Below are 121,896 nucleotides of genomic sequence, written 5' to 3' on the forward strand. Positions count from 1 at the left end.
TATGAAAAAAAATGTTTGACAAGTTTACTATTCTGTATAGTAGGATAACTGGGCTATTCACAGGTATTTTTTTTCTAGAGCAAATCCTCATAGTATAAATTTTGTAGAGGATTTTCGATAAAAAAAATTAAAAGATTTTTTTTTAATTTTGAATTTTGCGAATTTTTTGTATAGGTGAGTGAAAATTTAGTCACAGAAATGAATTCTTCATCCTCGAATTATACGAAAATGACACCAAACTTGATATAGTTGCGAGATGTATGCAGATATAAAGCTTAGAGTGAGGCGCGCCGGAGGCTCTTTTTCCGCCCCTCCCCTGCCCACCTGCTGGGGGGAACCTCTTGGCAACCGGGCTTAGTCAGCTCAGGTCACCCCCAGGAACACCTGTTCCAAGCGGTTTGCTTTGTCTCCAAAATGCAAGGTCCCCTTAGAAAACGGGACCTTAGATCTCCTGCTATAAAGTATAATGATGCCAAACTTACTAGCCCCTCCCGCTCAAACCCCCGTACACCGCACCGCACGCGCCGTTAAGTGGGTTAGGTTAGGTTAGGTTTGAACTGCGATCCTCACAGAACCGAAAAAAAGTGGGTTAGGTTAGGTTAGAACTGCGAGCCTTACAAAAACGAAATGCTACTAGAAAAGTGGTTTTGCTTAGGTTCGAACTGCAATCCTCACAGAACTGAACTGCTATCAGAGAAGTGGGTTCGTGAGGCTAAAACTGCGACCCTTACAGAAACGAAATGCTATCTACTAGAAAAGTGGGTGGTTTTACCTCCTTTTCTACATAGTGCACCATCTACGTACAATAATCTTTCACCGGCCCCCGTAGAAGTCTGTTTTTTTTCTTGAAAATTATTTTCTACTATTTTATGTCGAACTATACGAGTAAGTAGGTGCAACAAAGTCAATCGCTCTACATATATTTTTTGGCAAACCGCGAGTTCTCAGTTCGGGGCGAACTACTAGTATTTAATTTACTTTCACAACAGCTGACTAAAGTTACCTACTGAATACGAGTACGAGTAGTGTCTAACTATAACTACACAATTCGCAGTATTTGCTCAATCACAACTCGGCATCTCTTATATTATTGTAGCATCTCTTTCCTAAGATTCCGTATACTTAAGTAATAACAAGAGCATGTCGGGCCATGCTCAGTGTAGGGTTCCGTAGTTACCCGTCCTTCACAATACGCTGCCTTGAACAGAGGGCCTACCGCGAAGCACGATCGACGTGTTGGCTGTCACACTTACGCACGAATTTATAAGTGCGACAGAGAGGCAACACGTCGAACGTGGTTCGCGGTAGGCCCTCAGGGGCTATTAGTAAGTATTAGGTATATAACAAGCAAAATGAGGGACCTTCGCAGCGTTTTGTACGTCTTTTTACTAAGAAGGTAAGACTTTTTGCTATAACTCAACAAGGGCTTAAGAGCGCTCTTACAAGAAAAGTCGAAATAATGCAAAATTGATGATACTAGTCGACGAAATTCAGGACTTTGCGCTCATTATTAGAAACAATGAGTACTTGTTCCAGTAAAAGCGTCTTCTTATCTTTATAAATGTCGTTGTAAATATTAGAAAAAGGACTTATTAAATTAGTAATGATTTTTTTTCTGATGGTCGTTTCCGAAAAACCCCGTGAAGCACTGAATGGCGAGCTCTTATTTGGAAATGTTGAGAATTTTACTCTGCTAAACCTGGCTATTTTGTATTACTAATACCCTGTACTTTAGGCATATCAAACTATATTTTTCCTACATACCTTTGAGAAAGAGAAAATCAAAGTAAAACGAACTCGATTTTCTCTCCGAAACAAGTGTCAATTCCTACGAAAATCTACTTAATATCGAAGTCATTTTCATACTCAAGCAATCTGCAACGTTTGCTTATACTGTTGGTATACATTAGTGTTTATGAAATTCTACTATAATTTTTTGGCAATTTTTTGAAAACTACTCTATATTACCGATGACGCGCGCTGCGCCAGCTCAGTGCCGCGGCAGAGCTTGTAGAGGCAGGACGTGTGTCGGTCGGCTCCGCACATTTTCAACGGCGACGACGAGGTTTTTTATCATTGTGTGCGGCGGGCGCCGTGTAAAACGCTATACTGTGTGCGTGTAAACCGCAACGAGAGACTTTGATCCTAGCACCGTTTTTATAGTATTATAATTTATAATGGTACAGTTTAATAAACTACCGGACAGGATTAAAAATATTTGAAACGACCTGACATTCTATATGTATTTATTTGACTCAAGATAGTACTCAGGGTCTGATGATGGAGCCGGAAGGTGGGCACCGGTACCAATCAACCATGCAACTAAACCACTTTGTGTTTAGGCTCGTTTTATTCATCTCAACAAGATCTTTGACACAAGATAGTACTCAGGGTCTGATGATGGAGCCGGAAGGTGGTCACCGGTACCAATCAACCATGCAACTAAACCACTTCGTGTTTGGGCTCGTTTGATTCGGCTCAACAAGATCTTTGACTTAAGATAGTACTCAGGGTCTGATGATGGAGCCGGAAGGTGGTCACCAGTACCAATCAACAATGCAACTAAACCACTTCGTGTTTAGGCTCGTTTTATTCGTCTCAACAAGATCTTTGACTTAAGATAGTACTCAGGGTCTGATGATGGAGCCGGAAGGTGGTCACCGGTACCAATCAACCATGCAACTAAACCACTTCGTGTTTGGGCTCGTTTGATTCGTCTCAACAAGATCTTTGGCACAAGATAATACTCAGGGTCTGATGATGGAGCCGGAAGGTGGTCACCGGTACCAATCAACCATGCAACTAAACCACTTCGTGTTTAGGCTCGTTTGATTCGTCTCAACAAGATCTTTGACACAAGATAGTACTCAGGGTCTGATGATGGAGCCGGCAGGTGGTCACCGGTACCAATCAACCATGCCACTAAACCACTTCGTGTTTAGGCTCGTTTTATTCGTTTCTATAAGATCTTTGACACAAGATAGTACTCAGGGTCTGATGTTGGAGCCGGAAGGTGGTCACCGGTACCAATCAACCATGCAACTAAACCACTTCGTGTTTAGGCTCGTTTGATTCGTCTCAACAAGACCTTGGACACAAGATAGTACTCAGGATCTGATGATGGAGCTGGAAGGTGGCCACGGGTACCAGTCTACCATGTAACTGAACCACTTCGTGTTTGGGCTCGTTTGATTTGTCGCAACAAGATCTTTGACACAAGGTAGTACTGAGGGTCTGAAGATGGATCCGGAAGGTGGTGACCGGTACCAATCAACCATGCAACTAAACCACTTCGTGTTTGGGCTCGTTTGATTCGGCTCAACAAGATCTTTGACTTAAGATAGTACTCAGGGTCTGATGATGGAGCCGGAAGGTGGTCACCAGTACCAATCAACAATGCAACTAAACCACTTCGTGTTTAGGCTCGTTTTATTCGTCTCAACAAGATCTTTGACTTAAGATAGTACTCAGGGTCTGATGATGGAGCCGGAAGGTGGTCACCGGTACCAATCAACCATGCAACTAAACCACTTCATGTTTGGGCTCGTTTGATTCGTCGCAACAAGATCTTTGACACAAGTTAGTACTCAGGGTCTGATGATGGAGCTGGACTGTGGCCACGGGTACCAGTCTACCATGTAACTGAACCACTTCGTGTTTGGGCTCGTTTGATTTGTCGCAACAAGATCTTTGACACAAGGTAGTACTGAGGGTCTGATGATGGATCCGGAAGGTGGTCACCGGTACCAATCAACCATGCAACTAAACCACTTCGTGTTTGGCTTCGTTCGATTCGTCGCAACAAGATCTTTGACACAAGTTAGTACTCAGGGTCTGATGATGGAGCTGGACTGTGGCCACGGGTACCAGTCTACCATGTAACTGAACCACTTCGTGTTTGGGCTCATTTGATTCGTCGCAATAAGATGTTTGACACAAGATACTACTCAGGGTCTGATGATGGAGCTGATGATGATAGACAGGTACCCGTCGCCACCTTCGCGCTCCATCATCAGACCCTGAGTACTACCTTGTGTCAAAGATCTTGTTAAGATGAATAAAACGTGCCTAAACACGAAATGGTTTAGTTGCATGGTTGATTGGTACCGGTGACCACCTTCCGGCTCCAACATCAGACCCTGAGTACTATCTTGTGTCAAAGATCTTGTTGAAACGAATAAAACGAGCCTAAACACGAAGTGGTTTAGTTGCATGGTTGATTGGTACCGGTGACCACCTTCCAGCTCCATCATCAGACTCTGAGTATCACTTAGTGTCAAAGATCTTGTTGAGACGAATCAAACGATCCTAAACACGATGTGGTTTAGTTGCATGGTTGATTGGTAATGGTACCTTCCAGCTCCATCATCAGAGCCTGAGTACTGTCTTGTGTCAAAGATCTTGTTGAGACGAATCAAACGAGCCCAAACACGAAGTTGTTTAGTTACATGATAGACTGGTACCCGTGGCCACCTTCCAGCTCCATCATCAGACCCTGTGTATCTTCAGTGTCAAAGATCTTGTTGAGACGAATCAAACGAGCCTAATCATGTTACTACATGGTTGATTGGTATCCGTGACCACCTTAATCATCATCAGATCCTCAGTACCAGTTCGTTTTTAAACCCTCGTTGATACAAACTTTACAACCTATAGGTACCAAATGCAATGACGAAACATGTAAATAAGCGAGTAGGTACCTATAATTTCTTTCGAGTAATATACCTTCATAAGTACAAGTATGGGGCTATTCATAAATTACGTCGTTTCAAATGGGAGGAGTGGGGGGGGGTCTGGACATCGGATGATGGTAACATGACGTAGGAGGAAACAGATTCATCCGAAGCTTGATTTTTGGATGATTTGAGGGGTGGGGGGGGGGGTCAAAAATCGTCAAAAATAGATGACGTAATTTATGAACAGCCCCTATGTACATTTGCACTGCATTTAGTATTTTCGTACTTACCAAATAACAGTTTTAGAACTTTAAAAGTTAAGTACAGTTAGTGTTGTTATGGTTGATTTCAATATGCTTCGCGAAGGATCAAGAATGTTTAATCCATCATTGTAGTGCGAGCGTGGTAGAAGGGATCGGCGTACTGAGCTCGCACGGCCTGCCGCAGCGCGTAAAATACCTAAACTCGCTCAACGCCGAAATGTAATAGCGCTCTTAACTGATCACTGTAGTTTCGCTGTAGTTTTCATTGAATGTCTTTATTAAGCTCTATTTTCACTATTTTATTCATATTTTTTGGAACAATACTTAGTTCAAAAGTTAGAGGTGGAGGGGACACATTTTTTACTTCGGAGCAATTATTTCCGAAAATATTAACAAAAAAAAATTGTTATAGATCCATATTCGACCCACACTATAGGGTTTAACCCTTTGACTATTATTTTTTTATAGCAATGAATCGAGAACTTTAACGATATGCACAGTATGAATTTTTTTTTTATGATTTTTGAGAAAGATAAATATATATATTATTTCGGGGTTTCCGAATTATATAAGACGGCAATATGTTTGCCGCTATCAGCCAAGGGCAGTAAGTGACAAGACCGTCATGTCAGTTTGCCGGGGGAACTACGGGTGGCATGAAGTATCTAAAATGAATAAATTAAAAACCAAAAGAATGATAAGAAATAATTAAAACCTTTATTTAACTTAAAAAGATTTGTTTATTCTATTTATAATATTTTTAATATATACTATTATATGTAGGTATTGTATATTATTTCCAAGTAGGTATTGTAATCCGAGCAAAACTGTGGATAGGTTGCTAGCATGTAATAATATGAAGTATTGAATTAAGCTATTGCTCCATATATAAATCAATAACAATAGTAGCCTAACCTACCCTTTCCTTTAATAAACACCAGACACTTAACGGATAGTGGCAAATATATTGCCGTCTTCATTTCTTTAAATTATCAAATAACAGATTTTTTTTCTTTAAACTTTATATCGCCAAACTTGTCTCTGAAACTAGAGAATTGCGACTATCGGATAAATCCAGTAAAGAAAATTTTATTTACAAACATTTTTGTTCAAATGTAGGCAATAGTTAAAAATCTAAGTTCAGGCCTAAGAATCATCATTTAACAAGGGATGGAATAACGTTTATCAGCTCTCCTTTTTTTCGTAGATTGGTACGAGTATATTCTCTTATGGGAACCAAAATTTATATTAACTAACAACACGTTCATTGAGAAAAAAAAATAAAATATCTGAGTGGTATGACGGCAAATATCCTGCCGTTACCCACTAAAGGGTTAAACGAACAAAAAGTTTATCCCAACTTTACCTGTAGGGGAAGAACCTTAAAAAAAATATTTTACTAGTTTTTATTGTACCTACCTACCAATAGTACTATTAGTTATTCTGTGCTACCAATTAGTCGGCATGATTGATTTATATAACCATGCCAAATTGTGGCTTTCTAGCACCAGGCTAGCACTAACCATCACGGAGCAAAGCCTCGGACGGACAGACTAGACAGACGGAAAATGGCGAAACTATAAGGGTTTTCCTAGTTGACTACGGAACCTTAAAAAGCAATTGGAATGGCAATTGCTATTAACCCGTGTTTGAGCAAGAACAGCGAATTGCACCTTAAAATGCGGTTTTACTTATGTCAACTTATGTTTTGACATTGGAAATGTCTTTTCGTTCGCTCCAGTATACGGTCCGATTTCACGAAAAAGTGCGATCCCCTTATATCTCAGAAAGTTGTGAAGATATGATATTAAAAAATAGGCTCAAAAGACGCATAATCACGAGAGCTGTAAGGTGCAAAAATAATTATTCGAGAAAGTCAAAAACAAAAAAAGTTATGGTCGAAATAGTGAAAATAAAATTAATTTTTTTCCGAATTTTTGATTTTGGTGCTCGATAATTTGGAAACGAAGAATGATATCAAAAATTTGAGAAAAACGGCTCTGGACAATTTAGTCAGCTACAATTTGAGCCTAAAACAAAGACGATCGGGTTAAGGGTTTGCCCTGTAGCCTAACCTTAAAATAGTCAAAAAGTCAGAACGACATTTTTCACAGGACATTTATGACTTCATGTTTCGCAGAGTTCGTTATCGGTGTTTGTTGTGAATTATCGGGATTATGACGGCAGAATAACACTTGCACTGCGTGGGCTTTCAAAATCGCTGCAGATTTTTCTTGGTCTAACTCTATCTATCCTGTTTGAGACGGGCGTAGATAACGCACTATTCGACAATCTATGCATTCTTGTGGTGGTGGAAATAGAGGCAGAGGCAGAGGCAGAGGCAGAGGCAGAGGCAGAGGCAGAGGCAGAGGCAGAGGCAGAGGCAGAGGCAGAGGCAGAGGCAGAGGCAGAGGCAGAGGCAGAGGCAGAGGCAGAGGCAGAGGCAGAGGCAGAGGCAGAGGCAGAGGCAGAGGCAGAGGCAGAGGCAGAGGCAGAGGCAGAGGCAGAGGCAGAGGCAGAGGCAGAGGGAGAGGCAGAGGGAGAGGGAGAGGGAGAGGGAGAGGGAGAGGGAGAGGGAGAGGGAGAGGGAGAGGGAGAGGGAGAGGGAGAGGGAGAGGGAGAGGGAGAGGGAGAGGGAGAGGGAGAGGGAGAGGGAGAGGGAGAGGGAGAGGGAGAGGGAGAGGGAGAGGGAGAGGGAGAGGGAGAGGGAGAGGGAGAGGGAGAGGGAGAGGGAGAGGGAGAGGGAGAGGGAGAGGGAGAGGGAGAGGGAGAGGGAGAGGGAGAGGGAGAGGGAGAGGGAGAGGGAGAGGGAGAGGGAGAGGGAGAGGGAGAGGGAGAGGGAGAGGGAGAGGGAGAGGGAGAGGGAGAGGGAGAGGGAGAGGGAGAGGGAGAGGGAGAGGGAGAGGGAGAGGGAGAGGGAGAGGGAGAGGGAGAGGGAGAGGGAGAGGGAGAGGGAGAGGGAGAGGGAGAGGGAGAGGGAGAGGGAGAGGGAGAGGGAGAGGGAGAGGGAGAGGAGAGGGAGAGGGAGAGGGAGAGGGAGAGGGAGAGGGAGAGGGAGAGGGAGAGGGAGAGGGAGAGGGAGAGGGAGAGGGAGAGGGAGAGGGAGAGGGAGAGGGAGAGGGAGAGGGAGAGGGAGAGGGAGAGGGAGAGGGAGAGGGAGAGGGAGAGGGAGAGGGAGAGGGAGAGGGAGAGGGAGAGGGAGAGGGAGAGGGAGAGGGAGAGGGAGAGGGAGAGGGAGAGGGAGAGGGAGAGGGAGAGGGAGAGGGAGAGGGAGAGGGAGAGGGAGAGGGAGAGGGAGAGGGAGAGGGAGAGGGAGAGGGAGAGGGAGAGGGAGAGGGAGAGGGAGAGGGAGAGGGAGAGGGAGAGGGAGAGGGAGAGGGAGAGGGAGAGGGAGAGGGAGAGGGAGAGGGAGAGGGAGAGGGAGAGGGAGAGGGAGAGGGAGAGGGAGAGGGAGAGGGAGAGGGAGAGGGAGAGGGAGAGGGAGAGGGAGAGGGAGAGGGAGAGGGAGAGGGAGAGGGAGAGGGAGAGGGAGAGGGAGAGGGAGAGGGAGAGTAAAAGTGCCACGAAATGGTCTCACCTCAGCATGTTGCTGGCGGCTGCTAGCAGATAGCTGATGCTGAACCCTGGCAGTACCTAGTGGAGCTCGGGTTTAATACAACATAAACACACGCTGTTTTGGTCATCGGACTCGTCTCGATGAGCACTTAGGAGAGTAGTACCCAAGATAGAGCTGATGCTGAACCCTGGCTGTACCTAAAGGAACTCAGGTTTGTTGCAACATAGGCACACGCTGTTTTGGCCATCCGACTCGTCTTGATGAGCACTTAGGAGAGTAGTACCCAAGATAGAGCTGATGCTGAACCCTGGTTGTACCTAGCGGAACACAGGTTTGGTGCAACATAGGCATACGCTGTTTTGGACACCCGATTCGTCATGATGAGCATTACCCAAGATAGCTGATGCTGAACCCTGGTAGTACCTATTGGAACTCAGGTTTGGTGCAACATAGACAAACGCTGTTATGGTCATCTCTCGTCGCGTCAAACTGCTGTCAAGAAAATTTCATATCTTGCAGCAAATGGGCCGCTGCCGATCACCACTTCTCGAGTTGACTACGGATTTGCCGTGTAATAATTTTCTTGTACTTTGAACATTAATATATCCTGCTTATTCCTCGAAAAATGAAATATGTACCTATACTTATGCGCCACGGTGACAATTATTCAAACTTGGATACGCGTGTGGAAATTTTGCAATTTGCGTGTTCACATGCGTTATGTCCAGGATACTTGTGTTAGTCTAAGAATAAAATAATTATCATTCAACGTTGTAGTTTTATTTTGTAACTTTTTCCTTATCCAGACTTTCTCGTCGCTCAGCGACAATATTTTTTCGAATTCCGTAGATTCATTTCCAATGTGCTCGATAGTCGTGTGAGGCACGAAATCTGTGAATTTTTCACATACTGAGGGGGATAATTTAGTATTTCATGTTAGGTACATATATGAGTTATATCTCACATCTTCTGCTTAATTTTTGCAGGCTGCAACCAAAAGCTGCTTGATGTTGCAATACTTTTTAGGGTTCCGTACCCAAAGGGTAAAAACTGGACCCTATTACTAAGACTCCACTGTCCGCCTGTCTGTCTGTCACCAGGCTGTATCTCATGAACCGTGATAGACAGACTAGACAGATGATATTTTCACAGATGAGATGATGCATTTCTGTTGCCGCTATAACAACAAATACTAAAAACAGAATACATATAAGTAATAAATATTTAAGACGAAACAGGAGCTGAGTTTTAAATATTTTAGGTAAATATACCCGTCTCGCTAACGGAAGCGGCACCTAAAAGTAGTGCGATAAGGACAAGGCGAAAAATCCTGCGTAAAAATCTCAAAAATTGAGGTTTCGTACTCCTCTGTTTCCTCCTCCAAAACTTAACCAATCGTAACCAAATTTGGAAATCTAAATGATTATGAAATTATCTGTGTCGGACCGTTTTGCTTTTTTGGCTAATTGATATCAGTTTTGAATGCCACGCCTCTCATTGCGGCATAGTCAATTAGGCCATTTTGGCCATTTTTGAAGGGCTCTAGCGCCTTAAAAAACAAAAATATCAAAAAAAGCAAAACGGTCCGACTCAGATATTGACAATATTAATCTGTGTTGAAAAAATCATTGCTCTAGCTTCAAAAACCACGGAGGAAAACGAGGAGTACGTTTGTATGGAGAAATGACCACTCCCGTTGGCTCTTAAGTGGGGCTCCCATACAACGAACAACGTGACGTTTTTTGCGTATTGGTACGGAACCCTTCGTGCGCGAGTCCGACTCGCACTTGGCCGGTTTTTAGTGTACAATGTTACATAACTATTAGGTATTAGGTACGCGTTAAAATAATAATTCCGAAATTTCTAATTTAACCAGATTTTGTTGTGTATGGTAGAAACTAATGTACTTATACTCTACGAAACTTCTAGCTTGTGGTGTCAGCTTTATTTAGTGTTATTATAATAAAGATGTAACTTTCTCTGAGGCAGTAGAGTAAAAACAACCGTGCGACGGAACCCTCCACGGCTTTTATGGGGCATGTCTTACAGATACATGGTGAAAAACCTCCATGAGAGTAATGAAATGATAAACTTTTGCGACTAACGCCTAATAATCAAGAGCGCGAATCGATGTGAGTTGTCGCGGGGGGTTCGAAGACAGGCAGGGGGAGGCGGCGAGGGAGGTGGGGGGCGCCGCAAGCACGGCGCAAGTCGCCGCTCGTATCGACCGCCCCGGATGTGCATTGCAATACCGAAGGAGAGATCAGGGCTATAACCGCGAAATCGTAGTTCGCAAATTGTGGGCCATTTTTCTCTGTCACTCTAATTACGCCTTCATTGGAGTAAAAGAGAAAGATCCCCGCAATTTGCGAATTTCGGTTTTCGCGGTAGCCCCTCAGACTCTACAAGCGCGGAACATGCCGCGGATTGAGATCGACCGTTTAGATCGAATGCAATCCTCGACTGCTTCGACCCGCACTGCGATCAACTTTTTCCTCTACATTTATATATGTACTTAAAATGGTTGCATGCTTACCCGACTAACTTTCTTCATCTTACTCTTTGACAATGTCAACAACTTACGTCTATACCTATTACTTTTCATTTGCTGCACACGGAGGGGTAATATTATATACATATTTATAATTTATAATTAATAAAGTGGGTACGGTACACCGTTGTTAACCGAATTAAGAGCCTTTTAAATTTTTAAGTCGGTTAATATAAAACCTAGCCCGGGTTTTATTGAAGTGAAATTATAAACCAGATCAGGAGCTTTCTAGGAACGTACTGATTAATTTTATAATTTTCGTATCTGTAGGTGTAGGTACAGTAAGTAGGTACATGTTGCTGCCTCCACGTGCCTAGCTAGTCATTGGTCCCACTCAGAAATGGGATCATAAGAGATTAATACATTACCATTTACCACCTATTACTACGTATAACTTATTTTTGATTGTTAGCCCACTGCTGTTGCTGAGGGTTCTTCACTCTCACGCGTATACCAAGTTTTTATCTGGTCCTATATCAGTCCAATTCAGGTTCTCCTGCTGTTAATCAAATGTTATTCGCAAGTGAGTTAAGATCTGCTTACTACCTACCCTATGACTATGTACGTAGTAGGTACTATTATTTATTCTGTGCTATGACCAAAGTTGGCTACAACTCTGTGACCCCTTTCGATTGGACCATACCACCAACGATGGTAGCATTTTGCTGATTGTCTATAGCTACATTTTAACGGATAGACCGATACACCCATATCCGTAACCTACTAGGTACACCAACCACCATTAGATACTGAAGTACTGAACCCTGAATATTATACTGAACCAACATGGTCCGGTGAATTTTGATTGCGCTACATTTGTTTGGTGCATACCTATTTGCCTGGACTGTGAGCGTAAGAACTAAGAAAATTCAGAAACTCAACTCCACAGTCAAACTATTTAAATGTAATTTGGGGAGCTTTGTTAACTTGTAAATGTAACATTATCCCTTCAAGTGGCGCCACCGAAAACGCGAAAAGTAGTCAAGTGGCGGGGCCCCGGTGGGTGGTCAGCGCACATTAAGAAAATTTTACAAAATCGTCGATTTAAGTTTTTCTATGTTTGAAAGTATATTAAATCACATATTGTTAGAATCAGCGTTATATAGGCTGTTTGAATATAGCAATTAAATTATTCTAATGTTTATACATTTGGCCAGACGTAATCAAACTCTGGAAAAAAGACAGTTTTCCAGCTTCCTTGTTAAAAATGACTACCACCATAAAACTAATTGATTATTGGAGGTAATTGCTATTTATTGATCAAAGGAAGATTTTTATCTTTAAGATTAAATCAATAAAAAAGACCGGTTTACTAATATGTGGCCGAAATTGTATGGCAAATTATCACTTCCCAAACAATTTTTCCCATAGTATCATTTGAAAAAAACTATCAGATGGCAAACTAATGTTTCGCATATATAACATGTCGCAAATGATTATTTACAATATTATTGTATGACATAATATTTAGTTGGTCATGTTTTAAAATGTCTTTTATATGTCGAATGTATTGATAGGCATAAATTATTTTTCGCCTAATATTGTGAATAACCTACCTATCTCTGGGAGCAGTTTTGTTTTACGGGTCATAAAAAAAATAACCATAACCTACCTATCTCTGGCAGCATTTCGTTTTTAGGGTAATAAAAAAAATATGCCTAACCTACCTATCTCTGGGAGCAGTTTTGTTTTTAGGGTCATAAAAAAATAACCCTAACCTACCTATCCTAGGGAGCAGTTTCGTTTTTAGGGTCATAAAAAAATAACCATAACCTACCTATCTCTGGGAACAGTTTCGTTTTACGGGTCTTAAAAAAAATGCTAAATATAATTGTGATCAAATAAAAAGTATGCAAAGTTTCAATTTGGGCAAACGTTATTTAACAATAAATAGTTAGGTATAATAAAAGATTTGCTTAGTGACTATTTTTCTAAATAAATCGTGATAAAATGAACATCTGCTAAATAAAATTGTGATCAAATAAAAATTATGCTAAATAATAATATGTTAAGCATTGGTTTGTCAACTAAAAGTACTGCAATAAGTTGGTTGGGAAGTGAAATTAGGCGAAAAATATTTTGGCGAGATGGCAGTACACCAAAAAGACCTAAGATACAATTTCTTTTACAAAACAACCTCTTAAATAACGAGACTGACCTCGGACTAGGCGGTCGCTCCCGAATCAATGGTCCTCACCAACAAATTTTATACCAAGTGTTTTTGTGTTTCTTATGGTATGCTATCCTTATCTAACTCGACCGTTCACGGGTTGACCGCCACTTGAAGGGATATAACATGTGTCCTTTAACGCTATACAAAATCCGTACGCCTCTATTAGCGATTGTTCGCGCCGTCATCGTCATTCGCCTGCTCTCGGCACGGGATGGGAATAAACGGAGTTTGTGGCTTTGTCGCCGTCATTAGCATCGCATACTTAATTAATTATCTTAAATTCGTTCTGTCATCACCTTACAAAGTTTGTCTATCGATAAAATAATGGTTACCAAATGTGTATCCTACCGAATTAACGAGACACCTCACATGAAAGGGCAGATTTAAAGAATAAACGTGATTTGTTGAAAACGCGCACTCAGTAATTTTGAAAACTAAGTACATAGTTATATATTATAATGACCGTGCTTAATTTCATACTCTGTATCTCTTTTCTCTGTATCTTTAGGTATTTAAATAAAATTAAACAAACAATTTGTACATATAAAAAAAAGTTAGCGAATACCTACGGCTAATTTTAAGTTGCATATCCTACCAATTAGGTACTTTATACAAAATGTCTCTACTCTCTACACATTTATCGAGATCCCTTGTAGAGTTCCTTCTAAGGAATGTTCTAATATGGTAAATTATTTGAATATATGAACAAAAAAAAGTTAAATTAATTCAAATATATCATCAATAAATTAAATAGGAGCATACTGTATCAGTCATGCACAATGTAGATAACGATAAGATTACAGTGACACTAGTGACATGACATATATACCTATACGGCTACCACCAGTTTTGACATTGACATAACGCTCACGTTTAAGTAACTTACTTTCTATGCATCTCGCTCGTACTCGCATATGCGAGCAATAGTGGAAGCGAGATGTACAGAAAGTAAATTACGTAGACGTGAGCGTTATGTCAATGTTAAAACTGATGGTAGAGGCTCTGCTCTTTAATTACCGTGTCAGGTATCTACAGGCTGCTCCGAAGTAATAAAACGTAAATCAGTAATTTCTCCGTTAATACTGTGGCGTTTGGAAATCGACACGTGTGTAGAGGGTAGAGACATGTTATACCTAAAGAAATGAAGAATTTATGCATTGAGGAGTTCCGTCGAACGGAACTGTAGGAGTGTTTATTTCCGGCTTCGTACGGTCAATGACACCGTCCGGAACCATAGCTGAGCGATTAGGTGGGGGAAGCGTTTAACAATTGGCACTATCTTCTCGCAGGCACTGCGGTAGACGGCTCTCCAGAACATTTATGTAATTTCCTGGTCAGATCAGGTACTTCTGAAAATTGTTTTGTTATACATAAGTAGGTGTGTACACAAAGGATCAACTGAATTCAAGCAATACTGAAGCCAGAAATAAGCGTCGTTTTTTCGTGTTATTAGTCGATTATTTCTGAAAATATTATGTATTAAAAAAACGCTTTTTAAGTTCTAATATTCTTTTTTAAAGACCTCTGCAATTACATCACCCCACACCATAGGGTGAGGATGATAGATGACTATTTGCATATAGAACAAGTTCCACTTAACACTTAATCAAACATTTGACCCTATGGTCATATAGGTACCTATATGTACCTACCATCTTTCTTTTTTCTCGTTTTTGTTGTTTCACTTTGCTGGCGAGATATCTTCGTGCTTCCTTAGTACTATTGATAACTGCGATAGTAGGTAAATAACGGACAGACAGTATGGCGAAACCAAGGGTTCTTAGTTGACTATTACGGAATCCTAAAAAATGTTTTCCTTTATTTTTTAATGTTGATCAAGTTTTGCTTAATAATGGTTGATCAAATCAGTTGCATGTGAGGACCATTTCATTGTATGTAATGAAACCGGTCAAGCGTGAGTCGGCCTTAAGGAAGACAAACAAACATTGTGCAATGGTACAGGACAGTACCTTCAGAGCGCGAATCTGACTCTGACTTGGTCGGTTTTTAGGGTTCGAATCGTGATAGCTAGACAGTTGAAATTTTCACAGATGATGTATTTCTGTTGCGGTTTGCTATTCCAAACTAGTGCCTACGCCAATTCTCGGGATTAGTTGCCAAGCGGACCCCAGGCTCCAATGAGCCGTGGCAAAAATGCCGGGATAACGCGAGGAAGAAGAAGAAGATGTATTTCTGTTGCCGCTATAACAACAAATACTAAAAAGTACGGAACCCTCGGTGGGCGAGTCCGACTCGCACTTATCCGGTTTTTTAACTTACCATCGATCCATAGAGTATAGGTACCTAGTTGAACTAAAAAATAATAAACCGTTGCAGGGTGCGCCTGCGACGGTCCGTCACCGGAATGCGCGCTGGCATCCGAGCTGTATTGTAATAAGAATTTGGCGCGTAAAAAGTTCTCACTCTTCTCAGAATACGGTCGGCTTCACGCAATTTCTCAGAAAGGGCGATGAGCGCCATGTAAGTAGATTTTTTTTTCTTGCCACTTACTTTAATGACCTGCAGTGCCCCGCATTCGAATTTTGTATTTTTATAGTCAACTGGGTTGAATATTGAACATGTCGCGCGAATTGTTTGAAAATAAGTGAGTACCTAAAACAGTAAATGCTCATTTGAGAATATTCTTAGCCTTGGTAAGTTCATGTTTGTTTAACTTTGGAACTAAGTGTTTAGCTTATTTACCATTCAATATCTGAGTGGTGCTTTATCTTTCAAGAATGCGCCTATTCATGCGCACTCGCGTGTAACACGAGTGCATGATCAAAGATTAGTAAATCATTGAGATGCGAGCATATAATCCGGACACGGATAGTCTTGGCGGGCGGTAGAAGTCGCACGGTGGACTCCTGATCATAGCTTGGTTATGGTGTTAGGTAGTGCGGGCGGATGCGTCTCGTCCGACGTGGCCGTATGTACTTAAACCGTTGTTAGTAGTCGAGGAGCGCGCGCAGCGGCGGCGCGGGCGCGTTTCTTTTTTGTCCCCCGCGGATTCCATTGCCCCATGTCCAACCTGTAAGTCCGGCAGTTTGCCGAGCGTTGACCGCGCTTTGCCGCGAAGCGCAAAGCCGTTGGACAACTTCGCTGCGACCCTTTCGATTACTTCGTAACGTTTTCAGATTCTCCGTAATTACAAATTTAACTTAAGTATTTAGAAGGTTTGTGAGCTTGTTTCTTGTAGTATCATTTTATGCATCTACTTAATTAAAAATAATTTTAACAACTGTACCTACCTACATTACTTACTTGCTTACGCCGTTTACACTTTTTATACTTCTGTAAAACTTGTTATGAGCAATTGTAATAACAGTACATTTTGATGCAAGTACGCAAGTCGCAAGGGTTATGCATTTGCACGAGCCCCGAGAGGATTTCCACAAGTCACACGTATATCAAACGACGTAAGGTGTATTCGGGTAATTTAGGAAATTAAGTAATCTCATAAATCATTTTCATTTAAATATCACTCATATTGCGTTGTAATAAGAGTCCTTTATCGGAATTATCCACCACATTTCTAGTGTTTTTTTTCTTTCAGAATTACCCGAATACACATTAGATAATATGTTTCCGAGACAACAATACAAGACTAGGTCCTAAGTATAATAAATATTAACCCTCTTATTCATAATAATTAATAAAACTTAACAAGTTGCAAACCTCTGTTAAATGTTGTCTTCAGTTTTCTAACAAACAGAAATGTCAAAATGACCGAGGGACAATCGAATCGATAATGGATTGAATCGATTAATTATCAACAGTTCTTGTGCATAACATGGTCTAATAAAACATGGTCTTCTATTCCCAGAGTGACACGGGCCTACGTCACAATAACATTGCCACTTTATTTCAACATAACATGTTACATTACATGGGTACATTATAGCTATGGTTAATAAGTTAAAATATTTCTTTATAATTTTATAATTTTCATTTATAATGTATTTTATCTTAAATTTTACAATAACACGTAATTTTTAATTATTCGTTAGCAATATCTTCCGATTCACGAAAGAAATTTCAGACGTTCGGGTAATTCTGTTTACATTACTGGCAACACAGGATAGCGCTGTCACATTTGACAATTCGGATCTAGATAACTTCATGCCCTGACCGTCATCCTTGTCGAACGCGTGTTAATTGTTATTTCCTTCTCGCTCAGTGTCAGCAGTCGCAGTGTTTTCCAAACTTTTCACGTCGTAAGCTTGGTAATTAATGTGTAACTGTGAATTAGTTTTTTAAACGTTTGTCTTGTATAGATAAATAAAGTTTAATTTAATACATTAGATTTGTTTTATTTTACTATGTTTCTACATGAATAACTTAAAATTAATGCCGTTAAGATAATTTTCACCGTTGGTTAAAATTCTCCCACATTTTAAAGTTTGAGAACCTGTAAACAGCATGATGACGTAGGCCCGTGTCAGTTAGGTCATACGCGAATCTCGGAATAGAGTACCAGGCGGAGTATATTATTATACCATGGTGCATAATAGGTTCTACCATTTTGTGGGCTGCACCGCAAGCATAAACTTAATTACATTTACGCCTCGCACCAAAAATCAGATGGCTCCTGTGCTGAATTCATGCCCTGTGCCCTGTGGAAAGAGAACAGTCGTGGAACTCGTGGAAGATAATCGAACCCTCGGAATGGAGCCGCCATTAACAGGCGTTCCCCTCTGTCGAAAATAGGCGGCCAATGGTCAACCACATGTCAACCATATGTATGGACTGACGTTTATCTGACATGACGTACCTATACATTTGATGTGCCCCTCCCCCGCAAAAAACGGCAGACTATTTTGTACCGAAAATTTTAGACATGGCGTCTCCGTTGGTTATATCCTCTAAGATCGAACCAATACTTTCTATGACTCTTCTCTTTCCGCACAAACTCTAAAGCCATAAGAATTTAAGGCCCACTTGCACCATCCCACTAACCCGGGGTTAACCTGTTAAATTTGGAGTTACCATGGTTACCAGTACAATTTGACACTAGGTTAACGGTTTAACCGGTTAACCCCGGGTTAGTGGGATGGTGCAAGTGGCGCTAAGACTTACTTTTACGGCCAGGTTTTTTCTTTGAACTTATTTCAAATTATAAACTTCTTCTAAGTCGGTCCCTCACTGCTGAGGATCGTGACACCGCTTGCTAATTTAAAAAAAGTTTTTAAGATAGAGGTATGATTTTATTTTTACTGTTATATTTATGATAATGTTCCCACTCGACCTAGTAACTAGACTTTTTACGTTGGGTTCGGTACGGCACCCTAAAAATCATCCCCACTTCACGTGTAAGCGGTGTAAGGGAAGTATAATTTTTTTTCATAATTCATATGTCATATAAGTTTTCACATAGTAATCGAGTATCTCGTCGCACAGTGTCTGTCATGCAAATTAATATGGTCTTATACATATTCTTTTATAATTAGTCATATTCAAAAAATCGTCAATTGAGTAAAAACATTGTTCGTCAAATTACATCAACACTTATTCATTCCGAACTTAAGTAGAAGTAGAAGTCGTCACATTTGTTCATAATTCCTATATTTTGATGAAGGATGCCATGGCATATTGTTGGCAGGGTGTTATGGCAATAACTGACTTACATTTTTCCCCAAGTAACAACTTATCTTTGTCGAATTCCGTGATTTGGTTATCAACTGCCTCTTGTCATTCAGTGCATTTGTGTCCATTGTTCTATTTCATCTGTTATATGTAGTTAGATAGCTTTTGTAGTTTCGGCTCTGCGTTTATGAGTCAATCAGTCAGGACATACGCATTAATTCATATAGCTAGATTAATAATAAAGACAATCTTACAAATCGTGATAGGTTTTTGCGGCTAACTGATAGTTATTTTGCGTATATGATTTTTAGGGAGCGCTGGTACCCTAGCGGTAAAAAACTTACGACTTTCAATCCGGAGGTCACAGGTTCGAGCCCCGATTCATTCATACCAAAGTGTTATTCGGAACTTTTGTACGAAATATCATATTTACCAGTTGCTTTTCGGTGAAGGAAAACACCGTGATGAAACCTGCATAGGTACATGCGCGTAGAAATTCAAAGGTGTATGTGAAAGTCTCCAACCCGCTTTGGGCCAGCGTGGGAAACTATAGTCCAATCCCTCTCGTGCTTGAGTGGAGGCCTGTGCCCGGCTGTGGAAGAGTGGAACTTATAAATATATGGGCTGAAGTATCATGTTTTAAGTGTGTTTGAATGTTAAATCAGTGACGCCCCAAATAACAACATGCAATCTTGCATATCAAGTTGTCTACCAATTCGGTATGCAAAGCTAACTATTATTTATGGACGCTTTTTAGTACACCGTACCTAAAGGGTGTCAACGGGAACATATTATCAAACCTTGGCTCAGTGGCGTAGCGTGAACTAATCTAGCCGTGGGCGAAGTCGCATCTGCGAGGACCTTTTCTTTCACTGTGCCCGAAGGGGCCTCGCGCGAGGCCCCACTTGGGGCGCGAGACCGTGGGCGACGACCCACTTCGCCCACGCCTAAGAGCTACGCCACTGTAGCCAAGGCAGTCTTGGCTTTCCGTACCTATCTATCTCCGTGGTATCTATGATATCTATCTATCTCCTCCTATTCAAGGAACTAGATTTTTATGTATTTGGTGATTGTCGTTATGAAGTCCCACTAGACACTGACCACGCTAACTTTGCACAAACTTGGCAGTAAGAATGCATGATATATATCCCTCTTATTATGCTCCATATTTAACGTATATAGTATATACTTGGCATGAAAACTGATCGTTGTCCGGCTCTAATCGCTAATCAGTGTTATCTATAGGCGTCGACGCACCTTTTTAAAACTATTTTTACTTTTAATACCGTTATTTATTTTTGAAATGTATTATTTTTCTTTTAAATTCTTTGTTATTTTACTAAAGTACTTAATTGTCATTCTTGTTTTTATTTCAAACGAATCAGTTTTATCAATAGTTAATATTTGGTCCTTCAAACTAATAAACTTGTGTAAAACAAAATTTTGCATTAGCAAGGTACAAAATGTAGTCAAAAAAACCGGCCATGTGCGAGTCGGACTCGCGCACGAAGGGTTCCGTACCATTACGCACATACGTTAGTTGTATGGGAGCCCCACTTAAATATTTATTTTATACTGTTTTTATTTGTTGTTATAGCGGCAACAGAAATACATCATCTGTTCTATCACGGTTCATGAGATACAGCCTGGTGATGGTCAGACAGACGAACGGACAGTGGAGTCTTAGTAATAGGGTCGTTTTTACCCTTTGGGTATCGAACCCCAAAAACTAAAACTACCTAAAGGATAAGCACGGTCCAAGTGCGAGTGGCACCACTTAATATTATATACCTACTTACCACATTCCAGTGCAAACAAATATGTAAGTAACCTACTTTTTAGGAACATGATAAAGTTAATTTGTAATAGTCGATAATGACTTGAAATGTTTTAGTTGCCTATTCATAGATACATCTACAATTATTCTTGCAGATAACAGGGTTCCACAGCAGGAAGGCGAAGGGGATAAAGCGAATCCTCTGGTGCTGAAAGGAGACGGCGCGATTGGACGTGGCAGTTGCTCGCGCGCAGTTCATTGATGCGCAGTCGCGTTGGCGGGGCGAGGGGCGGGGAGAGGAGAAGAATGCGGCCGATGCGAGCAATGACCGCGCCAGGGTCGCTTCCTTTACGAGAAGCGCGGCCGTCGTACTACAGCCAATATCCCCTCCCCCCGCGCGACCTTACTACATGACCAACATGCCCTCTCGACTTGGGCGCGCTTTTCGACCCGCAGTCCGTTACGAAAATGAAATGCGCTGCATTCCGCGACGGTATCGTCGTTTCTGTCGCACCCGCCGGCGCTCCGTGCTGCGCGTGCTCGCTCTCCGTCTTGCGCCTACAGTGTGCTCGATTCCTCGGCTCCTCGTATATGGAGTTAAGGATGCAGGGCGCAAACAGAACATGCGCCCTACCTACGTTTGAGGGACCGTTTTCTGCGTAGCTTGTTGTGGTGCTAATGACTTTCCTGCCTCTTGTTTAAGTACTGCAAAGTTTGTGACGACGCTACTTAGGCAGTATTGACATTTCAAACAAGTTTAAATTAAGTAGGTATTGTTCGAAATCACTTAAATGATGAATGACAATCCACCCAATCAGGTGAAAGACATTTATGTACATAACGTTTTCAAACAGGTAAACTGTGAGTCGGACTTGCGCAGGGTTCCTCATCATCACATATTTTTGCAAAACTTTTTCTTGAAGCCTCCTGCTAGAATGTTATTTAGGGTTGCATAGTCAACTAGGAACCCTTAAAGTTTCGCCATGTCCTTCTGTCTGTCCGACTATCTGAGGCTTTGCTCCGTGATCACTGCAGACTTTTCTTGGTCTAACTCTAGTGCTAGAAAGCTGCAATTTGGCATGGATATACAAATCAACAAATCCAACAAAGTGGTAAAATAAAATCTAAAAATTAGGGAGATGCCCTAAAAAATTTTTGAGAGTATATAAGTGGTATGAATGCACGAGGAAGGCGGCTATCAGAGAAGAGTGGCGACGTGTTGTGAAGCTTGCCACCAACACCTGAAGTGATGACCACGACCACTCTGTCAAGAGTGATACCGACGAAGAAGAAGATATAAGTGGTAAGTATCTCCCCTACACGTAAAGTGGGAGTGGAATTTTTAATCGCTTCATCCCTATATAAGAGTGTGGGGTATCGTTACACAGATTTTTTGGAAAGTGGATATTTGTGGAAATAATTGTAAGTAAAAACTAAAAATATTTAGTCCCCCCCCCCCTCTAACTTTTGAACCATGGATCCAAATAATATGAATAAAATCGTAGAATTAGAGCTTAAGAAAGACATTAAATGAAAACTATAGCGAACATGGTCACTTTAGCCGTTTTTAGATTATTGCAAAAAGTCTTGCCTTTCGTAGTAAAAAAAGCCACAGTTAAACGTTATTCTTATTACGACATTAAATGGTTTTTTTTTAAGTTATTTGGCATTATTCGTGTAAATAAAGTAAAATGGAAGATAAAAATTGCTTATTTTACTCATTTAGGTAATTGTTATTTTTATATTTAATATCTCTAAAACAGTTTCATTGGCTTAATGAGTATTTGAATAATGTCGTTGTCTATCGGCAATTTTAGAAAGAAAAAGTAAAAAATTAATAATAAGAGGCAATCCTGCTGTTTTTGATACTTTAATTAACAAATCATTTTAAAATCGCTACAATTTCCTAAAATATGTGTTTTTTTTAATAGATATTGCAATTTAATGTTTTTCGCTACTATGGATTAGGTATTATGTCTGGTCATAATAATCCTTGCAAAGTCTCCAATTGAAAGTAATTTCTAAGGCCATGCCTCTATTACTTTAATTAAGTACATCACATGTAATAAAAATAAGTAGCAATTAAAAGCATTGTATTATGTGTAGAGTTATAGGTGACTCAGCTCAGATAAGAAAGCACATCAAATTTTATGAAGGCATCTCATGACAATCAGTCAGATTCATATAATATGTATTCTCATTTCTTTTATTGACTTTATTTTCTTTTACTTTTGTAAGAATTTGATATGTTTTCTGAAAGAGCTACGTATTTGTATGATTTCATGTACATATATGTTTTTTTATCATATTTATATAAAGTTATATACTTACTGAGTATAATTGCATGAATTCTATAGTAATTTAAATTGTATTTTTCTTATTTACTCGTAATGCATGTTAATTATAAGATGTAATAATGTTTTGAAAAGATGTGTCCCGCCGAGTTTGTTGCCGGTCCCGTATTGGGATACCCTCCTCCAATTGAGGGAGGATTTAAATCTTCTCGAGGCAGAGGTGTACGGTTGGAGCCGGTATAGATTTATTTGACGTTCATAAGCGCATTGTAATATGCCTACTTGAATAAACTATTTTTTATCTTTTATCTTATCTTTATCTTACCTACTGATTATGCAAATTAGCCTTGTCTTTCTGCTTTCCTCTTATTCTACATATATGAAAAGTTTTAACTCGGGTGAAAGGCACCAAAGCATCATTTCATCCCTTTCTTAACAATCTCTACACTAATAGTTAGGTAGCTCCAGTTTAGCCCATTGTGACGGAAGGGAAGCTACGGAACCCTACACTGAGCATGGTCCGACATGCTCTTGGCCGGTTTTTTATTAGTTATGACTAGTGATTGTTATCAACGTGCTGCATTGGTAGCAAAGAATGGTTGACACAAAAACAAATACGCAAGTATTTAAAACATTATATATTTCACAAATTATGAGATTTATATACATATTTATAATCACTTACGTACTTATCCAAATTATACTGAATAAACGACTAAAATTTGCTCAACATATTTGGCTGTCAGTCGTTCATGTCGATTGGAAAAAATCCATTTTAAATAGCTAAATGACCTTTCTACGTTAACAGAAGTCACAGGAAGGTTAATTTAAGTCTCTAAAATATTGCACACTACTATAAGGTTGTATTTTTATGACATTTAATTGATTTAATGTCATTTGACGTAGGTACATTGTTTTAAAAATATATTAGGGCGGAAAAGGTTTTGTACCGTAAAGAGTTATATCGTCGCTATACTTACTCAACCTCATATCTGCAACAATCATTTGATGGAAATGTCGCTTTTCTTTCATTCGGAATAGGGGTGTTTTTGTCATCAAATGAGTGTTGCAGATACGAGGTTGAGTAAGTATAGCGGCGATATCTAGAGGTGTAATCCTAAGAGAAGTATTTATTTTATAGTTAAGAACAAAAGTGAATATTCAAATGTATCTGGGGGCACGGTAGTGCCCCCGCCAAGACGAGCAAAGCGAAGCGCAAGGGCACTACTTACCTTTTCTTGAAGCGCTTCGTCGTTTTTTTGAACCCTCATAACTTGGGTTTAGATTATATCAGATAAACAAAATTCTCGGGATATGATGTCAATAGTGAAATTATTAAGCACAAAAAAATTCAATTGCATAGCTCTTATACTTTAGATTTTATTCATGTCTAAAAAACCCCGATTTCGTCACTGACTCACTGTTGATCATCAAAACCAAGGGTACTTCCTGAAGTCCTAGGAAGCTAAAATTTGGTATGTAAGATAGTCTTAGTACACAAACAACAAAAAAATTCAAAAACTTGAAATTTTTAGCCCCTAAGGGGGTGAAAAGGGGGGTGGAATTTTGTATGGGGAATCAATAACCGCTGAACCGATTTAGTTGAAATTTGGTATGCGTATCAAGTCCCCGTGACAATGACTTTTTATGATATTTTCAACCTTTGGTCTTCAAATCCTGATGCTGCAGAAACACTGCTTACCTTAACCGAGAGTATTACAGACTTGCTAGTGTAACTATATTATTGTTGCAATGAAACAAATCCTTAGTGACTTATTACTTATTACTGACCTCCAACTCTTCAGTTCTGATGCTGCACGGTTACTGCCTACCTTAATCACCAGGATTGATACAGTTCTGATTCTTGAGTAGGATTTTAAGTATTGGGCAGGGGCACTTGCATTTAATAATGACCTGCAACTCCTCAATCGTGATGATGCAAGGTTACTGTCTACCATAACCGACCGGTTGGAGAATGTGTCAATTTTAAAGTAGTGCTCTATGTTTTAGGTAGAGGCATTTACGTTTCATATTGTCCTCCCAACTCTTCAGTTCTGATGCTGCAGGGTTACTGCCTGCCTTAACCACCAAGATTAATAAAGTTCTGATTTCAAAGTAGGATTTAAAGTATTGGACAGAGGCACTTGCATTTAATAATGACCTCCAACTCCTCAATCGTGATGATGCAAGGTGTGGCCTGCCCACGCTATATAACCCCTAGCTTGGAAAATATGCGAAGTCCCAAGTAATCATTTTAGTATGAGGGCGCCGAAGAAACTTATGTCTTATGTTCCGTGTTTTAGGACTAACCTTCTAGACGCTTCGGGCCTTCGCATTTAGACACTTATACTATAGTTCTGTGTTTGAGTATTAACCTCCCAGACGCTACAAGCCTTCAGACACTTGTACTATTGTTCTCTGTTTGAGCACTAACCTGCCGGACGCTTCGGACCTTCGGCCCTACGCGGAGCTCGGCCTTCGGCCTTCGCAATTAAGACACTTGAACTATTGTTCTCTGTTTGAGCAAAATCCCTATTATGTTTATAATGCTTTAAAATTTCTAAAAACTTGCAATTTATAATAATACATAAAATTCCTGACTTATAATTTATATAAGCCCTACATAGATGGCGCTAGAAATAGGTACCTACGTAACTTTTATAAAAACCTAAGTGTTATAATGTTTTAAAATTATGCCTGCTTATATGACCTTGTATTATCGTAGTTTCTATAAACGAATATGTCATTTTTAGCATATTTCTAGCTGGTATATCAACTCTTACAAAAATGAATGAAATCCCACCAAAACATTTCATGTAAAGTGTTGCCAAGACTAGGCGCATAAAGCTTTTACACTAAAAAGTTATCAGATCCCGTAGTAGGTACCAAGACTTTTACTCCGTCAGTCCTAACTTTATAAGCTCTAACAGTATAAAGCCAACATCTTTGTCAAACAGTACGGCTTGGCCGTTTCGTTGCAGTCACATAAACACTCCCTCAGTGGACTTGTTGTACAAAGTAGTAACAAAAATCTTTCAAATTCTGAAAGTGTCATTACGGGATTGTCTATATGACAGCAAAGAAACGGCCAAGCCGTACTGTTTGACAAAGATGTTGGCTTTATACTGTTAGAGCTTATAAAGTTAGGACTGACAGAGTAAAAGTCTTGGTACCTACTACGGGATCTGATAAATTTTTAGTGTAAAAGCTTTATGCGCCTAGTCTTGGCAACACTTTACATGAAATGTTTTGGTGGGATTTGTTTTTTTTGCCAACCATACCTTTTGCTACGAAAACTGCACGTTGATAACGATCACTACTTATGACTCATGGTCATACCTAAATATTCAATAGTTTAATGAATAAAATAATCACACCAACACGTTTAGGTATTTTAGGTATAGTATAGATTCATAGATAATAATATAGAAATGACCTGGTAGGTACTTGCCAAAATCCCCCCTCACCCCCACGTATGATTTAGTGAGATTCAGCTTGACTCCCGTCCCCTCTGAAGCAATTAATGGACACGCCCTTACCAGTCTGAAAACTACTTATAGCCCCATTTAAATATTTATTTTATTCTGCTTTCAGTATTTGTTGTTATAGTGGCAACAGAAATACATCATTTGTGAAAATTTCAACTGTCTAGCTTTTACGGTTCATGAGATACAGCCTGGTGACAGACAGACGGACAGCGGAGTCTTAGTAATAGGGTCCCGTTTTTACCCTTTGGGTACGGAACCCTAAACGGTAGAAAAAAATATAAGGTTCATTTTGAATAAGTTTTTACTACAAAGTCAAATAAAATTGTGTTGTATTTTTCTTAGTCTATTATTTCTAAGTTCAAAGTATACTTTTTACTACAAATACTTTTTCACATCACCAATTCGAAAAAGAGAAGTCTATTTCTCCCTGCTACGAGTCAAAGTGGCACTTTTCTTCCCTGTTAGGAGGGATCAAAGTAACACTTTCCTGTTCTAGGACACAAGCTTATATTTTTTTGCACATTATTATTTTAGCTTAAATAATATTTTTAGACATCATAATTACCTCATAGGTGATGTGAAAAGCAGTATGTGTCACGTGATAGCAAAATTATTTCCAACTTGGGAGTACGCGTAACACACTTGAATCCTTCACTACGCTCAGGATTATAAGTACTTTAGGATCCCTCGCTACTTTCGGGCTTCTATTATAGAATCCTTCGCTTCGTTTAGGATTCAGTGTACGCCTTCGCCGTAAATATATCATTTTGCTCCCTTGTGACACAATCTACTATAATATTGTAACACAATTTTCAATCATAGATAGGTCTATGCCTTCGATGCCTAAACTGTCAAAAAATTACAATATGGCGGATGAAACTTTGGAATGCCACGTAGGCTAATTTCGTTAAACTTTCGTTTTTTCTTCGCAAGTGTGATGAAAAACATTGTTTACTCCGGGGGTAAGAATATTGCAAACTCTAGTCTTTAATTCACTCCAGTTGTCGTGAATTAAAGACTCGAGTTTGACCCTCGTTTCTAATATTTCACTTACTCCCATCCCTCGTTGCACAATGTACTATTTTAGTCTACCTACCTACCGTAAAGTGCTCTCAACTTAATAAAATTTTTAGAACGTATTAAAATCCTACGATTTTATTTGAAGTTTTTTAGGTAATAGGTACAATATCGGATCAAGTTCAATAGTTATTTGTACAACAAGAGATCAAAGTTTGATATTTCTTCGAGTGCTTATTTTGAGTCCCGTGCAAGCGAAAGATTCTATAATAAAGCGCACGAGATGTAAATAACTTTGATCTCGTGTAGTACACAAAATTTTTCACCCTAAGCAGTGAGAACAGGTACCTATTAAACAACTTGAAAAATGTAATCCTTTTTCATCACTTAATACCTGCACTCATGTTTTCTTAAGATATACAATTAAGTTTAATTACCGCAATCGAACACAAAAACCAAACGTAATAATAAATTTCAGTAAAATAATATGGAAATAACGAACATCAACTTACACTTCATTTGACAACTTTTTTTTGTAGAAAAAAAAAAACTTTGTAAGATACGGTCCGAATTGCGGATACGTACTATTTGTCAACTATGGTAGAAATTCTTAAAAGTAAAATAATTAATTTTACGTGATAATCTGTGTATTTTTTGAGTTCATTATTTTAATTGTACAATAAAATACCTAAAATATAGTATTTTATCAGTTTTTATCAAATCTTAAACTTTATTTTTATTAATTGATTATTAAGAATTCATACTCGTACGTAGTTTGGAACGATGCGGTCTGAAGTTTTCGGGGGTCTATTATAAACCGTCAATATACCGTTGAATGTCGTTGTAACTTTTTTTGTCTGTTTCTTTTTGCTAACAGTCTGAAAGGAACAGAGATAATAGAACCCAAGTATTTCGAACTTGTATTAGACCCCGCATGTTGAAATGACATTTGACTATAAAGGTCACTTGAATGACATTTTGTCTCACTCAGTGAGCAAAATCGTATTTTGCTCACTGTTTTTAAGAAGCAAAGTACCCTTGTTCGAGCTGCTGAGGTATAGTTATTTATTTTACAAGGGGGCAAAGTTGTTGTTTAACCGCTCGTGCTAATATTGATACACGAGCAAGCGAAAGATTCCAAAATTGAACCACCAGCGTAGCGAGTGGTTCGAAAAATAGAATCTTGAGCGTTGGAGGGTTTCAAAGCACAAGGGTTAAACAAAATTTGCCCCCGAGTGAAACACAAAATTTTTCACCACACCATCCCGAAGCAAATATTACTTAAATGTAAAATGTCAAACAAAATCAAACCAAATCAAATCCAAATGAATGTTATTAAATATTTATCATCCAAAATCATCATTTAAAAGTCAATTCTACCAGCCAACATAAGAAAACAACTTAAAATTTGCATTTGATTACTTCGCCTCACATGTGAATAAAATGCAACTTTGCTATCAGTTTTTGAAGTGCAAAGTAAGCCTTTCCGAGCTGGTGTGGTGAAAAATAATAATCAGTTTAACTGGCATATCATTAAGGTTACCTAGTTTACATAGAGTCAGAACGAGAAAAGTCTGCAGCGATTTTGATATCCCACGCAGTGCAAGTGTCATTTTAAACGTCAAACTTCTATGAAATTATGATGTATAAATAACACTTGCACTGCGTGGGCTATCAAAATCGCTGCAGACTTTTCTTGGTCTAGCTCTACCTACCTTTTCTTACTTTATTAAAAACATAATTATGGCTTCTTTTATATCCGGCGTCGGGACCGAGGTCGTATTTCTATTTGTATATGACTGATTTCGACAGCATTGGTTGATGCTGCATGAGCTGAGCTGACTATAGAAAGAAAAAAAGATTAAGAAATTTTGCCCATGTGCTCCATCGCCTCCACCATCCGTCCGTACTGCAGGTACCTACTAACTAGGTAACTATTAGAACAAAAATGATGGTCGGGTATAAACTTTACTCACCTAGGTATTTGGATATATTTTAGGACCTTAAATTAGACACTAAAACATGCATGGACGTGCCTGCAACCGAATAAGTCGACAACGACTCACAATGGCTATAGGCCGCAGTTCAATGGCATCGATGTCGGCTGATGGGATCGCGACGCGCCTTAACCGGACACGGCCGGGCTGGAGCGGGCGTCCTGCATACTCGAGCCGTCCCAGTCCAACTATAAGCCGATGCGTTTACGTATGGGTATGTAGGTTGTTTGTGTCCCGGCTCGGTGCAACGCGCGGCCGTGACGTGCCCGCGACCGCGCGCGACGTAAACACCAAGCAAGGTCAACCGCCTCGCGACCATATTATCCTAGTACATCGTTGCATTTTATGTGACACCAAGAGCCCCGGACCTGTGGCGGCAGTGGCGTTCAGCGCTGACTTAAACAACTAATAAAAACTTTTTACAATAAAAAGCAAACCGACTTCAAAAAGGATGAAATAAAATATTATCCTTTTTGAAGTCTATGCGTTACCAACTGATATGTTTGAAGTCGGTGCCAAGCCAAATTTTGAAGCATACCATAATTTTGGTGCGATTCGATAAGGATGTACCTACGTTGGATTGCCTTACACGACGACAACGAACATACTTTCTGTAGGTACAGTCGACGTTAAAAATATGTTTACACTTTTCGCCTTATAACAAAGGTGTAAGGTGCAAAAGTGTAAACATATCTTTGACGTCGATTGTATCTAAGAACACACCTCAGAACACACGATCAAACCTTCTTGGCCCAGTCTGTACCATGTTTGTCGGCACATTAGTGGAAATCCAATGCATTTTTTTTTCGTCGTATTTTTTAAAGAGCATTTCTTACTAATGCTCGAACAGTCTATAGCACGCAAGTGTGAGATTGGGACTGAGTAATTTCCCGTCCCTTATCCAGAGGGACATTTCAAAATATAAAACAATTCAAGAAATTTACCTTCTTGCCAAGTTTCACCTAAAGCGGTTCAGTTGTTTAGCCATGAAAAGGCGACAAAGAGGCAGACAGAATTACTTACACATTTGTAATAGTTATTAGTACAGTTCTAATGGGATTTATAGCCATAAAGCTGATTATTTTTGACTGGTATTGTTACTACTTGGCTTGGCACCGACTTCAAACATATCAGTTGGTAACGCATAGACTTCAAAAAGGATAATATTTTATTTCATCCTTTTTGAAGTCGGTTTGCTTTTTTTTGTAAAAAGTTTTTATTTTTCCATTTTTAGTTTTAACGCATTGTTAAGAGCGCGACGCATGAATGAAAAACAAGATCATGTTTAACACTAAATTCGTGTACCTATTTCTTTAATAAATATGTAATCAGGAATTTTCTCGAGTCCGTCTGGGAAATTATAATTCCTGTCACTACTACACTAAATCCATCCTCCGCCCCGCCACTGACCCAATCCCTCAACGCCCCGATCACTCAACCTCACAGCGCATCAACCCCTGATCCAGGAACCCCTCGACCCTGAACCAGAAATTTTCTCGAGTCCGTCTAGGAAATTATAATTCCTGTCAACTAAATCCATCCGCCCGCCCCGCCACTGACCCAATCCCTCAGCCCCCCGATCACTCAACCTCACAGCACATCAACCCCTGATCCAGGAACCCCTCGATCCTGAACCAGCAACCCTTCAACCACCATTCCCCGACCCCTTAATCCCTGACCCCTTAACTCCTAACCCTAATCCCCGATCAGTAGCCTTACCAGCTTACCACGAGTTTGACATTGATATATTCGCTAGCATGTTTGTAACTTGTTTCCTATGCATCTCGCTCGTACTAACCTTAGTGTGAGCGAGATGCATAAAAAGTTACATTTAGATGCATCTTGTTAGGGAATAACGACTTGTTAGCGAATGTGTCAATGTCAAACTCGTGGTAAGGCTACAGTTGCAGTACATCAAATTGGTGGTTTTCGGAAGCAAATGCTTGAGTTACTTTAGAAAACCCCGAAATCACTTAACACGTGCCTTTAAAAATTGAGGAGTTCCCTCAATTCCTCATGGATTCCATCATCAGACCAGAACCAAAAATAATACGGAAACACCTTGGAGGTAACTTCTTCCAAACAAAAAAAGAATTACTCAAATCGGATCACAGGTGCCGGAGTAATCGCTGAACATACTTACATTTAAAGAAATCATCATCATTATCATCAAAATAATCATCATCATCAGGTCTACTTCATCAAATTGGTGGTTTTCGGGAGAAAATGCTCGAGTTGCTTAAGAAAACGCCCAAAACACTATGCATGTGCCTTTAAAAATTGAGGAGTTCCCTCAATTCCTCATGGATCCCATCATCAGAACAGAACCAAATTAAAATGGGACCAACTCGGAGGTAGCTCCTTTCAAACAAAAAAAGAATTACTCAAATCGGACTACGGATGTCGGAGTAATCGGTGAACGTACATAGAAAAAAAAAAAAAAAATAGCCTCAACCGAATACAGAACCTCCTCCTTCTATGAAATTGAAGTCGGTTAAAAATAGACGGACAAAAGCAAACGCCACTTCTTAGCAATGCCGAAAAATTATTGAATGTATACATACGAAGCAAGAAGGTCCCTTGTGTGCATCTAAGTTCACATACAACACTAAATACAACTAGGAAAATAAGTCCTATATGACGCCGTAAGCATGTTTTCCCGAGTCAATCAGGATTTTTCCATCTGTAACTATTCAATCTAACCTGACCTATCCTAACCAGTTATCCAGCAGCGTAATTTAATAATGTTTTAGAGTTCCGTAGCCAAAAGGACAAAAACGTAATATGTAAGTATATGGTCCTAAATGCAGGTTTCTCTCGTAGCGTATTATCTGAATTGCCATACAGCGAAGGAATGCTCTTAGCACCTTTGGTACGATGAGAGTATTTTTAGAGATCCGTAGCCAAAATGGCAAAAACGGAACCCTTCGTCGGGCGGTAGTTTCGTCATGTCCGTCTGTCCGTAGTATCCGTCCGTCCGTATGTCACTGCCATTTTACTGGAACTTATATGTAAGGTATAGTCTGTCAAGCCATTTCCGTCAGTAGAAAAGAACGGCAATTTAAAAAAACTGCCAAGTGCGAGTCGGACTCGCGTTCCAAGGGTTCCGTACATTACCCAATTTTTAACAATGTATTTTTATATGTGAAACACGTGTAACGCCTTTAAAAAACCCGTAGGGGTAGGATCAAAAACTATTAAGTAATTAGTCCGACTCACGCTTGACTGCATATTTTTAATAGGTTTTCCTGTCATCTATAGGTAAAGAACTATTTTGTATATTATTTTCAAAATTTTAGACCCAGTTCACCCCGTAGTTTCGGAGATAAAGGGGGGAGGGGAATGGTCATTTATTGTATTTTAAAATTACAAAAAATATATATTTGAGATTCTCAAAATAAGCTCTTTCATTTGATATGTAACACGATATAGTTTAAAAAACATTATTTATTAATTTTCTCATTTACCCCCAAAAAGTGGCCTCCATGTTTAAAATTCATTTGTTTCCGTAAGATGTCCGTCTTTGGGTCACGAATTTACATATGTGTACTTACCAAATTTCAACTTAATTGGCCCAGTACTTTTGGAGAACATGGGCTGTGACAGACGGACAGACAGACAGACGCACGAGTGATCCTATAAGGCTTCCGTTTTTTCCTTTTGAGGTACGGAACCCTAAAAACGGCCAAGTGCTCGCGTTCCAATGGTTCCGTACATTACCCAATTTTTAACAATTTTTTTATATGAGAAACGCGATTGAATTGCCTTTAAAATACCCGTAGGGGTCGGATTAAAAACTAAGTAATTATTCTGATTCACGCTTGACTGCATATGTCTTATTAGGTTTTCCTGTCATCTATAGGCAAAGAACTATTTTGTATATTTTTGTCAAAATTTTAGACCCAGTAGTTTCGGAGATAAAGGGGGGGGGGAATGGTAATTTTTGGCTATTTTCTTAAATAACTTCTAAACTATTTATTCGAAAATTACAATAAAATATATATTTGAGATTCTCAAAATGAGCTCTTTCATTTAATATGTAACACGATATAGTTTAAAAAACATTATTTTTTAATTTTCCCATTAACCCCCAAAAGTGGCGTCTATGTTTAAAATTCATTTGGTTCCGTAAGATGTCCGTCTTTGGGTCACGAATTTACATATGTGTACCAAATTTCAACTTAATTGGTCCAGTACTTTTGGAGAAAATGGGCTGTGACAGACGGATTTCGCGCCTGCTTCTACTGACAAAGTTGTTTGACCGGCTATATAGGGTAATTGCGTGATTACCGTTCAGTGTCAGTTTCCGTCCACTTGACGGATTATAGCAAATAATACATTTCATTTTTAATTTACTACTTGCGAAATATAATTATTTTGTAGATCTATACAAAATCAATCAAACATTCATTACAAACCCGGTATAAAAAATGGACGTCTAAAATCTAAGATTAGGACGTCAAAAAAAACATAGAAATGTTGACATTTTAATGTCGACTATTGGTTAAACTACTTATGCCATATTCCATTCAAAATATTCAACACTCATGAATGCAGCAGATACTTCCCGTAGATACCTACAGATACCTACCTTATGAGTACTTTTTTACCCGACTACGGCAACAAAAAAGGAGGGTTATGATTTTGACCGGTATGTATGTGGGTATGTATGTATGTATGTTCATTTGTTCACTCATAACTTCTAAAGTACACATTATAATTTGACAAACGATATGTCATTCGAATCGTCTTAATCGTCCGCTGGTTATAGGCTACATGACGTCACAAAAAAATGAACACGGCGCCCTCTAGTAAAGTCACGAACCAAAAAAATAAAAATAAGTAATGATTACGTGTTGTATATCATTTGAAAAAGCTCAATTAGCACATTTCAAATATATACATATTGTTAGCTTTTGCACCCGGCTTTGCTTGCATGCACCCGATAAAACATTAATTTATCGGGTAGGTAATTCGAACTACGAATCTACAAGCGCTCTGGTTTCTATCCGCGTATTGCCCTACTACGGCGATACAAGAAGGGATTTGCAAAAGTAATTTGTTTGGCCGCTATATAGTTACATGGTGTTTTTTTAATGACCTGCAATATTTTATAACGTGAATAGGTATAGAAGTCCAGATCAGCCAAAATGTATGAAACAGCCGTACAAGAGACGTACGAGGCACGCTGTAGGCGTTCCAAAGCCGGGCGCCAAAGGCGCCCTCATACTAGAAGCTGGCGTCCACTAGACTCGCCGAGGCGAATCGAATCGAATCGCAATAATTCGCCTCCTATATTTTCTATGCAACTGCGTCCATTGAAGAAAAGCCGCGGCGCGCCGATTCTTGTGTAAAAATAAGAGGCGAATTATTGCGATTCGATTCGATTCGTCTCGGCGAGTCTAGTGGACGCCAGCCTTAAAAGAGTCGGGCGTAGCCCGACGTACGAGGCACGCTGTACGTGTTCCAAAGCCGGGCGCCTCCGGCGCTCTCATACTAAAAGAGTCGGGCGAAGCCCGACGGACGAGGTACGCTGTACGCGTTCTAAAGCCGGGCGCCGACCCATACCAAAAGAGTCGGGCGTAGCCCGACGTACGAGACACGCTGTACTTGTTCCAAAGCCGGGCGCCTTCGGCGCCCTCATACTAAAAGAGTCGGGCGTAGCTCGACGTACGAGGCACGCTGTACGCGTTCCAAAGCCGGGCGCCTTCGGCGCCCTCATACTAAAAGAGTCGAGCGTAGCCCGACGTACGAAGCTCGTTGTACGTGTTCCAAAGCCGGGTGCCTTCGGCCCCTCTTACTAAAAGAGTCGGGCGTAGCCCGACGTACGAAGCTCGCTGTAGGCGTTCCAAAGCGGGCGCCTTCGGCACCCTCATACTAAAATAGCCCTACGTACAAGACACGCTGTACGCGTTCCAAAGCCGGGCGCCTCCGGCGCCCTCATACTAAAAGAGGCGGGCGTAGCCCGACGTACGAGGCGCACTGTACACGTTCCAAAGCCGGGGGCCGAAAGCGCCTCCATGCCAAAGGATGGCGCAGCCCGATATATGCGGCGCTCTGCGTGCATTTCTGTACTGAGGATGCCCTCGAAAAAGTAATATAAAGTGACTTCAAATAGTAACGAAGTCATGACCCCAAAATTAATTAAATAAAAAATAAGTTCAGAAACTAAAACCCGACTACTGCAAATCGCGCTCTAAAAAGTATGAAAGAAGATAGAATTCTTTTCTGGAATTGTCAAACAGGAAATATTAAAAATGTTATATTTTTTTTTTAATAAAAAAATACAACGTAATATAATTTACTACATGAAAATAATTCTATCTTCTTTCATACTTTTTAGAGCGCGATTTGCAGTAGTCGGGTTTTAGTTTTTGAACTTATTTTATACCTAACGCTAAGAAAAGTAATTGATATTCACTTAAATGTGAGTAGGTATTTTAATTACCGTGGTAATGTGTATGTGTATAATGTAATGAATGATGCTTCGGTGTGCTATTTGTGATTCACCGGCATACGGTAACGGTAAGCTTTACGTGTCGGCGAGACGGTAGACCTAGCCTACTTCCGAACACAAGGAGCCGCCATTCGATGGTGATTGGTGATGTATGGTTTGACGGCATCTGAGCAAATTGACCGTAGACAGTCTTGGAAAGGGGAAACATAGATACCTACATATAACATACTACATCACTATAGAGAGTTCTGAATACATCTCTTCTTCTTTACCGTCACAAGCAGGCGTGTCTCACTCCGCGATTTCGTCGCTTTGCTACAGGTAGCTAAAAGTACATCCGTTCCACACCAATTTTGGTGGCTAGCCATAAGCCGCGCGTGGCGATGTCGCCACCTAGCGGCCATATCTCTGCTGATCGTAACAGACGCGTTTTGTTAGAGAGTGAGTTCAGTGAGTCTTCTGTACCTAGTACTATTATTTATTCTGTGTCACAAGTACTCTTGTCAGAGTGGTCGTGGTCGTCATATGCACACCTCGGAATTTTGGGTACGAAAATGATTTTTCTACTCGTCCTATGGTTGAATTAAGATTTCTAAAGTAGAATCCTGAGCGTAATGAGGGATTCAAGTGTTAACGCCCATGACGAAATAATTTTGATACCGTGTGACACATACTGCTTTTCACATCAACTATGAGGAAATAAAAAAAATCTTAGTGTTGCCACTTTTTAATTTCTACTCTTTTTTGCCAGACTGTACATACGATGTTAATACATAGTTAATTATATTAATATTTTATACTGGCAATGAAATGTCGTTGAACAGAAAAGTGCCACTTTGATCCCTCCTAGCAGGGAAGAAAAATCAATTTTCTGATTACGTGATGTGAAAAAAAATAGTACATTAAGATACAAGTGCGAAAAGTAGAAAATTTGGCAACGAGTGGCGATAAATTGAAACACGACCGAAGGGAGTGCTTTAAATCGACACGAGTTGCGAATTACCTTTTCGCACGTGTATTGTACAACGTTTTACAGTAAGGCCCTTTAAATGTTTAAACATAGGCACGTATTGTCCTTAATCCCGCCCTAGGGCGGTACAGAGTAGCACTATATCTACTGTAAAAGCTATAACTACTCGACTAAATAATAATATTAAACAATAAAGTAGCTTCGCACTATGCTACCATTTTATGGCCTTCATCAGAAGTTCCACTTCACCGAATAAGTAGCTTCGCACTATGCTACCATTTTATGGCCTTCATCAGAAGTTCCACTTCACCGAATAAGTAGCTCCGCACTATGCTACCATTTTATGGCCTTCATCAGAAGTTCCACTTCACCGAATAAGTAGCTCCGCACTATGCTACCATTTTATGGCCTTCATCAGAAGTTCCACTTCACCGAATAAGTGGTACGGCGAGAAAATGCACGAGTTAGGTATTTAATAATTACTTATTAAGTATTACAAAATACCCCAATTACTATAGCCCTGTCCCTATAATATTTAAAGCGTCGTTAGATCTTGTTCTGATAACAATGGTACCAACTGTAAAGTACCTATACCCTTCCAAAAAGAATAACAATATTTCAAATAGGTCCAGTCGTCTTTTATAAATTGGAGAACAATGTTTTTTCCAAAGTACTGTCACATACATTACTTTTTTTTCGGCAAGAGCTAAAGTACTTACCAAACTGTTTATCTGTCGTTTTGTTGCTGCCAGCTGAAATCAAATATTTATTAGTCCTTTAAATTAACTGTAAATAAATATCCCAATTTTTCTTTTCTTGTGTGTATGACTAACTTTTCCCAGGATTTTAATTATTATTTACCAATCGAATTATGTATGCACATTTTTTGTTTTGAGTCTTGCTACCTCCGAAATTTTCCAAGATCATGTCAAGTAGTATTTACCTAAGCGTGGTATTCCAATTTCTTTGTCCAATGTCATTGCGTCTCACTCTCTCATAAGCAAAATGTGCGACGCAATACACATTGGACAAAGAAACCGGATAGGTGGAATGTAAGAGGTTAAGTACTTACTTGTCAAATGAAAACTTGAAATGATCTGTTATTTGATAATAATATGTATACATAAGTACCATCAGCTCCTTCTATTTTCATTGCACTGTTGAAAGTGTACAAAGTTCTTATTTTTAATCTGTAGAGTTATTATTTCTACTAATTACGTGTTGCGTGTTTACGAATTACGTGTTTTTAAATAAATTATGTTTATGTTTAAATATGTTTAATTGCGACTCTCCATCTTATTGAATATGGCGAAAACTAATCTATCAGGTTTGTTTGTGTGTTTCCATTTGGTTTCTGCTCTAGCAGAATAAACAACTCAAATTATCACAAGAACCAGTGAGTCGAGCCACTGAAAATACATAAGCAAAGGCATCGAGCGGCTCATACAAAACGATTACCTTCAGTGTTGAATTACAGCGGGTCTCTCCGTTATTTTATGCCAAAATGATGCATCTGTAGCCTTCAAGGCAATGGCCGGGTGATATTTTCAAGCTCAGAACTTTTTAATAAAACATTACGAGTATGTCCTGTTTTTACCGAGCCACCGGCGCGTCGGCGCATCGGATCGACGCGGTCCCCATCATTGACCGCAATATAAATAAAATAATATATTTACCTACATTCCTGCTTGTTTACACAAGTTCAGAGCATTACTACTTTGTAATTTAGTACTGTCATTGTTGTATATATTATTCTGCTTATTTAATGAACAGTTTTCAGTATGTAATGAAATTTACGAGACGTCCAAAAGAATACTGCCGACGCTATAAAAAGAAGTTCTTAGTAAAAAGAAATCTTAATTTAACCAAAGTTTTAAAATATAGTTTTATAAGCTTAGTCAGGTATTTTAAACCTAAATAAAAATCTTAAGAAGACCTATAAGTACTTAAGATTCTAAGTAACTTTGTCTAACTCTGTCTAGTCCGAACTATTTATAGCTTAGCAGTTCGAAAATTTAAACTATGCTATAATAATATATTGAATATTTCTGACTTAAATGAAAAATAAAAATAATTTTATTAAATAAAATATCAAGTTTCATTTCATTTCATAAGTAGGTACCTATTTTTATTTTGAACTTGAACCGATTTGTACTATATATTTTAATTTGATTTTCTATCGAGTGAACTGTGCTGTGTGTGTAGTTGTGTACCTACCTACTAGGTAGTAGTAGTATGCAACTACAGCTAGTACTCAGATAGGTACTTACTGGTAGGTAAAAACATTTCTGTTATAAATACAGAAATTTTTGTTACTGATGTCGAAAACTACCCAAGTAACAAAATTTGCTACTATAAAAGTCCTGAGAACGTTTTGGAGCGTGCTAATTAGTGTTCATGATTTGCACTATAATGGTGTTGTAATCGTTTACAAAACCCCGAATAGGCCCTAATTTTATCACTGATTTATTCTATAAACATTACATAAAGCCTCTCACGGTGATAAATCAACTCTATGGTTGAAATGTAAAAGTGACGAGAAACGCTCTTTAGTACTAAAATAGTGCTGTCTGCAACGTTTATGTCGCAATTTGGAATTATAAAAGTAACCTAAACATGTTTATAGTGCTATTTTGCACCGTAAACGATTCCAGTGATCTTTTTTATCGCACTTATATCGGTAAGTTCATTCGCGATTGTTTCTTAAAGTGACATTTGTATTTAGGTAATAAAAAGGACGCACTAAAAAACATTCGTGGACCGTTACTATGCCGGTACATTATACATGCGAAAATAATTGTATCGATAAAATCATTATGCTGATTTCAAATTTGACAATGCGCTCTCATAATTTTCATGTTTTAATCGAACGAGCGAGCGAAGCGAAGCGAAGTTCTTACATTCGACTTTGAACACGCGGCTGGCTAGCGGCACGTCCCGGCATTTCTATGTTTTTAAGCTGAACTGTCAGAAGATAGTTTGATACTCAATAACTTAAGTAAATTTGTCCTAATTTAAATGAAATTGGGTACACGTGTAGTCGAGGGCATTATATTTTAGTCATTAAATTATGAGCAGGCCTGATCAAGAGGTTATTGAGCTAGAAGAGCTTAAAAGGCCAAAAAGCTGTTTGTGAGAGGTTTTGCTATTCTGGTCATTTTTTTGCAAGAAACATGGTCGAGTTTAGTATCAAATGAAAGTGCTCGACTTACACTTTATAATATCGTTTTTAAATTTACCATTTTGAAATAATTAGCAAGATAAAAATAAAATAGAATAAACATAATATATGTATTTGACATTTGACAGGAAATATTTCGGCTTAGCACAGATACAGTTTATTTTAATCTCTATGGTGGTGACTTAAATCCAGGGGAGGGACTGCCGTATACGAAGCCCTTTATTCGAAAAAATAGCGCCATCTATATTACTTAACGCTAAACTTGTAAATGGCGCTTCAAAATTGATGCAAAAAAGCAAATCTTGTCAGTAGAAAAAGGCGCGAAACTCAAATTTTCTGTGAGACCATATCCCTTCGCGCCTACATTTTTTCTACTGACAAGATCTGCTTGGCCAACTATATTATACATATTACGCTTTGCTTAAATTAATCAGTTAATTAGGGCTCCACAGACCTTGCAATAAATCCACGCGATCTTTGATCCATTGCCGCCTATAGAGCGACATAAAATAGTAGAAATTAAATAAAATGGAACTCAAAAATATCCATACTAAATTGTTGCCATGTGTAAGCATTTTACGTCAAAATGTGACAGTTACGTAGAAAGTGGCGCCCTGATTTATTTTCTATTATTTTATGTCGCACTATACGAGTACCTAAGTAGGTGCAACAAAGTCAATCGCTATATAATTTTTGGTTAACCGCGAGTTCTCAGTTCGGGGCGAACTACTAGTTAAATTTAAATTATTAAAATAAGGACTTGTCCCAACTGTGGCTGCTATAGTACACATAGGCTCCAGCCGTGCTGCTAATGTGCTATCATGGCAGAAAACAGCAGCCATATTTTAACGGATTAGGGTTAAGTTATTTAGCTACGTACCAGGTAACTTTTATGGTACTATACCGGGTGTGGCCTGTAACACGAGCAAATAATTAAAACATAGATTGTACTCCTCAAACGGTGACACTTTTGTTCAACAACTTTTAAAAATTATAAAATATTTAGACTCCCTATTTTTTATACAAAATAAATATTATCTTCAATGGACGCCATCGCCACGCCATATCATTGTGATTGACGTTGCTTGTCACGCCTTAAACATAACAAAATTCGCAATACATTGCGTCTTAGAATAAACTTTAAAGTGTATTAAAAGTCAAACCACAAGTTATTTTTAATAGTCGCTAAACAAATGTTGGTCAGTATGAGGAGTACAGCCTACAGTTTAATTTTTTGCTCATATTACAGGCCACACCCGGTATAGCACTATAGAAAAACCTTCATGACTTTTACAGAACTTAGCCTTATAGCGATGTTGAGAGAGCTTTTAAAAAGCTAAACCGTTACGTAATGGTCGTGCAAAGTCCTTTTATAGTGCAGATTGATCCTCTAATAGTGTTTACGATACTGCTACAATACTAGTACTATAAAAGTTATTTTGACGCATTATTAGTGTAAAATAGGTACCTACATAAAAGCGTCAGTAAAGTCGTCTATAGTATTAAATAGTACCATAATCGCTTTTTGCATATCTATTATTGTGCAGCACTTTAAAGATTCTTTTGTATGATCCTATAAGCGTTCTAAGAGCTAAATTATAGAGCTTAAATGCTCTTTAATCTTATAGAGCCAAAACACTCTGTTAAAAACCTTTATAGTACCTACAAGCAGTCACAATGGTTACCATTATAGGCCTATTATATCACTGATTGGTGATAAAATGCCTTAGTTATAGAACCTTTTGTTACTTGGGTAGTTAACTATTTATGACATTTTGCCCACTCGTCACAGGTGACCGCGACAGTGCATGGGAATCAAATATGCTTCAAGGGTTCCATGCCATCTTACGCCGACAAAGCCATGTGTTTCATACAGGGATTCTTTAATTTGTATTTTATGGTTGTTATAAAAACACACAACATTTTATATGAGAACCCACTTATATTTCAATTTAATGTTATTTTTTTCATTATTTCTTGCTACGGCGGTATAAAAATATTACTAATGCCAATTAATATGGTCACCCATAAGTACCTAATTGACGATTTACTTGTGAAAATCTGATGTAATTATGAATATTTGTGAACCTTACACGAAAGAACCCCAAAGATACGGAACGAACGTTATTTTAGCGAGCCTTTTAAAAGTCATGACAGTGTAAATGAAGGAACTGCTTTTTACACGCGAGTTGTCTGGATCGCCTCGGGCTCGCATGCGGCTCGCTGCAGCCTGTTCCCACGCTTGCAGCCAGTGCATTCACTGAACATATGGTCTCGAAAGCTAGTTCATTCCTAGTACATGTTGACCCCGAGATTCATAACAAATACGCGCAAGTGGAGACCAGACATATACTGATTCGGTTGCAGCGATGCGCCCCGTAAAAGCTTTATGAGTAACGCAAGGCCCAGGCGCTTCACTCCGCGTGAATCGCGCGCTCATATCTCTCGCCGACAACATCGCATAAAACATTACATACATGTAAAAGTTGACCAACTACCAAATCTCTTCCAATGTAAAAAGTTGTGAAATCTTGCGTTGAGTCATATCGAGCATTATTTTATACCTACCGTTAAATTGTTGGTTTGCTAAAGTACTTTCAAAGATTTTTGCAGAAACATACAGGTGACCCAAAAACACGTTGACAATTAATTTTTTTTAGTCTTACAAAATATCTATCAAAATTACAATAATTTAACTAAAATATAACGCATAGGTACTTACACAAGCGCAAAATTTATACACAAATGTAAACTTTTGTCAATAATTATGAACAATATGCTTGGCAAAGGTTGGCACAACCACCAGTGAGCAGTAGCACTGTTGGTTGATTACTCTAAAACTCTAAAGAAAGTAATTCACACGCGTTAATCTTTCAATCTCCTTTTGAGATCTCAAAAAATATGTATAAGTACTGAGATCTCGACGAAAATCCCAAAAATCGAGATTTCCTGCCAACGAGATCTCTGAGTTCCGAGATCTCGCATGATCGAGACTGCATTGCCTAGACGTACCTACCTACCTTGTGTTTACCAAAAAATACATTAGGTACGTCGTCTACCTAAGGAAGATAATGCAACAAAAAATTAAATCGCTGTATATGTAGCTAAATACAAAGTACGTTATATTTTCATGGAATAAATTAAGATTGTTAAACATTAAAATAAAAATTATATGGTTTTTTTTTTTCAAAATTGAGACTGATTTATGTTAAAATACGTTTCTCAATATCAATGACTACAATGAAAGGTTGGGAAAAGGCCAGACGGTATGCAAAACTCCAAGCCCGGATGTGTCCGGCCGAAACCCGGACGGATGATGACCGTAACCGAGCCGTCGCCTTAAGTGGAGTCAAGACGGGTTGATCAAACCGACCGATTTGATCAGAAATGAAATTGGCGTCAATCTTTAATTTAATCACCAATTTTAGATTTATGGGAATATTAATTTGAGCCTTCTAAATTACAAAAATGTCCCCAAACGAAAATACTCTAGCGTCACAAATTGCTATTATTGCGTTTGCACCTCCATTTTATCGGTAATATCGGTCCTAATCGGCGGACGAAATCGGCGAGCCAAATTGGCGTTTGCGTCCGCACGGCCTGATTCGATCGGACAATTTAATCAGATTGGCGAAAAATTTACTCGTCTGGACACGCCTTTGAGGCTCTTAGAGCCCGCGCACACAGAAAGCGGTCTGGAGTTCTGCGTTCCGCGTTCCGATTTCTGCTTTCTTTTCAATGTAGGTAGCTCCAATTATAACAAACACACAAACACAGCAGGCGTTAAGACCGCAGTGATCAGAGAGAACGCTATCGTTCTAGAGTTGTTTGCCGCCGAGACAAAGAACGCCAGAACGCCGCGATTTCAACCGCCGTTGAAATAGAAAAAAATATATTGAGCTATCCGTCCGTCCGTCTGTCTTTCACATCGCTAAATATGTATCTAGACTAGAGAATTCTTCCCCCTCCCTCCCCCCTTACCCCCCCCCCCCGCCATTATTTCCGAACTTTACCAATGAAAAATCGTGAAGTTTTTCTATAACTTTAACATTCATATTATAAATATTACCAGCATATTACAGGAAAAATAGAATCACGCCTCTATATCTTGAATTTTTTAATAAAAAACCTTTTACGAATGGAATTTGCAATTTTGCCACCTTTGACAGCGTTTATTATAACAAATTCGGTTCACATGATTTGCCGATAGATGGCGCTGTACATAATTATGCTTAATATACTTCTGGTCAAAAAGATTTTTGTGTTTATTATAGTTACATGAGATAGTTAAAAGTTTGCACGGAACCCTCGGTGTGCGAGTTAAATGCACTCGCACTTACTGGATTTTCTAGATGCCTGTAGGCTCCACAAAAGCAATACTTTTTCTTCGCGACGTGTTGCACGTACCGAAACCAAAAATTGGACGCAAAATTTCGCACGCCACTCAACTTCAAACGGTCAGCAGAACGTGGGCTCTTAAGTAGCCGCAACCCTCCCCTGCACCACGCAAGCGCCTCACAAACCATCTCGGTTAAACGGTAAGTCAGTATTGGGTTGTTATGAGAGTCGGTTGATAATGGAGCGGGTCGTGCGGTGGGCCGGCGGGAATGTCGTGGGACCAGTCGCCGCGCGCGGTGCAAATATTCACAGGCCGTTCCCTCAGCTGCTTGCCAGCTTCTTGGCGTACCTAGAGCTACCTACTCACTAGCCCCTTAACATTGTTGTATGTATACTTCGAATTACTTATAGGTAAGTACCTATTGAGGATCAGACATATTTTTTAAATCATCTATGTATACGTAGGTTTGGGTGGATGTGAAATAAGTAAGTATAGGTTATATAGTAATTCATTACTGTGTACATAGCTGCGTAGGTACCTACATAAGTATATTTCACGTCTTATATTTTAGGATACGGACATGCAGTTGTGAATTCTAAAATGGTACAAAAAGTGTAGCACGTGACCTGGTGACACCGCTCTTGGGGAGCTGGTGATCTTGGAGATCCAACAAAATTAGGTAGACTTTTCCCCATGCACTAACTTTAATTGACCCTAAAAAGCAAGTACTCGGAGTAGAATTGATTGACGCATGTCAGCTGTGTTGTTGGCGCAAGATGTTAGGGATTCCATGGACAGTACGCTGCGCTGCACTAATGTGTCAATACTGACGGAATTAAAAGTCCCGTGCCGCTTATCAATCATGTTAGACTATGTTATATATGTATCCTTTCGTCCCTAGAACAATACTTTACCCAGTTTAATTGGAACACTAAAAATTATTCTAAGATTTGCGAGACCCCTTAAATCTTGCAAATACCGAGATTGGTGACTATGCTGTAAGATTGCACTTACTACCCTAAATTAATACTTACCCGAAATGTACTTAGTGTCGTCGATTTTATTGGGCTTTATACTAATTGACATATTTGTATGTGTACGAACACATATGGTTATTGTTTATAGCCTACCTACCGAAAATATCGCCAACCACAACCGAGACATCTTTTTGTACGGGATTATATTGGTAGGTACGTCGTACCGACGTGCTGATACAACACGTTGCTTACGGGTTTTTGTAACGTATATTACTTTATTTAGGTATATCTAACTCACTAAGTAGAAAATATTTATCTTACTTGGCAATACATCTACCTATGTAGGTACGAGCTAATCATTCATTTAACTAGGTACGGATATTGCGCTCCGTTATGTGGGTTTCCTTTATTCGAAGACCCAGACCGTTACCATGCAGTCGGTGGACTTGGAGGACTGATTGCCTCTATGTGAGCGTCAAATTAATATGTGTCCGTCGTAATAATTAGCATATCATTAGTATGTAGTGTGTGTGTCGGGGTATGTTTGCTGAGCACTAGCGTCGAGAAATATTTGAGTAACGGAATCGCAGCGAGTGAAAATGGCGGCGGACCAGTCGATCTTGGCTGCACCGAGTTCACAGAAATACCTAGGTAAGTATGCTTTGCTGACTTTGCTCCGAGTACAAATAATAGAAATTACGACTTCTGTATACGATGGTAGTGTATTTTTTCATCTTAAATTACATATAATAAGACAAGTAAGGGGCTGTTCATAAATTACGTCATCTATTATTGACGATTTTTGCCCACCCCCCCTCTAAAATCATCGAAAAATCCTGCTTCGAATGACCCCGTTTCCTCCTACGTCATGCTACCATCATCCGATGTCCAGACCCCCCCCCCCCCCCAATGTAATTTAAAAAAAGACGTAATTTATGAATAGCCCCTAAGTACATACTATAGTAGTTAATTAAGAGATTTCATGCTTATTCTTTATCAATTTCGTGTGTTTTCATCTTTATATCGCTTATTGTATTTTTTATTTATTTAGGTATAGGTACCTGACTGAAAATAATATACACGCACACCTTGACCATAATATGTACCTATACATAAAGTAACGTAGGCATATAAGCTGTGTGTGTATAATTGTGCCGGCCTGGCGGCTATGGACCACATAAGTTACCTATTTGACTGTTGAAAGACGTGATTAAGTATGTTACAAAACTGAATTTTCACGTTTTTGTGACATAGAGCGAGTGCTTTTATTTTTCTTCCCATCCACGCACTTTGCAAGTAGCCTGCAGGAACCACTGATCTTAACAATGCCAATAATATATATACAGTTGTGTGCAATATAATAGCAGTCAATAAGAAAATGAAAATTAGGTGGAAACTATAACTTTAGATCTATTATATTGGATCTTTTTTATAACTCTTTTACATTAAGTACTTGACATTGTCTTAAAATTAACCTTTATTACCTATAAATAATATTGGAAGAAAAAATATATCATGAAAACCGGCTTTTTTTACTGACACACGGAAATTCTTATACAAATGTAGAACCCTATGAAAGAAATACAATTGTGTACTATAATTGTAATTTAGTATCTTGCCTATTATTTCCAATCAAAAGCTTTACATCTAAACTCGACATGGGTTTAGATGTAGGTAGGATCCAGAAAAAAAATCTTTTCTATAAGACGATCTTCGTCTCGGAGTGTACTAGTAGTCCAACATTCCCCAAGTAACCCACAAGCAGGATAATAGAGTATAATTATCATCTTATTCAAATTAAGATTGCATACATTTTGTGTATAAGCGGTGGAAATTACTAAATTCGGAATAAGAAAATATGTGGGCCTAGTGGGGCCTATATACCAATAAATGCTGAATAAATTTGGCATATTTCGGTTTTGCATATTAAAGCTGAATAATACTTATTTCTTACACAGTTAGTCAGACATTATTCAGCTTAAAGCATTTGTGGTTACTAAAAGCTGTATAATAGCAGCATTAGCAGCAATTGGTTATATATATTCTGTGTTGTGAGATATTAAGCAGACAATATTAAGAAAAATGTGATAGTGGCTACTAAATGCTGAAAAGAAGCGTCGGTGAAGACTTTCAACTGTATAAAAGCGGTTGCAGTTTCTGTTTTAATGCTAGTTTTTTAATAAAGGTGGACGCTATTACTGGAAACTGTAATGAAATCCACATCTTATTTGTTATTCAGCAGCTGCATATATGGGTATTTTTTTAGACATAACGTCTGAATAACAAATACTAAAACAATACTTATACTTAAGTTATAGCGATTTTAGTACACATATACTATCTTTTCTTGCGAAAAGCTGCAAAATGATCGCAATGAGAAGCACTATTCAAACTACTGCTTAGTATCAACAAGTGCGCGGTGGAGAGGGTTCCGTAGCTTTATACACGGTCAACAGTGCTACTTGAGCCTGATTGCTTTGAGCTTGAGCGTATTTTTATTTTATTTTGAACGCATCTTGCGTATTTATTCGTTAATCCAATCATTATTTAAAAAATCGAGGTTTAGTTTTCTTAACAATTCTCTTCGATTGGTTATTTTACACAAGATGCATTGTCGTTTTAATGACGTAAAAAAATTGCTAGCTACCATCGTAAACACTGTTAACTGACCATTTGCATACCTTACTGCAACGAGATAAAGTTTACCAATGGCCATTTAAGGTTGTTGCTAGTTGGCAAACAAGGTGTCAAATGCTAGTTATTGATATTGTTGCATTAAAAACTTGTAGACTGGACTGGGTATGAGAAAAATAGAATAATCACCCCCATTAAAATATAGCGAAATCGATTCTACTGTCGATTTTGAACAGACTGTTTTTAGGTTTTAAGTGGGTCTACTCATACCCATCCCACACTATACTCGTACTCATACCTAAACAATACTGCCCATACCAAACTATACTTGTACTCATACCCGTGATACCCGCTACTAATATACCCGCACCTTCGCATCTATACCATGCCATACTCGTAACCATACCATACTCATACTATACACATCTTCGTACTCACGTCGTACATCTTTGCGTATACCTTTACCTACTACATATTTGTCGGAACTGATAACGGAAAAAATAACTGTGTAATCTGCCGTGCCCCCAGATTTATCATATAACTTAAATATTATATCGCGTTTATAATATTAGTAGGAAGTAGGATTAAATATTGCCCGTGTTACATACCTATAATGTTTCTCATCAAACTATGTGGATCTATGTGGTTTTTACTATTTGTGTATAGAACCCTAATAGGCATTAAGATTGAGAAAATAATTACTATTATACTGATGTTATTCAAAACTTATTGTTCTAAAACCATTATTATCTAACATGTAGCTTAGTAACGCGAATAATGTGAATGCTTATTCAGAAATTTAGCACAATAATAGCTGTGGCAGCAGCTTATATTCAGCACAGTCGGACGCCATTACGGTTGCTCATATTCTAACCTCTACAATTATATAGGAATTGAAAATGAACTGAAAAACCCATTTTTATTCATTTATAAAACTAGTTTTATCGTAGCATAACTTGTTAAAGTACATTTTCTATCACTAAAACATCTAAACACCGCAATAAAATTACAAATTTAAAAGTGGAGTAGTAAATTTTCTATATTTACTTTTTAAACAGTGCATTATTTACGCGGCGCTTTAAAATTTTAAATAAAATGTATATATATATATATATTAACAGTAAAGTCGCATGCGCAATGAAATTGAAGTTATGTAAACATCAAATAAATATATGGGTGATGTCCTCCTTTATTTGTATTCACTTCAGAAACTACACTTTGACACGAGTTCACAAATTAAAATGGAATACAAATCATTGATTTAACACAAATATCTGAATATATTTTCTGTAAAAATGCACTTTGGAACCAAAAGCTTCATAACGTGTGAATAACTGATGCATTGTGTACAAAGCTGGATAACTTTGGTTTAAAAGCGGTATAGAAGCTTTTGACAGCCTCTATACAAGTTAGGGTGGTTCACGTTTGTATGGGAAAAATTCAAACTCTAGCTAGAAGAAGCGGCAATTTTGTTACACTTGTTCTGTTGACTAAATATGCCAAGTTTTGTAATCTTATCTCAACTAAAAGGGGGTGCTCAAACACTTTGAAATTTTTCAAAGTTGTATGAAATCCAAAAAAATCAAGTTATAATTTTTTCGACTTTTATGTAAGTAGTAGTTTTCACATTATTTGAAAGTGTGATTTAAAAGTTATTTGGTGAAAAACCATTTTTATTTCTAGTTTTTATGATTTTTTTAAGGTGAAATTCTAAAAATCTTACTTTTGAAAAACTATAAAAAATAGAAATAAAAATATTTATCTACTTAAAAACTTATAAATCACATGTGCAAATAATGTGAAAACATATACTTAAATAAAATTCTGAATAATAAATACTTGTTTTTTTTTGGTTTTCATACAACATACAAAATTTTCAAAGTGGTTGAGCACCCCCTTGTATTTGAGATAAAATTACGAAACTTGGTGTATTTTATCAGCATAATAAGTGTAACAAAATAAGGGGGTGCCCCGTCGGAAAATAAAAAAAAATGTTTTTTGAACCACCCTAATACAAGTGTTATTCAGCGATTCAATGTGTGGGCACACACTTATACAGCTATTACATTACTGTTATTCAGATGTAAGCGGCGTGGGCACTGCCCACTTTGCGACCAAACCTTCTGTATAACGTCTGTAATAGCGCTTATACAGACGATATACAGCTACCTTATTCAGCTTACAGTACGGCATGCTCTATTATTCAAACAATATTCAGCTACTTTTGTGTTACTTGGGTCGGACTTTGTTGTTGATTTTTGACCGACTACTTGGTTTGTCATTGGCGACACTATTATTGAGAGCCTCAAGCAAACAAACGAAACCAAGTATTCCCCGACTACGATGGTTGTATTATTTGCAAAAAGTAGGTATGGTTTTAGGCTTTGTGGCTTTAGGAAGATCATTGATGAAGATTAAAAATAAAAGTGGGCCTAAGTTACTTCCCTGAGGTACTCCTGAAACAACTGTATGTAAAGGTGATCTGTATACTAATTTAATCATTTATTTACAATGTCAACATATTTTGATATTTCACTGCATTGCCGTCTATTAGTTGAATAAGATCTGAGCTAGTCATTTGCTTGACTTCTGATTCCGCAACTATCTATTTTTTAAGCAGTTTTGAAACTTTTATATGATCTACAAGGTCAAATGCTTTCGTCATAAAGGAATATGGGCGTAACAGGTGATTTATTATTAATTAATAGATTTAGTTATATATTTAATATATTCAATAATCTAAAGATCTAAGAAAAAAACGAAGAAATAATTTAACGTTTATTTACGATTTACGAAGAAGATGTCCGAACCGGTTTGTACCTATCCTATTCCAGCAGAGCTAACAAATTTAGAGTCGGCCCTCTTAAGATTTCCATATAAATGTGTTGCTTGAGCAGAGTGAGACCGGTCTTTGTTTATTGAATTTTTATTTGAAATTATGCGCCGAACCGGGACAGTAATGTGTGCGAAAAACAACGTCTCGCAAGAATGGGCTATATGCATGAAAAATATTTTTTAATATTCAACAAACACTTCCAACAACACGAAATTAATACAACATTGCGAAATCTGCATTTTTTTGTAAGTAATTAAAGATACATATTACATATTTTAGATAATTGAAAACGTATAAGTACACTTTCATTTTACTTTTATCAGATTTCCTAAGAATAACGAGAACAAATGTATGGTTATAGCATACTAAATGTAAACGCTTTTTTACGATGTAAATAACGAAAAGTTTATTTTCATGATTATTTTGCATACATTCTGGCGCAGTCGTGTGTGTTGTGACATCACAGGCTGCATGTTATTTGTATGGGCCATTATTATTATTACTCGCCGCACCCGCCACATTTATTTCGCAATTTGGAAGTTTCTGTGGTAGTGGTACAAATAGATGGAAGGTTTATTGAAGTGAAAACTTCTTAAGCGGCGCTGGGCACTTTTTGAGGTGGGGAAAAAATGATAAACTCGAGACAGCGTAACGCGATCACGTGACCGTAAGGTTTAGATGGCCACTCATTTAGATGGCATTTAAATCAATAAAGAAAAACTCAATGACATTACATGAAAAAGGTTCTAATCTTGTACGGGTTGAAATACGAGGATCTCACAGTTACATTCTAACTTTATATCACTCAAATATAATTCAATAAAGCTACATCTTGATGAAATCGCTAATAAAAGTGAACTCTAGTACTGGTGAATAAAACTCAAAATATCATGACCAAATATATTTAGATGCGAGGTCTGAAAGGTAACTTTACAATTTCTATTCGAATTTTAAATAATTAATGCTACAAATTTGAATTTCGAATTTTAAACAAGCTCACTGACCAGCAATTTCGGAACTAAAGTTTTTCAATAGAAAGGAGGATGGGTCAATTATACATAGTGCTGCAGATATTTTGGACTAGTCATTGAGTTTTCACTTCTGTCGGCACTCCCGGAGTGCAACCCGTTGTTTTTTATTTAGAAACATTTGAATCTCAGAGTACGTAAGTAGAATCGATTGTTATCTTCCGAAAAAATCTTGCATGTAGCTAATTGAGGCGATATGATTGCACAGGCCTTTATATTTTGTCGAGTAGGTATAGGTACCTAGTTACCTAGTAACTGAATATGGCGTTCCATGACTAAGGCACCCTTGATATTAATTTTAATATTTTGTGATTATATTAATATATACTATATTGCAACGATCATTTGATATTCGCGAAAGCTGTCGCAGGAGGGGGTACCAACTCCATTGTCTGTGCTGAGTCACAGGATAGGCGGCGCGCACAGCTATTTCTGTTTGTCATGCGTAGGCGTCGCATGCCGTCCCTATCGCCATCTCGACCGGCTCAGGGTGCGTAGCCAACGTGCAATCGTTAACGCTCCGTTGCGAACGAAACTCAACTGTCACTGTCGCACTATTGGGGAAGAATGATAGAGAGAGATGACTACGATACGCCACGGAGCGTTAACGATTGCACGTTGGCTACGCACGCTGGACTGCTACGGCTGACTATATCGTACGTCTGTGCGATGTCGCATACTCAGACTCCGCATCATTCGTAATCAATTAGGTTGTGCCACACCGATGCTGTCACGCACCGTGTCATAGCCTCGAGCTTAATGGATCAAAGTGCTTCTTTGCTAGTCCCAGAATACGCCAGAAAACGTTGTTTCTCGGATCCGAAAGTGTCATCACTAGACCTAATTTAATTACAATACAAGTCCGATTAAGGTAAACGTCCTAGTGCTCGACATGCTATGCCCAATAGATGACACCTTGCTGTCACCTCTATTGACAATGACTTAAGTTTCAAGATGACACTGGGATCGCGTCGCCCACCAGTGTACGTTTACCTTACTGCATTTTCAATAAATAAAAGATATTAGGTCATGTAATTCGTAACGTTATCAATTAAGGTAACAGCACCAGTCATGGGACATTTAAGAGGAAATTTGAAGTATTTGTGATATTTCCCTGATACATGTAAATGGTCTACCGCTTAGCGAGTTAAAAGATGAATGTCCTATCCCTCTTTCATGTTTCAGGAGTATTGTATCCAAGATACTGCAATGACTTTCCACATACTTAACAAATTAAAACTATGTTTTTTCTCCAGTCATGGACACCAAAGCTCCAGTAATGGAACCCCGGTAATGGACGTGGATCCAGTAATGGGCCCCCTATAATGGACATTGCTCTATCAGTATAAAATATTGAAATACGGAATAAGTTTTGACAAAAAAAAACAAGTTTTGGTATAAGCTTTTATCGCTGAATGTATTTTTCTTTCCACTGCTGACTAATACCCATCGAGACAATTCTATTAACATACCCAAACACAATTAGTTTTCGTTTATCGCAGAGTTCCAATGGCCACCTCCTGTCTCCATCATCAGATCAGGTCCATGTTGTCTTAATATCGCATTATCTTCCGATGCATAAGTCCGAGCATACCTCCTGGTTGACATATTTCGTAACTTCATTTTACTTCTGTATTGTTTAAACATGAAATTATGACATGGCAAGCATCATTATGTAAATTGTCCCATCATAATAGGAGGTATGCAGTTTTACAGCTCCTGTAATGGGATTGGGCCAAATACCACTATTTTTTTTACATCTGTGGAGTCACAAAACAGAGTGTGTTGTATACCTGAATCTCATAGTAAATGCAATTAACAAAACACATTCTAGTTTACATCAAGTAATAATTAATTAAAATTTAATAAATGAACTCGCCTCTTTTAGCGAAGTTTTTAAGAATGCATAGTGGTAAATTTTTTCAGTGACACGCCAACTTTTGGGTTGCCGTCAATTTCTTAAAAAATAACCGAATTTAATAAAAATTTAAACTGAAACAGCTCTAGGACTCTTATTTATGATAAAATATAGCCAGTGTTTATAAACTGCTTTTAGATACTTATTTTAGAGGATTTGTGTTTTTATGTCCCATTACCGGTTCCACGTCCATTATTGGGGTGTTTACTATAATTAATTACCTATATAATTTTAAGACCGGCTAGAAACTACCGTCTTCAGATTTGATAGTAGGTAAGTACCTACAGGTACTTTAAATAATAATAGGTTTCTGAATGATACTTCACGGCATTGTATTTTTTTTCTTTTTCAGTTAAAGTTATTAGTTATTACTATCATTGTTGACATTATTATTTAAATCCACCAAACAATGGAAAACTATGACATACCTATCAATGACAAGGTATCTGGGAAAACATATAAAAACTCACCTTTTCCCAGCATAAGACATAAGACCTTAGCTTGATCGATTTTTCGCCCCCGAAAACCCTCATTATGTAAACAGGCCCTAAGGCAAGTAAGTATACACGCCCGTATGGGCCTTAGGGGCTGTCCATAAATTACGTCATCGATTTTTGACGATTTTTGACCCCCCCCCCCCTATAATCATCCAAAAATCATGCTTAAATGACCCCATTTCCTCCTACTTCATGCTACCGTCATCCGATGTCCAGACCCCCCCCCCCCCTAATTTGAAATGACGTAATTTATGAATAGCCCCTTATCAGATAAAAATAAATCATCGATTATCTCCAAAATGGATTTAACTAGCAGGGATGTTGCGGATTCAGATTTTTTGACACCCGCGAATGCGAATGCAGATGCGGATATTTAAAGGCTCATATCCGCGGATGCGGATGTCAAGATTAGGTACTTAAAAAACGTCAAATATTACATTTTAGTAATTTTTATTAAAAAAACGAAACGTTTAGATAGTATTTGAGCAAGAATATAGGTGCATTATGTTATACTTAATAAAGTGTAACTTGCCCAACTTTTCTGGATCTAGACGATTTGGATGAAATTACCTAGTACTGGCGCCGCCACTAAGACGTTCCCTGTACCGATTTGTTCTACAGGAATTTTGAAAAAAATGCGGATGCGGATGCGAATATTCGCAACATCCCTGAACTAGAATACCGGTTTCTTTAAGCTTAATTAAATGCACCCCTGAAATTAAACGGCCTTTAAAGAAACACCGTGTACATGTGTATTGTGTCAGCACGACGAAGAGTCCGGTGGCATGATTTGTTTGCTAGCTTAATTTTCGCTGAAGGATCGAACAAGCAACATTAATTTCATCCTGCCAAGTGTGTCTTATGAATGAAAACTTTTATGAAGGTTATACAAGTGTTACCGGCGTGTTACCGCTACACTACATTCAAACGACGCGACGTAATTTCATTCATCATTACTATATCATTTACTATGAATCAGAACCGATTATAGGTGGCGTCTAAACTGTATGAGTCTAACATTGGCGTCCTGACTCCTGACAGTCCTGACCACTGAGCGTGACTCAGCGTCATTAAGCTGCCACTTGATAATATCTACTCAATAAAATAATATTCACAGTTGTTATCATCTTTGTTTACATAATCATAAATATTATCACGTCCTTCATATCACTGGTTCCTTCGCAAATAAATACATAAAAATATTTGGAGTCAATCGATGCAGCTGAAAAAAGCTGAAACTAATTATCATCAAAACTGCATTAAGTACATACCAGTACGGTTACCATCAGTTTGTCACTGACATAAACGCCGTCGAGAACGTAATTTACTTTCTATACATCCCGTTTGCACTAATATGCGAGTGCGAGCGAGATGTATAGAAAGTAAATTACGTTCTCGACGGCGTTTATGTCAGTGACAAACTGATGGTAACCGTACTGCTACGTTGTTTGGGGCCGATCTGAAAGTTTTTAGCCGTTCCGATTGTTATCTTTCACTACTTAGTGCAGTGGTGTAAAATCGTTTTTAGATGACGATAAATTGTTCAATATATTTTTTACTTGTATTTACTTAAGGCACGTATTTAACCGGTCAACTAATTAATCGAATTTGGGTAGTTAAAAAAAATAGAAATGGGTACTAAAATTAATAGTTTGGCAACAAAAACGGAGCCTTAAAATATATCAATATGAGTTGTATTTTAATGCCGTTACAGCTTTTGATTATTTTTAGGCAGGTACCAAAAGTATTTATTGGGCAACTGAATTATTATATTGGAGACCATTTATGAAGCACATTTTAAAAAGAAAACGGCTATCTATTAATTCAAAAATGAAGTTCTTTTAAAATATTTTGTTTGGTCATTACACGGTCAACCTAACACGCTCCTCTCACGCTCGCTTTGCTCGTCGTCGCACCTATCTGTTGACTCTAGCAGAACACAGTGGTAACTATTGAAATTAGTAATTAAAATTTTAAAGATCTAATGGTATAATGGCCACTAGGCGTTTCGTGATTAGAAATTTCGACCATAAGTATCTTGACCATTACGTATTGGTAATTTAATTTGAGGTGTTTTGTGTAAAAAGTGACCAATATTCATTAACTGCTTTCTTATTAAAAAACTACCTAGCTGAAACGACATGCTCAGTTATGACTATAGGTGATTACTTAGGTGTGAACAACTAGATGACAACTAAATTTTATGATCGCTTTACAATATTACTTGTCAATTTATTATTTTAGTCGCCAACCTATCACTTTAAGTTCCCTAAAATTTTTTTGGGTGGCCTGATTTTGCTGCCAGTTTTTTTAATAATATGATGCTTATATTTGAGGCAAAAATTTTTTTTTGGCGCTAAAATATTAATGCACTGCCAAATTATATTATTATATGCCCAATGAAAGTTCCTGTTTAATATTTTAGTTGCCCGGTTAATAATAAGCCTTTACTTAATATTTAATAAGACCTCCGTTCTATTTTTGTACTTGTAGTAATTCAGGCCTTAATTCCTAGATTTTGTATAAGTGTACAACGTGTCTCTACCCTCTGGACATAGTATTTCTAACCTATGATGTACAATATAAAGTCTCGTTCCACGATTTAATACTTCGGTCTACTTATAGATGATTTATTTGAATTTATTTAACTTTTAATATATATATTTTATATGTTCATCTAATCAAATAATTTACCATATTAAGGGGCCCACTGATTAACATTCCGGACGGTATCGGCCTGTCAGTTAGAACAAAATTTTGACAGTTCCGAACAACTGACAGGCCGTTACCGTCCGGCGGACTGTTAATCAGTGGGCCCCCTTAGAACATTCCTGAGAAGGATCTCTACTCGGAACAAACTATCTCGGTCAATGTCCAGAGAGCAGAGATACGTTGTATAGAGTTCGTCTAAGCTAACTCTGCACCGACTTTGACAGAACAAAGTGTGGCAGTGTCATTATAAACGTCATATTTTCATAGAATAGAAATTTGACATTTTTATCTACACTGTGTCTTTGCAAATGCCATGCACAGTTGAACTTGAACGCTTCAGACACCTTACTTAATTCAATAATTGACGACAGGGACGCAGCAATACATAGAAGGAGATGGAGATATCTCTACCGTGTCTAACGTATAGCTGCGTGCCTGTCGTCAGTTACTTACTGAATTCAATAAGGTGTATGAAGCGCTTTAGCTTTGTCCGACTTTACATAATTACTTAAATATAATTTAAGTATTAAAAAAATGCTTTAGTTTGAAACGCATTGTGTTATAGGGTCTTGCGCTAGTTTTCCTCCGGCTCTAGTTTTCGTCCGCTTGACGAAATTTGAATATAAACCTTCATTGCTGCACAAATTTGGACTTACTGCAATCCTTAATATCTAAACAATTTATCTATCTATATAAAAAGTATATTTCGCAAGTAGCAAATTAAAAATGAAACAGATTATTTGCTAATCCGTCAAGTGGACGGAAACTGACACTGGACGGTAAACTGACGCAATGACCCTATGTCTGTGGTATATTTTATAAATCCGTAGGCAAATCAAAAAATTCCTATGGTGGATAGCTCATGGCTAGCCTCATCTAAATAAATTATCCTGATTGATCACATTAATATTACATATTAGGTCATTAGATAAGTTTGCAATAGACAAATATGAAACTCAGAGGAGACCTATCACATATACTTTTTAAAACTATATTTGGCAGGAAAACATTTACTTTCTTTTTAAATCAACATATTAAAACATACATTTGAACTTTGCATGAAATTAAAATATTGTATAAAATATTGGTAGGTAAGTCGTCTCTATTGCACCCCGACATTTTCAAAGTTTACATCCATTTTTTATGAGCAAATTTAAAATGAAAGTAAATGTTTTCCTGCCAAACAATGTCTATGGAAATATAGTTTTAAAAGTATATGTGATAGGCCACCTTTATGTTTCATATTTGTCTATTGCATTTATCTATGTACAGTCAGTATCAAATATATTTATAGTGACGGTATATATCATCGTAACCATACATTTGTCACCATTACAAATATTAAGCATGTGATATTTAAAAATGCTTACCTACTAGGCAAAATTTTATAAATACTATAAATCTTCCGCACCCATAACTCTTCCTGTACGAGGATATGTCAGGTGGTGGTACAGTCACCTGCAATAATATGTTACACAACGAAGGCCGCAAAAATATCTGACACGATCTTATTTGGAGAGCTAAGATTATTGCAGATGACTGTACTAGTGCTCGACATGCTAATCATATGCTAATGCCTAATAGATGACACCCTGCTGTCACCTCTATTGACAATGACTTAAGTTTCAAGATGACATGTACTGGGACCGCGTCGAGCACCAGTACCACCACCTTAGGAACCCTCCTCTTCTTATTTCACTGCCTGATAGGGTTTCTGCTCGAGAATTCTCGAGAAATTTGTCCTAAGTCGAGACGGGAAAAATAATCTCAATGCCTCAAGAACTCGAGAAATAAATCTCTTGTGATAAGTAAAAAGAAAACACGCATACCTATAACACATGATGTGTCTATAGTGTATTTTTTTAGGTAGGTGATTTGTTAATTGTTACGTATTTGCCGTGATTTATTTTTCAAAAGTGTTTTTCAATAAAAAGACACGTCTAGATCACGTATCTTCTTTCTAAACTAAATTCCTATTGATAAATCAAATCATCCCGATATATTCCTATTAGCAAAATATCACAATTTTAGCAGCTTCATTGTTACATTGAACAACTATTAATATTACGTAGTAAAACTTCTGTAAGTTTGTCATATCGAGTAAAATTTATTGTCTTGAATATTCTTGCCTACTAATAAAATACCTTATTGTGGTTTGTTTACATTTTGTTAAGTACCTAAAAAAATGCACTATAGCATATCAAATCGCCGGCGTGCACGTTGAATTTTTAAATATTAGGTGCATTTTATGGTAACTAAAAAATTATCATCATGTTTGATTGTTGATCTCACCTACGATTCGTATGAGTCTGAATTGTAATAAAGCAAAAAAAAAAATAACATGGTATTTTTTACAACTTTCAAAATTTCTCGAAATACTCGAGAAACTCGAGAAATCCTGGTCGAGAATTCCCGTGCCTCGAGAAATTAAAAAGGTCGAGAAACCAGAAACCCTGTGCCTGACTGCGACTGATATGTCTTTTTTAAATTCCAAAATCGATACTCGTACACTATTAAATTACTAACGCTGAGACTCATCCTAATCATAATTGTGCAATATGTAACTTAACTTATTACCAAACAACAAAAGTCACAGTTTTACACAAATGCCTCAAAATTTTAAAATGTTTTTTTAGAGTTAAGTAATTCCGTAATACGTAGTACCTTAAGTCCTGAGGCAATGTCTCTAACGGTAAAGCAATGCTTTGCGTTTATTTAAAAAAAATGCAAGTGTGCAAGGCTCCTAATGGCAAATGGAACAATTTGGATGATAGTGTGTAATCTGTATTTATAAAGATGTTCCGATCGAAGATAAAAAAGCTAGTCATCTGGGCACTTTTGATTTCGACCGGGTGTAGTGCATCGGCAATCTGCTCCAAATGTCTGTCTGTAGATGGGCCACAATGCCCACAATCGCACGTTTCGGTTTTATTCGTGGGCGTACTTACTCAAGCGTCGAGCAGTAAAAAACAAGTTCATTGAATAATGTACAAAAAGCGACGCTAAGTTAAGTAGGTGTACCTATATTGGATGCGGCATGAGATGGAATTAAAATGTAGAGAGTTAGAACAAAGATAAGTATGCAACAATTTTGATAGCACACGCAGTGCAAGTGTTATTTATACCTAGGTACGTAATAATTTCATAGAAGTTTGTCGTTTAAAATAACACTTGCACTGCGTGTGCTATATGAGTTCGCATTACGCGCGCTATTGGTCGCAACTAGTTGCGTTAAACTGCACGATTGGCTGAAATTCGTGAGTAACACCGCTGAACTAGTACCATTTTTAGTGCCCGTAAGGCCCATCCTTAGATATTATACGTTAATGACAATAAGCATATTGGAAACATTTTCGAGCATATTGGAGAAATGGTCCTTTTTCCTCAAAGCTCATGTATAAGCTTCCTTCAATACGTCGTAGAAATAGGTCGTCCTATAATGATAAGAGGTGTAAGTTGAGTTAGAGCGCGCTGATATGCCTCATCCGCCAGACGCAGTCTCGCGATGCGCGCTCCTGGCTACGCCGGCCCGTTAGCGTAAGCGCTTCCCGAGCTTGTCCGCTCGCTCTACTAATTCCACTACATACTACTACTTCACTCGCCTGTTTTTTTCGACACCTAGTGAATTATACAATTAGGCTAAAACTTCCAGCTATCAGTCATCATCACCTACTACTAGCCAGTTACAATACCTGTCTTAGTATTAACGTAGTTGTATGTAGAGTTCCTCATGGATTTTTATAAAATATAGCTATTTTGTCTGTCCACTAGTAGTAGTATGTCAGTTAGTACGTATAAGTTGGAGAGGGAGAGTCACCTGTCGATGTTGCGCATCGACACTGGATGTGTATGGTCGGGGAAATGGGACATGTATGATGCGGGCGCGGAAGCGGGTAGCGGGCGGTGCCCCAGTGGGCGCGGGCGGCCAGCACGGCGGGAACGCGTCGTTTTGCGGCACAGTGAGAGTGGTGTGGAAGCAGTGCCATGGTGCGGCGAGGGCGAGTGCGGTCGATGAGCCCGACGCAGAGGGCAGCACGGAGCCGCCGCGGGGGGCTCCGCCGGCTCCCCCGCGCCCGTTCCATCACCCCGTCTGCCTGCGCACTCGGCTCGGCCGCGCCGCGCGCTCACTAATGCGTCATACCGCCATCGAGACTGACGCGGCCATACCGCCGCAACGACGCGACAGTTCGCGCCATGTGAACTTCAGTGTTGACTTATATGTAGAGCCACGGAATTCATCGAGTACCTACTTGAAATAGGTCGTATCTTAAACGCTAGCAATTATGGACAGTGACTTTGGTGCTTGTGAGCAGAGACAGAGTGGTGGTGCATCGAACCAACGCACGTGCTCAGGACTCGACGGCATTTCTGAGTAAGTTTGGAGTTAATTTTAAAGTGTGATTATATGATAGCTAACAGCAAGGGTACCGGCTACCGGCTCGGCAGAGGCGCGTTATTTTCGCAGCATGCGGCGGCGGCGGGCCGCGGCGCCGGCCGCCCGGAATGCGGCCTCCGCCCCGCCGCGGGCGAGCGTTGCCGGCGCCGAGCGCGCCGCGCGTAGCGTAATAAATAAAGGCGGGGCGCGGCTGCGTGCGCGCGCACCCTCCCGCGCCCTCCTCGCCCTCGGGTCATTGACTCTGGTCCGACCGCCCGCCGCCGCTTCCAACGCTGCCGAAGACAACAATATTCTCAGAAACGGCACCGCGCTCTTGGCCCCTGAGCGTCGTGGCGGCCCGCGCGCCACATCAATGTCAATGCCGATAGCTAGCGGAAGCGTGAGTGTAACACAGAGACGTTGCCGCGGCATATAATATTTGCTTTGCTGCTGCGGGTGTTGACCCCAGTGGCTGCACCTGGCCTCGTATGCCACTATTTCAACCCCTCACTAATTTGTTATAATGCACAGTGGGCTCGGGAAACCCGTTCTTTTGTCTGTGTAGCACACGTTTTAATAGTAGACTCGTTCAAGTTTTATTTCCTGATCAATTTTTTGGTCGGTATTTACTTGCCAAAGGCCACAGGTTTCACAGCCAAGCGTTTTACTAAACCCTTTTCGTAATTTTAACGCTCATCGTTATAATAATCTGCGGTTATCTTATCGCTTGCTGGCAAACAATGCACAAAACTTGCGTGGAGAGCATTTGGCCATAGTTGTTTGCTGGAGGTGTATAGTAATACGTACGATACTGATAAAACACCAGCGAATGAGATCTTATCGCAAGTAGAGCCGAATTTATCAATAGAATTTATTTTCTACCAGGCTGCGACATATTTAAACATAACCGACTTTTCGAGTGAGTAGGTGTAGGTACCCACTATCTGAGTATTTTCATACCTTTCATGTATTTGTGTATGAGCATAAGCTTCGCATGATACTTGGTAATCTAAAAATAAAACGTGAACTTCCCGGTTGAATGGCGTCGTTCGGTGCGCAAGGCGCGGGGAGTGGCAGGCAGCCATTGCCCTCGCCCGGTTTGTTTACAAGTCGTAGCCGGCACTCGGATGTGCGCCGTGGGCGCAGCGCGCAGGGCGCACAGTCGCACCCCCGGCCGCGCGTACGACCCCTGCGCTCGCGCCATCTGCGCGCGTACGATAAAAATAAACCGCCGCCACCGTATACCTACCTAGCTAACACAAAAACTAGCGTCGGTCGGCGCGGCCTGTCGCCAGGTGCAATGCGACCCCTAGTTCAGTAGAGATGCGTCTAGTGCTAGGTCAGTTATCGTCGCGAGATGACGCGGCCGAAGACCCCGCGCTCGTGCCAATGACCAGCCGCCTCGACGGGCCTCTCGACTCGACAAAACAGCTGATTCGCGTCCTACATACCTTATCAATTCAATCTTCCTCTCATGTATATCAACTCTACGCACCTATTGTTCTGAAACGTAGGTACATTATGTCATAAAATATCGTCATTTATATCGACTTCGATGGTTTACTTAAACGTATTACACCTAAGTACCTAGTTACTTCATACCACATAGTTTATCTTCTTATATTTATCAAACATTTGAAAAAGCAACTATAGAGTAATTAATGACTAGGTATTATACGAAATAGTTTCAACACGAATCTCTTAACAACATCATGGATACTAACTAACTACATATGAATGAACTAAACGTATAAACCCCTATTTTGTTAGTAGTAGATTATGACGTCAATGGCGTAACGAGAATGGATAAAATAAGGAATGAATATGGAGAAAGCCTCAAAGTTGCACCCATAACTGAAAATTTAAGTTAAGATCAAATCGCCTAGCGTACGGGCATGTGATGCGGAGGGATCCGAGGGATGAAAGTATCATATGTGACATCATATGTGACGCAAAAGGTATTAGAAATGAAGGTGGAGGGATGGACGAAGAAAGGAAACCAAGGAAAAGGTGGATGGATTGCGTGAGAGATGATATGAAAAGAAAGCAGGTGAATGATGAGATGACGAACGACAGAGACGTATGGAGGAAAACACATGCTGCGCCAACCCCAAATGATGGGAAAAGGGCAAACTAATGATGAACTAGTATAACTATACAATAGCATTTTCGTGTGCATAGGTAACGTATCAGAATTACAGTTCCATAGGTTTAAACAAATGAATAACAATAAAAACCGCTATAAAAACATCTTGTCGTGAAACAAAATATTGTTATCAATACCAACCTATTAATGAATGAAACTGACGATTAGATCTGATCTACTTATAGCATAATAGGCTACTATTTTCAATGGAACAGGCAACTGATAGTGTGTGTACATGTACAATTGAACACTCCACAGCCGTTGACAGCGGAGACCGACCGCGAGACGTACGCTGTCGTGTTTCGCATAGGTATCATGAATTCATAATACATACCTAGTACCCCGCCACCTATTGTGTGCTGACTGTTCCTACACTTCATTCGCTTTTATTTAGCGAAAATAATTATCGGGTAAAATTGCGTGTTCAGGTGTGAGGAAACTGGCTCAGTAGTGGAACTACAATCACTTGAGTGGGTACTGGGTCACCCGGGCGATATTGATGACATAAGATGCACTCAGCGATTCAAATGGACTCTGTGACGGGCACGATTCCTTGAGTAAGTTTTGGAGATGAAGTACAGTAAGACTTCTACAAACATCAGCTAATATTGTTGGATAGCAAATATGAGTAAATACTTAAGGGGCCCACTGATTAGAGTGTAATATCTTTTCCCCAAAATCGTTAATTCCGCGTAGCAAATTTTCCATTCGTATTTTTTCCCACCCGAATTTCTACCCATACCGTTTTTTTGTCATTCGCTTGTTTCTCTATTCTCAAATTATCGTAACATTTTTATTTCTTACTCTATAATTTTCTTATAATTAATACTTTCCAAGTCGTTTTTTTTCGCATTCTATTTATTTCTTAGGCGATAATATTACCATGTGGTCCCACCGCACTCTTTATTTTCAAAAAACATTCAGATCACAAACTTAGCTAGACGGAGCCCCGCTTCGCGGGGCTCCTATTTCTGGGCGGTTTGCCCTTCGGGCATTTGAAGCTACCTAACGAACCTAACCTAAAAATAAAATGTCAGTAGGTCATATTTGATAATAGAGATATAAGCGAATGACAGAAAAGGGTATGGGTAGAAATTCGGGTGGGAAAAAATGCGAATGGAAGATTTTCTACGCGGAATTAACGATTTTGGGGAAAAGACCTAGACACTCATTTTTGCCGCGCGGTAGAAAGAGAGGGTTACGCGTTACGCCTTACGCTGTCTCAAGTTTATCATTTTTTCCCCACCTCAAAAAGTGCTCAGCGCCGCTAAAGAAGTTTTCACTTCAAAAATGGCATTATGGTGATCGTGTGTTAGTCTATAAGGAAGGTTAATATAATGTATTGACCTCAAAATAACGTATGATTTCTGTATAAAGCAAAGTTTTACTATCAATTTAGCGCAAATAAACATTTGAAAGTAGACAGATGCGCACATATTTATGTAGTAAGTGTGTAATCACTTAATATAACGCAATTGTTTTTTGTATGGAAAGCGAACCACCTTAAGAGGTTATTTTTAAGTTTCACTTAATTATTTTTTTAATTTACCGTACAGCAATGGTAACCTACTGCAAACAGAGACATAAGATGACATCACTTTAATAGTATATAACTGCCAACAAGCGTTGTCAATTACTTTAAAAAGCTCGTATCCCGTAACTTGTGTGTTGTATTGCATTACGGGCTGAATTATTTTGTATCGTTGTATTTGATCGTGATTTGATCCGACCCAGGCCATAATATAGAGGTATTGTTATGTGTTTGAGCATTAATCTCTCACAGCCAGAACCGACTTATTTTATTGTACGATATTGATTTACAAAAATAAGTAATTTTTTAGTTAGTGTCTCGTATATTATAATAAGAATACCAGATACATATCCAAATTATGGGAATGGTTAGAAAACCTATTAGGAAAATAAGCTACTGGAAAATAAAATTATTGGGAAAATATGCGAATGGTTAGAAATGCTTTCGGGAAAGGAAGCTATTGAGAAAAAATAAGATGGTAAAAATTGCGAATGGCAATATTTTCGGAAGAGACAGTACACACTCGCAAAAATGTATGCCTGAGCCTGCTGTTTCGTTTTTATTCACCAAAGAACTTTAGTCATAACGTATCATAATCAGGTCAATTATTTAAAACTGGACTTTTATATTAAGCAATAAAGCTCAATGTTCTAATCTTGTACGGGCTGAAATACGAGGATCTCACAGTTACATTCTAACTTTACAGCACTCAAATATAAGTCAATAAAGCTACATCTTGATGAAATCGCTAATAGAAGTGAACTCTAGTACTGGTGATTAAAACTCAAAATATCATGACCAAATATATTTTTCATCTCTCCTGTTCGGAAAGTTCACCTTTCATAGGCTGATAACCGGGTGGAAAATTGCATTTCCCACCCTAGGGTGGAAAGTATTTTTTTTTTTAATTTTTACTTCGAGCAACGGCTAACAGCCATATATGCCATATTATTCAGTTACAAGCCTCTCATATTAGCTTCCGCATGACTGAAATTGGCGCCGTTTACATTGTGATCGGAAAAAAATCTTAAAAAACCATAGACAATCCGATCTTAAATTGGGATGTGTCTGAAACGGCCTTAATGTATAGGTACGCGCCTTAAAAAAAGTGAAACTGAATGAATGAATATAATGTAATGATAATATTTTAATAAACATTCATTGTCATTTATATTAATTTATTAACAAATATATATGTTTATTTTATACATTTAAATATTAAATACAAGTAGTATAATTTTTACACACAATAATAAATATTTAGGCAGTAGCAACATTTTTATTTTTATGAAAATAATAAAATAGAAAAAAAAACTAATTAGGAAAAGGCGGGAATAGGTATTGGTACTAAATAAACTGTTGAGACATTACTTGCTCTGGTTCAAAATGGATTTTTCAAGTGATTCGAGTGACTTATAGTTATGTGGTTTACCTATGTATCTGTGAATAATTTGTTCTAAAGAAATATACTTACCAATTAAATAATGAACCTACATTTCTCGTGTTTGACTTTCCTCATAGTCGAAATTAAAAGTAGAGTGTTTAACTCGGGTAAAAGTAACCACCTCACCCTCGAACTATTGGCGCTCTCTCTTCGTTCGAGCGCCAAAATATCTCGGGTGAAATGGTTCACTTTCCACCCTTGGTTAACAATGTACTATAGATGCGAGGTCCGCAAGGTAACTTTACAATTTCTATTCGAATTTTAAACAATTAACGCTACAAATTTGAATTTCGAATTTTAAACAAGCTCACTGACCAGCAATTTCGGAACTAAAGTTTTTCAATAGAAAGGAGGATGGGTCAATTATACATAGTGCTGCAGACATTTTGGACTAGAGTCAGACCAAGAATAGTCTGCAGCGGATTTGATAGCCCTCGCAGTGCAAGTGTTATTTTAAACGTCAAACTTCTATGAAATTATGACGTTTAAATGTAGTATAATTTAAACGTCAAACTTCTATGAAATTATGACGTTTAAATGACGCACTGCATGGGCTATCAAATCCGCTGCAGACTTTTTATGGACCGACTCTAGTCATTGAGTTTTCACTTCTGTCGGCACTCCCGGAGTGCAACCCGTTGTTTTTTTAAACTTAAAAGTTTGTTATCAATGGTCAACGCCTAAAATCCTTTAGTCTTGAACATTTTCCTCCTAGGCGACATAAATATTGTTGTTGTTCGTCGTAAAAAAATAACGTAGGTACCACGCAGATAACATAAAATAAGAATAACATACACAGGTTTAAGAGTTGAAGTTCACATGTAGCTATTTATAAGAAAAGTAGGTATGCATTATATTATATATATATATGTATGTATATATATACATATATATAAAGTTCGGTTACAATCCTAATACCAAAGACATATGTAACTTCGTATAAAGGCTCCTCTTCACGTTGGGCCAACGCCAACGCCAACGAGGGACGCATTTATGCGTTAGAGGGAGCAAGTGATATTGCTATCTCATTCTACCGCATAGCTGCGTCCCTCGTTGGCGTTGGCGTTGGCCCAACGTGAAGAGGAGCCATAAGACGAATAAAGTCTAAGGAAAAAACGTGCCTCGGAATTCAAGTAAAAGTCATTCTCGGATAGATGGCGCACACACCTTTAGCCTATCCTCGGCTAGATGGCGTGACGACACCGTGTCATATTTAACAATTTTAACACATAGATATCAGTGAATGAACATGGATCAAAATGATATAAAAATAATAAAATCATTTATCCATATATATACATATTTTGATAACTTTATACGTTTTCATTTTGAGTTTTAGTCGTGTGTCGATAGATGGCAGTAAATTTACAGTGACTACAAAATTTACAATGACAGGACCCCTCTATACTATCTATTCTTTTTGCTTATACTAAGAGAGCACTGTGCAGCTTTTGATAGTCCGTTTTGGACCTAATTTTTTATATTGAATCTTAGTTAAGTATATATATAGGGACTAAACTAACTTCTAGTCCTACTGAGAGCCTACAGGTATTATGCACAACTCTCGGTCGTGAATATTAAAGACAAATTACAAGTCGATTCTCTGTGTAGGTATTTCTCTCTTACTAAACAGTGTGAATAACAAGTCCAAAGATAAATTACCTAGATACCTGCTCGTACCTCGCTGCGGAATACACATAATACAGCATCAACAAGTGCCAATACGACGGAGGAGGGTGCGCGCGCAGCTCTCTGCTGAAGCAGACACAGTCATCTCATATTCGGCACCTATTTAATACCCGATACAGCCCCTTTATCTGAGGAAGCTGCGCGCCTCGTCTCGTCGACTTGTCGGAAGTCTTAGCGTAGTTTCGTCACGTGGCGGCCCGCGACCCGCGACACATCGATCTCGGCCAACTGGGCCCTTTTAGTCGGCTTCCTACGCACCTGATGTTTGATCAATAATCGCGACACTGCCTCTACGTTTCAATTCAGTTGAATCTTACTTCTAACTGATGCGTACAATGTAGCTGTTCATAGTGTTCATGCATTCATCCTGTTGTCGTCAATATGCATAAATTTTTTGCGTTGATTTTGTAGTCTCATTAGGTGTGCGATCGCAGGCCTCACGAGAAGTGGGGTGTAACGGAGCTAACTCAGCCGCGTACTTCCACACGCAATACGAGGTATGCGAAGAAAGCCCGTCTCTATCTAGCTCTATTCGTATCCCGTTTGCGTGCCACGGCCGGATTATTTATTCAAAATTCAATCATTATTTTAACTACAAGGCTATTTCAACATAAAACAAAACAACACCAAGCCGTGAACTCTCGCTAAATTTGATTTTATAGAAAATTTAGATAATACTTTAGATTACCGTTGATCAGTCCGTCGATTGTGGTTGGAGCAACTGCCCCTTAGTAGTGTACGACTAAGCAACACAGAATAGGTTAACGAATGGGAATGTTAAACGAAAAAGGCAGAGACCTTGGAAAATGATTAATCTAAGCGTATTAGTTACTAACCTACATATTTGCGAACATGAGTGAAACTTTTTGTAGAATCATGTAGACCTATTACGAGGGATCCGTTTCCTATAAATCTATGTTCACAATATAAGCCTAGAAGATCGGATTCCTAAAATCTGGAATTTCCAGAAGTCAAGTTATTAAATAATAATACCAGTAGAAGAAAGTTTTGAAAAATATCTAGTTATTGCAAACATTATAACTGTTATGTTTTAACAATATTTGGTACCTATGCACGATGCTCCGTCATTTATAATTTACGTCTACTCAAATCTAATGGATTTTAGGAAAGGGATCTATTCGAATGACAAAATGAAGTTCTACGATGGATGGACAACACTAAATAGTAATCATTAACTGCTGGGCTGAGACCGCTCACACCTATCGTGAAGTGAGGAGCTACGTGACTTGGGTTTCTATGACAGAATCTAAATGAGCATTTGCATTCGTGCTTGGTCTTCCGGTGGATCATTGTACCGTCTAATTTGCAACTGTTTCCAATGCGTATTATACTTACGTCTTCTTCGATAGGTAGGTATTCTAAATGTTTACCTTTCCTACATGTACCTACAAGCTATTATCAACAGTGGCGTCTACAACAAACCGCCAAATCTATCGCATATTATACCGGGTGAGGCCTGTAATATGAGCAAAAAATTAAACTGTATGCTGTACTCCTCATACTGACCAACATTTGTTCAGCGACTTTTAAAAATAACTTGTAGTTTGATACACACTGACATACACTTTAAAGTTTATTCTAAGACGCAATGTATTGCGAATTTTGTTATGTTTAAGGCGTGACAAGCAACGTCAATCACAATGATATGGCGTGGCGATGGCGTCCATTGAAGATAATATTTATTTAGTATGAAAAATAAAGAGTCTAATAAATACTTCATAATTTTTAAAAGTTGTTGAACAAAAGTGTCACCGTTTGAGGAGTACAATCTATAATATTTAATTATTTGCTCGCGTTACAGGCCACACCCGGTATGTAGTGACAACTCTCTAATATTTTTACAAATCTCTACAAATTTTATTCTAAATCTCTACCACACCACACTCTAATGAATTGTTTTACATATAGAGATATTATATTTCTTTTTGTAAAGCTATTACAGAATGTAGGTACTAATTATTGATACATAGTCTAATTCGCTAGTTAGGTCGTACTATTGATGCTGACTGTTCCGGGTATTGCTAAATAGTACTGAGCGTTATTAAAACAATACATAATGGTCATAATAACATAGTCATATAGACAAGAAGTATAAAAGAGGCTTACAATTGAACTTGAACTCAGTGTAGCACATAAGAAAAGTGGTTGTCTCCAACTTATACGTACCTTACTTACATTTTGACTTGAATATGTTTGGTTAACTTGTTCAGTGTACTACTTACCTACGAGGATACCCAATGGTCACGACTACTTCGGGAAGTATTAATTAACACCTGCCTGCCTGGTGCGTACAGATCAGCCACACTACAATGTTAAGCATTGTCAATCCATGTTTTACAGTTTATTGAGTTTGACATAAGGATATCACCTGAGAGGCGTTAAAATTTTTCTCACATCATCTCAGATAATCGGCAGCATTAGAGATGTGTACTAATAGAACTGCGTTATTTCTTCTATTTGTGATGCAGATAGTAGACAAGTGAAATTATGAGAGAGAGTTGGAGCAGGACACGCAGGCGATCCCCCGGGCCGGGGACCCATCGAGTGGTCCAGCGAGCGCGCGCCGGCCACGCCACGTTCCGTTAGGAGTACGCCAAGTAGAGCGGCGCTGCACGCCACCCGCTATTTAGCATGAACATCGCTGACTTGGCCGCGTGGCCGCGAATCTACCTTGCATTGGAACGGTAACATACTGTTGTGAATGAATATCCGACTACGTTGTGTGGGAAGCAAACGTTTTCTAAACTGTCGATGGAGATGCCACGTGGAAGTTCGTGTCAAGAGTCTACGTAAAATTCGTCAGAAATTCAACTAGCGACCTCTATGAGCTTTAATCGTTTAGAAATATTTAACTTATAAAAGTTATATAATATATAAACAATAAATACACTCCATATAATATATAAACAATAAATACACTCCTTACGTACATGTACCTACATAATTCAAATAAAAAATATCAAAATGTCCCGAAGCCTACTTTTTTTTTGGAATGGGTACACAACACAACATATCAAACTAGAACCTCCTCAATTCATGAAAAAAAATCTACACAAGTCAATGTGACTACTAAAATGTAAAAAGGATAGGTAAGGTCACTGTGGGCAAGTCCGTCTACAAGGCAAGTCCGTCAACACGTTATAACTTTTGAATTTGAAGGCGTATGCGACTTTGGAGTCCAGTCGAGTAACCAGTTTTTCACGCTAGTTCCGTTACTGTAAAACAGATGGCGCTGTGACAACCAACTTCAGAGCAATCCGCCTCAACAAGTCATTTCGTGTTTTGAACTCGAAGTCATAGTGCGACAACCGTTCGAATTTTTTTTTTTTAATAGTTTTTGAAAAGATTGTGCATCAGAAAGTAACTACGTAGGTAGCATAAGAACCAGTTGTCTTTATTCTATTTTTAAAATATCAGAAATTAGCTTAGTTTTGTAATTATACGTTCCACAATTTATCATATGAAAATTTGACTAAGTTGGAAAGTCCGTCTATTATGTTCAAGGCAAGTCCGTCATATGCCGGACTTTCGTTAAATCAGAGATTACCAACTGTTTTTGCGACTTTAATATTATAACCATTTGATAAGGTATCAAAAAATCCTCCTGACTTTGCACATGATGTTACTTTATTAAATTTTGATCTCAGTAAATTAAAAGAAACGATTAAAATTCATTTTAAAATTACTATTGATCTTTTATTTCAGAAATCAAAAAAATAATTATGTTTAAATATTTTCCAAAAAAGGTTTACCACCCCATCTTGGTAGTATATGACTTGCCTTTGTTTTAGAAAAATGGTGTTTATTTCGAATCTGAACCGTATATTGACAAGTTTAAAATACACTTTTCATTGTCTTGATCCGTTCTTTTTAGGAATTTGACTACGAACATATACACACCCATAGATTGGCTGATATCATAACTAGACGGACTTCCCTTAAACTGCACGGGAAGTCCGTCTACTCGCCGAATTTTTAAAAATGTCATTGTTTTTGCTTAATTTGTGCTTGAAATGATCTGTCACTAAGGCTAAACTATTAATTATTAAATTCTTCATCGTATGCGATTACAAGCAGTAACATAGGTGAATAATTAACGGAACTAGATCACTCCAAAGTCAAAAAAAAAAAAAGTATGCCGGACTTCGCCACAGTGACCTTAGGTACCTACTTTTTTATTGCTTACCTTAAACTATTGCTTATCGTTATGGGTCATTTATGGGTATTAATAGGTACCTTAATGGCCGGCTCGAGGGGTATCGCGCACAAAATACTACTACTACATACTGTTATTACAGTTTTTGTCATGAAGACCTCGTTGGGCATTACGTTATGCCACTAATAATTAATAATTAGAGTGAGTACCTAATTAAATTATTTAAGTAATTGTTTCAATTACGTCAACGATTTCGAGACTAGCGACATCCGGTGTGACGCCAACTCCAGTACAGAAAGTATGTACCTACAGTTCGAATAACATAATTATGATTTCTTGCGTTACTGGTTAGTGTCAATATTAATTTCAAGCTGATAAAATCGTGTTGATCGTCGCAGCTCCGAGAATGTGTACAAATTCATTTGAATTAGGTTTTCTTTCGAGGTGACGTTATGGCTTTTAAGGTAAAAAAGATCAGTTTAATTGGTTTTAGTCGGCAGGTAAAAACGGCTCAGGTAGTGTTGAGAAAAAAGTGCAAGCACATAAAAACAGCTGGCATTGTGCAAACGACACCCCTCGGAACTCAGCGAGCACAGACAAGGATGCTGCTAGGAAGATTTCTCGAATTATAATAGAAACATGTAGGTAGAAAGTAAAATTGGCTTATGGAGGTTTTAATGCGAATTACTATATATTTTACCGTATAAAAACATTACTCATTTAACTGAAGAGTACCTGGAAGAGCGAGCTTTCGGAAAACATATAAATGTCAAAAAAGTATTACAAGTAAAAGTCTAAAATTATTAAATAAGTACTTAAGTAGCACATCAATAAAAGTACAAACTTAAGAGTTAAAATGTGTAATCATTGCATTAGTTAAGGAGCATATAAGTACCTACATATTAAGTATGTAGATAAACTTATAATAACAACCTACTTACTAGTTTACCCTGACAATGACAACTTTACTAAGCGGTTGGCTCCCTATCAGTCCATTTTACATACCTACACTAAACAACGTAGTACTTACTCACTAAAGGATTACTAGGCTTTTCTAAATTAACTTTTAAATAATTACTTAATTTGGTGCGTTCTCAGTACAAGTACAAAGTTTTATAAAAACTTCATTATAACTTTTAAAGGGAGGCAGCTACACTGCACAAATGATCTCATTCAAGCCCACTTAAGGCCCGCGCTCCAGACTAGGTAAGTACCTACCTACCGTTAATTCAATCATAAATGTGATGCGCCTAACTTCACGCTACGATGCGAGAGTTTAGACCGACTCCATCGCGTCTTAGTCCTGACGCGACGCCACGCCATGGCCATTGTAAACCGGAAATGAGTGACCATTGATAAAACAGTTCAACACGTTTGTTACCAGTGTACTTTTAGGTTAGAATTAATCATTAACTTAATTAACAATTTACCAGTCAAGATCAATTTGAAACAAGCTCGTCTTTGTTTGAGCACCGAATAATACTTGTTCGAAGAGTAGATTCATTTTTCATATCTCATGCTCTGAAAGTGGGTCGTTGTTGTTCTAAAAGGTGCGCAGAAGGTGCAAAGTGATACGTTTATGCTCTAGCGCAGAAAAGTGGTGTACTCCTCTGCGTCCCCGTCCCACGAACAACTGGGTGGAAACAAAATGGAAAAATAGTGTCTTTATTTCCTCGCCTGGAACAATTGGTAATTGTTTAATTTTACTAATCCCACGTTGATCCTTTTTTTTATAAAAAATTATGTACCTAAGTAAATTGTTAAAAACAAATTATTCTTGATTTCTTTCGTTGAAATCTTATTTACTCGATTTCATAAGGCGGGAACCAAAAGGAATACACCAAAAATATTTTTTTAGACCTTACACTTGCGTAAATGAGCAAAGGCAGAATCTTATACAGCCACTGTTAAACGTTTGTACGATATTAAATTGGTTTTTAAAGTTATTTAGCACTATATTCATGAAAATAAAATAAAATACAAGATAAAAATTTCTTATATTATTAATTAAATTGTTATTTAATATTTAAAATATTTTTATTATGTTATTACGTGGTGCGGCGCACCAAGGTCGCGGTGCGGTCCGGTAGTCTGTTGCGGCTTTTAGAACGAAAAAGTAGTGGTTTTTAGAAAAAGTGTTAGTGTGAATTTCTTTTTTTGAATAATAACAACTAGGTATTCGGTTATTTTGACTAATAAAAGGAGTAATCTACAGTAAGATATATCTACACTGAAAGTTGAATAAAATTTTTTCAAGATGCCAAAATTGAGAAAACCTTCTAGGACTAAGATCGGACTAAATGCTAATTCGAACTCTAAACAAGGAGAATAAGTTGCATACGTTGAAAAAACCTGGTTTTTTCCATAAAAATGTACCTATCTTTTCACACTTTTTTTTAAATGTTCGTAACATACGACTGAGCGGTTACTACAATGTGGCAAGAATATCGATAAAAAGTGTTGCTCTCTCCCTAAAATCCGTCAATAGCCTCACCCAAAATTCCGGGCCCTATAAGTATAGTTATGGCATATTAATACTTGTAAAAGGCGCTGACCATGATGACAAGACTCCTCAGCTGCCGCTGCCCTGCGCCATAATTTACTAATCTTGCCCGCCACTTACCAGACAGGCCGACCAGTGTAATCCGTTTACGCTTAGTTGTTCCTAAACCTGCTTAATTGACAACGGTCGAGTACGAAACCCATTGTGGACATAATAGTCTGACCTGTCATGTCAGTGCTACTGTTCCGTACTTTGACATGCATTACACTACAATAGTACATTATTGTCGAGGCTCGGAAGTAGCTACTTGCAGGCTGAGGATTCGTTTTAAACGGACGACCTTGGGAGTCCGTTTAATTGAATCCGAAGCCAGCAAGTAGCCTTCCAGCCGAGTCATATATAGTGCTTTTCTCAAAAATGGTGCAAGAAATATAAATATCATAGAAATATTTTACAAAAGCAACGTTCTTACGTATATATTTTCACAGAAAAAAGTAGAAACAATTGAAAAAATTAGCTTTGCCGCCTTTTTATTTTTTTAATAAAAAAATAGAAGTGTATTTTTCTGCCGAAAATACGTCAACCTATTTGAGACAGCTAAATAGTCGCGGTACTAATCATCTGTTTGGCTGTTTAATGGGCCTGTGCCTTCATTTGATATGGCCATTTCAAGTTTTAAAAAGTTTGGAACTCGACAAATAATGGAATTTGTATGCAACATTGCAGTCCCAAAATCGAGACCGCAATGTTTTTAACTTTTTAATTTTTGACTGACCATAAACTACGCGCTTCCCGACCTATTTTTTAAACGACAAAGTCGAATTTGCCGTCCATTTTTGAGAAAATAGTATTTGACAAATAATAAGAATCTGCATTAGTCAACAATTATCTTCCTCTTCCCGTAAGGCAAGCACAGAGCAAATTTTCTTTTAAAAGCAAGTTACGTAAACACCTTTCTAACTCGCTTAAAGATAAATGATCCGCATTTTAATTGTATTCTTGGGTGGGTACATAACATAATATAACAATTATTTATTTATATTTGTATGTATGCATGTTTGTATATATGTAGGTTTATATTGCTATTATATTTATATGTGTAAGTCTATAATTAGAATATTGTTTAGAATACTCTACAATCCTGCACTAAGTAGGTACAAGTTTTCTGTTTGACCCAATGGTTGACTGGCAGAGAATGCCTCAAGGCATTATGTCCGCCATTTGTTCATTTTGTTATCGTGCAATAAAGTTTAAATAAATAAAACCGTTCAAGATAACCTAAAAAGATGGTATAAAATTCAATAAAATTAATAAAGCGATAAGGTCTTTCCGAATTCTTCTTCTATAAGAACTCGATTTTTTTTGAATTCTCGTAAATTTTGTCACATATATTCATTATATTCACACTACCACAGAAACTTCTAATATTTCACAGTATCTCTATCTTGTCCACAGAACTCGCTACACCTAGATGCCCTAGTCACGAAATACGGATTGAGTATTCATCAAGAACCTACTGTCTACGGGTAAGTGCCCACAATTATAATATTTTACCTAACTAATAAACAATATAAATAAATATTTGAGGACAATCTTACACAAATCGACCTAGCCCGAAACTACATATAGATAACTACATCGACCGCCGACATATAGATAAATACACCTACTTAGATACTCACCCTTATAAATAGGGCATTTTACCATTTTTACCGTGATTCGAACCCGGGACCTCGGACTATTGGCGCTCGAACGCAGCAGAAATGAGTGCCTTTCCTTCCTTGGTTAACAATCTACTATTACAATGTGTGTGTGTTTCTTTCCTAAATATGTATAGTGAAGAAGCTAAGTTAAAAACTGTTTCTTGTATAGGTAATATAACAACATTATTAACACCGTAACGTTATAACACGGTTCTAATTTAAAATTTAAGGTTAATTTACAGGAGATAGGTGTAGGTAGGGAGAGTGTAGAGAACAATAGCCATACCCACTGATATCATACTACAAGCCGTTAAAAAACAAGCCCGCCATTGTCGCAATCCGATAACTTAGTGACACGTCCTTCTTCGCCATTGAGTGTAGCGCGTGCACCTGTACGCGAGACCAAACTAATCAATCATCGGCAACTTTGTTTTAGTTACTTACTGCTCTTTCTAAGGAGATGCTTGTCATCATTGTTTTTATTATTACCATGTACCTACTGCATTCTATGTAATTTTATCCTCAATCAACAAATAGGTAAGCAAGTAGGTACAGTCAGCTGCAGAGAAAAGCATACAAACTTCTATGTAGCGGTGGTACCTTTTCGCTGCAGCTGACTGTAGATACGAAGGTTAATTCTCATGGCGCTTACTTACAAAGATAATGGAATCCTCGTCGTGAGAAGATGCACCCTATTGTAGGTATTCATGGACTGTAGTATCACACAGGCCTTATGTAATTATATAGAGGAAAACTGCGTCTTGAGATTCATGGTACTTTCCGTGAACTCTCGTTCATAATCTGCAAAGGCCTAAGGTTAGCATTCACTTTATCTCACTGTTTCTATGGATTCTTATCAGACATATTGTAAAAACAACGAGATAAAATGAAATTGCATATGAAAACGGCACTTATATAAAACGGGTTATTTCGGGATTTGCTGTAGAGTGCACGATACGCCGTCTTATCCAAACTCTGCTGTTGGCATTGACGTATTACTTATATCTAAGGACTGGCCTTACGGGCAATAAGAATGGGGCCAGTACAGCGGTGTGACACCGCTACAACGCGATTGGTTGATGAGTTCGCATCACGCACGCGATTGGTAGATGAGTTCGCTTCACGCGCGCGATTGGTCGCAACTAGTTGCGTTAGACTGCACGATTGGCTCGAATTCGTGAGTCACACCGCTGAACTAGTACCATTTTTAGGGTTCCGTACCCAAAAAGGGTTCCGTAAACAAATGGAAAATATCTACGAATATATTCAAATATAAACGGTTTTATTACAAAAATGCCAAAAAAAATCCCAAAGATGCGAAAAAATTGTAGTGAATGCAATCAAACTTACAGCTTGAAAAAGACGAAGGATTACATATCATTTCTAATAAACAATATTTTAAAGTTGGTTGTTGACATGACCGGTATTGACATTTAATAGTGCGGTTTTATTGAACTGGTTAGTTGTTTGGTTTAAACTTTAATATTTCATTTATGTAGATCGACGATAAAAATCCTATAATCGAATTGGAGACTGAACGTTCTATAATCGAGGTTGGTGGTCTTGAAAGCGACACAACATCTGATGAAAATGAGACTTCGTCGGAGTCAGAAAACGAAGAATATATAAATATTGAATATTTAGAATCAGATTATGACGAATAGGTAAATTGAAAGAACCGAATTCGAATTCTCTGTAAGCAATGTTTTGACATTATACGAGTATAAACCTGAAGCCAATGCCCACCACCCCGACTATACATGACGTACGCACATTATTGCCATACGTAAGCTGTTTGCAGCGACACTATCTCAGGGTTAAATAAACTGTTGTCAGGCTTTACTAAGACTCCGCTGTCCGTCCGTCCGTCCGTCCGTCTGTCACCAGGCTGTATCTCATGAACCGTGATAGCTAGGCAGTTGAAATTTTCACAGATGATGTATTTCTTCTTCTTCTTCCTCGCGTTATCCCGGCATTTTTGCTACGGCTCATGGGAGCCTGTGGTCCGCTTAGCAACTAATCCCATGATTTGACGTAGGCACTAGTTTTGATGTGATGTATTTCTGTTGCCGCTATAACAACAAATACTAAAAAGTATGGAACCTTCGGTGGGCGAGTCCGACTCGCACTTGTCCGGTTTTTAGTGCCCGTAAGGCCAGTCCATAGATATAATACGTCAATGGCTGTTGGGCGGTTCAGGACCAAATGGCAACATATATAACTATTTCATTCAGATACTTAGGTTATGGAACAGTGCGAGGGTACGAGACGGCAATCCATGCCACTCGGCATTATATCGTCTTATTGAAGGCCTGATGTGCACACCGGGTGCCTGTGCGTATACGTGGAGGCATCCGTACCTAATATACAGATTTTTATAAGAGACGGCACACCGCTAGCGTGTACGCAAACGCAGCAGCGTTATCTGGCCTTAAAAATCCTCTGAAGATTTAGGCAACTCGGCTAAAGCGTCATTTTAATAATATAATAGTGTTCGATACTGGATTTGACCACGGTTAAAAATATCGTTTTCGGGCAAGTTCTACTAGTGGTCGGCAGTGAGAACTGTGTTGGCGTCAATATCCACGATGTTGGACCACTGCCAAACGAGTCAATGCAATAACAATCAGATATTCTGTGTGTTCTTAACGTTAACCTTTGAAATTATTGTACGTTACGAAGTGAAAAGTAGGTATACTACCTACCTACCTACCATGCATAGATAATACATACCACAAGATGTACTTACGAACGAGCAGATTGCAACAGTAGGTATTTCCTTAAAAGCTACTAATAAAGTTAGCCTATATTTTTGGCAATAATAGTGTTTTCAATAGTCTCACATAAAGAGACATTAACACAAATGTTTAACACAAATGTTTAACACAAAGTGGCAGGTAACCTACTCTAAGACCTACCGTCTTCTTAGTATTTACTTATTATACACCCATATTAGTTAATTAAGTTAATTAATTAATTAGTAAGTTAAGTTATTGTTTAGTTTTAATATATATTTTTATAATATGTATGCTAGTTTTAAGGTATTCATGTATGGGCCACTAGTTGCCTGATATAAAAAAAATTCATTCATTCATTACTGTAATGCACAGTTTTAAACAGAGTAGGAGAGGTACAGTAATTAAAGTAAATATGTAATATTCTACAAAATGAAGCTGTCACATTTTACTTTAAGAAATAAGTAATATTAAATGTTAACCAACGGCAGAGGAATACTACCTAGTTATTATTATTGTAGGTCGGACACAATTACTAATAATAAAAACAACGAGTGCGTCAATAGATTACGGCCGTGACGTCTTCCATGCGTTTGATACGACGCAGTTTCATAACATTCATGGCAAGTCGGTTAGCTAATGCACCCATCTCGTACCCAAGTATTGGAATAACCATTGCAGAAAGAGGTATCTTAGGTAGTTATATTGCATATAACTAGTGGAGTGCCGAAAGCTTTCTACCCAGGAACTTGAGTTTTCTGAAGGGATTTTCGTGAAACTTTTTGACAATACAATGCAAAACGTTTCACAAAAATAATACTGACGTAACTAAATATTGGAGTAGTTGAGTTGCCCGATCTACCCGATTGGTCAATTGTCATTTTGGTATCAGGGTTAGAACTGACCGGCTAGCATGAGTTGCGTTCTCGCGCGTGAGTCCGCTCTTGAAGTCGCATAATGGCTCCTCTACACGCTGGACCAGCGCCGGCCACTCCAAGGGACGCAGCCATGCGGTAGAATGAGATAGCAATATCACTTGCTCCCTGTAACGCATAAATGCGTCCCTTGGAGTGGCCGGCGCTGGCCCATCGTGTAGAGGAGCCATTGGATGTATGGAGTCGCGCGCGAGAACGCAACTGCTAGCAGGTCAGAGAGGATCAGCGATACTTAACTTTCGGCCCGCGGGCCGCATGCAGCCCGTTGGGTTTCATTAGGTGGCCCGCCAGACAATCCTGGAATAGATACATAACCTTGCCATCCGAACGATTCATCTTTAAGCCGATTCATCTTGTGGCCCTCGTGAATAAAAGGTTGAGTAAGAGTATTAATAATTATTAAATGTTATTCTGCAGTCAAGTTGCCATTAAATCATCCCGTTCGCGTCATTGAGTGTGCTGGAATAATCGCGGGACGCGTTGTAAACAACCTTATCTCATGTAAGCTAACGTTATCAAGTGCAGTGAATGAACGCAACACTCCCAATTGCCTCGATAAGGCCAAAGTCAAGCTTGCTACATAAACCTACATAACAGTACCGTCAGAAAAAGCATTTAGGTTATTAAATAATTAATAATATTTATAATTTTTATTCTTTTCTTAAGGTCAACCAGCAGAATTTTTAATTATTTGTAGCGTTTTTTAGATCATAATTCGGGTGCGAAAAAATATTAAGAAGTAGCAATCTTGAGGTCTTTCTGTAACTCCATCGATTCGCAACCTGAGGGCCCTACCGCGAACCACGTTCGACGTATTGCCTCCGGATGTCACACGTACGATTTTACAAGTGCGACAGAGGCAACACGACAATCGTGGTTCGCGGTAGGCCCTCTGAGGGGCTACCGCGAAAACCGAAATTCGCAAATTGCGGGGATCTTTCTCTTTTACTCCAATGAAGGCGTAATTAGAGTGACAGAGAAAAATGCCCGCAATTTGCGAACATCGAATTTCGCTCGATAGAAAGTATTACTAACATAGGTCTTAAATACACATGCAGTGTCACAAAATATTGCTTCTAAAAATGCGCAGCTTTATTTTTGATCGTAGGTACTCATCGATTACTTTCTTTTTGTTAAAACTTACTAAAAATAACCAGTAATCTATACTTATGTACGTAACAATGAGTACAATGGCAGCAGTAGGTACCTATTTCAAAACAAAGCACCATGGGCAACTTTGTATGGAGCCTGGACCCAACACCAACAGAAATGAGAGTAAGGTCATTAGATAAGTATTTCTATGTACTTCATTTTGTTCTATGGGCACCAAGCGGAATTCCATTGCAGAACTGAGATATTGGTATTTTAGACAAAATGTCGTCACCCTTATTACATAGGCAATAGAGTCCACCGCCGGGTGAGCGCGGCAAATCATTCGGTGTGCTTACTCGGCGGTGCGCGAACATCTACCCTGCAGCAATTAATTTACTTACTTGGACTCTGTTGCCTAGGTAATAAGGGTGCGCTTGGTGCCCATAGAACGAAATGAACTACAGAGAAATACCTATCTAATGACCTAACTCTCAACTCTGTTGGTTTTGGGACCATTTTGTCGCATAGTCCTTTAATTTGATTAGAATTATGTAAGTACCTAATATTGATTTCTGAGTAATCTAAACTAACAAATTAGATATAAGTATACATAGATAGGCAATTCATAATAAATATAAAACATTGGTGATTTAACGACAAGACATAATTATAGTAAATTGGAATGATAAAATTAAAATGAATTTTATTTCATTGTAAAAGACAGTAAAAGGACAAATAAATAACTTATGAAATGATAAAATGATAACAAACAAAAGGCAAAAAATAGTTACAAATTTTCTTAGAAATCTTACAATTTCGTGTAAATTGTCTTTAAAATACTCGAATCCATAACATAATTATATACGTAGGTACATATAATATATACCCATAAACCTATACACCCATTCTCCCATATTCGCCCTTTTACGCACACACCCATACACCCAAATACCCATTCGCCTAAACACCCATTCACCGTACACCCAAATACCCATTCACCCAACCCAAATATACCTACACAGCATGGGTGTATGACTGTATGTAAGTACATATATGGAGCCATACCAATTCCAACTGGCATTAATTTTACACTCCGCACTTTGAAATCCACTAAGCATTCAGTGACCAAAACCGAATTTTGCTTACGGTTTTTAAGTATTAAAGCACCCTTGTTCGAGCCGATGAGGTGAAAGTATATTATCCCGTGGACGAACGTTTAAGGTAAAATAGTACCTACCGCATCACACTTCGACTTGTGTTCCGATGACGTTTGACGTTCATAAAAAGGTCAGCGTAAACGCTGCATGAAGCCGGCAGATGGGCTTGAATGACGGCGGTTGTAAAGGTTGGCGAAAAAGCGAGTGGCATTGAACCCGCACGGCGAATGCACCGCCGAGGCCCGTTAGCTTTACCCGAGGTCAGGGTATCGTAATCGACTTATAGGATTTGCATAGTGTCTTAGTCTCGTAACGATGTCAATTCCTCATGATGATCGACGAAGTTGTTTTAGGTGCATTAATGTTTGAAACTAAATAAATACTAAACTCTAAATACCTCAAATAAAATAAAAAGGTGGCGTAATATCTATTCTAAGTATACACTGTGGTTTTTTTAAAACTCCTTTAATTTTAAGGGTGCATTCCTGAGCTTAAATTAAGTTACTTTCTCAAAGACACCGGTATTCTAATTAACTCCATTTCGAAGATAATCAATTCTTTTTTGTCTAATAAGACATCATATTTAAGGTTTAGTATGAGTTTATTCATTTCCTACTAAACGCAAGCAAATACAATCTCGGACGATCGATGTTCGAAATGATATTCATATGTCAAAGTTTTCAATTGCTTGGTTATGTTAAATAGCATGCCCATGTTACAACAACGCTATTTATGCAGCATATATTTAATTACTTGTTGCGAAAAAAGAGTATTTATTTTTAAACGTACTTAAATAGCCATGCCTCGAAATTAACGGATTTAATATAAACGCCGTGTACCATCCGAGTTGTAAGTACAACAAGAGATCAAAGTTTGATATTTCTTCGAGTGCTTATTTTGAGTCCCTTGCAAGCGAAAGATTCTATAAAGATTCACGAACGTAGCGAGTGAATCTAATTTAGAATCTTGAGCGTAGGAAGGGACTCAAAAGCGCACTAGATGTTAATAACTTTGATCTCGTGTTGTACATACAATTTTTCACGTCAGAAGTGAGAACATATTAGACAACCCGAACCTGAAAAATGTAGGTAAATCCTTCTTTATCACTTAATACACTCATGTTTTCATAAGATATTCTAACAAAGAAGTTAAAATAATACCGTAATTGAACACAAAAACAAAACGAAATAAATTTCAGTAAAATCATATGGAATTATGGAAATAACGAATATCAATTGATATTTCAATTTTTTTTTTGTAAAAAAAACTTAGCAAGATACGGTCCGAATTGCGGAGACTACTATTTGTCAACAATCTGTACTAGATTTATAAAAGTAAAATTATTTATTTTGCGTTATTTTTATAATCTGTGCATTTTTTGAGTTAGGTAATTATTTTAATTGTAGAATTAAATACTTAAAATAGGGCTTTTTTTTATCAAATTTTAAAGTTATAGTTAAGTTATTTATTTTTAAGAATTCATACTCGTACGTAATTTGGAACTACGCGGTCTGACGTTTTTCGGGGGTCTATTATAAACCGGCAATATACCGTTGAATGTCGTTTGAACTATTTTTGTCTCTTTCTTTTTGCTTACGACGTGAAAGAGACAGAGATAATAGAATCCAAGTATTATGAACTTTGTATTAGGCCCCGCATGTTGAAATGACATATGAATATGATGGTCACTTGAATGTCATTTTGTCTCACTCAGTGAGCAAAATGCGATTTTGCTCACTGTTTTTAAGTAGCAAAGTACCCTTGTTCGAGCTGCTGACGTGAAAATAATATTATGTTCCCCGATTGCTTGTATCCGGCTCTTGCCTGCTTCTTAGTTCTTATGGGCCCTGGTATCAGAAGTCACTTCAAAGGAAAATTTTAATAAAAAAATTGTTTTACCTGCATGACGAATTTTGTAGGTTATTTTAACCTAGGTACTTATTTAAATAAAATAGTATTCGCCATTTAAACATATATTGAACAGTAGTTTTACTAAAAGCGTTTTTGCCAGGTGTGAGTAGGCAATGTAGGCATATCTTGAATAGGTACTTATATATGTACCTAATGTACTTGTATTTTAGTCAGATATAGACGGGGTGGAGGTTATCGTCGTAGAGAGCTTTAGCCACTCAGCGTGTATGAAGGCTGCTACGACCATTCATGCTCGTCAATGATACGGCTATTATTTATGTATAACCTTATCTTGCATGCGTTGGTGTTTACAACTTAAAGCGCATTTGTTTTGAGCGATAAACGCAATGCAGCTTGAATGGTGAAAATAATAAAATTTGCCACGGATTATTAACGGCCTCCTAGCCTAGTCGGTAAAATAATTAATTTTAATTTTTTCGCCGCCACGTTAATGAAAATAATAAAGTGTCATCAACGCCATGTCAAAAATTGCACGTAAATAGACAACCCATATAACATATCTAGACGTGGCGTGTGGGGCACGAAATGTACTGACTTTATAAAAAGTCAATGGCGGCGAAAAGGTTAATTACAAGCAACAACCCTATTCGTTACCTGTCACTATGACAAGTCGAATAGGCCCCCTGCTAAACTGCCCGAGTCAACCCAATTACGCTTCCTGTGATTGATTTCAAAGCAAACAGGTTCTACTCGTAAAAATATGAAAATATTTTATATTTTTGCGTAATAAAAACACTGGAACACACAAAAAATATCGTAATTTCTAAAGTAAATGAGTTGATGATGATGAAACACCCTTTGTGTCTGGCTAACTTGAGTTTACGTCTTTCTTTAAACAACAATAACTTATTATATAGCTTTAACTTTGAGAAAGCGAGTTAGGTACATATTTTGAAACCTTGAAGGACATTTTCAATAAAAGACTTACATAAAGACTCAATTTTTTATCGCGTCTTTTGTTCTAAATGAAGATTGTTTACGTGTTATTAACTCGACAAAGAATTTGCCTCTTGCTTTATTTTTATTAGGGTTCCGTACCTAAAGGGTAAAACGGGACCCTATTACTAAGACTCCGCTGTCCGTCCGACCGTCCGTCCGTCCGTCTGTCACCAGGCTGTATCTCACGAACCGTGATAGCTAGCAGTTGAAATTTTCACAGATGATGTATTTCTGTTGCCGCTATAACAACAAATACTAAAAACAGAATAAAATAAAGATTTAAGTGGGGCCCAAGTTCCCATACAACAAACAAGATTTTCGGGCAGGGTCAGTACTTGGATGGGTGACCGTTTTTATAGATAATGGTACGGAACCCTTCGTGTGCGAGTCCGACTCGCACTTGGCCGGTTTTATTAAACTTGTTGATTGTTCTCGAGTATTTATTCTAATTAAATTAAAAGAAACTTCTTTACTCGAAGGCTCAGCAAGAAAATATCTTCCTAATATTTCTAATGAAGTAAATGGAGTCTAATGCCATTCATTCGTTTGTGCCTACTCGTATAATTCCAATAACCGTCTTAGCGCCGCAATCAGCAAGCAATATGGCAACCTCATTGCGGGATGAACGCCTCCGCTCCGCGGGCTCCGCGGCCGACCGCCGCCGCCGCCGCCGCCACCGCCCGGCCCGAGCGCGCGTGCGCGCTGCGATCGATCTTCAAAAACCGCACGCTTTTCCAATACTCACCAGAACTTGGATACAAAACCTTCATTGCTAATAAAATAACTTAGAAATTAAATGGCATAAGTACTTGTCTTACGGAGGTTTATATTTTCATTTAAACACACATACTGCTTAAGTGCTTAGTTTGTAAATATTGACGTTTTGGTTATAAGCTGGCTTATAGGTTATTCATATTCTTAATGTGATGTTTTTTTTTCTTATAATATGGTATTGTGTGTTTGTCTTTTGTGACGTGAATCTAGCTTTTCAAATGTATTTAGAAAACAAACAGCAATCATATGTATATAAATATATACGAGTAGGTACCCTGATGGCCACGGTCTGTAATAGACCACGGTAAAGTGCCCATTGTGGATAAAGAGGAAAGCTAGCATAAAAAGAATGGGTAGGTACTTTCTTTTTGCAAATACACGATATCCATGTACTATAAATCTATGTATCTATCTGCCTAATGTAATACCTTCAAACAAGCAATTCTTGTTTATTTATTTATATATAATTATATTTCGGGGATCTCAAAAACGGCTCTAACGATTTCGATGAAATTTGCTATATGGGGGTTTTCGGGGGCGACAAATTGATCTAGCTAGGTCTTATTTCTGGGAAAACGTGAATTTTTGAGTTTTTATATGTTTTCCGAGCAAAGCTCGGTGTCCCAGATATTTTAATCTAAATTAGGAAAAAATGTAAATGTCAGTGGTTCAGTTGTCATTATATCCACAATTGACATAAAATAATATAGGTACATATGTACGTATGTAAAAAAACCATTCTGAATAGTCAACGTAGTCTAATTCAGCTACTCATACTGTAGCAATGCGCGAGGGTAGGCAGAGGCAGACAAGTGCTATTTAATAACATTACGAGTTGAGGGTAGCGACAGCGCCGCGTTCGCAAACCGCTTCCTCCCTCCGTCCCTTACACTCACCCCCCGTTCCCTGTCTGTCTCACTCACTCGTCCAGGCGCGGTAATAACATGCGTGGTCACTTGTTGAAACTGTGCCGTGCTGGTGCTAGCCGTAATTCTATGTCATTCAGTTTGAATCAGTTGTTTAACGATCTTTTCTCTGTCAACAGGTATGGAACTGCTGATAGCAAAAATTGACTATTACGACATATTCTTAAACCAATTCGAGCTCATCGGTAAGTTTTACTGCACTGTGTTTTTAGAACAATAATAGCCTGTTTAGTGAATAAGTGGTACAAAATTATTTTGAAATTTAAGTTATTGCTCAAAGCGAATTGTTCTTATAATGGTGTCACTGTCTATGCTCAGCCGCTGCATTTGCTATGCGTATTTATGTGTAAATGAGACCGTTATCTTGGAATGTGTAGTGTAAGGGTTAATTCAGCAGGTGTGTAAAGGTTGCGCTTTGTTTGTTACAGATATAATCCGCATACTGTCGGCGCGAGCCCACGAGGACAGCGACGAGCCGGTGCTGGTCTAGCACCACCACCACCACCGACACCATCATGGCCTTACCACTCACTCTACAGGTAATTATTATTCTTTGATTATCATTGCATTCATTTACTAGCGTATAATACTTTTAACGAATTATATAATAAGATTATGTGTTAAGATTTGTATTTTACTCATCGTGCGAATTGAATATTTATTTTTGCAATTGCGATTGTGTATTTTTGATGCGATATACTACTTATAAGTTAAACTCAACCAACATACTGTTTGAAGTTTTAAACGTAGACAATGGTTCCAAATAAACAAATATTTAATATAACTTTCTAACGTCATCAGATAGCTAGGGGTAGGGATTCCTAGAAAAACGGACTTAAAAAGTTACAAAAACATTTTAACTATGTATTTTTGATTTTTTATAACAAGTGTAACAAGACGTAACTCCATCAAATCCTATACGGAAGGGTTTATATTGTATGTCTTGTGCAGCGACTGAATTAGATTTACATACCTATAATATATCTGACGGTAATGTGATATAGACAAGGTATTTGAATGGGGTTTGTAATGGATTTCGACAGCTGGCGACACGAGGCGGTCAGCGTGGCGCGGACGCAGCGGCGCGGCGGCGGCGGCGCGCTGCCGCGCCTCAGCCGGCGCGGCGCGGCGGCGGCTCGCTCAGGTAGGTCCCTCTCGTCTCGCTACCCTAAGGGCTCATTTAGACGATGCGAGAACTCGCATGCGAGTTTCATTACATTGCGGTTTTGGATCGGTCGGTTGAAGTCCATCCGAGTTTCGTGCGCCGTCTAAATCAGCCCTAATGCTATCCGCGGCCGCCATCCGCGCCCGCCCCGATACCTACTAACACTCTAACACCATATCGCAGGTACGCTTCACTGAATGCTTAGAGCATTTAATAACCGGAGTCGCCTTTAAGTTACCCCTCTGCCGAAAATCCTACACAATTGTGCAAACTTTTGTATGGACTGACATAGATATTTGTACGTTACGTACAAATCATGTAGAAATAGCAATACATTTGACGTCCCCTCCCCCGCAAAAATCGGCAGACTGTTTTGTACAGAGAATGACAGCCAAGGCGTCTCCGGTTACTAAATGCTCTAAGAGTGAATGTTGTCAAACTGTTCCTGTAGCCTCGTCTTGCTTACTATGTATATTGATACAGGATTTCACACTTCACAGTAAAACAATTTTAAATTAATTTATCCTTACATATTGTTCGTCTAGTAGTACATAAATTATTATCACCACTCTTCCGGTTACTTTCGATTTCTGTGACTTTCTCATTTATAGTAGTTGCCTGCATTAGGTACCATGAAAGTCAGAGTGTAGGGTTGCCAGCTGAGTGTGAAATAAATACTTAAATAGGGGAGTGTAGCGAGGCAGTCTTGTAACACAAGGCAGGCAATCGCTATTCCGATATTTCTTAAAAAATGCGCGGAAGCACAACTTCTATATCAATAATAACCGAAATGTTCAATGTATAGCGCTGAGCCACGTGCCGCAGTGGGCCGGCAATGTTGTATTAACCTTTTGAGCGCCATAGAATTTGTCATCGAGCGTGCTCGTGTCGCCGGGGGGCACGAAGTTATACGAAGGTTTGTCTTATTTATCAGACCGCGGCGAAATGAGCCCGATTTTGTTTGTCTTGTATATCAGACTACGGCGGTCAAAAGGTTAATGTACAATACCGGCGCGTCTGTCTGAAGCGCCTAAAACATGATGTTTACCTCAACGTAATCACTAATTTATATTTCCGCGCATGTTAGTGAATAATATTTTTTGTTTATGAGTTACTGTATTTACCTGTTTTTTTATGTTTTGACTGTATTGTGTTTTTTACAATGGAATGCAATGCGATTTTTATTGTAATTCGATTGTTAATTATTGCAAACATATGTACGATCCAACCGAACGGGCGGAGTCGGCGCGCACGCGCACATCTCTGGTCGGACTCCATCGCTTCTGCCATACATCATTTAAAATATGAAATGCGCTGTGGCGCGGCTCGACTCCATCCAGTCGGTGGGAATAGTACAATAGGCACCTACTCTTTGCTAAAAGTTTCTGTCTACTCATCAACGTACAACTAAATCATTGAAAATGGAATCGTTTCATTTCAAGTTCTGTTGATATTTATTGTACATTGGTTCAGAGGTTTTGTGTTAGATATATTTGTTTGTCAAAATTGTCTCTGTGGCTAACTGTTATGAAAACGGGAGCATAAAATACCTACAAGTTTAATACAGGCGAACACAAACTCCTTGTTTGCATACGCTATCCCAAACCCATACAAAATGCCAGCAATATATTTCAGTTTAAAAACTTCAATCCCCGTAACTTTCAGATTCATGAAGCCTAGCCTAAATGACAATCGTACATCGACAAAATGTCGATCGAAAATAAGAATATAATATATCGGGATGACAGATGCTAACGGAAAGTCACGTGATTATTTCCGTACATTATTTAAGTTTCGACTGGCTTTTTCTATCAACGACTTTTCTGTCACTTGGCTAGGCCCCCAGGACAGACCTGCCTATCAAAATTACCTATTTATAAACATATAGGTAGTTAATTATGTACAAACGACGCAAAAACATTCACACAACATAAAAATATATGAAGGATGTTACAATAAACTAGATTTTTGTGTTAACTAGTAACTAACCTATTTGTTTTTATACTTAAGCCGCAGTTTGTCTGCATAAGTTCTTTACTGCACATAAGCGCAAGATTGTTCTTCTTTTTTTCCATCAATTAGTTATTAAGTACATATAGCCTCTCTTCTTCTCTCTTAATGAATATCATTTCGATTATCAATTCCATTCATATACTTCAATAATCAACAAAATATTGCATATTAGGCCCACAAAACAGACAACCTCAATTGTAAGTAGGTAGTAGGTACATAAAAAAACCCAAATATCTATGAAATAAAACTAAATTTAATTAAACACTAATATTAAAATATATCTAAACAATTGGGCTCTTGGGTGGTGGCATAGTGCCGGGGCAGCTGGCGACATTTCCCGCCGAACCTACTTCATTAGGTACTGGTTCCGGTGAGGTGGGAACGAGTTACTGCCTTTACAAAAGAATAGCATCTAAAACACATCGAGAAAGTTCCTTACTGATCAAGTATTGTAGTCCTACAAGGAAGCTGTATTAAGGATGACTCACGGGCCGTGTCCGGGCCGGAGCTTCCGGAGCTTACTTTTCTATGACATGACGAACACGTGATGCTTTCCATAGAAAACGATGCGCCGGAAGCTCCGGCCCGGAGACGGCCCGGTCTAACGTGAGTCATCCTTTATTTATACCTTATTTGATCGTTCGGTTTAATAGTTTTACTTTTAGGTAAATGTAATACCGTGAGGCTGATTCTGCTTAAACCCCTTGTTACGGTGTTCATCTTGTTTTGACGATAGCTCGCGCTGATTCAAGTCAAGGTCATATCATAATAAGATCAAAACCATAACGTTTATCCATGTCGAGAACTTATATCCAGCAGCGACGCAATATTGACACTGAAATGCGCTGGGGACTAACTTTCGCCGAGTTCCCCGAACCGTGCGTGCCGCGGGTACCTACTCCGTAACAGGGATGTTGCGGTTGCAGATTTTTAATGGAGTACAATACTTAGAAAACGTAAAATATTACGTTTTAGTAGTTTTTATTAAAAAAAAAACGAAACGAAACCTATATTCTTGTATTTGAACAAGAATATAGGTGCGTTAGGTACCTATATTTAATAGCCAGTAACTTGGCCGACTTTTCTCGATCTAGACAATTTCGTTATATGTAGATAGTGACGAAATTACCTAGCACTTACCTACCCCGCCGCTAAGACGTTCCTGTACCGACTTGTTTGACATCCGGATCCGCATTAAGCTCCGCATCGATTTTATGCGGATGCGGATTTTGAAAATAATGCGAAAGTTCCGCGGTTGCAGAATGCGGATGCGGATATTCGCAACATCCCTGCTCCTTAATGCATACGGCTCCTCGGTAACAAGAGACACTAATTCTTTTTTAATAACTTCGTGCAGCAGATACTGATTGAAACATGTGGAAATTAAATCACATTTAACAGGTGCACATATTAGCGTAGGTATGTATTTTAGCTTTATCTAGATATAGAAGATGGTCATATAACAACATACTAAACTGGTTTACGGCCGTAATCATCTTACTTTGACATATACATATTGTATGTAGGTAAATAGATGGTAGACCCGTATGACTTTAACCATGCTTAATAACAAAATCACTTAAATAAGAGTTGAACTCCTTGTTCTACGAAAACCGATGTTTAACATGATACGTTCTCTTTCTTGGTCTTTAGACTGTGTCAATTACTCGAAGATGTCGTGAGCGCTCCCGAGCGATTTAATCATATACTTACACTGGTGTAAGCCCTCGAATGACGGAACGCGGATCCGCGTACGAGGAAACTATTAGAAAAATTATCCCAGCACACGAGAATCGCTATATTTGCAAGTTCCCTGTCAGTTGTCAATTATTATTAATAAACCGTAGCCCGACGACGTGATTTACGAAATGCTACTGATCGGTACCCTATTTATGTACAGTGAAACCTGGTTAAGTGGGACCTGGATAAGTGAGAAACCTCTATAGCTGGGACTCATGGTGCGGTCCCGACACTTTAGCACTGAATTACCTCTGTTAGTGAGATAAAACGAACCTCTATAACTGGGATTAGTTGTTGTGATTTTATAGTCACATTTACCTCTATAACTGAGACAGAGAGTGTATTTTACCTCTTTTACTGAGACTATATTTATAAGATTACATTTTCCTAATTGTTTTTTTAGAATTTTATACGAATTACCTCTGTATCTGAGATAACGTCAATCTATGACCTCTCTAACTTGGACTTTATTGATCTATATCCGTATTCTTACTAATTCTTAGTCTATCCACAAATTCCGCATTTGCTTAATTGTGTCTAAACGACTTCAAGTTTCATTTAGTTACTTTATGTAGTTAAAACTATCGAAACGAAAGCTGAAAACTTGATAAGTAACAAGAATAAACAAATTTTCATTTAATTAATTTCTAAGACGCAATGAAGTCCGTATCAAATATAATTGAAAAAATCAATCCTTTGGAAAATCATTCAAAATAAATTCAAAGAAATATTAAAACTGACTTAAAAAATATTTAGGGACAAGGATTATTTTACCTAAACATTTAAAGATAATTACAAAATACCTTATTAACCACCTCTATAACTGAGATATATCCTCTATTCTCACCTCTATTAATGGGACCCTCTGTAAATGAGACAGAAATTTATTTGTACCTGGCTAACTGAGAGCCTGGGTAAGTGGAATACCTCTTTAAGTGAGACAAATCTGCTCGTCCCTTGAAGTCTCACTTATCCAGGTTTCACTGTATTAAGCTTACGCTGTCTTTCAGTTCGAAAGAACGGTCGAAAGCCTGTCTATCTGTCAGCGGGCTCCAAACTGTTGTACACTCAGCGTCCTGTAGTAGGTAGCATCCAAAGTATTCAAATATGTAGCGAACTACATATGTACGTCATACAAATTATATGCTATACCGAACTATTTGAATACGTTGGATGCTACCTACTATATGACGCTGACTGTACCTACAACCTACCAATACTAGACAGTTGAAATTTTTGCAATATTTTTCTATTTCCTGTACCATGAAATCAGGTACCTAACTACTTATATGTAGTCCTTAAATAGAACTATGGTCCAGTTTATAAAAGTTAAATCTTAACGAGCCTTTATGATTTGTACTCGTTACATTTATTTTGGAGCTTAGAGAAACTACTTAATGCTCTTTCTATATTATATACTCAACGTAATTTGAAAAATAGTTTTCTAGAATTTATACTATAGTTTGTAAGTTGTGGACTAAAGTCACTTGATTTTACGGTCCCTATCTGTAGTACCTAACAACAAATAATAAAAAAGTCTAGCAATTTATTTGCGTTATGTAGAACCATTCGTTATGTAGAACCATTCGTTATGTGGGTCTTATCAATCGCATGACTTGTCATATAAATAATTTGCACAGAATATGTATTTAAATTACTTTTATAACAACAAAATAAATAATAAAAATTACTTAAATAAAAATCTATGAAGGTAGCTACTCCACACCAGAAACGTTTTTCATTGTAGTTTGTTACCTACATACAGGTTAAATACAAATCTCAAATTGTGTGATAAAGATAATCATGATGATATAATTGATATCGTAATCGTGTGAAACAAGAAGAATGTATTTACCAACTAAGTACTACTTACACTCGTACTTTGCTGAATCTATTAGTTTCCTTATGGAGGTTTCAAACGAGCGTATTTTTCTGCGCGGTCTTACGGTCGTTTCGCCGGTATAGTATGAACTTACACGCACGTTACATTTCCTTATATTTGTTTTTTAAGAGCTTACAGCCTTAAAGGATGACTCACGTTAGACCGGGTCGTGTCCGTGCCGGAGCTTCCGGCGCATCGTTTTCTATGGAAAGCATCACGTGATCGCCTGTCATGTCATAGAAAAGTAAGCGCCGGAAGGTTCGGCCCGGACACAGCCCGGTCTAACGTGAGTCATCCTTTAGACACGAGTTACTTTTCCCTACATTTGGTCTATACGAGCTTACACGCGCGTACGCGGTACTCTCGTATAAAACGCTATAGTCTGAAACCGTCCAAAAAACTCAGATTATTTTGGCAGCTGTAACTGTTAGTAGTAGACAGCTGTAAAGTTATTTATTAAGAGATACTTGCCCGTCATATCAGCAGATCATTCATAAACATATTTAAATCAGATCACAATCCACCAAGTCCACCAACTTGAAATTTATGCCAACCGTCACGTTTTATGTTATCTTTTGAGTTTAACTTACGTTTTGTTTTATTCATTTTGGTGCGTACTATTTTTTTTTTGGGAAAGGAACTAGTGTTAGTCACATAAATATTTTTATTAATAAACATAATGTTTTGACAAGTCAACTGGTGTTGTCAGGTCAGGCGTTATCACTTTATTTCGCCTTTAGTTCACCTTTGTTTAATTTCTACAATTTTACGTAGCAAAAAGCATATAAATAAACAATTAAACATAATTATAAAAAATATGCGGTAGGCCAATGAGAGGTTTGTAACCGAAAAGTTTGTAAGAGTTGGCGTTTCGTGATATTTATTGGGCTACAGTAAATTTCATATATGTATGTACATATTGTATGTAAATGATGATATGGGTATTTATTTAGTACTTACTCTGCTCATTAGTATATCATGAACATGAGTTAGTATTGAATAAGGAACTATACCTTTTTAATTACATTTAAATAACTCCGGTATTTTTGTAAACCGAATATGTATCTAAATAAACTATCGTAATTTAAAAATATTCGTATATACGTAAAATTATCTAAAAATAAAATCTTCTTGATTTAAAGTATAAAAACTCTTATTGTCGTGATAATTTGTTGGAAAATTACTTAAAAACCAATAACAAAAAGAAAATCGAATACAAAATAATCGCAGGTTGCCCATACTAATTTTCGTCCTAATTTTAAGAATAGCGTTCATAAAATTGGCAGGAATTGGCTTACATTATGATGATTAAGAAAATATAGTATCATTAGGTATAGGTAGGTTAGTTATCTATTTATGGCATTTTTACACAATTAAAGTGAATTTACGTTATTTATAACAGCTGAATTTAAATATTTTAAAATTTAAAAATTGTTACAGAAACGATTTAAAAAAACCATCAATATTATGTATATCAATATTCATGTGAATAACAGCTTATTTGGGGTTAATGCTGTGTGGGAGGAGATAATCTCGTCATCCATACCGCAATGCTTGAAAACAAAAGTTTTCAATCAGTGCGTCCTACCCGTCATGACCTACGGAGCCGAGACATGGACACTCACGGTAGGGTTGGTCCACCAGTTCAAAGTCGCTCAGCGAGCTATGGAGAGAGCTATGCTCGGAGTTTCTCTGAAGGATAAGATTCGTAACGAATACATTCGACAGAGAACCAAAGTTATCGACATAGCTCAAAGAATTAGCAAGCTGAAGTAGCAGTGGGCTGGCCATATCGCACGAAGAACCGACAACCGCTGGGGGAAACGTGTTCTTGAGTGGAGACCGCGACTCGGCAAACGTAGTGTAGGACGCCCTCCGACCAGGTGGGATGACGATCTGCGAAAGACTGCAGGCAGATGCTGGATGCGGCAAGCTGAAGACAGGGCGCTATGGCGCTCTTTAGGGGAGGGCTATGTCCAGCAGTGGACTACTATAGCCTGATGATGATGATGATAATGGGTGGATATAAAAGTTTCCAAGGCAAAGTTAACTTTGTACCTTAGTAGGTACTCTAGCTTAATTTTTTCGTACTTACAAAGTAAATTAATTAATTATATTCTGGGGTTTTACCCAGTTATATTAAACCCTGTATAAGTAAGTCCGCCTAGCACTTAGCCGCTTTTCTTTTTCATACGCCCGCCAAAGTAACTTTAGTTAATACGAGTAAATATGAACATTAGTTATTATTTCTTGTGCAATATTAATTAAACTAAATAATCTCAATCACATGTATGTTTGGAGCATCGTAACTACTTAAAGCATTTAAGGATTTTAGGAGATGAATTTTAATAAAGCAGCGGAGCATTAACATTTTCGTGGACATGTTATCCTAATATTCGACTCTGCTTGATGAAGTCTCATTTTACTTTTGCGATAATTAGGGAACTACGTACAAAATTACATATAGTTTTGTTTTTGAATCATAATTTTTTATTGGTAGTTCACATCATAGCCATAGCTTATGTCAATTATCTTTGGTCCTTAAGTTATCGAAGCTAATAAAATTTTTAAGTAAGTACAATAACAACATAAAATATTTAACCGATATTAGTCATAATCCACTTTGTCCACATGCTTCGGTCAAAATGATATATACCATTGTTGCGCCTAGCTATTTTCTAGCTAAACATCGGCGCGAGAGGCGTGAGGCCACTGCGAACATTATAATAAGCAACGCAACCAGTCGTCTTCATCGTAACATATTTAATATAACTTCATGAGTAACATTGTTAAAATCTATGTATAATATGATAAACGAGTAGTTACCATATTATGACTTAAGTTGCCATTTTGTCCGGTATATGTATATGCAGGTCTGTCGTTATATCCGTATAGCATTTAAAAAAATTAAAATAATTATACAAAGCTCTTTTTCTAAAAATAAGATATTTCAGCCAAAGATAAATGTTTAAGGAATGAAACAAATGCTACATAAATTACATTAGCAAAATACTTACCATTTGAACAAAAACTTTGTCGGTACCTATGAAAAAAACTCGTAAGGCCCATTCACATGGTGCGAGAACTCGCATGCGAGTTTCATTACATTGCGGTGTTTGATTGGTCGGCTGAATTGGATGTAACCAATAGTTCTCAATGTAACTAAAATCGTAACGTGTGAATACCTGTAAGTAATCGGGCATGACACCGAGACGAATGAAATGGCTGCGTTCAAAATTTGGTAAATTATATGTATAGGCCGTTATGGCAGTGTATTAGTTCGTGTTATTATACCTATACTAAAACCGCTGAATTCAAATTAACCCGCCTGTGTAATTTTGTACGTATATCCACTAATATAAAAACCACTAGATAACATAAATAAGTTGCAAATTGTTAATCTTACGCATTAAAATCATCCAAAAATGTAAAAGTCATTCGAAAAATTGAATCACAAAACAATAGCGGACTCATACCTATTATTCAGAAGCAGTCACGCAATCAATTGCAATGTATGATAAATTATTTATAAGTAGCCGATATGCATACGAACGGGCATTGCGCACGCTAAATACATAGTACCAAAAAAAACACTTTTTAAACTGTAAAAGTTACATCAGAAAACGTAGGAGAACTAAATATAAAGTTTTACCGAATTTAAAAAATTAAAAAAGAAAATTCAGCTATCTACAGCTGCATTTTCTATGAAGTACAACGCTTGCGGTGTTAAAAACATCGACAAAATACTATTCTACTATCTCTACTTACAATTCTCTCCCACACCCTCCATCCCATCCCTCACTATACCCCTGCGCTAATGTCGGCAACTAAATTATCCTAGAAGCTAAGAGTAGGTAGGTATTTTAATATTGAATACAATATATATATATATTTATTTATTTATGTTAGGAGAACCAACAGCTTTAAAACTTACAATAGACAACAAGATTAAAACAGGAAGCCAATTACAGGAACTCACAGGTAGTTGCAAAGTATTAAATTTTAAACTAATGCTAGCACCTACGCACACACACATGCGTACAAAACGAGTACGCATGTGTAGAGTTTATATAAAGGTATATAAATAAAAAATATATTCTTAGAGCGTAAATCCGCCAAGGTAAGCACTCGTCAATAGAGTTAGACCAAGACAAGTAGGCAACGATTTTGAAAGCCGGCCATAATAGAGTCGGACCAAAAAAAGTCTGCAGCGGATTTGATAGTCCACGCAGTGCAAGTGTCATTTATACGTCATAATTTCATAGAAGTTTGACGTTTAATATAACACTTGCACTGCGTGGCTATCAAATCCGCTGCAGACTATTCTTGGTCTGGCTCTAACATATATCTCTCGCGTCGAATGATGGGCCGAATGTCCGGTCATTTTTATATGGAGAAGCTTCCACGTAAAATGTTTGAAGACATTTTTTGGAATGGAAGTTCAGCACATTAATTTATTTAGGATTGTTCTAAATTTATTTATTTAATTTATAATTATAACGATACGGTAAAATATCATATCTAATCTTCTCTTCTTCTTCCTCCTCGCCTTTTCCCGTTATAAGAGGTCGGCTTTCCTTATTTTGTGTCTCCAGGCAGTTCTATTCTGAGCGTCTTCCTTACGCAAGTTAAGGCTAAATGTATATCATATCTCATCAATTATTTTTTTAAATTAAACCCAACCAAAAGAGACTTGAAGAAACTGTCATAGAAACCATCATTCGACACGAGAGGTATAAATAATACACAATCTTACTCAAATCGACGCAGTCCCACAGTAAGTTCAATAAAACTTGTGTCGTGGCTATAGTCACCATCAGATACAATTGGAGCGACCAAAATGCTCACAAATGTCTGAACACGCCTCTATTTTCAAGGCAATAGAGTGTGTGTTCAGATATTTTTGAGTACCGCGGCCGCTCCGATATATCTGAATGCGACTGGAATGTACTAGACGACAGGAAAACAATACAATTACACAAAATAATACTTAAACAATGAACATAATTTTCCTTTCTTAAATTGTATTAGGTAGGTATATCCAATCATTCTTTTGTGAAGTGTAGGTAACAGATTTACAGCTTCAAATAAACAATTTACTTACTTATACAAAAAGCTACAGTAGCAAAGTAAAATGAATTTGTACGAGTATCTTGTTTTCGACGTCTTTAATTCGTATACCCAGACGCGTAACGCGTAGGATGTCCATAACGAAAACTAAGAAGAGTGGCGGATTTGCCATGAGGCCAGTAGGCCTGGATCTAGGGCGGCAAGATATTAGAGGCGGCAAATTGTGACAAAAAATTCGCCGATGATAACAATGATGGGTGCTGAGAAAGGGGCGGCTACAGGGCCTGGGGCTTAGGGCGGCAAAGACTGCAAATCCGCCACTGCTAATTAATTATTTGTAACAGATATAAAAATAAACGTTCAATGATTCGAGTTACACAAAATATAGACAACCATTTGGCCGGAATGTTTCATTAGATAAGGAAATGAAATTTATCTTTAGGTCACCGACATTAGATTAGCTCACGATTCTATGCAAACGGTGCAATATAAAAAGTAATGAAAATCATTAGCTGACCAAGGTAGAAGTGATAGAGGCAGTGAGATAATTGAATGAAGATGTCGTAAGACGGCCGGCTCCTGGCAGATTTTAATGCGTTATTTTCTAAGGTTGTGATTAGTTGTGAGTTAGCTCCTTGCCTAGTGCTGCTGGGCAGGGCCTCCCTCAACTACTTACCCAATCTTGAGCTACCTGCCTCATTTTTATTCTCAATGTAATGCACAAATGTTAACTTACATTTTTACTCCAATTGGGTAAAAAAAAAAACTAGAGATTAAATATGTTTCAACTGTCTTTTATTTTGAACAAAACCTATTGACCTATTAATAAAAGTCTGTCTACCATCCACTTCGCTCGATTGGCAATCAATCCATAATCGAAAAACAAGAAATTGGTCAATTCTACACCTAGAACTTGAACTCACGGAGGCTCAACCGAAACGATTGCAGCGCCATCTGCGTTGAACGTTTATCACACTAACTTTATCTTATTACATAAGCTTTAACCCGCATTTAGCATCTTTTAGTATAAAAAAAACTATTAATGCATACCCCAGTTTATACAAAACTCGTTGTAATTTTTATGATTGTCACAATGATTGGAGTCAATGTCAGATGTTGGATATTTACAGTCGCGATAAGAATAAATGAAAGAGGTTTGCAAATGAAAGAGCTAACGCTCTTAATTAAGAAAGTACGTTCAAGGATGAGTTTCATTTGTTATTATGATTTAGCAATTGCGGGTTATCAATACCAAGCTCTTTACTTTATTTATATTTATGGCACAAAATCATGTCAAAAACTATAAATAGAAACAACTTAATATTACACTTAATCTAAATATAGACTATTCAAAAATAAAACTACACTAATCTAAACTAAATCTAAAAAAGGTCCCTCCGGCAAGGTCCCGAAGATGCTGGCTGCGTTACCCTGCTGAACTGCCAGACTGAGGCGTTGAGTGAGGTACTTAACTGCCAGCTCTCCGAATACCCAGTTGCGTCCCTGAGTATTTTTGAAAGGTCTCCAAAGAGACTCAGAGCGCCGGGACCCCACGGACCCAGCTTTTCGACGCCGAAAGGAACAAACCTGTATTCGGCACCGAGACCGCGGTATTACCCCACCTTTACTTACTCGATATCTAATCAATCACTAGCACTGGTACGTTTTATGCCCCGAAAACCGGAGTACGTAATAATTAGGCAAGGTAAGCAAAATTATTTAGTATAACCGGAAACAATAATATAATAAAACCTGTTAAATTCAGACACGTGTAGGGCTTGCAATTCGATTATTCGAATATGTCGAATATTCGACCTGTTTTGATATTCGAATATTCGGCCGTTCAGGTTTAGAATATTCGAATATTTTTTATTACTACAAAATGTCTATTTTCATCCGCTATAGTTACAGTTTCTATGTGTTTATCCGGGTATTTACAGTGAATGGGCAACGGTAGGTACCCAAATGCTAAGGAAATACATAATGTTTTTACTGTATACCTTTCGATAAGCTTCGTGAATACAGTTAAACCTAAGTCAATTGCAAAGAAAACGAAATCAAAAAGCATGTTTATTTTACCGTGCGGCTAATGCTTTTTCTAGTTTCTTTTGCAACGTTACGTAAGTGTCAAGTTAAAGGGTCATTCTGTTTATTGAATACAAGCGTACCTTAAGCGAATATTCGAAGTCTAAACCTTGCCCTTTATCGCAATTTGCAAATTTGATCATACGTGCCCAACTAGGTAATCTAACCATGCACCTTTAGCTAATGAATAACCCCGTAGTCAGCCAACTTTTTTCCTTAAATATTCCAATACCTATTAAGTATTTCATTTATATAATTGCCGACCATTAGGAATCAAAACTAAACTTGCCAAGACAAATAAAGATACAAAATACAATGGAATTAAAGGCCATTTTACAGGCCTCTGAGCGACTAGAAGTTAATTTAAATCAGAAAATAATTACCTACATTTTTTTTTCTCTTCCATACGTGTTTGGATGGTTAAAGTTATATTAATTCACGCAACGATAAATAATAAAAGTTTTATCTATAAATATTGAAAAATTGAAAACGTCTAGTTTTTGCATTTTACTTGTTTTTATAAACGTGGGCATCTCAAACTAGGTAGGATGATAAAATCTGGTCAATTAAGTGGATTTCTGCAAAATATCATTAGTCTTAGCAATATGTGAAAAAAGCTTTTGAATAAAACGTTAATTAACCGATTTCTCGTTCCCTTCCTTATTTTTTTAAATGTTCGAATAATTATTCGAATATTCGAATATCTCCTCAGAAAAAGTCGAATATTCAAATACCTGAAAGTTTCGAATATTTGCAATCCCTAATAGACACGTGCCACATTGAAGATGACGCCTTATAGCAAAGTCTCGAGCATAGAAAAATGAAAGTACTGCCACCACCATTTAAATGCGTACATTTAAATGGTGGTGGCAGTACTTGCGTGTTATATTATATATATAATAACTTATATATTATATATCCATATGGTACTTTATACTTACACTTTAACTTAACTTCCTTTTATTTACCTACTTACTACTAAACGTAAACATAAGTAAATATCGTACCTACTTATATATCTTTTTCCTCATTAGCAAAAAGTTAAAAATGAAATATACATCCATAAATCCTACTTATTTTGCAACTTCATGTAAGTCCTAATTATAGTATTGTAATTATTAAAGGCAGTCAAGGCTGCATCCTCGGGATGCTGTTAACGCTGCCGCTCACGTACCGTGTCAGCAATGCGGCTGTACCCGGCAAACCTAACGACGAGCCTGACCTGTACGGTTACCATCAGTTTGTCACTGACATAACATAAACGCCGACGAGAACGTAATTTACTTTCTATACATCTCGCTCGCACTCGCATATTAGTGCAAACGGGATGTATAGAAAGTAAATTACGTTCTCGACGGCGTTTACGTCAGTGACAAACTGATGGTAACCGTACTGAGCCTCTAATTGCCTCTAAGAGCCTTGCACTAATATGCGAGTACGAGCGAGATGCATAGAAAGTAAGTTACGTAGACGTGAGCGTGTATGTCAATGTAAAAACTGATGGTAGACGTACTGCAGCAGCTTATTTACTAGCGCAATATCACACTAGGCATTAACCAATCATAAATTATCTTTATTTATTTTCCTATAATACCATAGATAAATAAATATAAAAATACAAATTGCCCTTATTCATAAAACTTTACGGGTCTGATTTGGTTAAATTATGTTTTATCCCTTTCTTAGAAATATAAAGACAACGATTCATAGCTAATTCAGGCCAGTAACATGTTTATGAATAACGTCGTAAGAATCAATGTTTAATATAATTATCTATCATGCAACGCCGCGTAGAATACGATCATAAGTAGATGCTCTTTTTTAGAAATTAAATGAAATCGCTTACATAAACATCACTCAAGATTGACTACGCCATACGACATTTTTCAACACACTTGCGAGGAATAATAACAAACTTTCATATTAATCAAATTTTAATTGATACAGTTAGTAAAGTCTTAAATCTGTCATACTGCCTGCCGCCACTCGACCCTGCCGCTGGCGGGCCGGCCGGGCCCGTTTCCATACCTACATATTATTAGCAATCAGTTACCTTAAGTCAGTCAGATTATCATTCATTACCAGACAACGTAAATTTTATAGCATTTTTGGTGCAGTGGAGTGGTGTTAACGGAATTGGTATAGATAATTCCAACTGAAATGGTAAATTAAGGTTAATATTGTTAATATTATTGAAATTGGTTATACTAATTCCGTTAACACCACTCCGCTGCACCGAAAATGCTATAAATTTTACGATGTCTGTTCATTACCTAACAAGTGCTATATAATGCAAAACCACGCGTGTTTAATATCTAGGATTATGAGCCTAAAAGCGGTTCAATAGGTAACAAGAGCCAACGGGAGTGGTCATTTCTCCATACAAACGTACTCTTCGTTTTCCTCCGTGGGTTTTGAAGCTAGAGCAATGATTTTTTCAACACAGATTAATATTGTCAATATTTGTGTCGGACCGTTTTGCTCTTTTTGATATTTATGTTTTTTAAGGCACTAGAGCCCTTCAAAAATGGCCAAAATGGCCTAATTGACTATGCCGCAATGAGAAGCGTGGCATTCAAAACTGATAACAATTAGCCAAAAAAAGAAAAACGGTCCGACACATATAATATCATAATAATTTAGATTTCCAAATTTGGTTACGATTGGTTAAGTTTTGGAGGAGGAAACAGAGGAGTACGAAACCTCGATTTTTGAGATTTTTACGCAGGATTTTTCGCCTTGTCCTTATCGCACTACTTTTAGGTGCCGCTTCCGTTAGCGAGACGGGTATATTTACCTAAAATATTTAAAACTCAGCTCCTGTTTCGTCTGGCGGATTATAAGGCATTTTCTACCAGTCAATCTAGTAAGATATGCAACAGTTAAAGGCTTAAACCACCAAACTATCTGTTATTAGTGTCATCGTACGTATAGTTCATTAAAATTTTACGTCATTTAATGTCGATTAGTTCGTTCCTTGTGCGTGGTGCTACCGGACCTTATTGATAAAATTTTAACAAAGTAAAACAAGTTAGGTAAATATGAGGCGCCGTAATTATTAAATAGTTACCTAGTTTACCCATTAATTGTGTATGTATAAACCAGTGTCTTGTCCCTTTTTTCCTATATGTAAAATAGAAATCCCATTTTTCCCTTGTTCACTCAGGGATGCTAATCTATGTCGAACGGCACGGCACTGGTACATTGTTGTCAATGTATAAGTGAACATGTTAAAACCCGTCTAAAGAATGACTCACGCTAGACCGGGCCGGGGCCGGGCCGAAGCTTCCGGCGCTTCGTTATCTACGGAAAGCACCACATGATCACCGATCAGCCGTCATAGAAGATGAAATGTCGGACGCCTCGGCCCGGGCCCGTCCCGGTCTAGCGTGAGTCATCCTTAACTTGACACTGCGCGGACTCGACAAGCGGCATCGCAAACGTATTTTTTTAATGAAAATATGACTTGGGTACATCTGCTGCTGCCACGGTTCATCCAGCCTGCCAAGTCGGTGCAGAGTAAGCTGAAACGGACTCTTAGTTTTCTTACTATATATTGATGCTTACGAATGCTATACATTTTTGATTATAATTTTTTATCACACCAGCTCGTAAATTTTTACTTTATTCTCCAATAACTGGTGAGAAAGTTGCATTTTATCCACAACAGTGGCAAAGTAATTTAATGGAAATTTTGAGTTGTTTCCGTTATGTTGGCTGGTGGAATTGACATTTACGTGATGAAAATATTTAATAGCGTTCATTTCTTGAGGATCAATGTTCCACTTGCTACACTCGTGGTTCTATTATTGAATTTTTTCGCTTGCTCGGGTATCAATACTATAAGCACGAGGAGTTAAACAACTATTATCCATGTAAAACGAATAAGTATTATCTAAACGAGTCTTGTATTGGTTTATCTTATAGGTAGTAAATATTAGTAGTATATGTGACTGCTACAGAATGCCTAATTGTTTACATTGCTTTATCTACAAACATAGTTATTATAAGCTGTGTATGGAGACAGATCTAGGAGCCGTGTGTTACGACCGCCATTGCGGCATTCATCATAACTACCTACTGCTTGCAATTAACATTTAATTTCGAATATATTAAAAGACATCTCGACTGATATTATTTAGAAATGAGGTCAAATCTAATTCTTTGGTTTTTCGAAGATGTTCGAAATCTACAGCTTTAAAAATTGAATTTGGGCTATTGCATAATAAAATACAAGCTAATATTACTAGGGATATTGTAATGAAAATCACTAAGAGTATTAGCTTGTATTTTATTTATGCAATCCGGCCTTGATGTTATTATTTATTACGCAATAATAACATTATAACAGATGTGTGTAAGTAGATAATAGTTATTTGTTTTACAAGGGGGCAAAGTTGTTGTATAACCGCTCGTGCTAATATTGATACCCGAGCAAGCGAAAGATTCCAAAATTGAACCACGAGCGTAGCGAGTGGTTCGAAACATGTAATCTTGAGCGTTGCGAGGGTTTCAAAGCACGAGAGTTTAACAAAATTTGCCCCCGAGTGAAACACAAAATTTTTCACCACACCACACGAAAAAATATTAAATGTAAAGTATCAAACAAAATCAAACCAAATCAAACCAAATCAAATCCAAATGAATGTTATTAAATATTTATCATCCAAAATCATCATTTAAAAGTCAATTCTACCAGCAAACATAAGAAAACAACTCAAAATTTGCATTTGATTACTTTGCCTCACATGTGAATAGAATGCAACTTTGCTATCAGTTTTTGAAGTGCAAAGTAAGCCTTTCCGAGCTGGTGTGGTGAAAAGATAATTACAATATATGCATTAGTGGGAAGTCAGGTGGGAAAAGAGGAACTACACGGGGGAAGGTGGACACTTGCAGGGAAAATAAGAGTTAAACAGTTAGAGATACTTAAAGATATTAAAAACTAAATAAAATGATAATACTAAAAATAAAGCTAATTCATAAATAAAATTAACTTAAAAATAATTACGTCGGGACGGGACTTCATACGGTTTCTCCTACCCCGAGAAAAATAAAGTATGTTTCCCTTCCTTTCCCTTACCACCTGACCTTACTAAGATTAGATTAGATTAGTGATGTGTTAAATACTTCTAGACAGATCAGTACCTACCAATTTGCGCAAATATTGATATAGTTACCAGCGCGTCGGTGTGATCGTAGTGTTTGTTTTCTAATAGGCGGGGGAGAAAAAAATTACTTTCATCAATTCCTACAGTTCCGAAAGCTTTTTCTAAGAAATATTTAGGGTTTACAGATGCCCACGATGTACTCGAACAATTCAAAGTTTCTTCCCCCACATATAACCCAATGCGTATGTTGTTGCTGAATCTAAGTTGTAGATGACTTAAGGGGCCCACTGATTAACAGTCCGCCGGACGGTATCGGCCTGTCAGTTGTTCGGAATTGTCAAAATTTTGTTCTAACTGACAGGCCGATACCGTCCGGCGGACTGTTAATTAATCAGTGGGCCCCTTTAAACGCAAAAGTATATAGCCATGGCCATGATAGATTTTTTGGATATTGATATATTGCGTGGTATGATGCCGCTCCAGTCATGTCACACCGAGTTTTTTAATGGTGTGGAAATCCAATACGATCGAAGGTAACGACATGTGATAAATAATGTCATACAAACTAAAATAAAAATAAAACTACATACACTAATACACTTCTTAAGAGTTTTCTGTTAGCTAGGTACATATTTATTTTTTACAAGCAATTGTTAGCATTACTTACATAGATAAATTCAAGAAGCGATAGTCATCATACATGGTCTCCTTGCTTTATATCCTTTAATATTTAATCTGTTTAATATTTTAATATTCGATCATTTTGGATAGGTATAATATAAACTGAATAATTTGCAAATTATGTACTCACTTGCACAGTGATCGGCGATCACGTGAATGGGTCATATACTTACAGCAATGAGTTTCACGTCTCCTGTGGACGTACCGTAAAATGGGGTGAGTAGGATTCGCGGGGAGAGTTGGGTTATGAATGGGGAGAGAAGGGATGAAAGGGGGATGAGATGTTATTTTAAGGCTACTGCTACAAAAATAATGTATTCCAATTTAAAATGGAGCTATAGTAATACCCATAATGAAAAAAAATCGATCCAACAATCTTCCAAAATCACCTTTGTATGAAAACCCATCCCACTCCAATTACGAGGGACTACGGGGTGAGGTGGGTTTTCCTGTTTATCGTCAAAGTTATGAAATGGAACTACCCAAAATAAAATAAAAACTAAAAGAAAAACGTCCGGAACACTTATATAATATACACCATTCAGTTTGCATATGTAAAAATAAAATGTTATCGAGGTTTGAATGTCAGTTTTGCGCCTACTCACTCTATTTTACGGTACCGACTTTTATACTACCTGTGTGTGGTAAAATCATTATTTCGTCAGATATCAAGCAAAACTCACTAATTACTAAAAAAATATTAAACAAAAATAAACCTTATTTAGGTAGGACTTTTCTCATACGGAATCTCCTACCCCAAGGCAGGAGCGGCCGCTGAGCACGAGGCGTCCCTTAAAAAAGTCAAATACTTGTCCAATCGCAGCGAGCGTGATGGGCACCTTTGCGTCGGGGGCAGCGCGGGACGGGCTTCCGTAGGCATTTTTTTAAATACTTATTTAGTTTATATTTATATTTAAGTTTAGTTTTTAATTAGTATTATGTTTAGTTTATGTATTATTTTAATTATGAAATAAATTTCTTTATTTAGGTATTAATATGTCATTGTATCACTATGGCTATTACTTTGTGGTAGTAATTAGTGAGTTTTGGTTGAGCGAAAAATTCATAAGACGTAAGTTAAATTCTTGACTTGCCGTTATGGATATATGATTTGATTTACAGTTGAATAAAGCTGCCTCCGCCACCACCGTCGCCACATCTGCTCCGAGATGCTGCTCTTTACTGCGTGAAAGACATGAGTAGTGAGATGTCCCTGACATCACAAATTCTCACTACCTTGTCTTTCATGTGGACTGAGCTATTTACGACGTTCGTCGGGGTGTCAACAACACAACAAGATGGAACGTTATTATCTTGTTCTATGAATAAATAAGTTTAATTAGATAATAAACGTTACATAAGATTGTCGGTTTGGCTCTGAAGCTAGCAAGTAATTGACATAAGGAAACCACTTCTACTCCGATGTTGAACATTCTACGGAGATATATCTTTATCAGTAGGTAGGTATGAAGGGATTCCTATAAAAATCATATGAAAGTTATTCTTATTTAGTCTAGTTAAAAGACTAATAATGTTTGAAATCCCGTTGAAATGGATCCATTTTATTTTCCTTTATTTATTGGTAGAAAACGCCTTTTAGCATTATGCTCGGTTTTAGATTTGTACTAAGTGTAAGGCCTGAGTGGACGCTCGAGTTGAGCGTGCAGCGGGGCGGGGCGTGCGGCGTGCATGTTAAACAAATGCAAACGTATAGAAGCGGCCTTAGTACAGCCTTAGTTAGCCACGCTGCTCAAATCACTTGTGAGCCCGACGCCACGCTGCACGCCCCGCCGAACGCTCCGCTTCGAGCGTCCACTCAGGCCTTACACTAAGTTTTACTTTTGTGTTATATGAGTTCAATAAAATATTTATTCATTTAGATTAGACTTACCCTGTTCTGTTCCCGAATATAATGTTATTATTGGTACAAATGTGGATGCTGTTGCGGTTCAGGTCTGTGTTAATAACACTGGGGCGTCGTAGGTGGATATCTGTATAAGAAGAATCCGGACAAATTATTGACTTTTGCTATAAATTATATGTTATTTTATTAATCATAATATCACCCATGAATATGAATTTTATCACTTGATGTTGTAATACCAATTTGCGATTGGTCCCTGTTTCGGACTGACCAATCTTGTCTATTTTAAGATATTTGATTTACGTAAAAGTAAAGTTGATTATCTTCGCCTAATTAGCCCGTGCCAGCCGTTGTCTCTAATGAACTGTTTGTTACCAACGTTACCAGGTTGAGCGACGCGACGGAAAAAATATTTTAACGATTGAGATACCTGAGATGTCTATCGATTCGTCAGAACCTCTAGGTCAGAGGTTCCCAAACTTTTTTCTCGAAGTCCACTTTCAAAGTTTTACGGTTTTCTGCTACATTTCTAATTCCTATATATTTATATATGTATATTTCCAAAACTTTTCACCCAGCATATTTTTTATTCACGCCAACGTGGACCCCCGTCCGGTCTCCCATGGGCCCCTAGGGGTCCACCTGGACCACTTTAAGAACCTCTGGTCTAGGTAGTTATAGGCTAGGTTTCAATTTACAAAATAAAAATTGTGCCCATATATTCAATAATTCAATAATATCCTTAAATCTATGACATGTTTTTAGTCATAAGATGCTTTTAAGAACTAATAGGTACCTAACTACATACCTACAACCTGATATTTTGATATTTGAATTGATAGTTCACCCGATATTTTCTTGAAACGTATTTTTGATCCACTGATGCCACATACGCCACGTCGCTTCGAAATAAATACAATGTAGTGCATAATTGTTTTCCTTCGTATTTCCACGGAAACGTACGAACGGGTCTTGCTATTTCAGGCAGTCTAAGTACAAAACGTACTGAGGTAGACTAAAGTAGCATGACAATTACGCACTACATCTGTACTTTAAAGATCACTACGGATCCCCTACACCTAGTATTAAGTACATATCAGAATCATAACTCTTATTATTTTCTTGTAACTAGGTAATTGAAATATCCTACCTAACCATTAATTATAAATAGCCAAAAAAAAACATAAGGTGATGTGATGTAGTTACATAGTTAAGTAAATTTATTTTAAGATGTTCGCATTGTAGGAAGATCTCCAAAGTAACATTTGGACTCCGTAAGAAAATCTAACCATAACAAAGAATAGACTAATTTTGCCATGACAAACGCTCCGCAAGTGAAGGGAATGGGAATATAGATCGTGTATTCCCATTTAAAGCGCGGCCGCGGATAAATATACCTCTCGGGCGGACCAGTGCTACCTGACTTCGAGATCCATAATAACAATGCGTAGGTTAGGTTAGGTAAGAGAGCTCGTGTTACTGGTTGGCCAGAACCTTCGAGTTGGCCGTGCACACCGAAGTGTTGGGAATGACACCCTGTTTTTGTGCCGTTGGCGCAGCTGCACCGCGCTCGGCAGATGCGCTTCACAATGACGCATGCTAGAACCCTGTTAACATAATTTACAATAGCGGCAACAAACGTTTTCTATTGCTAAAAAAACGCGATGGGCTGCAATATTGCGCTTCATACGTACTTGCACCTATTAACAAGGCCTACGCATGCTTCGTACTTACTAGTACATTTAATTTGTACGTAGGTACATAAAAATTGTACATTTACTACAACTACATAAACGCTTTCACAGGTCGTGTCACATTTAACGTGGCAAAAGACTGTATGTATTTATGACAAGATCTGCTGCGATACTACTGACAAGATCTGCGTGACCAACTTTAGTTGAAAGTAAGCATGAGAATAAACGCTTTTTTTTATAAGTAGGTAATTACCTAAATATAGTGACATAGTGGAAAAAAATTCACAGATTTCGTGCCTCACACGACTATCGAGCACATTGGAAATGAATCTACGGAATTCGAAAAAATATTGTCGCTGAGCGACGAGAAAGTCTGGATAAGGAAAAAGTCACAAAACAAAACTACAACGTTGAATGATAATTATTTTATTCTTAGATTAACAGAAGTATCCTGGACATAACGCATATGAACAAACAAATTGCAAAATTTCCACACGCGTATCGAAGTTTGAATAATTGTCGCCGTGGCGCATAAGTATAGGTACATATTTCATTTTTCGATTAATAAGCAGGATATATTAATGTTCAAAGTACAAGAAAATTATTACACGGCAAATCCGTAGTCAACTCGAGAAGTGGTAGCCACATCGCCGTTATCGTCACTCGAGTCTTGATCGGCAGCGGCCCATTTGCTGCAAGATATGAAATTTTCTTGACAGCAGTTTGACGCAACGAGAGATGACCATAACAGCGTTTGTCTATGTTGCACCAAACCTGAGTTCCAATAGGTACTACCAGGGTTCAGCATCAGCTATCTTGGGTAATGCTCTACCATACCATGATCATCATGACGAATCGGATGTCCAAAACAGCGCGTGCCTTTGTTGCACCAAACCTGAGTTCCGCTAGGTACAACCAGGGTTCAGCATCAGCTCTATCTTGGGTACTACTCTCCTAAGTGCTCATCAAGACGAGTCGGATGACCAAAACAGCGTGTGCCTATGTTGCAACAAACCTGAGTTCCTTTAGGTACAGCCAGGGTTCAGCATCAGCTCTATCTTGGGTACTGCTCTCCTAAATGCTCATCGAGGCGAGTCCGATGACCAAAACAGCGTGTGCTTATGTTGTATTAAACCCGAGCTCCACTAGGTACTGCCAGGGTTCAGTACCTATCAGCTATCTGCTAGCAGCCGCCAGCAACATGCTGAGGTGAGACCATTTTGTGGCACTTTCTCTTTTTTATGTTTCTCTGTATAAGTTTTTATTTTGTGTTTGTGCTCACGAATAAAATTATTTCTACCTCTACCTCTACCTCCACCTCCACCTCCACCTCCACCTCTACCTCTACCTCTACCTCTATCTCTATTTCTATTTCCACCACCACAAGAATGCATAGATTGTCGAATAGTGAACACGTTATCTACGCCCGTCTCAAACAGGATAGATAGAGTTAGACCAAGAAAAATCTGCAGCGATTTTGATAGCCCACGCAGTGCAAGTGTTATTCTGCCGTCATAATCCCGATAATTCACAACAAACACCTATAACGAACTCTGCGAAACATGAAGTCATAAATGTCATGTGAAAAATGTCGTTCTGACTTTTTGACTATTTTAAGGTTAGGCTACAGGGCAAACCCTTAACCCGATCGTCTTTGTTTTAGGCTCAAATTCTAGCTGACCAAATTGTCCAGAGCCGTTTTTCTCAATTTTTTGATATCATTCTTCGTTTCCAAATTATCGAGCACCAAAATCAAAAATTCGGAAAAAATTGAATTTTATTTTCACTATTTCGACCATAACTTTTTTCGTTTTTGACTTTCTCGAATAATTGATTTTGCACCTTACAGCTCTCGTGATTATGCATCTTTTGAGCTTTTTTTTAATATCATATCTTCACAACTTTCCGAGATATAAGGGGATCGCACTTTTTCGTGAAATCGGACCCTATACTGGAGCGAACGAAAAGACATTTCCAATGTCAAAACTCGTATATAATATACGAGAGCATCCGAAAGTTGCTAGCTGCTCGGAATGAGTAGTCAATGTAGTCATAATAAGAATATTATCTATACCTATAGTCCTATACCATTAATTGTGAGGGATATGATATAGTTATTTGTACAACAAGAGATCAAAGTTTGCTATTTCTTCGAGTGCTTATTTTGGGTCCCGTGCAAGCGAAAGATTCTATAACAGATTCACGAGCGTAGCGAGTGAATCTAATTTAGAATATTGAGCGTAGTAAGGGACTCAAAAGCGCACGAGATGTAAATAACTTTGATCTCGTATAGTACACAAAATTTTTCACCGGAGCAGTGAGAACGTACCTATTAGACAACTTGAAAAATGTAATCCTTCTTCATCACTTAATACCTATGCACTCATGTTTTCTTAAGATATACAAACAATTAAGTTTAATTACCGCAATCGAACACAAAAACAAAAATCAATAATAAATTTCAGTAAAATAATATGGAAATAACGAACCTCAACTGACACATCAAGCAACAACTTTTTTTTTGTAAAAAAAATAACTTTGTAAGATACCGTAAACCTTTGATCAGTTTTAGAGTTTGGCACCATTTTATGACGATCCTAATATACTTAAAATTATAAAAAAAAATATAAAAATCGGTTTTTTCTCTTCTTTCAGCCTGCCAAATAAAAAAAAGACTTATATTTTTTTCAGAAATAAATAAAAACGTGATCAAAGTTATATTGAGAATGAGGTTACTTTGAAACCACTAATTTTTTTGCTAACAATCGAAAGTAATAACCCCGTTTAAAATAAATAAATAAAAATTTGTTAAGTACTTAGTTTTAAAGTTTATACATATTTTTAAGGTGTGCTTATTTTGATAACATACCAAATGATACAAATGAATAACTTTAAGCGTTTATTCGAATATTTATTATAAATAACGTAGGGATTGAACTTATCATCGCACTTAGCAACAGATTTTTGAATTGCAAGCTTTTCCGTTTCAGTAAATTTGGTCGCATAGACCGGGTTTTTGATATGTTGCCTTTATACTTATTGTATAAATTATTGTATGCTTTCGATGCGGCACGAATAGATTTTGTGCCCGCCACTGTATTTGTTTTTCTTGGTATTTTTTGTAGTCTCGTTATCCGATATTTTTTTGTAATCTCTGGCATTGTTTCTATAAAAAAAAATACATGTTTATTTATTGCATAATTATTACCCTGGTGGGCTGGTAGCCTCACGCACGTAGGTATAATAAAAAAACCTAAAGAAAAGCCGCAGGATGAAATATAGCCAATTTCCACCCAGAAAGTTAATTCCATACAATAGAAACGGGTAAAAGAATGTTTGAAATCAAATGAGCAGTTCCGGAGATCAACTCCTACATACAAACTTATAATTCTACAACCTTCTACCTCTTCCACAGACTCAAACGATACCTATTTATTATATAACTATTGAAAAAAATACATAAAAAAATCGTAAGCTGCCAAAATAATTAATGATGTTACTTTAATCTTTTGATCATTTTCACCACGTATAAGTGATCAAAGACACCCCGACCCATGGATTCCCCGGCTACGTGCGCATGTGCGTAGGTTGTCAAATTCAGGTATTTTTTTATAAACTCATGAATAAACACTGATTAACCTAAGACACTAATTGTCAACTATAGTAGAAATTCTTAAAAGTAAAATAATTAATTTTGCGTGATAATCTGTGTATTTTTTGAGTTCATTATTTTAATTGTACAATAAAATACCTAAAATATAGTTTTTTTATCAGTTTTTATCAAATCCTAAACTTTATTTTTATTAATTAATCATTGAGAATTCATACTCGTACGTGGTTAGGAACGATGCGTTCTGACGTTTTTCGGGGGTCTATTATAAACCGTCAACCGTTGAATGTCGTTTGAACTTTTTTTGTGTTTCTTTTTGCTAACAGTGTGAAAGGGACAGAGATAAAGAACCCAAGTATGTATTTCGAACTTGTATTAGACCCCGCATGTTATAATGACATTTGACTATAAAGGTCACTTGAATGTCATTTTGTCTCACTCAGTGAGCAAAATCGCATTTTGGTCACTGTTTTTAAGAAGCAAAGAAGTTGTTCGAGCTGCTGAGGTGAAAAAAATATATTTTAACGAATTCGAATACATACTTTCTTTTATTACCTATATAGTTTTTACTGAAAGCTGTTTTGTATGGAGTTAGAATTTACGGCAATTATTGTGACGGCTTTTATCATAAAAGTTACTGAACTAGGTTTTAATCTGTTACCTAATCGAAAAAGACCCATATTTAAGATATTTTTTTTTTAAGGTAAACGTACTTACTGGTGCTCGACGCGGTCCCAGTACATGTCATCTTGAAACTGTATTTTATAATTAATGTAATTTTGGCTTGGATAAGTAGATACAATGATCTTAAGTTTTCTCGGAAAACAGTAGAGTTAAAAGCATCTTAGGAGCACTTCGTCGTTCTGTGGGTCTGTCACATGCGTTTCTACTCTAACCTTCTAATGATTCTCTTGAAACTTAAGTTATTGTCAATAGAGGTGACAGCAGGGTGTCATCTATTGGGCATTAGCATGTCGAGCTCTAGTAAGTTTACCTTACATTACCATTGTTTTTAAATATGTACCATGATGATGTACGGTAACCAAATCACCTTCGGTCCCTTTCTCTAATCAATAATGGGCCTCATTAACAAATTACCTGTCATTACTTCATTAACCAAAGATCACAAGATGACAAAATATGCGAAAGAATAAAACCCACGAATTACTTTCAACTATCCATACTTAAACCGTCAGGCAATCAAGTCAACCGAAATCTGTATTGTTCACAAAAACATAAAGCAAATACTGGATAGGTAATATTGTCCATGTTTATTAAATTTATTCATTATGTTATTATATTACTTTTTTTTTCATTTCTATAAGTTTAATTTGTTACACATTACACTCACCAATTAATGCTTTTTCAGTGTTCAGTGTCCATTTCAGGCACGTCCAATGTGGCCCTGCCATCAAAGTCGGTTTGTTATAGGTCACAACGCAGCTATCACAGCCAGCTTTGATGAGCATGGCCTCATTCGTAACAGCCCTCTTGACTCGAACTCGCAACTACTTATCGATGGAACTGTACCAATTTTCTCGGGCCTAGCCTGTCAAAGCGGCGGTGAAATGTCTACCCGTCTTCATATCACAGCCACTTTGATGTGGTCGGTTTACGGAGACCGGTTCATCGCTGCAATCTACCACGTGTGAAGCCAGACCGTGGCCCATTCGTCAAAATGGTTGTGTCGTGTAGTAGTTTCATATCACAGCCATTTTTGACGAGTTGGGCTGGGGTAGGTACTACGGTACGACGCCTTGGAGCGGTTGGGCAACTTAATGCTCACAAAGTGGTTGTAATTATGCGTTTACCTGCCATATCACAGCCAGCTTTGATGAGCGGTGAGTCGTTCCCATACTACAGTCCGTCGGAAGAAAGAAAGAAAGTCATCTATGGAAGAAAGAAACAGCGCAGGCGCATCAGTAGCCAGCAATGTGGTTGTGACATGGTTATATCAAAGCACATATCACAGCCAGCTTTGTTGACTTCTATGCTGTCAACGAACATCAGCATCACCCTTTAATATTTCTAAATCTTGGTGACTGTTATTTGTTTTAATTATTTTCGCATGTATTCTCTCATAATATCTGTTAGATTAGACGATAGTCTCTAGAGCTGGGTCGTTTCGAGTTTTCCGTGAAACGAAACGTAACAGTTTTTTTTAACCACGTAACTGTTTTCAAAAACAGTTTCTAAAATAACTGGATTCCCTGTGTGTGTCGAACGAAACGAAACGAAATCGCATATTGAAGTAATAAAACGTAAAATATAATTCACATTTCAAAGAAACCTAGTTTGCATCGTCTCACTAATGTCAAATATAACTTGACCCCTAACTTCAGTACTTTATAAAGATAAATCGATAGGTCACACATAAAATGGCCTCTCAATTCATGATGCTAGTTCGTTCGTTAGAGTGTTCGTTAAGCGTCGTGAATCATTTTTAATGTTGTTCAATTGACGCTACTTTCGCTACTTGCTTTAAATTTACGCATTAAACGATTCCTTAATTTAAACCCTAATGCTTAGAAAATAAAGCACTTATTTGTCTAACAAACATTAAAGTTTTTGAATATAACAAAGCTCAATCCGTTTCGTTTCGTTTTTATCTCTATCTCGCTCTTTCGTTAGCCGATAACCTATATCTGCCCTGCTCATCGGAAAACGAATAAAACAGTTTTAGAGCTGCGTTTTGCTTTGCGATAGTTGCGTCCGTTATGCGCGACTATGTTATCGTATGTCGCCGCCTCTTTGTCATCGTTTTTATAAAAACAGTTTGTCGTTCCTGCCACAAACTGTTATTTCGTTACAGCACAAGAAAGTGTTTTTAAAAACACTTACGGAAAAAAACGCTCAGCTCTAATAGTCTCCGGTTGACACCTTAGTTTCACAGGGTTACAGTTAATTGATATTTTGTTGTCTTCCTAATACAATGTACGCTGCGTAGGGTGTCAATCGGAAAGCAAGGTTTTAAACATCGAAGTAACAAAGTATCCTGAACAAAAGACACGACTCAGATTTACTTCTCCACTCGATTCTTTGTAAGTTTTCATGCGATTGTATAAATTGTAGTGTCTTTTTTTTACAGTATAAGTAATCAGTTTCTGATGGCATATTATGGCGCTCGGACGAAGTGAGAGCGTCAATAGTTCGAGCCAGAATGGGTGCCTTACACCCGAGTGAAACACCCTATTATTTCATTTCTAATACGAGGAAAACAAAATACATATATTATTATGATTTCACAAGTATTATGACTCAACTTTGTTTTCTTGAGGATAGTTTTAATCAACTATTGAAGTCCTAAATTTATATTAATGGAAAACTTGAAAAATATTGTACGCTCTTTCTGACGTGTCTGCTTAGTGCAAAAATAATTTACAGCGTTCAGTGTCGAAACGGCACCCAATTTTTGTTGCTTTTTGGAGCGTTTATACATATGTAATTTATGAAGACATGAAAACCACAACTTTATAAAAAGTGTCTTAGTACGGAGCTTTACTGTCGTGTACGCACTCGGTTTCTTGTTTGTAAACTCTTAATGTGACATTCGGAAGTTGACAGCAGCTACGTTACTGCAGCAGCATGCCGGAGTAGACCACCTGCGTCAACGTTACCTACCGTTGCAATAGTAACGCAGCTGCAGAGTCAGTCCATGAAAAGTCTGCAGCGGATTTGATAGCCCACGCAGTGCACGTGTTATTTTAAACGTCAAACTTCTATTATGAAATTATGACGTATAAATGACACTTGCACTGCGTGGGCTATCAAATCCGCTGCAGACTTTTCTTGGTCCGACTCCTTACTGTCGTGCTGGCCTATGTCTATGACATTGGCTGACTTAATTGTGACTTACATTAGATTTCTATTATATGTTTCGTCCCGGCTTTGGGAATACTTTCTAATATGTATTTTTTAATTTACAGGTCGGAGATGTCTCGGCGAAGTAGCAAACTTACCCTACGGATAAATAAAATAACTTATCGAATTGTACATTTCCGTGAATGTGATATTATGTACTAAGTTAGCTACCTAAAAAAAATGTCTTATAGGTTACATTAAAATAAAATTATGTAACCGACTTGTGCATTTTTTTTCAATACCTGCTACTAACTAAGTAACTAATTTGGCTCAGCGATCCAAAGAGAATCTTGGCCTCCGAAACGAGAGCATGCCACCTGTCCCGATCCTGCGCAACTTCCTGCCAGTTACTGACGCGAAGCTGAAGCAGATCCGCCGTCACACTGTCTTCCCAGCGATACCTGGGCCGACCCACCGGACGGCTACCAGTCGGTCGTCCCAAGAACGCCCTCTTGACAGCCCGATCCTCGCCCATTCTGAGTAGGTGACCGAACCAGCGAAGTCTGTGCGCTTTCCTTTCGCCGACGATATTGGGATTTGGGTTCGGTCACTAACTCCTCGATCTCGGCATTTTTCCGGATCCTCCAGGTGCCGTCATCTCTGAGTAGGTCCCAGGATCTTACGAAAAACTTTTCTCTCTGCTACCAGGAGCTGATTTTCTTCTTTTAGTGTTAGGGACCAGGCCTCACAGCCATACATTAGGATAGGCCGTATAACGGTTTTATATATCCGTAACTTTGTATATTTGCTGAGAAGCCTGGACACCAACACTTTGTGGAGGGCTGCACTGCACCGCAGGGCGTTTTGGATGCGTATGTTGATCTCCTCCTCTCTGGTGTTTGTGTCGGTAACAGTGCATCCAAGGTACCGAAACTTGTCAACTCCATGGTAGACGGTACCCCCAACATGAAGACTATCACGCTGGATGCGTGTATTCTTGTAACATTTCATGTGGAGGTATTCAGTTTTTGCCTGGTTGATCCTGAGACCTAATCTAGAGGCGTCTCGTTCCAGGACACTAGCTGCCCCCGCTACCTGTTCACGACTCTCCCCTAATAAAGCTAGGTCATCTGCGTACGCCACCACCTTGTGCTTGCCGTTCAGCTCTACCCCTATGTCCAACACTAAAACTTTCCGGACAATATATTCTAGGGCTAGATTGAAGAGCACAGGCGATGGGGCATCCCCTTGCTTTAGGCCGGTCATAACCGTGAATTCTTCAGACAGCTCGTCCCCTACTCTGACTCGCATTCTACTCTCTTTGGTTGCTGCACTAATTATGGCAACTAGTTTTTTGGGGATGTTAAAATTAATAAGAATGGAGTATAGAGTACCTCTGTCTATGCTGTCATAGGCCTTTGTGAAGTCCACAAACAATGAGTGAATGCTTTGTGCGTACTCCCACTTCTTTTGCATTAGTTGCTTAAGCAAGATCTGATCCGTCGTGCTCCGATTTCTACCTACCTACCTAACCTACTACTACTATACTTATAAATGACGCGGGTGTGCTCGGCATGCTAATGCCCAATAGTTGACACCACATCACTATATTGCTTTGTACCTATGAGACAAAGACGAGCACTCGGACGTCTGATACTTCGTTTAATTTAGCATTAGGAAAAGGGTAAACGATCCTGACATGTCCTTTTATTGAAAAACTCATTAAAACATTGTAGGTATCTAACTCTTTCGTATGTAATAAAAACCAATAGAATGTAAATGATCATATACCGGGTGAGGTCTGTAACAGGAGCAAGACATTAATCTAACTGTAGGCTGTACCTACTCCTCAACTGACCAACAATGTTCCGCGACTTTTAAAAATAACTCGTGTTTTATTTTTGGCACACTTTAAAGTTTATTCTAAGACGCAATGTATTGCGAATTTTGTTTTAAACATTTCGTTGTGACAAGCAACGTCAATTACAATTGATAATTACAATAATTTTATTAGAGATGCCACAAATATTCTGCAACTATTCGGTATTCGACCGAATGTTATCTATTATTCGGCCGAATAACGAATATCAGTTGCACCTACCTAAAAAGAAAAATTATACAATAAGAATAACCAAAAACTAGGTACATATTTAACATTTAAAATGTATTCTTGGAATCGGCCCTTGACACCTGGTTACGTACACTAACGGTTTTTAACTCTTATGGGAAAGGTAGAAACCAGACAGAATAAAAGACAGGATTGTAATAATAACTTTTTATTTTAATTTGCGTAAGAAAATAATTGTTTATACCTAACCAAAAGTTGCAAGTGCAATATTTTTATAACATGAGTCCTGGAGGGTGTGCTGACAACGAAAAACGAGAGGGTAAGTATGGGGTAAGTGTCTCTTAACTAAATACATCGCGTCTCGTTAACAACAGTCTCTTAACAACGTCATGGCGTATATCTTTCGAGTTTCACACACATTAAATAGAAAAAAAAAAACAATAGAATCAGATTTTACTTACAATACCCAAGGATTCTTAGCTTTTATTTTATTGTACTTGTAAAAGCTTCATGCTTCTTTCCACAACATTCGGAGAGAACATAAGTAGTTTTATGGTACTTTATGGTAGCTTGTTGATATAGAGATAAAGTATAACACAATCGAGTGTACCTACCGTAAAGCCGACCCTAGAAATTTAAAAATAGGTTAGATAAGAATACCACCTTATGTTTGGAGATACATATACATAGTAATATATTTCTAGCTACAAAATATTTCTAAGAGCCCTTTACATTTGATCAACTGTTCGATACTAAACGCCAAAACAAGTGACAAATCGGCATGGCGATCCTAAAAACTAATAGTGCAAAAATAAAAACAAAAATAGTAAAATAAAAAAGAAACAGTCTAATAATTATAAAAGGACAATTTGTTTAAATGTAGCTGATAGTTAGATGTTATCACATTTGATAATGATAGCCCAAACCTGACATTTACACTATGGTCCCAGTGCAATTCACACTTTCCATAACGAGACGGCAGCCATTTTGATGAAATTATTATATGCAGTTTATATTTTAAAACTGTCCGAGCTGTTGGAAGAGATATTTAGGAACATTCTACCACCTTTAGCCTAGTCAAAGTCCACTGGTCCATGGTACTGGATAACCATTCTTTATAACGCGAGTGGAAAAACATTAACTTACGAAAAAAAATTGTTCTGGAATTAATTCAAAACTCCGACTTTGATAATAAGGGCTCTTCAAAAACACAATAAAGATAAATGTTCAATGATAATGATATTTGTGAACTATACGTCGAATGAAATTATATTAGTATCAAGTCTTTGTCTGAAGACCATTAGATACCTACTGCATCTCTCGTCGTCTATAGATAAATCAAGACATTTGAGGCATTTACGAGTAACAAGCGCGGCAAGTAAAGCAGACGATAACCGGCAGTGAGTGAAAAAAAGCTTAAAGAGTTACAAGGCAGATAATAATTGTTTAGTTTTCGAGACCAATTTAAATATTACTTATGTACACGTTACACACAGTGACACGTTTTTAGTTAAAACGCGTTTTGCTAAATGCCTAGGTTAAATCTAGTAACTCCTATTAAGTATTAAGTAGGTAAGAACTAAATTTCACAAAGTGTCTTGGTTGTCACCGAGACTGAATTAGCATTAAAAAAAAATATTTACATAAGTAATGGCTACTTTTACTAGGCTATTATGCCAATCAAATAAGAGTTTTTCGAAGAATTAATTCCCAGCAAGGTGGAAATCGTTTAAATACCGGTCTACATTTGGTCCTAAATGCGTGTAATCAGAGTTTTCTCCATCTCCATAAATTATTATTCTTTTTCGGTATTTTGGTTGTAGATCAAAACGGTAATCCGACGGAAAACTTTCCACTCATGATGAGAATTGATGTCTGTGATTCCGAAAGGTACCTAATATAAAATATTCGTAGTAAAAGTTGTAAAAAATGGCCGCCATTTTGACTTTCTTTATTTTTGGTATGATCATGCTAAAATCCGAAACGCCTTTTCACCAGTGTCTGATCCAACAAACCTTCCTGGTGCCTTTGTAATTGTGGTGGCTTCCTTCTACATCGAGTGGTTGGGCAATCCAAGGAAAAAATATCTCCTAAGGCTCCAGTAAATTATCCAGTTCGCTGGAAATT

At 37.9% G+C, this 121,896-nt stretch overlaps 2 long non-coding RNA genes across 2 annotated transcripts; both read left to right on the forward strand.

Moving 5' to 3' along the window:
• The first annotated feature begins 28,181 nt into the window (after positions 1–28,181).
• Positions 28,182–84,208, forward strand: LOC134804953 (uncharacterized). The gene is made up of 2 exons (XR_010146212.1): positions 28,182–28,224; positions 84,045–84,208. It is a non-coding gene; the product is annotated as an uncharacterized LOC134804953 (long non-coding RNA).
• A 2,793-nt stretch (positions 84,209–87,001) lies between these two features.
• Positions 87,002–117,955, forward strand: LOC134804927 (uncharacterized). The gene is made up of 4 exons (XR_010146186.1): positions 87,002–87,170; positions 87,414–87,524; positions 88,029–88,129; positions 117,827–117,955. It is a non-coding gene; the product is annotated as an uncharacterized LOC134804927 (long non-coding RNA).
• The last annotated feature ends 3,941 nt before the right edge of the window (positions 117,956–121,896 follow it).

The sequence above is a fragment of the Cydia splendana genome, chromosome Z (genome assembly GCF_910591565.1).
Source record: "Cydia splendana chromosome Z, ilCydSple1.2, whole genome shotgun sequence".
Lineage (NCBI taxonomy): Eukaryota > Metazoa > Arthropoda > Insecta > Lepidoptera > Tortricidae > Cydia > Cydia splendana.